General features: G+C 38.8%; 1 pseudogene; it reads left to right on the top strand.

Moving 5' to 3' along the window:
* Positions 1 to 50,509: 50,509 nt before the first annotated feature.
* On the top strand, positions 50,510 to 117,725 carry LOC149207127 (N-(5'-phosphoribosyl)anthranilate isomerase 1, chloroplastic-like; annotated as a pseudogene).
* The last annotated feature ends 26,454 nt before the right edge of the window (positions 117,726 to 144,179 follow it).

The following is a 144,179-nucleotide window of genomic DNA, read 5'->3' as shown; positions in this document are numbered from 1 at the left end:
GCACTCTCCTGAATGATTTTCCTTTTCTCATTAGGAAATAAGTGTAGAGGAAGCTTTCCTGTAAGAAGATAATTAGCCATGTCTGCATACCAAGGAGTCTTGGTAGTCACTGCAAACAAGTATTCATCTGGAAACTTATCTTCTACTGGAGAATCTTCATTAGTGTTTTGGATTCTAGACAAGAAATCAGCTACTGTGTTTTGCTTTCCAGGTCTATCTAACACAGTAATGTTGAATTCTTGTAAAAGTAAAAGCCATCTTGTAACTCTACCATTAGTGACAGGTTTGTTCATTAAATATCTTATGGCAGAGTGATCAGTATGGACAAAGGTTTCATAGCCGGTTATGTAGTGTCTAAACTTGTTGATTGCATGTACCACAGCTAAGATCTTTTTCTGTAATAGTATAATTTAACTCAGTGGGAGTCAAATTTTTACTTGTGTAATAAATGGCATAAGGGATCAAATCCTTTTGTCCCAAAACAGCTCCTAGAGCTGTATCTGAAGCATCAGTAGAAATGTGGAAAGGGAGTTTCCAATTTGGCCCCCTTAAGATGGGTGCTTCGGATATTCTAGTTTTTAAAGCTTCAAAAGCAGATTGACACTCACGATCCCATTTGAACTCACAGTCCTTAGTAAGCAATTTGAAAAGAGGAGATGCTATCTTAGTGAATTTTTCAATAAATCTTCTGTAATACCCAGTAAACCCAAGAAAACTTCTAACATCCTTCTGGCAATTTGGAACAGGTAACTTAGAGATGACTTCAACTTTGGATCTATCAACCTTAATCCCATCTCCTGAAATATGATGTCCTAAAACAATCCCTTCAGTAAACATCATAAAACACTTTTCATGACTTAAAGAAAGATTTGTTTCCTTACATCTTACCAGTACTTTTTCCAAATTTTCCAAAGCTTCTTCAAATGTATTACCATAAACTGTGAAATCGTCCATGTATACCTCTACACAATCATGAATCAGATCTGAAAAGATTCCTAGTACAGCCCTTTGAAATGTAGCGGGTGCATTGCACAATCCAAAAGGAAGTACTCGGTAGGCAAAAGTTCCCCAAGGACAAGTAAATGTGGTTTTGTCTTGATCTTCAGGTGCTACCTGAATTTGATTATACCCACTAAAACCATCCAAGAATGAGAAATACTTTTTACCCGCTAAAGTATCTAGTACTTGATCAATAAAAGGTAGAGGAAAATGATCCTTTAAGGTTGCCTTGTTCAATTCTCGATAATCAATGCAAACTCTCCATTTACCATTCTTTTTGGGCACTATAACCAAGGGAGAAACCCATTGGCTATCTGAAATGGGGTAAATGAAGTTTACCTTGAGCAATTTCTGAAGTTCTTCTTTCACGATTTCCCTAAGGTTTGGATTCATCCTTCTTTGTGGTTGCCTAATAGGTCTGTTGTTTTCTTCAATATAGATGTGATGAATACAAGTCTTAGGATCGATTCCTTTCATGTCAGTGTATTCCCATGCAAAGGCAGTGGAATGTTTTTGCAACAGTTTAGTTAATTCTTCTTGTTGTGGTCTTTCCAAGTTTTTGTTAATGTTCAATGTTTTTCCTGGAAGGATTTCAACTGCAGAACTACCAAACTCTTCCATTGAGAAGAGAGACATCTGTCTAGAGGAGAGATATTCAATGTCTGCATCTATCTGAAAATGTGCAGAGTCATATTCTAAAGATATTTCAAAATTTTCTAATGTATTTAGAATTTGACTATCCTCACTAATCTCAGAGATGGTTAGAACAGGTTGAATAGTATCCTCATCATCAACCCACTCATCTTCTCCTATTTCTGTTATTGCCTTTGCTGGAGGATACAAGTTGAATTTCTTGGTAGAATTACCATCTGATATATACATGTCTCTAGACCTACAACTGATGAAGGCATCAACTGTTGCTAGCCAAGGTCTTCCTAAAATAAGAGGATGTCCTCCTAGATTGTTCTTGGGAGTTAAAATCATAAAATCAACTGGATATTCCCAAGAATCTAGAGAGACTGGAATATCTTCCAATACACCATCAAGTTTAATGATTGATCTATCTGCAAGTTGCAGCAAAGTAGGTGTAAAGAGAAGGTTAGGAAGCTTTAACTGATCCATGGTCTGTCTACTCATGATGTTGATAGCAGCTCCTAAGTCAATCAAAGTATTTGGGATTTCAACCCCATTAATATGAGTTTTGACAATAGGACTACCGGGATCCACATACTTTTGCATGGTAATTTTGCCCATCATAATGTCTGCAATTTTTCCAACTAGATGTATCCTTTTGGTATCTCTGGTTCTTTTTACTGTTTTCTTCAAACTCAACTCCTTTATTGTCTTTGCTAGAATGGGAATTTCCTTAATGGCTTGTAACAAGGGGATCTTGATACAGACATTCTTCAATTCATCTAGAAAGCTATAGTCAGGCAACCAAATTTGCTTTTCCACTCCTTTGTCAATTTGTAACCTTTCAGGAAAAGGAGGTGTAGCTAAAGATGTAGGTTGCTCAACTATGGGAGTTGTAGAGGTTGATTCTTTTTCTTTTTCTTTTTGGATATTTTGGTTTTGAAGTGATACTTCAGAACCTTTATTGACTTTGAGAGATTCTTCCTCAAAAATGCTTGGTTGTTGAACACTTGTAGAGGGTTGATCTAGGATTCTACCTGATCTGAGTTGTACTTCATTGAGAGGAACAACCATATAGGTAGGGAATGGTTGACCTTCCATCATGTAAGCATTTTGAGGGTTCCTATTATTCGGATTTGGTAATGGCTGAGAGGGAAGTTGATTTGATTTCTGCTGGGAGAGTTGAGAATTTTGATTTTGTGGAGGAGGTTGTTGTTGTTGAGGGTATGGCAATGATAGTTGTTGACCTTGATTTGGAAGTTGTGGGGCTTGCTGATTCTGAAATGATGGAGGATATTGATAGAATTGAGCAAGTCTCGCATAAGGATTTTGCATGCTTTGCATCCATGCTTGAAAAGCATTTTGAGGTTGAGGCCAAGGTTGTTGCCAAGGATTCCAGTTTGGTTGGGATTGAGAATTCATAGAGTTGTTAAACCCTTGATTCTGTTGTCCTTGCCAAGGTCTCCTTGCAATAAAACAGAGAGATTCAAGTGTATCTGGATCCTCTTGAAAGACTGCTTTGAGGCCAGGAATTGAAGGACAATCCTTGGTCTCATGAGTTTCTGAGCAAATTACACATGTTTCTACAATGTGTGCATCTAAGGGACATTCCCTTAAAGCATGTTTCTTTCTACACTTCGGGCAAAAGATAGCCAAAGCCTCAGCTTCTGCTTTTTGTTTATTGTGAATCTTAAGGGTATCAAGTTGTTCACTAAGACTCCCTAAGATGTCAGTTTTAAATTCATCAAGCATACTACCGATTTCAGCCCTACTCACTGATCCTGTTGCAGATTTATTTGCTCTAAGGAGAGAAGGATCTCTAGGCCCTTTTTGAGTTTTCGATTTGCCCCTTGAGAGATGGATACAAAGTTCTGCTATATCATTGAGTGAAAGTTGAGAAATATCCCCTTTCCCCATCATGTTTAAGATATCTATCCATTCATCCCTAATGGATTTTAATAAGAGGGCTTTTAAGGTCTCTTCATCCAAGCTACTCATTTTTGCTCTTTTCAAGTTATATTGAAATCTTTCAAGTAAATCTTCTAAGCTCTCATCTTCTCTTTGCATCATTTTAAATACCTCGTCCTTGTGATTAGTAGGCATACAGTAGTCCAAATACCTATCCAAAAAGGTTTGTTTCATTTCATCCCAAGTCCTAATGGATTGAGTGAGTAACCCCATGAACCATTTCAAAGCTTGATCTTTTAATGTTGAGGGGAACAATTTGAGTTTCTGAGTATCATCCAGATAGTCATAAGTTCGACACACAACTTCAAACTCAAATAAGAATGTTTCAGGGTCCTCAGTCCTTAACCCATGGAAGTTAGGGAGGACAGATGGTGATATGTTTTTCATGGTGGCTCGGGAATCCTCATTAACAATGGGAAACCCAAATGAATTATCCCCATCTCTATTTCCTCCTCCAATGGGACCTCTACCTCCTCCATTATTATTGTTATTTCCTCCTCCTCCTCTACCTCTACCTCTACCACCTCCTTCTTCCTCTGCCATGATGATTCTCCTAGGGATTTCAAAATCTTCTGGTTCCTCTACAAAGGGTGAATGAGAAGAGATTTCTCCTTCTTCTTCAGGTGATTCTACTTCCTCAATTACAATTGGTCTTCCTGTAGGAGAAAGAGAAGAGTCTCTTCCTGGTTCAAACTCAATAGAAGGTGTAGGAGAGTCAACTCTTGGCTCTTGAATTCCAGGAATTCTAGGACTAGGAGTTTTGGTTGGAGATAAGGGAGGTGTCTCTTGTCTATCCCTTGAAGCAGATGGACTTGTAAAAATTGAACTTCGAGCTCTAGCTAAAAACCTTCCCCTAGAATCTCTAGCTCTATGCATGTCATTTTTTTTTATATTTTCTTCAAGTCAAGTTAATAGTTCTTTTTCTGATCTTCCAGGTCACTCTAGGTGCAAGAAGAGAGCATACTCAAGAAGCTACTAAATCAATAACTTTCTCTTTTCTGATCCTCCAGATCACTTTGAAGTGCAAGAGGAGAGCATACTTCGATAGGTTATCAACTTCTTTCCTTGAAATTTTATGTTTTTTTTTTTCTAAGAATATGGCTACTTAATTTCACTTCCCCGGCAACGACGCCAAAATGTTTAGTCAATTTAGTGTTTCTAAATTGATGTCATTAATTGTCAACCCGGGGCTCGTAATCTGATGAAGTGAAGGTGTACTATATGTACTTAAGCAACCTCTTAGAGCTTTTTGTCGTTTGGGGTGTTGTTTGTGGTTAATTTTATCTTCCTAAGATGGAGTGATGATTATAAACAGATGAGTGAAAGTGTGTGTAAGGTGAATTCTAGATGAGTGAGGGTGTGTGATTAGTGGTTTCTAACTACTTGCTGAAAAGGAAAAGCTTGAAGGAAATAAATAAATTAAAATGAACTGAAAGCAAAGAACCACTTTCTAATGGCATTAGACACCATTCATGCTGCTGCAAATAAAAGGTAAGAAAATCACTTAAAAGACCAATGATAATGTTTATCTCTTCCTAACTCTCTGCCTCTAACACATAGTACTGTGTAAGACATGATTAGGAAGTAGCTAAAGATAAGTCTAAGAAATCATAAAAAAATGAGAAAAATCTACTTTAAAGACTAGTTGTAATGTTTTTCTCTTTCTAACTCTCTGCCTTTAACACATAGTACTGTGTAAAGCACGATTAGAAAGTAGTTAAAGATTAGTCTAAAAAGTACCCAAAGCCAGCTGCAAGTTATTAGTATTCTAATCTCTAAAAGATAGACAATTTATAATAAAGAGACCATTCATATGTTAGCAGACAACTTTGAGAAATAAAACTAAAAATCAGCTATGAAAATAAAGTAAAGGCAGCAACTTAGAATCAGTCAACTGAAACTACCACTAGATATAAAGCAAATACACAACACACAAGCAATCCCGGGTTAAAAACCTGCAAAAGAACAATGCTAATCAGCTTAAATTAAAGGCTGTAAATGAAATAACATGAAAGTAAATTACGCTGTACATGTGTCAAGAAAAGGAAATGCTGAATAAAAATAAGGAAATGCTGAGCATAAAATACTATACAAGGCTAACATGAACAGGGGCCCTCCATTCATATAACCCAAAGAAGACTCAAGGTATTGAAAACTTCAGAACAACACTGCTTCTATTACTCCATGTGTAGAAAATTACAGTCAAGAGTGCTAGAACAGCACTATCAAAACAGAGTCTTGGAATGCACTAAAATTATAACAAGTTCATAAAACACAGCAACTAAAAAGTAACATAAGCGTACGCAGACGCAAGTTTTTATAGGCATCTGAAAGATGGCCTAATGCGTACAGCTAAAACTAAAAAATAAACTAACTGTCATGCGTAATTAGGGTTCAATAACACGTCATAAGCCTGCGTGGATGAGCTGGAGGTTCTGGTCGTTATGGGCATTGAATCCAGAGTTGGATTATGTCCCCCACAACCCGCGTAACACGGACAAGTCACCGTTTGAACTGACGTGACCCAACAGCTTACGCATCACCGTTAAGCTGCCTTTGTTGACCGTAACTTGACCCTTGTTGACCGGAGGTACAGATGACGTGGATGGCTGAAAAAATAGCACATGAACCTCGAGCACCTTGATTCCTAAGTGCCCATGTGGCTCATTTGGCAAAATGACACGTGGAACCTTGAGATTAACAAAAAGGCTGCGGGATCATCAGATGGCTGCGGAATCAGCAGATGGCTGCGGAATGCCTGTAAATATGTCAAAATCTAAAAAAAACAGTCACACATTAGCAAAGCTCACTTGATCATGCTTAATGACATCTAATGTAATGATCTGGGTGGTTTTACAATGAAAATGAGGCAAAAGAGAGAGGTAAGTGATGAAAAACAGTAGGTAATAGTGGATGATGAGGTGTAAGTTAGAGGCTCTACAGGGAGGTCCATTGTAGTTATGTTGGACATAGGGGAGGCTTTCATCCCATGTGCATCGATGCTTCAAGTTGTACATTCACAAAATGTTTATGATCATCCTATTGACGACCTCTATTTGGCCATTAGTTTGGGGGTGGAAAGTCGTGGACTTAGTGATTTTGGTATCTGGAATCAACAAGAGACTTGACCAAAATGAAATTAAGAATTTGATGTCCCGATCTAAAACACTGTACTGTGGGATTCCAAAGTGTATGCACACTCACTCAAAAAATAGCTTAGCAGTGGCCTCTTTTGTGATACTCTTCTTGTAGGCTACCATAATCACCATCTTAGAGAATCTGTTGGTGAACATGAAAACACAGTCATTGTCATGCTAAGTAGAAGGAAGGCCTGACATGTTATCCATGGATATGGATTCCCAAGGCTGACTAGGAGTAGGAAGAGGAGTATATAGGTCTTTCTTCTTGATGGTTGGTTTGGCAATGGCGTAGGCAGTGCAACATTTAATGTACCTCCCAATATCCTGACGAAGGTTCAACCAGTAAAAATAATTTTGTAGTATTGCCACTATTTTCTCTACTGTAAAATGTGCAGTGACCTGACTATAGTGTGCCTCCAAAATCATCTTAGCCCGCTTGCTTGAAGGAACATTGATGTGTCCTAGGTGGCATAACAATTCATCTTGGTGGTGAAAATTTTGGAACTTGCTTACCTTTGAAGAGTGTCTGGTATGTGCTTCCAAATTCAGGTTTGCTCTCATAAAGATGTGACCATCCCAAATTCTTGTTCCTACGAGAGTTGAGCACAGTGATTAGTGCCATGACTAGTTGTAGGCTGAGGCACTCTAGAAAATTATTGGTGCTACCTTTCTTGTACTTAATTTTGAAATGGAATTGTTGTAGCTGTGTGGAGCATTTTTTATGGTGATCATTTTGCAACTTCCCTTGCATATCTATGAATTGTTGGGGTTAGTGGTTTGTGTGGATGACTGTTTTCTTCCCTAGAATGTAAGGCTTCCATTGATGGTAGGCCTACACACTGGAATACATTTCTTTGTCACAGGTGGGATACTTTCAGAACGTGTCTGAAGGTGTCTCACTATGGTAAGAAATTGGATGCACCTGCTGATTAAGAATTGCACTAATAGCATAGTGAGATGAATATGTCTCAATCTCAAATGGTTGTTGCAGGTCTAGTAATTGAGCATTGGTGTATATCATCAGCGTTGCTCCAACTGGGAAAATTCCTTCCGTTGGGTTTCGTACCAAAATAAATTTTCTTTCGCTCCACCCTTGGTGATTTGACTTAATGGTCAAGTGATATGAGATAACCGCAACACGAATCTGTAGTAGAAATTGGCAAGGGCCAAAAAACTACAGAGCTCTGTTAGATTGTTTGGGGCTAGTCAATCCTGAATGATTTGTATCTTAGCTGGGTCCACATGTACACCCTACTCATCAATGATGCACCCAAAATTTTGAACCTGGGTCATGCAAAAATTGCATCTCTCTAGGTTAGCACATAACTTGTGTTGTTGCACCTGATGCACCCCAAATTTTGAACACGGGTCATCCAAAAATTGCATCTCTCCAGGTTAACACACAACTTGTGTTGTTTCCATGTTTGGAGGACTTGTTGAATATGGTGGATGTTCTCTTCCCAACTCTGGTGTAACACCTTCCTCCAACATCTACCCAAGCAACTGCCCAACCAGGGTAAACATGCAACGAGAGGCCACTATGATATGATTCAACCTCTTAAGTCATGTCAAGGAAGTGGAATCAATGAAAACACAACATGCAGACATTAATCATCAGCTACAGGACCCTTAGGGAGCCATCTAATACTTTAGAAAACATTCCTTGGGGACCCACTAATATTTTGGACAACTTAAGCCTCATTCGCTCCCATGCTATGGGCATGAGGGTGACCAGAAACTAGATTCACTTGCACAAGCTTGCCTACCAGTGACCAAACAGCAGAACTATTAATGTTATGCCAACGAATCTAGAATTTTTGCCACTTTTCCAGGCCCAGAGCCGAGGTCACTACCCAAAATTGAACTATCTCTTCAAATTAGTAAAATAACGTGGAAATTACAGTACTAAAGTAAATACTTATTCAAGACCTTGATTGGACCCCTACTAGCCATGACAGGCATTTTGTCAAACATATTGCAAATGTGTAATCTATAAGTGTAATTAATAGTTTTGAGCATAGGGGTCTCATACTTATCTGAGATTGTCCATGAACCTTTTTTTTCCTTATCACATTAACTACCATTCCATCCATTAGGTCATAGATACACTGATCATTCAATTACGAGTAAAAAATGATGAAATCCATACATGGTTGCTTCCCTAAAACATATAAATAACTAACATAATAGGGATAGAAATACCAATAAAATCATAGCCATATAAACCACATATAATCCGTCATAATTCTCGTAGAGATACAGGGAAAAATAACCTTTCATTAATGATGGAAAATCCAAATCTGGGATGGGACTTCCATGTTCCACCTGACCATATAATGGTTGAGCCAAATCTCTCTTCATCCATACACCCTCGTGCCATATTCCAAGCATGAATGTGGGATCTAATAGAACACATCAATAAAAACTCATCTAGGGCTTCCAGAGGCCATCCACGTCAACCCATCAAATAGTGATTTCATCTCATGGCCAAACATCACAAAACCATCATCATATTGGTCTCCATGCAAGCCTTCCAAGGCTTCCAAAGCATTTGTCTAACCAAGTCTTCTAGAGCATTTGTCCAACCAGGACTTCCAAGACTAGTCACTCAACCTAGAACTTATTCAGAGTGTTTGTCCAACTAGGGCTTCTAGGACTACTAACTCAACCCACATAAGGCTTCCAAAACACTTGTCTAACCAAGGCTTCTAGGACTAGTAACTCAACCCAAGTTGTGACAGGGCTTCCAAAGCATTTGTCCAACCCAAGCTTCCAGGACTAGTAATTCAACCCAGGCTAAGAAAACATGAGAACCAACCAAAAACAAATAATGGAAGTAACCCACAATCACCATGTCTATCCAGGAAATGGAAAATCTAGGAAATCCATTGTCAATCCCAGCCATCCACCATGACAATGACAGACCACAACCAAAAATCCACATGCATATGCCATGCATGCAAAAACTAGTGAAGAAATCGTACATGAAACTTGGTACCTACAAGCAAATCTGATGTAGTTTTTGATCTCAAAGCATTCTTTCACTTTCTTTCTCTTTTGTTTCCTTCTTACTCCAAAACCCAAGTATGCCACTCCCTTGAAGAGTGCTCCAAGAAAACTCTAAGTCTCCAAGAGTATGAGAGAGAGAGAGAGAATAATGAGAGAGCTCCAAAACTGAACTGACCAAGTCATGTTAAAGGCTTACCAGTTGATCCTCATAAACCTTTTTATGAATGAGGCATCCGTTTTCTTCATTTTCCATTATTTTCCTTCATTTTCCTCCTCACATCAAACCTGTGACCATTGACCTCCTTTTTCTCCTAATTTCAATTAATTTCGTAAATAAATTCCAATTAATGTCTCATGCCTTTCCAAAAGCTTAGCCATAATAAACCAAATCAATACCCACTAAGATGTTTCTCCCATCATTCAGCTTGGAATGTGTGTTCCATCACAATGGCCTTATATATATTTTTACATGTAATTTTCACCAGGGCTATTATAGAACCCTCCCCCTTGGGGAAAACCATCCTTGGTGTTCAATTATGCTTATAACCAACAAGAATGTTGAAAAAAAAACATACTTCCCATGGACATTATAACATATCTTGTCATAGTATTTACAATAACCACTTCTGAAACATGAAAAACATACCTTTTCCTAGATCTTTATAACATAGCTCATTACGATATTTATAATAACCACATATATACATACACCTTTTCTTCAACCAGTAAATAACCATACTTTCTATAGAGCTTTATAAATCCAACTCGATACATTATTTACAATAATATATGCATATACACCTTCGATCAACCAAAAAATAAAAATATATGGTGCCTACATCTACAACAAGGGAATCCAGAGGTTCACACCGCCACCCTCAAGTAATACTAGGATTCACCTCCTTCCTAAGAAGTCTAGAATCCACTGCCATAGTCAAATTCCACCCAATGTCCAATGCTATAATCCTTTGCTACTTGTCATCTCAGTTAACAATTACAAATCATTGTTCCAAGGCACACTCCCAATGTGCATCTAATTCAATCTGGAAATTCCAATGACCAAAAAAAATCCATCCCCGATCTTCTCTTCTCTGCTATATAGTCCCTTGGGAAATCCAATTAACCACTTTCATGCAGGCACTAACCTTCCAAGTTCTGCTCGCACCCCCATCCAAGAAAACTCGTCCCTCCGTAAGGCTTCCTCACATTGGAAGATACTAAAACCAAGGCATATCCTTGCCTTAAAGTCATCATATTGGTGATAGAATGCTCATGGAAATCAATGGAAACTATTGGGTACCAGTGTCCCACAATAGCCCTACTCCTGAAGTGCTTCACCAACATACTACTACATGTTCCAATTCCTTTCATCCCCGCTGCTAATTCTTGCAGTCAATTTCAACCACCTAACCGAGCATTTCATGCATTCTTGTAGCAGTCACATAAATTCCATTATATTTAAAATAAATTGAAACAAATTCACATCATACCTCATTGGTAGCTCGTCAATAAGGGACATTTGTAATCACGTAGTCTTCCTATCACAACAAGTCAAACTAGCATATTTTACCAAATCAACATGTATAAAATATCTCATCAGGTTAGATCAAAACATAACCATCATAGATCAAAATCATAGATCACATGTAACCATCATAAACCAAAATAATAATTCACATGTAATCATCATAGACCGAAATCATAAATAACATGCATAATTCAATTGTTGAATTGAGACTTCTATGATCCATAATAGTTATAAGAAGATCTTCGACGTAAATCACATATAGAAAGACCTTTGTCGACGCGTTTCGAGCCAGCAAGTGTGGCTCATCGTCAGGACAAGTTGAAGAAAACAGATCCAGCTTTGCGTGTTAAATAGTCTGAGCAGGGCCTCCAACAGCTATCTAGATTAACGGCTAGCTTTGACTTAGGGACAGTCAAAAAGTCAAATTGATTATTTCAAGGAAGATAGTAATGACCATACCTATATATAAAAATATAATTATATAAATGAAATAATTTAAGAAGGGGTTTACATTAATAATTAGTTAAAATGTATAATTTAATAATTAAAAATTTTTATTAAATGGGAATTAGTTACATTGAAGACCCAACTTATTTATAAATAAGGTAAATATAATTAAATAAAATAAATAGTAATAATACAAATCAGCAAATAAATAAATAATAATAATATATATTCATTAGATAAATAAATAAATAGATAAAAATCTATATAAAAAATAAATAATAATAATAATATATATAAATTAGTTATGAAAGAAATAATAAAGTAAATAATAATAAGAAAATAACTAATACATATTCATTAATAAATAAATAAATTACCAATAATAACAATATATAAAAATTAGTTGCGAAACAATAATAAAATGGATAATAATAATAATAATATATATTCCTTAATAGATAAATAAAATTAATAAATTAAAGTATATAATATATATAAAATAATAATAATATATATTCGTTAATAGATAAATAATTAATTAATTAATATATTAATATATCTATCTATATATATATATATATAAAAGATAAATAAATAATAATAATAATAATGATAAAAAAAAAAAAAAAAAAGCTAAAAAAAAAAAAAAAAACATTAAATAAAAAAAATTACTAGCTATGATAATAGATACCAATATCACCCAGGGAAAAAAGGAGCGACACAAAATAAACAGGAGACGGACTGGAAAGAGACCACAGCCAAAAAGGATAAACCCTAGGAGATAGGAAGGCTCCAGGGGAACGATGAAAGCGAAACAGATGAAAGAGGGGGGGGGAGACTAAGATGAAAGGGCAGGGATCCAACATCTACTAATCTTCCAGCTGTCATCTCTGTTGAGATTGTTAGGCCTTCTTTCAACTGAAATAAAATATTGATACTTATCCTTTAGTTGATCATTACTTCTACCTTTGTTCTTATTTCATGTTCACACTGAATCAGTTGCCACACCTGACAAGGATCTAATGCCTTCTCCTCAACCAGGTGCACATATACATAGTGTGCATCAAAAACATACGGCCACACATGACATACAACTCCATGCAATACATGCACCTACACCTAACATACAACACATACACCTAGACCTAGTGTATACAATACAATACATATGCCTACATCCAATGCATAAAGTAATACATACACCTATCCCCAACATACAACACAACACATTACATCTATACTCGATGTACAACAGCACACAATACATGCACCTACACAATGCACATACCTAGTATCACATACCCTCAGCACAGCATGTATTACATGCACACAATATCACACGTGCACCAATACCATATGTACAACATATACACAATACCACCTGTACACCGGACCACCTACACAACGTGTGCACATCACCACATGTACAAAGTGCCACCTGCTCAACGTGGTACACAATGCCACATGTACACTACACCACTTGTACAACATGTACACAATACCACATGTGCTTAGTACCACATGCATTACATGTACACAACACCATATGTACACAGTGCCACATGCACGACATGTGCATAACATCACCTGCACATAGTGCCACTTGTATAACATATACACAACACCACCTGTACAATCATGCACAGCACACCATATGTACATATAAACACATGTACAACATGCATGCAACACGACATGTAAATAGCACTTCATATACAACATGTGCATAGCATCATCTGTACACATCACCGCATATCCAACACATGCAGAGCACCATATGCATGCAACATCACATATCCATCATGCATACAGTACAATATTTACAAAAAAAAGTATATAAAACATGTACATAGCATCATTTATACCCAACACTGTATATGCAACATTCATCCAACAATATATGTACTAATACCCTATACATAATAATTCATAAACAACATGTACACACACTACATATACACAATATTTCATGCACACAATCATCACATATGCAACATGTACAACATGTATGAAATATGCACAATAGTAATACCACACATCCAAAACCACACTACCTCTACCAAGCAACCTTTCCTCTAGCGTCTTATCCATGCTTGTACTAGCATGTCATAGACCACACTACTTTCATTTCGCTGATGCATCCCTTGTATAAATTGTCCATAACATAGACATAATATAATCAAATAATATCAACTCATAACCCCATGATACTGACGTCATATATTTTGATGACTACTCTTCCTAATTGGTTCCTTATAAGACAAGGAACCTTTTCATGTCATTTGCTTGTGTAAGAAATCATTCCTCCAAAAGAATGATTCCTGATGAAGTTGTCGGAAAATGACATAGATACATAGGAACATATATACATTTTCATAAAAATTAGTATAAAACAATCATGATCCATGATAACCCTGTCAGATAACAGCGCACATACATAAATATATGCATATAATCATTAGCATAAAGCAATCATGAGCACAACATAAATACTGGATATCAAGGTCAAGGTTAAGAGAACTTCCTTTATTCATGCACAACATTGAGAAAAACCATTCCCAACCTAGTCAATCCATTTGACATTTTAGGTCCATTTAATTTACCTTTCATGGTTACCTTTCTCATGTCTGTACTTCCACTGTCCATTTACCGAAATGGACCCAACCAGTCCTACCAACTATCATAGTATTACCTTCCTCTACACTTACTCACGCACCAAGCTTCATATAATTCTTACATTGCCTATTGGGTACCACACATCTCTGCCTGAGCTCCATTAAATTTCCTCCTCCCCCAACTATTTCCAAAGACACTCCAAACAATAAAGGAAAGACCGAGAAGGAAACAAGAATAAAATCATGGAAAAATGACAACAATATGACACCACAAAAAAAGTGGCATAGTTATCCACCAGACATAATCAAAATCATCATTGAAGCGCAAAAATCACAAAATACCAAAATCACAAGACTAACAACACACATGATGACGCAATCCCCATTGGTTCCGAAGGAAAATTAAACCTAACCCTTCTTCAATAATCATGGCAATCTCTATTTCTATGTAACAACTTGCATTATACTGCCATAAACACATAGTCGTTAGTGCATAAATAAACATAACAATACACCAGGTACCTTATCTTGTTTTATCAAGCATGTTTCCTTGTAGCTGAATATGTCCATGCCATCTCTCATGGAACTCCAATTCCTTGACAAATCCACCTATAACTAGTGACTAGCTAATATACTTCTCAATTACATGTCCATGAATATAGCACATATCCACATAATTTCAGACAAATCAAGGTTAAGAAGACTTCCTATGTGTAAAGTACTCTTTCGTTTGGAAATAGGATTTCCAAACATAACCCAATGAATTCTTTCCTAATTCCTTTCCTTTACCTTTTTATCTAGTTTCAATCGAGGCTTACTATGTACTATCAAATCACCCAACTTTTAGTTATATAAGAACATCAACTATCACATTTTCATGATAATACCAAGCATGTTTCCTGCAACTGCTCACACATGTCAACCACATGTTCCAAATATCAAGACAATCTTATTTATCAATTTGAAATCAACCTTTACAACAATGATGTCATAATCCATAGTCAACTCATAGTCATTAGACATAATGCTACAAATGTCACCTACTATACTCAAGTACATATCAACTGTATCAACACATGTATTAGTATAGTCATCTCAAAACAAGATCATTTGAACACATACTCATATTATGAAATTCATCAAATATTCCAACAAATTGCAACCATACCATGTTAAATAAATTAACTAGATGATGAAATAGACACCAAACACTCAACATCCAATATATGACATAATCAAACAGTCAAGCACCAAATATATGACGTGAGAAAACTCATACCTTAATGTACCTCATGGGCAATCTAGTTAGCAAGATATAACTTTACAACATGTCAACTCAAACATAAATAAGGTCATGATATCCATAACACTAAATAACTAACATGTTCTCATCATAAACTCATAAGAATTTATCATTCGTGCATAATGTTAGGTTCCTATACCAATAGGTATCATTTCTCATGATTGACTATGGAAGTGCCAAATATGATCACCCTTTCCATGCTGCAAAGGTTCCATATTTTGTATATAGAGAAATAAAATTAAAAAATGTAAAGAGGGTATGCCCTAAAAGAAAAATCAAAGGGCTAGAAGAATGAATTGGTCCACAAAAGAAAAAGAAAATGAACCCTAAAGAAAGACCAGGAAAGTGGTCAGTCAAAATGCCACTACTATCGTTTTTGTGCAAAGTAAGTTCAAAAAGTGCAAACACTGTCTCTGCACACTTGATGGATGGCCCAACAGTTCAATCTGGGCCAGTCCATATTTAAATTTCCTGCTGTAGAATAGAGAATGAAGGTCTGTCCAAACAGCTCAAGCTTGGCAGATCATTAGCTAAGTAGAGAAGCAAAGGGTCTCAACTGTTTAATCTGAGCCCTTGGAGGCAATAAGGGTAGATCTAGATAAGAGGGCAGTCAAAAGAAAAGAGCTAAATCAGGGTTTGCTAGTCCAAATGCACCCAATCAAAAGGAAGAAAAAATGCTAGGTGTATTAGGCTGGGCAGGTAGTTTGAGGTTGCAGAAGCAAGTTGGTGATCATTTTTGTCTTATCAAGAAAGACTCTTATCATCAATGACACAAATACCATGGCAAAGTAACTGCAGGACAGTGGAAGCATGACTAATTTCCCCTATCATTCCCCCAGAAGTCATTTACTAACATCCCCTCAAGGACCTTGGGATCTGCCCAATAGTCCTACTTCACTTCATTTTATGAGAAATGCTAAGTTGAACTCTGAGTTTACTTAGTGAAAAGAAGCCACATTTCTTGTGTAAAAATGATCATTCCATACTCCTTTCATTTCCCTATGCCTAAGTTTTCCCTCTATAAACTTAGCATTTATTCATGCAGTTTCATTCCATATATTCATATTAACATCCTAACTTATTGTATATCTCCTTTAGTTATTTCCCCAACCCTATTTTACAAAAACTATATAAAAAACCCAAAAAATATAAATATCCCTACCCTTGGCAATTTTAGCCATACAATATAGTTTTGGGGAAATATTAAGTCCATTCGGGACCTTAGTATTAACCCTTCCACGTTCGTAATCCATCGGGATTTATTTAACTCCAGGTTAAATAAATAACCGCATTAAAAACCCCACATAAACCATACATTATAACCCTTCGCGCATTATGTATTTGGGATTTGTTTAAACAGTTGGTTAAACAAATAACCGTGGCACCCGCATAAACTTCAAACCCAAAGTTCATAACCCCCCGCACAAACATTATAAAATATTAAATATGTGGGCGGGTCCCCGCGCCATATCGTACCAGCACCTGCGCTTCCCGTCAACCGTTGGATCGCGCCCGCCAGATCCAACGGCCTGCATTGATATCGGAGCCGCCCCAGTGTACGCATGTTAGCTCCCGATGGAAAGTGGTTTTGTCATCGTACATGGGGACGCGTGGCCCATTCCTATTGCATTGGGCCCGCTCTGACAAAAACCGCCCCCGTACCAAAAGCGGTCCGATAGAAACCATTTACCGCCTGTTCTCTCTGCCGCGCATGTCCTCCCCACGTCTGCGTCTGCGTCAGCACCCCCGCCGCTATGTCCTCCGCCGTGTCCACCCCGTCACCCTTACACGTCATCAGCCACGTCATTGCCCGTACCCGCTATGCAACAAAATCTATGTCATGCTGACATCAACATAAAAAGTGCCAAAAAGCCGAAAAAGCCCAAATTTGTTTAAAAGTTATGAAAGTGATGTCTTTTGTTATTTTCCATTTGTTGCTTTGTCGAGAGTCTGCATGAGAATTATGTTAAAACTGTCACCCAAGCAAAGTCAACCTGCGAACTGGACTCCCTCAGCTCACTCAGCAACCACATTTTACTCCAGTCGCTGGCAAAACAGGTATTTTCCCAATAGATACCCGTAAACCCTCTTTTTACGAAACATAGCTATTGCAATTACCAGAAGAATTGAGTTTTTCTGAAATGCACTTATCTATGCGAACCCCGATATTCTAAGGCACTCTGTAACCATTGCCTTCACAGAAAAAATTGTAAGCCTATTTTCCTTTGCATATTGAGCATTCCTTTGATTTCACACCCATTGCTGTGGGTAGAATTCCAAGAACCTTCACATCTGAAGTCAAATTTGTCAAAATTCACTCCTAAAGAGGATTGTTTCCCCCTGTTTTCCATCCACCTTCCTCCCCAAACTCTACAAGTTCTAGGTCCACTGTGAATTTTATCAAAAGACAACAATTTCTGGGTACATAACTCACTCTCTAATGTCCTGAGGAAAAACAAAGCTAGTGTTCAATTGTCTGTTGCTCCAGAAACTCTAACCTTAAGTTAAAAGTCATCAACAAACTGAGAATGGAGGCTCCAGTGGCCCTGAACATTGCACCCTTGAATGCACCACATAAGCAGTTGGAGTGGTTGCCTCTTACTGATAGGGATTTTCAGATGGATGACATGGAGGGTGAAAAGCCTCACCTGCAAGCTTTCTGTGAAATAAGGAATAGCCATAGGAACAAAACTGACCTACTTGGAATCTGGGAGTCTAATATGCCTATATACTACCTCCCTTCAGTCAATGTCTTCCCTGACCTCATCCATCAATGTTGTGCTAATTATGAGCCTTCTCAAAGGGCAGTAATGGACCCTGCTGGAAATGTCCTCTTTTATATTACCCCTCAGTCTATAAATGAGATGCTGCACTTCCAGCCAGCTCAACCTTTGGTCCCTCTCACTATGAAAAATTTGCTGGACCAAGCCTCCAAGTTGTCCTCTGCAGAAGTTGACCGAATTGCCAAGCTGTTTATGCCACCAAATTGCCACTCCATATACAAAATTCCCTATCACCATGCCTGGTTTAATGAGGCTGGAAAAATGCTCATAGACATGATTTCCTACATCCTCGGATTCAGAACAAGTGAGATTGTGGATGAAACTGTATTTGCTTTGATGTCCATATTTGCCCCAGGACAGCCCCCTGCTGTCAAGTATGACTATGCTACCTACATAGCCAACAAAATTCATGAGCAGTTCATGAATTTAGAAAGAGAGAGAGTATTCAAATACACTGCATATATATACCATTTGATGTTTTACTATCAGCATGATAGTTTCCCGTTCCCCTTAAAAAGTTGGATGCTAAGGGGGAGCAAAGGTCTGTAATTTTTTGGTCCTCAATGTTCCATCATGTTAGTAGCTCCCCATATACATATTGTGAGTTTATTGACCTCTTCATATATCACGCCACCTGTTTATTATCAATAACTCCTCCTGTGAGGCTCTCTGCTGAAATGCAGAAAATATTACACCTCTCAAAGGAATATAGCATTGGTGATTGGTATTTTTACCAAAACCATATAGTGATCAGGATCTATGGCTGTCAAATGGGTCCCTACAAGTTGCCAAAGTATGTCACCATAAGACTCTTTGCCCTGGAATACTATTGGCAATTTAGTAGTTCAGGTTTAACTCATTTCCATGGGGCTAGGAAAAAGGCACAACTCAAGATAAGGCACCAACTGGGCCCTTTTATTTTTAATAAAAGGGAAGAAGCATGGAAAGAGGCTGACACTCTTCTGAGAGACAAACTCAAGCTGAAACAAAGTTTTATTTGGTCACCATAAGACCCTGAACATTTCATAAGGTTTAGAAGAGTCAAACACAAGCTTACAGGATATGTGCACTATAGTATCCCTCAGATTGAACAATATGCTAATCAACAGGAATGGATAGAAGGCACACTAGTTGAAGAACTCATTGAAGAAGAGAGATTAGAAAAAGAAATTAAAGAGTTTGAAAAGACACTTGACCTAGACTCTGTTGGACAGGTGTTTTTCACATTGCCTCGACACCTTGGAGTAGGCACATCAGCTGCCACAAATTCACAACAACCTGTACAAGGAAGTGATCCACTTGCAGGGATATCTAAAGGTAAGGAGGTGCAACATTCAGAGCAGCAGGAGATAATGGAAGACCGACCAGACACAAGCAAAGAACAAAGTCAAGGGCAAGCCCCTCCAACACAAGCAAAAGCACCTGAGGTCCCTGTCTTACAAACTCCTCTCAATGAGGAAAGAGCAAAGAAAAGGGACAGGCAGGAAGAGACACCCACAGGGGCCTCCACAGAACAGCAAGGAGAGAAAAGGCAAAGGCTAAACCCCTATTCTAAGGAAGAGTTTACAGAGGAGACAACAGGTAATCAAAGTGGTGAGGAAACAACCGAACAACAGATTCCTCCAAGCATGGAAACATCAACTAGCTCCTTTCAGCAGGAGCAAGGGAGACAACAAGGTGTGGAGGCCACCTCTACCAAGCAGCAGAGCAATCAAGGCTCTGACACAAAGAAGGCATTCACAGAAATGAAGGCTAGAAATGAGCCAGTAAGATTCCAGCTCTACAACCAGTTACTAAGAATTTCTCCCACTAATCAACAGAGGCTAATGGCAGCCTATGACATCCAAGAAGGGAAAATGACCCTTAGTCCTTTTAGGCCTATAGTACAGCAGCCCTAGTCAGCTGTTGATTATATTAGAACCAATCTGGAAGTCTTTGCTAAAGGCATCCGCGCAATGGAAGAGATTGAGTTACACAAACAAACTGGAGAAATGGTGTACTCCACCCTGGAAGATAAGGCAAATTGGCCCACAGATTACAAAATTCGCTTCACAACACTTCTGCACAATTGGAATTGGATAAAGCTTCATCAATAGCCAAGGACAATAGAATCAAATCGTTGGAGGAGATCATTATGGAGATGGGGCATGACCCCAACGATCCCAAGGGCGTGCAGGCTTTAATTAAGAAGAAAGAAGAAGACATAGTGGCCCTTAGAAAACAACTCAGGCTGCCACCTACAATTCATCCTCAAACCACAGAAGTAGCACAACAAAAAGAAGAGGAGGATGTAGTAAGTTTGCTTATGAGGATGCATAAAAGACTAATAGAAACAGAGAGTGCCTTGGAGGCATCACTGCAAGGAAGATAGGGAGAGTTGGCTTCTCAGCCAGCTCAAATAGCTCTAACTCTTGAGACTGCTCCTCATAAAGCCACCACAACAGTCCCTCCTACTGATCCAGCACCAACAGCAGGTACCTCAACTCCAACCTCAACGTCAGCAAAGTTTCAGCAACAACTACAACAGTATCAAAGCAAGAGGCCAGCCTAAGTATGGAGGAGATGATGAAAGAAATAAAATCTCTGGAACTGCAAATGGTAGAATTAAAATAGGCCAAGGAAAATCTGGCCAAAATTGAGGTAAGATATGACAAATCAAAGATGGATGTAGCTAAGAAGATAAGGGAAGTAAAAACCTTGGAGAAAAGAATAAAGGAGCTGGAAAAGGACCTTACTTTAGGTAAAACTCTAGCTGAAATCAAGAAAATTTTGTAGGCCGAAATTGGCTAATACATTACTGACCAATGGCAATCAATTCAAACCATACATGAGCAAATAGAATTGATAGGATTAGCTCAATTCGAGACTCAAAAGGCTAGAGCATCATTGGGAAATATGCCTGAGGAAGCCAATAGAATGATTCAATTTTTGAACACTCATACCAAAGAGCAGTTCGCAGCACTAGGTATCAGGAATAGGACAGATACCATCTTGCTAGTGAAAAAGGTGCTGACCCTAAGGAATTTTTTGCAAACTCTTGAAAGAAAATGCCAAGAAATGCAGGCAGAAATAAATGACTTCAAATAAAGTTTGCCACATTACAAAGCAAAGGGCTACCCAGTTTATTAACCAGTGCTGGAAGACTGCTATCACATGAACAATATGCCAACAGGGTAAATAATTATGCCTCCAATCAAATTACAGCATCCTCAAGCACCTCAGAAGAAACAGGGCCTCCCTCTGGACAGAGTCTTTATGACAAATTAGAAAATCGGTTCTACATTGAACATGAGATAAACCATCTTTTTGAAGTCCAGCTCAACTTTTATAGATACACTGAAGCTGATGAAACGCTGATAAAAATACAAAGACATTAGTTGCCTACAGAGGACTGGTGGCAAGGAATGCTGGAGATTTTACTCAGGTAATTTTGTTTCTTCCTTTTGGTCAGCTACAGGTTAGCAAATACAAATGCACGGGCCACCTGTCCAAGCATAAAAACAGCAGAAAAAGGGAGTCAAATTGGGACTGCAGCTCATTAAATAAAAAACCAAGCACTGATGACAAGGCCAGGACAGCGACACAGCAACATAGCAACATCAAGGCAGCAAATGCAGAGTAAAGACACAGCTACCAGCCAACTCACTCAGTCCAGAATGTCAACTATCTCCGACAAATTGGACAGCCAGCACATCCACGTTTACTGCAGTATTTATTTCCCTCGTTTACTTCTTCTAAAGAGTTGGTAAAGGAAGTTATGGCTTAGGAACTTATCTTCATGATATTTTGTATCTCCCTGTTTATATAAATACCTCCCCATAATATGTATTTGGGGTTGGTGATTTTCTCTCTGGATTGCGCTGTAAATTTTGAGACTGTCTAATACAAAGGCCATTCAAGTTCACTGTTGCTGCACCATCTGAATGTGGATTTAATGTTCTGGGAACTGCTACATAATTCCTGTGTCTTTCTATGGATCAATAAGTTGCTCTAACCTGTGTTTATGTCTTTTTTGTTTGCAAATATCATATATGTTTCATAGTCTTAGTAACAGAGAAAAAGAATAGCCCAAGATTTGTTTAAATGCACTCTGTGTTCAATCTCTACTATTAATTATGTTTTCTTCAGAATTAGACATAAAAATGAATTATTAACTGCTCATGTTTGCACTAATTCTTTCATTTTGAATACTATTTAGGAATTCTTAATTGCTCCTGGATAATATTCAAGCACCTTCCCTCTGCCAGCATGATCAAGGATTCTTGACTGCCCTTCATCCACTGGCCTACATTCCACCAATTTCCAGATTTGAAAATTGTTCCAAAACTGCCTATCTGGCTCTGTAGCATTACCCTTTACCAAAGAAACACCTTCAGCAGTACACCATCATTGACCCCATTGCCCAATGGTATAAACTCTTTTGACTTGCATCCTAGCTCTATTTGATATCACCATCCAGAAAACTAAAAACCAAACTCTATGCATCATAACTAGCCTAAAATACTCCAAAACAAGGCTAAATTAGAAAGAGAGAGCCCTCTCTGGTTGAAGATTGGCTAGAATCTACAACTACAATATTGGTTAGTGGTTACCTCGGCCGTATTCCCTTCGGGAGGCAGGGTACAACCTGAGTGATAACACCATTGGCGAATCCGCTGGGGATCTGAATGTCTATTCGTAACTTCTATATATTTTCTAAAGCTACAGTTGGAGCCTGAAGTTAGCTAGGTAGCCTTTGAAACTGTCTTTGCTCTGCATTTGCAGGAGTAAATAAAAGCTTCTTCAGTAAATCTCCAGTATAGTTTTAGGCTCTAAACAGCTGTTCCAAATATTTGATCAGTTTCACAGTCTCAACATATTCACAGGAAATCCCAAGGCCTCCTATATTTCAAAAAATTTCCTGTAGAATATTGTCAAAGACTGTGATCTTTAAAAGATTCCCAGAAAATACCAAAAAATAAATTTAGAAGCTGGCTCCAAAGAAGAAAACTCATTACACCAGGTCAAATCCTGACCCAGGTCCGCCAGCTATTTTTGAAAAACCTAACATGATCTCAAAGACCCTTAGAAAGCAAGAAAAATCTCCTGATTTAGACCTTGAAATACTTCAACAAAACCCTATAAAATCTGAGCTTACACCTGGGAGAGCAGCAGTCCTTTCTAAAGCCTCTCCTAGTTCCTCATCCACGCCTCAAAGTATCCTCTCCACTCCCCTATCCACTGCACATATTTCCACTATTGTCCCTGTTGTTCCAACTGCTTATTTCTTCCTATTATCCCATTTATCCCTGTAAATATGGCAAACTGTTATGATCCTCTTTAGTTACCAGGAAATCTAGGGGCTATGCCTCAGGATTATCAGAGCAAAATCACATATTTCGATGGTACTGGCTCCTATACAGCCCAGCAACACACTAAGAAATTGCAAGACTATTTTGAGAACTATGAAATTGATGATGATGATGTGAGAATGAAGATCTTTGTCCAAAGTAAAACTGGTGATGTAAGGATTTGGTTTAGAGCACTTGCTGCAAACTCTATAGCTGATTCAAAAGCTCTTTACCAATCCTTCTTAAACAGATGGGAGAAGAAGAAAGACCCTTTACACATTTTATCAGAATATGAAAATTTGAAAAGAGGCCCACAAGAAACCATCCAAGAGTATTGTGCTAGGTTCAACAATGTCTATAATGCTATTCCTCAAAACCTTAGACCTCCACCTGATTTAGATTTGATCAAATTCCCTGATGGATTTGATTCTGACATGGCATACCAACTGAGGGAAAGAGCCCCTCCAAGCTTAGCAGACATGCAGAATATAGCAGTTAGTGTGGAGGCAAACCTAATTGCAAAACGAAATAGGGCAAGAGCTGAAACAGGAACAACTTTCAAAGAAGAGCCTTCAGCATTTGAACAAAACTGGATGCAATCATCAAAGGTATGGACAGACTTGGAGATAGAGTGGAAACTATTGAAAGGAAATCATCTTGGGAAGGTCAACCAAGTAATACTGCAAGAAACCCAAACTTTAGAAAAAATCAAAATCCAAACATTGGAAGGGCTGCCCCTGACTAGAACATCAGACCTCCATTTCAAGAGAACTATGCCGAAGCCTCAACCTCTAGTGAGCCAATAGAGGACACCCAAATCAACCTAATGGGGTTAAACAATGAGCAACAAATTTTTCTAACCCAAGATGACCAAGAAGCTCATAATTTCAATCAATTTCAAACCAAATCCGAAGAGTCATTTGATTTTAGGGAAGGCTATGATGCAGCGGTCTATGAGGTTCATAAACAGTACAAATTAAGAAGCAGAACCATAGATGTGCCTGAACCTGCCAAGCTGAAGGATACCAAGCAGCCAAAGAAAACAAAGGATAAAGCTGTCCTGATAGAACCCTCTACTAAAACAGACTCAGACTCAAAGGAAGTCACTGTGGAAGACATATCAGACTTACAGCCTTCAAAAAACCAGTCATCTACATCCCCCCCCTCTAAAGAAAATCTAAACTGTCCTCCTGAAAATAATTTCAAAACAGATTTACCTCAAAACAACATTCACAATGAAGAGAAGGTCACTGAAAATACAGCAAAGAAGGAAAACTTTGCTGGTTACAACACAAGAATACAAGTGGAAAAACCTTTTAACTTAGAAATAGAAATTGGCAAGCTGAAAATAGCTATTCCTCTGTCTGAATTGGCTAAACATGAAGTTTACAGATAGCAAATCAATAGGTCACTACAAATACCAGAGAATACGGATGAAGTCAATGTTCTAGATGATCAACCAGAATTTATTTTCGGTCCTGAAGTTAATGGTAAAACAGTAGATGGAGGGGTTCCTCCATTATATGTGAGCTTAAACATTCATGACAAAGTGCTGCATAATGCAATGTTTGATTCGGGAGCTTCCCATAACCTAATGCCTAAATCTATGATGGAGAGACTAGACCTAGATATTACAAGGCCATACAAAGACTTGTTCTCCTTTGATTCTAGCCAGGTCAGGTGTTTAGGCCTAATTAAAGACCTTTGTGTACCTTTGGTTCAATATCCAGTGAAAACAATCTTGATGGATGTGGTGGTAGCTAATATTCCACCTACGTATGGTATGCTTTTGTCCAGATCTTGGGGTGCAAAACTCTAAGGATCTTTGCAGCTAGACATGTCCTATGCCACTATTTCAGTCTTTGGAAAGCCAAAGAGATTATACCGGGAAACATTAATGAAATATGTGGTGAGCAGTCAAGAGAAACCCCAAAACTTCCCCATTTATTCTATGCATTCCGATATGGATTCATTCATTTTATATAATGCTGGGATGTGTCCCAAAACTTATGTCAAACTCCTAGAAACAGCACAAACAGAAAGCATGAATGAACAATCTAGTGCCCAAGATCAAAAAATTGTTGACGTGATTGATGCAATAAAGGAAAATGACATATCATATGAGTTACAAGAGCCAAATCTGCCCACTGAACAAGCTTCCAAAACTCTTAAGGCTAGTCATAACCAAGAAATCTTATGGTACTTGGAGTTCGATGGCTCGGTAAACAAATTAGGAGCAGGGGCAGGGGTTTGGATACACAACATGCAAAATGACCATGCTGAAGGCCATGCATATAGGTTAACTTTCAGATGTATAGACAATATGGCCGAATATGAGGCCCTTCTACTGGGTCTCAAACTCATCAAAAGTCCTGGAGCAGCTAGGGTTTCAATTCTAGGGGATTCAGATTTGATTATACAGCAGATGAAGGGAAAATTTGTTACAAATGATCTTAGGTTGAGGGCTTATAGAGTGGCAGCCATTGAAATACTTAACACCTTCTCAGAATCTCAACTCACCAAAATTCCTAGAAAGCACAATTTACATGCACATAGCTTGGTAACTTTTGCCAGCACTTGCAAGCTACCTGAAATCAAACACAGACCTGTTGTCCCAGATAATGTAAAAAATTGGCAGGTCTTTGAAAATGATACACAGATAAATAATTTCCTCACTTTGAAAGAGGAATTATCAAGTATAAACATTGACGCAAGCACCATGGATGATCAACAACAAATAGACAAAGTTGAGCAAAGTATATCAGCTGAAACAACAAATTTAATTTTGCATCCAACAACCTTTGACTGTAAAAATTTACAAGAGCTCAAGCAAGTGGACCTTGATGAGATGATTGAAGGGGAGTCTGAAGTAATTGAACTAAAGGATAATTTTCTGCCCACGGGCTTAACTTCTTTGGAGGACATATTTGATTCAAATGACATTCCTAGAAAGCCAAAGGTGCAACCTCTCAATGTAAAAATTGAGGACTACAACATTGGAACCACAGAAAATCGCAAAATGATAAAACTATCCAAAACATTGCCTACTGATCAAAAGCTAAAATACATTGAGTTGTTCAAGGAGTTCCAAGATGTCTTTTCCTGGAGTTATGAGGACCTCAAATCCTATGATACTTCGGTCATCCAACATACTATACCCTTGAAAGAGAATCAAAAACCTTTTAAACAAAAGCTTAGAAGGGTGAATCCTGTCCTCCTACCCCTGATTGAAAAGGAAGTTAAATGAATGTATGAAGCTGGAATAATTGCACCAATCAAGTTCTCAGAGTGGATTTCAAATCTAGTGCCTACTAGGAAGAAAACGGGAGAGATAAGACTATGCGTTGACTTGAGAAATTTGAACAAATTCTTTCTCAAAGACCATTACCCCTTACCAAAAATGGATCATATCCTACAAAGGGTAGTAGGAGCCACTAGGATATCACTGCTAGATGGATTTTCAGGATTCAATCAGATTTTAGTCCACCCGGATGATCAAGACAAAACTTCCTTCACAACACCTTGGGGAACCTTCAAATATGTGGAAATGCCTTTTGGACTCAAAAATGTTGGGGCCACATTTCAAAGTGGACATAGCCTTTGCCAAATAGATCCATGATTTCTTAGTCATATACCTTGATGATCTCACTGCTTTTTCAAAATCAGACCAAGAACATTTAGAACATTTGAGGCAAGTATTCCTGATTTGCAGAAAATATGGCATATCATTGAACCCAAAGAAATCACTGTTTGGCCTGGAAGAAGGCAAACTCTTAGGTCATATAATTTCAAAAGATGGCGTTAGAATTGGCCCAGATAGAATTCAAGCTATTCTCCAAGTGCCTCATCCAAGAAACATTAAGGAACTGCAAGCTTTTTTAGGGAAGATCAATTTCCTAAGGTGGTTCATTCCCAATTTGGCCGAGCTAATAAGACTGTTGAATAATATGCTGAAGAAAGATTCTAAGGTCAAATGGACAATGGAAGCTAAACAAGCCTTTGAGGACATCAAAACAGCCCTAACAAAAATACCAGTCCTCACCAGCCCCAAGTTTGATATATATTTCATGATATGTTCTTTTGCATCTGAGCATACTATTGCTACTGTCTTATTGCAAAAAGATGATCAAGGGTGTGAGAAACCCATTGCTTTCTTCAACAAAGCCCTTAGAGATGCTCCCCTAAAATATCAGATCATGGAAAAACAAGCTTATGCCCTTGTAAAAGCCATCAAGTATTTCAGAGTTTATATCTTGTGCTCACATGTGGTAGCCTATGTCCTTAATGCTGTGGTTAAGGACATTCTAACTCAAGAGGTAATTGAAGGTAAAAGGGGTAGATGGATAGCTAACATTCTAGAGTATGACATTGAAATCAAGCCTACAAAACTCATAAAAGGACAAGGGTTAGCTAAATTAATGACTGAGACCAATTTCCAAGCCCTTCACATCAATGAACTGGATAACGAATAGGAGATGGCGACTCCACAGATCAATCAAGCCTTTTTACAATCACCTTGGTATGCTGACATATGTTTTACATTGTTAAACCTGCAAGCTCCTCCAGGGTTATCCAGGACTAAAAAGAGATTCTTGAAAATGAAGGCATCAAAGTTTTGTATTCTAGACAATGCTTTATTTTGGAAAAACCATGAAGGTATTTTGCTAAATTTCCTAATTTGGGATGAAACTGACAATGTACTCAAGGAATTTCATGCAGGGGACTGTGGAGGACACTTGTATTGGAAGTCAACGGCTAATAAGATTCTAAGAGTTGGTTTCTATTGACCCTCCTTGCTTGCTAATGTGAAAAAATTTGTAATTTCATGCCATAAATGCCAGATCTTTGAAGGCAAGAGAAAGCTGTTGCCTTTACCCCTCAGGCCCATTTCAACTGAAAGACCATTTTAACAATGGGGTTTAGACTTCATTGGAGAAATTCATCCTTCCTCCTCTGGCCAACACAGGTGGATTTTGACTGCCACAGACTACTTTACCAAATGGATAGAAGCCATGCCTTGCAGGCAAGCCAATGACTCAATCATCATGCAATTCTTAGAAACCAACATCTTGTCTAGATTTCGCTGTCCAGAAAAGATTATTACAGACAATGCTGCTGCTTTCAAATCCAAAAGAATGATCAACTTTTTCCACAAGTACCATATTACCTTGGGCCACTCCATAGCCTATTACCCTCAAGGTAATGGCCTAGCTGAGTAATCCAACAAGAGCTTGATCAACATCATCAAAAAGGTCTTGGAGGAGAATAAAAGAATTGGCATAAAAAGCTTGTAAATGCACTCTGGGCAGACAAATTGACCACCAAAAGATCCATTGGAACAAGTCCATATGAATTGGTATATGGCCTGGAGGCTGTGTTCCCCTCCTCCTTAGGAATCCCTGTGATCAAGTTACTGCAAGAAATACAAGCAGAACCTAATGATATTCAGAGAAGGATTAATCAAACTATTCACTTGCAACAAGTAAGGGAAGAAGTATATCAGAGAACCTAGGTTCTACAAGATAAACTCAAGAAGATATTTGAAAAAAGAACAAAAGCTGAAGATTTATTCATAGGAAACAAAGTGTTGAGGTGGGACTCTAGGAGCGAAGACAAAGGAAATCATGGCAAATTTGATTCCTGTGGAAGGGACCTTATATTATTCAGGCTATACAAGGTAACAACACCTACTTTTTGAAGACTTTGGATGGCACAGATGCTGAGGAGGGCCCAGTCAATGAGCGAATGCTTAAGCATTATTTTGATTCTCTTTGATCAACATAACACAACTATATATTGTACATAAATAGTTGTCTTTCTAGCAGTTTTCATTTACAGCAATTAGATAAGGAACAAGATGCAGCAAATTTTGAGGAAAAAGTCAAGGAATTACACCACCTTTGGTGTATATTTTAAATTTACCATAAGGGATCAAGAAGAAAACTTGGGAATTATAAAGATGATGATAAATACTCAGACAAACCAGCAAGAACAAAGTAGTAATTTTGTACAGATCAGCTCATGACAAGTGCACACATGCTACAAAGGTTCAGATTATTGGTTTCCAGGAGAAGGAAGTTTCAGATTACAGCAGACAACTGAGAATAAGGCCATTTCACCTGCTGTTCTTGGCTTTCCACCTGGAAAATCCATCCCCAAGTGGACCACTGTTAGGTTCCTATACCAATAGGTATCGTTTCTCATGATTGACTATGGAAGTGCCAAATATGATCACCCTTTCCATGCTGCAAAGGTTCCATATTTTGTATATAGAGAAAGAAAATTAAAAAATGTAAAGAGGGTATGCCCTAAAAGAAAAATCAAAGGGCAAGAAGAATGAATTGGTCCACAAAAGAAAAAGAAAATGAACCCCAAAGAAAGACCAGGAAAGTGGCCAGTCAAAATGACACTACTATATTTTTTGTGCAAAGTAAGTTCAAAAAGTGCAAAGACTGTCTCTGCACACTTGATGGATGGCCCAAAAGTTCAATTTGGGCCAGTCCATATTTAAATTTCCTACTGTAGAATAGAGAATGAAGGTCTGTCCAAACAGCTCAATCTTGGCAGATCATTAACTAAGTAGAGAAGCAAAGGGTCTAAATTGTTTAATCTGAGCCCTTGGAGGCAATAAGGGTAGATCTAGATAGGAGGGAAGTCAAAAGAAAAGAGCTAAATCAGGGTTTGCTAGTCCAAATGCACCCAATCAAAAGGAAGAAAAAATGCTAGGTGCATTAGGCTGGGCAGGTAGTTTGAGGTTGCAGAAGCAAGTTGGTGATCATTTTTGTGTTATCAGGAAAGACTCTTATCATCAATGACACAAATACCATGGCAAAGTAATTGCAGGACAGTGGAAGCATGGCTAATTTCCGCTATCATTGCCCCAGAAGTCATTTACTAACATCCCCTCAAGGACCTTGGGATATGCCAATAGTCCTACTTCACTTCATTTTATGAGAAATGCTAAGTTGAACTCTGAGTTTACTTAGTGAAAAGAAGCCACATTTCTTGTATAAAAATTATCGTTCCATACTCCTTTCGTTTCCCTGGCCTAAGTTTTCCCTCTATAAACTTAGCGTTTATTCATGCAGTTTCATTCCATAGATTCATATTAACATCCTAACTTATTTTATAGCTCCTTTAATTATTTCCCCACCCCTATTTTACAAAAACTATATAAAAAACCCAAAAAATATAAATATCCCTACCCTTGGCAATTTTAGCCATACAATACAGTTTTGGGGAAATATTAAGTCCATTCGAGACCTTAGTATTAACCCTTCCACGTTCGTAATCCATCGGGATTTATTTAACTCTAGGTTAAATAAATAACTGCATTAAAAACCCCACATAAACCATACATTATAACCCTTCGCGCATTATGTATTTGGTATTTGTTTAAACAGTTGGTTAAACAAATGACCGTGGAACCCGCATAAAATTATAACCCAAAGTTCATACCCCCCACACAAACATTATAAAATATTAAATATGTGGGCGGGTCCCCACACCATTTCGTACTAGCACCTACGCTTCCCGTCAACCGTTGGATCGCGCCCGCCAGATCCAATGACCCGCATTGATATCGGAGCCACCCCGGTGTATACACGTTAGCTCCCGATGGAAAGTGGTTTTTTCGTCGTACATGGGGATGCGTGGCCCATTCCTATTGCATCGGGCTCGCTCTGACAGAAACAACCCCCATACCCAAAGCGGTCCAATAGAAAACATTTACCGCTTGTTATCTCCGCCGCGCACGTCCTCCCCACGTCTGCGTCTGTGTCAGCACCCTCGCCGCTATATCCTCCGCCGTGTCCACCCCATCACCCTTACACATCATCAGCCACGTCATTTCTTGTACCCGCTACGCGACAAAATCTACGTCATGTTGACGTCAGCATAAAAAGCGCCAAAAAGCCGAAAAAAGCCCAAATTTGTCTAAAAGTTATGAAAGTGATGTCTTTTGTTATTTTCCATTTGTTGCTTTGTTGAGAGTCTGCATGAGAATTACGTTAAAACCGTCACCCAAGCAAAGTCAACCTGCGAACTGGACTCCCTCAGCTCACTCAGCAACCACATTTTACTCCAGTCACTGGCAAAACAGGTATTTTCCCGATAGATACCCGTAAACCTTGGTTTTACGAAACATAGATGTTGCAATTACCAGAAGAATTGAATTTGTCTGAAATGCACTTATCTATGCGAAGCCCGATATTCTAAGGCACTATGTAACTATTGCTTTCACAGAAAAACCTGTAAGCCTGTTTTGCTTTGCATATTGACCACTCCTTTGATTTCGTGCCCATTGCTGCAGGTAGAATTCCAAGAACCTCCACATCTGAAGTCGAATTTGTCAAAATCCACTCCTAAAGAGGATTGTTTCCCCCTATTTTCTATCCACCTTCCTCCCCAAACTCTACAAGTTCTAGGTCCACTATGAATTTTATCAAAAGACAACAATTTCTGGGTACATAACTCACTATTTGATGTCCCGAGGAAAAACAGAGCTAGTGTTCAATTGTCTATTGCTCCAAAAGCTCTAACCTTAAGTTAAAAGTCATCAACAAACTGAGAATGGAGGCTCCAGTGGCCCTGAACATTGCACCCTTGAATGCACCACAGAAGCAGTTGGAGTGGTTGCCTCTTGCTGGTAGGGATTTCCAGATGGATGACATGGAGGGTGAAAAGCCTCACCTGCAAGATTTCTATGAAATAAGGAATAGCCACAGGAACAAAACTGACCTACTTGGAGTTTGGGAGTCTAATATGCCTATATACTACCTCCCTTCAGTCAATGTCTTCCTTGACCTCATCCATCAATGTTGTGCTAATTATGAGCCTTCTCAAAGGGTAGTAATGGACCCTGCTAGAAATGTTCTCTTTTATATTACCCCTCAGTCTATAAATGAGATGCTGCACTTCCAGCCAGCTCAGCCTTTGGTCCCTCTCACTATGAAAAATTTGCTGGACCAAGCCTCCAAGTTGTCCTCTACAGAAGTTGACCGAATTGCCAAGTTGTTTATGCCACCAAATTGCCACTCAAGATACAAATTTCCTATCACCATGCTTGGTTTAATGAGGCTAGAAAAATGCTCATAGACATGATTTCCTACATCCCGGGATTCGAAACAAGTGAGATTGTGGATGAAACTGTATTTGCTTTGATGTCCATATTTGCCCCATGACAGCCCCCAGCTGTCAAGTATTACTATGCTACCTACATAGCCAACAAAATTCATGAGCAGTTCATGAATTGAGAGAGAGGGAGTATTCAAATACACTACATATATATACCATTTGATGTTGTACTATCAGCCTGATAGTTTCCCGGTTCCCCTTAAAAAATTGGATGCTAAGGGGGAGCAAAGGTCTGTAATATTCTGGTCCTCAGTGTTCCATCATGTTAGTAGCTCCCCATATACATATTGTGAGTTTATTGACCTCTTCATATATCCAGCCACCTGTTTATTATCAATAACTCCTCCTGCCAGGCTCTCTGCTGAAATACAGAAAATATTACACCTCTCAAAGGAATATAGCATTGGTGATTGGTATTTTTACCAAAACCATACAGTGATCAGGATCTATGGCTGTCAAATGGCTCCCTACAAGCTGCCAAAGTATGTCCCCATGAGACTCTTTTCCCTGGAATACTACCGGCAATTCAGTAGTTCAGATTTAACTCATTTCTATGGGGCTAGGAAAAAGGCACAGCTCAAGATAAGGCACCAACTGGGCCCTTTTATTTTTAATAAAAGGGAAGAAGCATGGAAAGAGGCTGACACTATTCTGAGAGACAAACTCAAGCTGAAACAAAGTTTTCTTTGGTCACCATATGACCCTGAACATTTCATAAGCTTTAGAAGAGTCAAACACAAGCTTACAGGATATGTGCACTATAGTATCCCTCAGATTGAACAATATGCTAATCAACAGGAATGGATAGAAGGCACACTAGTTGAAGAACTCACTGAAGAAGAGAGATTAGAAAAAGAAATGAAAGAGTTTGAAAAGACACTTGACCTAGACTCTGTTGGACATGTTTTTTTCACATTTCCTCGACACCTTGAGTAGGCACATCAGCTGCAACAACTTCACAACAACCTGCAAAAGGAAGTGATCCACCTGCAGGGACATCTAAAGGCAAGGAGGTGCAGCATTCAGAGTAGCAGGAGACAATGGCAGACCGACCAGACACAAGCAAAGAACAAAGTCAAGGGCAAGCCCCTCCAACACAAACAAAAGCACCTGAGGTCCTTGTCTTACAAACTCCTCTCAATGAGGAAAGAGAAAAGAAAAGGGATAGGCAGGAAGAGTCACCCACAGGGGGCTCCACAAAACAACAAGGAGAGAAAAGGCAGAGGCTAAACACCTATTCTGAGGAAGAGTTTACAGAGGAGACAACAGGCAATCAAAGGGTGAGGAAACAACCGAACAAGGGATTCCTCCAAAAATGGAAACATCAACTAGCTCCTTTTAGCAGGAGCAAGAGAGAAAACAAGGTGTCGAGGTCACCTCTACCAAGAAACAGAGCAAGCAAGGCTCCGACATAAAGAAGGCATTCACAGAAATCAAGGCTAGAAATGAGCCAATAAGATTCCAGCTCTACAACCAGTTACTAAGAATGGCTCCCACTAATCAACAGAGGCTAATGGCAGCCTATGACACACAAGAAGGGAAAATGACCCTTAGTCATTTCAGGCCTATAGTACAGCAGCACCAGTCAGTTGTTGATTATATCAGAATCAATCTGGAAGTCCTTGCTAAAGACATCCACCCAATGGACCAGATTGAGCTACACAAACAAACTAGAGAAATGGTGTACTCCACCCTGCCAGATAAGGCAATATTGGCCCACAGATTACAAAATTCACTTCACAACACTTTTGCCCAATTGTAATTGGAGAAAGCTTCATCAATAGCCAAGGACAATAGAATCAAATTGTTGGAGGAGATCATTATGGAGCTAGGGCATGACCCCAATGATCCCAAGGGCATGCAGGATTTAATTAAGAAGAAAGAAGAAGACATAGTGGCCCTCAGAAAACAACTCAGGCTACCACCTACAATTCATCCTCAAACCACAGAAATAGCACAACAAAAAGAAGAGGAGGATGTAGTAAGTTTTCTTATGAGGATGCATAAAAGACTGATAGAAACAGAGAGTGCCTTGGAGGCATCACTGCAAGGAAGACAGGGAGATTTGGCTTCTCAGCTAGCTCAAACAACTCTAACTCTTGAGACTGCTCCTCCTACAGTCACCACAATAGTTCCTCATATTGATCCAGCATCAACAGCAGGTACCTCAACTCCAGCCTCAACTTTAGCAACAGTTTCAGCAACAACTATAGCAGCAGCAGAGCAAGAGGCCAACCTAAGTATGGAGGAGATGATGAAGGAAATAAAAGCTCTAGAACTACAAATGGGAGAATTAAAAGAGGCCAAAGAAAAGCTGGCCAAAATTGAGGTAAGATATGACAAATCAAAGATGGGTGTAGTTGAGAAGATAAGGGAAGTAAAAACCTTGGAGAAAAGAATAAAGGAGCTGGAAAAGGACCTTACTTTAGGTAAGACTCTAGCTGCAATCAAGAAAATTTTGTTTGCCAAAATTGGCCAATCCATTACTGACCAATGGCAATCAATTCAAACCATACATGAGCAAATAGAATTGATAGGCTTAGCTCAATTCGAGACTTAAAAGGCTAGAGCATCATTGGGAAGTATGCCTGAGCAAGCCAATAGAATGATTCAATTTTTGAACACTCATACGAAAGAGCAGTTGGCAGCACTAGGTATGAGGAATAGGAAAAATACCATCTTGCTAGTGAAAAAGGTGTTGACCCTAAGGAATTTTGTGCAGACTTTGGAAAGAAAATGCCAAGAAATGCAGGCAGAAATAAATGACTTCAAAATAAAGTTTGCAACATTACAAAGAAAAGGGCTACCCAGTTTATTAACCAGCGCTAGTAGACTGCTATCACATGAGTAGTATGCCAACAGGGTAAATAATTATGCCTCCAATCAAATTACATCATCCTCAAGCACCTCAGAAGAAACAGGGCCTCCCTCTGGACAAAGTCTTTATGACAAATTAGAAAATCTGTTCTATATTGAACACGAGATAAACCATCTTTTTGAAGTCCAGCGCAACTTTTATAGATACACTGAAGCTGATGAAACATTGATAAAAATAAAAAGACATCAGTTGCCTACAGATGACTGGTGGCAAGGAATGCTAGATATTTTACTAAGGTAATTTTGTTTCTTCCTTTTGGTCAGCTACAGGTTAGCAAATACAAATGCACGAGCCACCTGTCCAAGCATAAAAACAACAAAAAAAGGTAGTCAAATTGGGACTGTATCTCATTAAATAAAAATCCAAGCACCGATGACAAGGTCAGGACAACGACACAACAACATAGCAACATCAAGGCAGCAAACGCAGAGTAAAGACTCAGCTACCAGCCGACTCACTCAGTCCAGAAAGTCAACTATCTCCGACAAATTGGACAGCTAGCACATCCGCGTTTACTGCAGCATTTATTTCCCTCATTTACTTCTTGTAAAGAGTTGGTAAAGGAAGTTATGGCTTAGGAACTTATCTTCATGATATTTTGTATCTCCCTGTTTATATAAATACCTCCCCATAATATGTATTTGGGGTTGGTGATTTTCTCTTTGGGCTGCGCTGTAAATTTTGAGACTATCTAATACGAAGGCCGTTCAAGTTCACTATTGCTGCACCATCTGAGTGTGGATTTAATGTTCTAGGAGCTGATACAGAATTCCTGTGTCTTTCTATGGATCAATAAGTTGCTCTAACCAGTGTTTATGTCTTATGTGTTTGCAAATATCATATATGTTTCATAGTCTTAGTAACAGAGAAAAAAAATAGCCCAGGATTTGTTTAAATGCACTCTGTGTTCAATCTCTATTGTTAATTATGTTTTCTTCAGAATTAGTCATAAATATGAATTCTTAACTGCTCCTGTTTGTACTAATCCTTTCATTTTGAATACTATTTAGGAATTCTTAATTTCTCCTGGATAATATTCAAGCACCTTCCCTCTACTAGCATGATCAAGGATTCTTGACTGCCCTTCATCCATTGGCCTACATTCCACCAATTTCTAGATTTGAAAATTGTTCCAAAACTGCCTATCTGGCTTTGTAGCGTTACCCTTTACCAAAGAAACATCTTTAGCAGTACACCATCATTGACCCCATTGCCCAATGGTATAAACTCTTTTGACTTGCATCCTAGCTCTATTTGATATCACCATCCAACAAACTAAAAACGAAACTTCGTTTATCATAACTAGCCTAAAATACTCCAAAACAAAGCTAAATTACAAAGAGAGAGCCCTCTCTGGTTGCAGATTGGCTAAAATCTGCAGCTACAAGATTGGTTAGTGGTTACCTCGGCCGTATTCCCTTCAGGAGGTAGGGAACATCTTGAGTGATAACACATAAAAACCATGTGTGAAAAGTCATCACAAAAATGTCGGTTCATACCTGAATATCATAACCATAACTATTGTTGGGTAAAATTAATTGCTTAATAAATAAATAAATAAAACAAATAATCACCTAGACATTGATTATCAATTCGAGGAGCGCCTTTTTATTTCAAGGCAATCGGAAAAATATATCCATAACAATTCCAACAGCTAACACTGGTTCTATATGATTGTGTTCTATAGTATCAAGCTCATTCAACAAGAAATAAAATGTAAGACTTGAATAATAAAACTGAAATTAAAAAGAAGAAATTAAATGAGGAAAAACAATTATGTTAATCACACAATTTGAATCATTGTTAACTTAAACCACACATTGTTGAATTGGAAATTTAATCTATTACACCCAACATAATTCAAATGCTAATCTACAACAGTAAATTAAATGAAATCTAGAAATTGGATGAAATAAAAAAATATGGAAAATGCAACAAACAACAAATTAGTTAAAAGAAAGGAAATCTACTTTAAGGAATGACAATTGAAATTCAAATAAACAAACACATAACTACACTAATTTACATGGTCAAGGCAGAACCTCATCGAAGTTAGTGGGCCCAACTACCTAAGACTCATTTCTGCCTTGAGAAATAACTTAGATCAGATTAAAAATCACAAAATGTAGAACTCAATGTATAACTTCATTCATTAAAATATATGAAAGAAATAATTAGAACATAACGAAGCTCTTAGCCTTTCCTCAAATTCAATAATTGTTCATCTCCCATCTCTTATCTTCTCCCCTACATCCAATCTAATAATTGTCCATCTCCTATCTCCTAATTATCTCCCCATTATCCCCCCAATTATCCTCTCTTCTCTTTGATCTCTTTTTTCATTGAAATACATAGTGATCAAATGGAAGTTACAAAAAAGTTGATTACAAACTAATTTCCATTACAAATTTGGATTGTACAAAACAAATTGATCATTAAGATCATATTTGAAAGATCTTTCCATCAACATTTAGCACGAAGAAGTCGAATTTGGTATTGCAACTCGAAGAATTTGGAAAATGGATGCAACAATAAATATGAGAAAATCATATTCGAAAAACCTTCCATTTCTCTTAATACAGATTGAATTTTGGAAAAATGTGCATTACAAATCGAATTCGGTCTGTTTGGGACAAAACTCGTGTTTCAGATTTTCAATAAGCTCCTTCATTTGTCCGAAACGTCCAATGAAAAACTGTCACTTCTAATTCCAGCGAATTTCTGAGTTGAAATATTTAATTATGCGCTGGAGATCAAATTTCCAATCTGGAAAAGATCATGGAGGCTAAAATTGTGAGTGATGTTATAACAAATTCATTAATAAACCAGCATTGATAAAATCATGCATAATAATCATCAATTTATTAAAAATAGACAAGAAATAATATTTATCATTAAGAGCATAAATAACTATAAAATGGAATTATATGATAGATTATGATAAATAACATGATAAATAATGGTAGAAATGGGTGAAATAGATATTAAAAAGTGATAATAATAATGACAAATTAGTGGCCAAACATACCCCCAAATTGAATATGTGGTAGGTCCTCATGCAACCTAAAGCCTCTGTATTAACCAAGCTATAATACAAAAATGTCATCCCAACTCATGAAAACTATGGAACAAATGACTTCTTCCTCAAATAATGAATATTCAATTTTAGCAATGTTGATGAAGGCGTAACACTGTTCACATTGACTTTCAACTATATGTATATGAAGTTGTAGCAAAATAGGATATAAGTAACGACAAACTTCATTAATCAGTTTCTCAAAAACTACAAACCAGATTTTGCTGAAATTTTGCAAGAAGATTTCTACTATATTAATGCTTCTGTAATCCAAAAATAAGATCGTTTTGATGCACGGATCATGAGATATAAGCAAAATGGCTGTAGGTGACAGTGTATCATTTCTAAAGTTTTATAAACTAATTTAACTTGAAATTTTATGGGTTTGTGTATTTTAATTATACCTCTTTGCTGTCCAAAAATCACAAGAATTTAGTTCATAGTTTTAAGGATATACGCAAATTAACTTTTGCACTGTATAAAAATGAAACTGTATGCCTTAAATGAGAAAGAAATTAGAGTGTAGTAATTCCTCCCCCAAACTAGAGAATTAGCATTCCCTCATGCAATACTAGAAAACAAATTGAGGTGGTTACTACAATCATTGTTGAAATCTATGCTTAGTGTGAAACAACATGGAATAAGGGAGGTGTTGATAATGAATAAGGAGTTCGATGGATGATGGCATGGTCACAATAAATAATTGAATGAAAGTAACGCTCCCCCAAACTGAAAGGTTCTATGTCTCTAGAAAATCAGAAGTGGTAAAGATGTGGAATAAATGATGATAAATAATGCTCGATGAATTTTCATGAAATTCTTCGAGATTTTGAATAAATCAGAAACTTATGCTATTTTACCTCAAGTTTTACCTTTGAAAAAAATGTGGAATGACATGTATGGACTAGCATTTGTTGAAGTTGATGTAGGATGAGCTGATGATGAAAGTGATGCAAATGGTGGAAGCCATGCAAACACATCCTGTCTGGACAGCTGTTCGCATTTGTGAGTTTCTTGAACCGCTTCTGTTAGTTTCAATAGTGTGGGCTCATTGCGAATACAGTTTCCCCCCATACTTTTTATTCTCTTGTAAACAATTCACTGCTCTGCATGAAATTTTCTTGAATCCATAGTTTTAGTTTTTAATAGCAACAAATAAGTTGCATGCAAAAATTTCAATTATAAAAAAGTTTTGTATAAATGCAATAATAATATTTTGTCAAATCAGCAAGTTATGGCAGAGCTCGATAATTATTATGCATGCTATCCCATAATGCATATCTTCCCCACTTCAATTATAAAAGGGTGTCCACGACCATAAAGCACGGAAAAAAGGGAAAGGACATTGGGGATTCATAAATGTAGGCGGCCAATCAAATAAAAACGGCGTAAAATATGACAAAGGAAATCAAAGCATCACACATCAAGAGAATCAAAATGTCAGTAAAATAAAATAGAGATTTATACCATGATGTAAATAGATATTTAGCTTAGGTGGAAAAGTGGCAAGTGCATGAACGACGATAAATATTAATGACTATCGGTAAAGTGATTGGACAACAATGATATAATGTATATAAGATATAAGTTACCATGCATGTTGGCTATTAGAAATGTTGTTCAAATGGGAAATTCTACTTTAGAAACGAATCCATAGGTGGTAATAGGATAAATAGTATTTGGCAGTGTAACATAATACTTCAATGCCACAGGCAGAGCCACTGCTACCAATATGCGTTCATAGCCTCGACAGGGTCGCTTTTTAACCCCACAAATGAGCCAAAGTCCTCCTTTTAGTATTTAGATGATTCTTCTTTTCTTTCTATAAAGAGACGACTATGCTGGCATGGTAACTAGATAATCATAGTGCAATTCACCAGGATATAACAAAGTGATCAAGCTGCCTCGTGATAAGACCCCCTGTCCTTCTAATAGTTTTAATTATCAAGAAGGTCATTACCTTGGTGTGGTGGCCATAATGGAATGTCACTCGTTAAATCCTTATGATCATCATAGGCTGGCTCATACTGAGACCCCCTATCCTCTTTAAGACAATGCTTGTTAGATTTTCATATTTTTAGATTTTGATGCTTTTTCTTATAAAGAGAGGGAGGATCATTTACTCCTTAAGAGTCAGGATGGTGTAAGAAGTAAAAAAAATGCCAATGAAAGTTATGCTTTTACCCCCATATCATCATATCAAAGGGATTTATCCATTTCAAAGTGTAAAAGATAAACTAACATGGTATTAGAATAATAAATCATTTTATGATGTGTCCAAAGATAAGATATTTAGCCAGTTATTATATAGATGAACTAGGTCAGTTTTAGAATAAAGATAATCATCAAAGGTTTTACAAGTCATAATGGTATTAATATTATTTTTTTTCATTTATATCAGGTACAAATTCCAAATCCAAACAGATGATTTTTATTCAAAACATAAAAGAGAAAGAAAAATGGAAAAAAGAATGGCCGACGATGAAACAACAAAGAGAATTCGCAGTTATTCATTCTATCGATTTAAACAACAAATACACAAAAAGGAAAATCATGGATGTTCAATTGTTTAAACAAAAATCATTCAATTGATTGAACAACATACACTCAAAAAGTGTTGTTCAATTGATTGAACAGTAATCGTTCAATCGATTGAAAAAGAAAATCGGAGAAACACAAAAATTTTGTTCAATTGTTTAAACAACAATTGTTCAATTAATTGAATAGCAAAATCGAAAAAATGCAAAAGTGTTGTTCAATTGATTGAACAACAAACGTTCAATCGATTGAACAACAAAATAATAAAAAAGCGAAAGCGTTGTTCAATTGATTGAACAATAATCGTTCAATCGATTGAAAAGAAAAATCGAAAAAATACAAAAGTGTTGTTCAATTGATTTAACAACAATCATTCAATCCATTGAATAGCAACCGTTCAGTCGATTGAACAACAAAATCTAAAAAATGAAAAAGTTTTGTTCAATTGATTGAAAACCCTTCGTTCAATCGATTGAATAGCAAAATCACACAAAGCATTGTTCAATTGATTGAACAAAAATCATTCAATCGATTGAACAACAACACACACAAAAAAATAAGTGTTGTTCAATTGACTGAACAACAATATTTCAATCAATTGAACAACAACAAACACACAAAAGTAAGTTTTGTTCAATTAATTGAACAACAGTTGTTCAATTGATTGAACAACACTTACTAAACACACCCAAAGGAAAATCATATTTGTTCGTCCTACCAAACAACAGTTGTTCATTCGCCAACGGAATGGGAACTACAACTTTGAAGGAAGAAACGCATGAAATACAAAAAACATAATATAAATCAGAAAATAAACTACACTTTATTTAAACAGTAAATAAATAAACAACTATGATGTTATTTCCTAAGGGAATATCAATCTGTCAATGGAAAAAAAAAATAATCTCTTGGAAAATGTTTTGGCAGCAGTGACATGAATCTTCAAATGGAAATCAATTCTTAATTTCTTCTATTATGAATCTGTTAGGTAATTAATTGGATGAAATTCCCTTCTTTCATTAACATTTCTTTAAAGAATCACTCGTTCATAAATTGACTTCTTTTATTCTCTTGGAACCTGCAAAAAATGAGTGTCTACCTGCAATAAAACATGAAATCTTGGAAGAAGAGAGGAGACGAGGCTCTCTTATTCCAAGATATATGAAAAGAATAACAAGTATTTACTTTTTAAAACAAATCCACAGAAAGATAAACAAAGAAAAATTTATTTGTCACATATGGGACAACAATGGTCAACCATACTAACCAGTGGTGTTTTAATCATAACTTCTTTAGTTTTCGTCCGATTTGAGTGATTCCAAATCCAAATAAAAGTGAATTCAAAGGAATATATCTAATAGAAAAAAAAATTAAAAATTTTGTGAGATGATCTGTCAAATTTACTTAGAACGACCTACATAAAAGAGTCATTTTTTATTTCTCGGCTTGGACCAATAGTGAATATTTTAAGCATGCCTTTTTCATTTGATGACGGATTCAAATTATTTAAATCAAAGATTAAATTATACTCATTTATTTATCTCCAATAGAAACATATTTTAAGGAAAAGAAGAATTGATGGGTCAAATACGCAAGTGAACGACTGGAAAAACAGAGTTTTTAAAGTGTAGATTTACGATAGACAATTAATATTTTGGTCATAACCTTTTCATATGATATCAAAATTGAGTGATTAAAACTTCTTTGTAAACTATATTCATAGAGGAATATACCATAAAGACATGTCTTAAAAATATAGTCATTTCGGCCTCCAAAACTGATTGTCCCAACTGTATTCTTGAGTTGCCTACTAGACACCCTATCAATGGTTTGGTTATAACTTTTTCATTTCAAATTCAAATGGAGTGAATTAAATTGGGTTGGAAAGTAGACATCAAGGGATACTTAGGATAGAAACAAGTTTTAAAAATATTCCCTTTTGTTCCCTCAAAACATGACTGTACCGACTGTGTTTCCATAACTTTCATCAAGCCCACAAGCCAAACAAATATGATATTCAAGAATTTTTTCCGAGTTGGTGATAAAAATGAATATGAGTGTTTGCAGAACTATTATTTTCAATATCAAATGTCTACATACATAAATAAACCAAAAAATTTATCACCAATATTGATTTCCATAGCGTGTTGCAACAAAAAAAACTACTTTTAAATATAAAAAAAAAAACAATATTTATTTATGTCCTTATTTATTTTATTTTCTACATTAACCTATTGTTCTTTAAAAAATGAATATTCTTACATATAAGAGTACTTCCAGTGGAGCCATTTTCTAAATAAGGCCTCAATTATGCACATACCCAAATTTGAAAAATGCATGTTAATAAATAATAGGGTATGAGAAGCAAACATACCTTGAAAAGATGGTGTCAAAAATTGTTGAAGTATGGAGTGATGTTGCAAACAAATGATGGAATTAAACAAATATTCAATATATCCTTTAATTTCTTGATTTCCCATAGCCACCATATCATGAAGTTCTTGAGTTTTTAAAATGGCTTGTTGATGCAGACTAGAAGAAACCTCATTTTCATCCATAACTTCTACAATTTTTGGATTTGAAACATTGTCAATCTCAATATAAGTTTTTTACAATGGTGCATGTGAGATAGAATGGGTGGGAAGGGTAGGTAAATTTTGTATTTCAATACTTTAATCATGTTGTATTGGTTTATTATGGTGAGGGTGTGGAATGCGTTGAGCAAGAAATTGTGTAGGGAATGGAGCATTTTGATGGTGTAGTTGATTGAGTTGTGTGGATGGTTTTGATAGACAACTAAGATGTTGTGGAAGAGCTTGAAAAGAATATGGATGATGTGTTTTTGCTACAATATGTGGGAGAGTATCCATGTAATCATAAGATGAACCATGCCAAACTTGTAGACAAGATTGGTGGGGGTTATATTGAGATTGACATGGCTGCCCTAACACATGAGTATTCCATAATGGATTATGCAAGTAAGAAAATGGAGAGGAATTGTTTTGAACCATACATATAGGACACAATTTCCATGGTTGTGAAATTGTAGCAGCCTCTCCATCTATTTGATATGATGCTTCCATCCCAGATAAGAAAGAACAACTATCTATCCTTTTGGCAATGAGGGAAAAGAGCTTCTTCAATTTCCTAATTTTTATGGACCTGCAAAACATCCAATTGTGATTTTATAGAGCTAATAAAAGAATATTTAAAATTTTCCAATATAACGTTGATTTCAGCTCTTATGTTTCCTCTTCTTATAGTAGATTTGGAAAAGAAAGAAGCTTCTCTAGAATTATTACCAGCCTTGGAGATTCCTCTTGAATACGTTATGCATAATTCACAAACATCATCATATGATAACTAAAAAACATCACTTTTTCCTATCAGATTTAAGAGTTCTGACGCAGGGTAAAAACCCGCTATACCCATAGTATGCATATAGAAATGCATAATCTTATCTGTGCTAGAAATTACTATGACCTGAATTGGTCAAACCTTCATAAACTAAGGTTAAGTCCCCTTCATTTAAACCTCATGTGGAAACATTTCTTTAGACTTTCTATAGTCTAAACCTCTGTTAATCCTTCTATCGGGACTCTACACTCAAGCCTTCACCGCTTATGGTAAGCTTGGTTAATCCTTTCGTGAAACCTTATAACTCAATAGAGTATGCCTTCGAAGCTCATGACTTGCGATATGCGACAACCTTCCCCACCATTGATTTCATTCACCAGATCAATGGGTGTTGTAATATCGCATCAAACCTTCATTTGCTTTCATCGCCTCTCACATGCGACACGTGACAACACAAACAGACTTCAAATAACTTAAAGTTGCGCCTATAACTTCCTCGAGTCCGCTCTCCACAATTATTTATCACAATATTTCTCCACCGTTGATCTTGTCCTTGATCTGATGGCTGATGTATTTTCCCGATTAAAAAACTAGCCTGACACTTTATGACCGTTAATCAAGATTGACTTGAACCGACGGTCCACAGTGATGTTGGGTGGAACACTTACGCGAGGTTTAACACCTTTTCGGACCCGATGGGAATTATAAACCCTAAATCTATAAAATTTCAGGTCCACCCTTACAGTGAAAGCTCGATCAACTTACGGCTTGATATCCGTTGGATGACTGGGCCTTTAGATCCTATGATCTGTGGGCCTTTAACTAGCACATGGGTTATCAACCTCTCAACCCCCATAGTTGACTATGACGTAAGTGTTGACTTCTATGACCAATGGTTTAGATTAATTGTGGGACTTCAACCATGATCAAGCGAATTTGTCCTCTTCTATCCCTGCAGCCATTTACCTTGGTTTTTTCTGTCGTTTCTTCAATAACTTTATTCGGTTTCGCTTCCTTTAGGGTTCCAGTCCTTCATCATTTTACCAAAAATCCCCCCCTTAATTTAACTCCATTCGTGCCTTTATGATCCTCCACCTTCTCTGTAGCACTAAAGTATTTCTTCTATACTATCCATGTGTACAAAGCCGTAACACAACTCTATGGTTCTCTCCTTGAACCTCTTGCTGACTAACAATTCTACCCAACACTCCTTTTGCTGGAATTGTTATCTTTAAGACAACTCTACCCACAATCGCAACTATGGAGCTACCTCAACAACTTCTACCCAACCAAAGTTGGAAGTTGTTCCGTTACACTTCTCTGTATTTCGTCTCTATTTTGCACCTACAACATAAGTTATGCAGAATCACTCTAGTCACACACAGATTACAATTCAATTACACAGTACACATTGTACAAATTTTGAATCGAGTTCCTTGTATTAAGAAACAAGTATTTACATAATATTCTCTCTCCTTGGCCTGGTTTTCTAATCAGTGGCCTTTCTTCTCCTACCCATGGGCTTACAATCTAACTCTTTGACTCACTAGCTACTCTCTAGCTACTGACTAACTACTGACTCAATAACTTGTTCTCACCTTTTAGGTTTACTTTTATACAAAAAGGTTATGTTGAACTAATTCTAGTTCAGATCCTTAATATGCTAAACTAACTCCTCATTAGTCTCTAAGTCCACTTTTAGCTCCTAATTATCCCTAAGAGTCCTCTCTAGTTCCTTGAATCATGAGACGTATAAGAGTTACAATTGATTTCCAACTCTCTCATCATCATTAATCACTCATATTCTCCTACACTTGAGACCATTTACAAATATCCTCACAGTTATCTAATTAATTCCTACTTTAACCACTCAAAACATTAATAATTACATACATAGGAATGCAACTTCCTTTGAAAACACAAGACCCCCTATGTCTACTAAAATACAATGATAGTTTCGAATCAATTCTCCTACATCCGACTCCCAAAGTAGAAAACATTCATGATCTCCTAATCGTGTGTCTTCATGTGTTGATAGGAAACATCCAAGGTCCTAAACTTTAGTTTGTAGTTGTCTGAATGCTCTACACCTTTGCTGTTGTTGTATGTCAGTTGTATTCTATTTCATATTCCTCTCCTTGTCAATCAGTTTCATGTTCTGATTGATCATTCTTCCTGATGCTATCAATCTCCTCCATATGGACTGCTTCGTCATTAACTGCCACAACTCTTCAATCTCCATCTCTAGCATGTCCTTGGGTTGGTCCATATTCTGCCATTTAGTGCTACCTCTTTCTCTCTGCTTCAGGTTGTTTTTTCTGTCCACTAACTCTTCAAATTGATGTTTATTATCTTCTCTTTGAAGTTGTCAGATTCTTACATCCACCCTTTCATCCTTACCCACTTTCATGATTATCTCTTTCTGCATTTAATCCTAGATTTCCATCATTCTCTCCAGTAATCTAACATCTCTGTTCCATGAATTAAATACTCCCATAGAATCTTCCTCTTTCGTTTTTATTTGGCTGCCCATCCGTGCCAAACTTTCTCCAGCATCTCCAGCTAAACCTATACTCATAAAACAATTATTAAAATAAAAAACATAAGGCCTGAGTGTCTCTTCTTACTTTCGCAACACATCAGTATGCTGCTCTGATTTCTCCTTCTCCATCATCACATCAGTATGCTGATTTGAATTCTCAAAAGAATTCATGAGACCGTCGGCTAGTCTCTCCTCCATAACATCTTCTTCAATCATATCTCTCTACTTTGGTTTACAATAATGAACTCCTTTTGTAATGTCAATTTTCTAAAATTTCGTTACCATATCCTTTTCCTTACGATTGTCATTCATGACAATTTCTTTGTCTTCCTTTTTCTGCAATTTTTCCTAAGAATATATCCTCTGCTTTTGCAATTTCCTTCTTTGAAAGTCTAATTTTCCATATAACTCAATAATTTCAATTGGCATAGAATTTGGAAATTTCACACAATTTTCCATACCTTCCTTTTTTATTGACAAATCATCAGATGTCCTTTTTCCCTTTGCTAAGTCTTTTTCATAGACTTCTTCTTTCCTAACATCTTTCAGTATATGTTCTTCTTCTTCAATACAATTTTCCTTGCTATCCCTCTGTGACTCTTCTTCTAGAGCTATCCTTGTCTCATCATTTGTAGTAATATTCTCGTGCATTTTTTCTTCATTAATAACATTAATCAAATTCATTAGATTGCCTCTCTGAGACAATATTCCTTCATTCTTCATTAGAATAAGATCCTCATATTCCATCTCTATGATAGCTTTGATAGACTCTTCCATAGACTCTTCCATAGACTCTTCCTGATATATCCAGTCAAATTCTTCCTCTTCTGAGAAATTTTCTTTGTCACCTTTTACTTCTAGATCTTCATCTATTTTGAAGACATCTTCAAAAGGTTTCTTTTCTCCTGCAATACCTGCAATCATACACAACTTGTCAGTTTTAAAAACATAAGAGCTTGTGGACTCACTTGATGCTTCAGTCATCCTATCTCTTTGCTGTTCTGAATCCTTCACACAATTCATAAAATCTTCCATAGATCTCCAGTATTCATCCTCACCCAAAACTTCACCCTGTTCTTGTTCACAAATGGACACTTCCATTTCTTACTCAGCTTCTTTGAGTTCTTCCACCAGGATCTTCACTTGCCTCTTCTATAGTCTTCTCTGTAACTTAGACCACTTCATTGCTTTTTTCCTCTAGTATCCTTCTTAATGCATCGAGTTGTTCTTTTAACTCTGTAATCTCCTTGTCACATTCCTCTTGACTCATCCTCTTGCCATCTACCTTGACATCCTCCTTCTTCACTTTTGTTCTATTATGGTCTTCCTTAGAACCTCTCTCATCTCTGTTATGACTATCAGTGGTCATATTCTTCTCTATCTTCATGAGTTCCTCACTCATTTACTATGAGCTTCATTAAAACCTCTACAACAGAAAGTCCTCCATGTTGCCACTTACCTCACCAAGCTTTCCTATGTACTTGATCTTTTGGCAAGCACTTAGTTCTCTATTCTCTGGAACCTCTTTGAGCACTTCTCTCTGCTCCTTCTAGGCTTCAACTCATCTACATCTTCTAAGAACACAACTATACTCTTTTACTTCACTCATAAATGAAATACTAGGTTCTGACCACCTCTTCTTTCACTTAGAAAGTCTTACTAGCTTTCTTCATCGCTTAGCAATTCTACCCACATCCTTTGTTGAATTGCATTTGTGAGCTACAACACTACCTCTGCAGTAACAAGTCTCCTTCCTGCTACATATGCCTCACTAAGCTTCTCTCGTTTGAGCTCAGTCTTTTAGCATTTCTCTAGTTCTTTCCTCTGGAACCAATTGAGCACTCCTTGCTCTAGGTTGCTGCAATGTTCTCACTTTCCTTTGCTATCACCTGCATATCAATGATATTCAAAACAAAGATCATTCCCAAGATTTTAAAAGCTTGCTTCTCAGCTTCCTTCTAAGAACACTCTTATCATCTCTATCCAACCTTCAACTCGATTCTTCAGGTTCACTATACTGCATGGCTTCATAAGCAGTCTCCATCCATTCTTCATATTCAAGTGAACCTCCACTTTCCTCAAGAAAAAAAAACATCACTATGTTTTCCTTATGCTTTTGAAATCTATTCTTAAGAGTATCACTTACTCTCATCTTATCTCATGCCTTCTACTTATCATATTCAAATAACCTAATCTCCTCTTTCTTTTGCAATCACACTTGTATTCTGCACAATTCTGCTTTAATCAAAAAGAGCTTTAACTAGCTCTGGTACCACTTTGATGCAGGGTAAAAACCCACTATACCCATAGTATGCATATAGAAATTCATAATCTTATCTATCCCAGTGTTGTGGCGAGCAACAACCCCCCTTCTTATTTAGTGTTATTCCTAATACTAAATAAGTGGGGACCCTTAGTTAAAAATTTAAAAAATAAAAGTAGTGCTTAAATTTCCTTTTCAAATAAAGCTTACCATCATAAGCTTAGGAAAATCCCCTTGAAAAATCTAAAAATCTAAGTTTTATGATAAGGTAAGAAAAAATCTTTCCTTAGGAAATATTGCATTGCAAAAATATGACAGGATACCACCTTACAAGCCGAATTCAAACATTGCAAGATCGCAATACGCGCTAATAAACAAATATCGCATCGCATACATCAAGCACAACTTACATTGGAACACTTTAATTTGCCGATATGTGATGAGGCCGATCACAAATCGCATTTAGAAGAAAACAAGTTAACAAAGATTGTCATATATTACATTCCTGCGATCTGCGATATTGCAATATTGCAATTTCGCAATATCAGTGACAATGTGATAATGCGATGTCATGAGCGATCAACTCAGTGATGTTATGATTCTGCGATGTTGTGATTTGTGATATTACGAAGCAAATCGCAAAATCGCTTCATCGCAGATATTTGGATGCGTGTTTCAAAAAGTATTTTCAATAAACTGACACCTGGTTATGTGCTTTAATGCTAATAAATGAATTAGTTTCCAGTTATTAATGGAATATGGTTTTGTGCTTATCAAAAAATCATCTCATGTAAGGTGATATACTTTATCTATCTTCGGCATTTAAAACTTTCCCATCACCTTGCCTTATCATTATTTTCACTTCACTTGTGAATTGCAAGAATGGAGAATAGAGAATGATATAAAGCAATATGCAGGATAAAATGGGAAAGAAAAGAAAAGCTCCGAGCTCTGAAGAGAAAGAAATGGCGCTCTTGTATGCAAACACGGCTTGTAATAGAGACACGGGAATTGCTACGTGGGAAGGTATGTATAATCTGCTTGAAGAGGAGAATCCCAGAGTAATGCAAGTTACTGCCACTGGGCTCACATAGTTCTTCTGAGGCATCCATCATAGAGCTAGCTTGCTCATTCTTGCACCGAATAGCAGCAAGGCCCAAAATTCTCCCATACACGGACATAGTGAAGTGGATACTAGACAACGTTGGTATCAGAAATAGACAGTTTAAGACTCAGGGTCAAGAGCTTACGGAATAATTATTTTCACGGAATTTGAACTTTATATCACCTAAAAAGAAAAATCACAAAAGGCGAAAAATGTACCAAGGAAACCCGGATCAAGAAACGGAGACAGTTTCTGATGCGCGATTAGGGTCTAGCGCTAATCGTGCATTGCTAAGAAAAAATTCTAAAAAAGGAAAGCTTCAAATTGCTCAGTCACCTATAAGCCCCAAAAATTGTAAGAAAGAAACGATATAGACCGATTGGAGGCAGAAAGCTCAAGAAAAGGCACAAGCAATCCAAGGGTTAACTAAGTTGAACTGGGATTATTACTGTGCATACTTAGTAAAGCCACATAGCCAATGGATGACTCTCAAGTGCATCATCAATTCTGCCAAGAAGATGGCGCCAGCTCTCACCGATTTTGTTTTCTCAGCTCAGCTAAAATCCGAAGTCGGCCAGCCGACTCTTCTCGAACGGATGCTGAATGCATGCGATTTTAAGGAGTAGATACAGAAGTAGTTTTAATTTTAGATTCAATTTTAGTTTTAATTTTGTCCTAGTTTCCTAAAATAAGGATGGTCATTTAAACCGCTTCCTACATTTTTGTAATAATTTATTTTTATATTTAGTTAATAGTATTTAAACCCTTCTCATGCATTTAGAGAAGGGTCCTGAAATTTGTCAAAAACTTATCCCCAGAAAATGCACTTTTGTACCCTCTGAGGAGGTTTTGATGAATGAATGGAACAAGATTTATTGATATTTGCATTTGATATCTTCTACTGATGTTGCACTTCTGTACTCTTAGTGGATGTTAGATCAAGAAGAGATAAATCGTTATCGCTTGAAGCTCATGAGTAGGACTAGTTATAAATGGTACTTCTATCTCTTAACTCTTTCTGCCTTTCTGTTAAAGTGATTTTCATGTTCAGTTATTTATATATTGATGTATGAATGCTTGAGTTATCATTTGGCACTTTTGTACGGTGATAGCTATTTATTTATGCTTGATGTATGAGTAGCTTATTATGCGATATGTTTCTCACAACTTTTTCGTCTAACATTTTATAGAAAGTGGTTCATCTTTATTGAATTATTTTCTCATAACAGTTGAATGATCTTTATTACTAGTTGTTATTTGAAATCATTTTAGATCGCATAAAAGAAAGGCTAAACCCTGGGTTATTGTAGACTTAATTATTTCTGCTTATTAGAATACAATTTTTATATTATTAGATTAGAATTAGAGTAGAAGTATTCCATTTAGAAACTATTAGAAAGAGAAATATCAGTCCATCACACACACACATAAATTGGGAAATTGGTCCCATATCCCCAGTCGGACCCACTATACCAAATAGAAAAGGAGCTTCTAACCAAGGTCCGGACTGGGTGGGTATCCTCCTTGCTGTAGACCCGATTTTCAGGGCTTCAACATATTTGGCGCTAGGAGGGCCTCAAATTGTGAATGGCAAGTAAATCTAAATCTAAATACTATTCTGAGAGTAAATCGCCCTCACCATCTCCCCCGAATTCTCTGTTGCAATTAATTCGAGAGTCAGAAGTCGCTAGAGCAACAGCCGCTGCTACAAACCCTAACATTTCAAAACAATCTACTATTGGACCTCCTAAAGTTGAATCTTTGATTCACAAACTTCAGCGATTTTCTATATCTCCTAAAAAATTTGATAAATCTCAAGGCATCGTGACTTCACAATATAACCCTGCTCATCCTCTTACTAGGTTAAAGAGCGAAAAGTTTGGTGTTCAGCCAACCGAATTACCTCTACCTACTAGGAAAAGAGCAAGAAAGTCTCCTAAAGGGTCTGATAGCGAGACTCTTTCATCATCATCATCCATCTCAACCTCTTCACAGCGAAGTCAACCATCCACTCCTCCACTTCATATCATTGTCTGTCAGCCTACTGGAACTCCCACAACTCCCTCTCAACCATCTGGAATCATAATATCCTCATCTTCTCAACTGCAGGGATCATCTTCTACACTTTCCTCTGTTAGTAGTTCAGCGATGGCCCAATCTCCATGGAATAACCTAGGGGCAGTCTTAATGCCTGCACCTTTGAGTCAGTTACCAGCCCATCCTGAAAAATGGCTGCCTAAATTTAATCCTGAGGCATGCATGCTAGCAGAAGAACATATAAATAACTTTATGCTATCCATAAATCTCAATGGAGTTGTTAACGAAGATGTTGTTGTTCGACTTTTTCCTTATACTCTGCAAGGAACAGCCGGATCATGGTATTTCTCATTACCATCTAGATCTATTACTAGTTGGGACATCTTCCAAAAATAGTTCCTGACCAAGTTTGGTGATGAAAGGTCTACATCGACACTGATCAATGACTTGTCTAACCTGAAGGTCGAGTCAAGAGAACCTATCAAAGATTTCAATTTACGTTTCAATAAAATCTTAAACAAAATTCCTACTACTTCTCAGCCTAGTGAAGAAGTGCGAAGTGAATGGTACATTACTGCTTTACCATCAAACTTAGCAATCTTTGTTGATAGGGCTAACAAAACAACCTTAGTTGAAAATATGAAAGAAGAAAAAGAAGTAGAGAAGCGTATTATGGCCCTAGAAAAGAAAAACATGATAGAGGAACGAAAATATAAGAAGGTTTATTTCAAAGAAGATCCCAAGAAAAAACAATCGAAAGATCCATTCGATTTAGAAAGATTACAAAAGTTTTGAAGACCATGTCTAATGAGATGGTCGACATTAAGAAACAAGTGGCAGAAATTTCTTCTAAAAAGCCATACAGGCCTTTTAAAAGAAATCCTTAAACCTATTCCAAACCTCCTAATGCTATTACAAATGTTGAATCAGAAGAAGAGGAAGAGGAAAACGCTACTGAAGAACATACCGATGAAGAAGAAGTTGTAGAGTTACAAGGTATGTGGTATTTCATCCTCCTAGATGAAGAGGATCAAGAGGCATTCCCGGTTAGTACTCACAGCAGAAATCAACTTGATCCTCCTCAACCTACACCTATGCCAAAGAGCACAAGCTCGATGACTAAGGATAAAGTCACAGCCAAGAAAACATCACCTAAAGTGACTCAAACTAGCCCAGTCCAAACAGACACATCAACTCCATCTAAAACGCTAATCGTCTCAGATGAGATGGAGTATAATATCATAGAAGACATGAAAAAGACTAGGGCCAATATCACTCTTTTTGAATTGAGCAAGTTAAAACACCAGCAAAAAGTACTTTTGAAAGAATTACATGTTGTACCAGTTGCACCTTTACCAGCCGTGTAATCTCTCAAGCTTCCCATGATATGGGAAGACCTCTAACTAATGTGATTAATAAATTTGATCCAAATGATATCGCATTAATTGGAGGAAGATCGAGATCACATACTCCCCCATTTCTCCTTATGAAATTTTCAATAAAAACGTGCATAATTTCTTAGTAGATTCTGGAGCTTCATCGAATATTTTACCAAGATCAATATGTGCAAAACTGAATGTTCAACCACAGAAATCCGTTGTGCGCATAGTTTAGCTAGATCGATCGCAATTCGAAGTGATTGGCGAATTAAATCAGGTTACCATAAGGTTGTCATCCAACCCAAAGGTATGTCAAGTTATCGACATTTTAGTTGCTGATATTCTGGAATTTTATGGCTTAATTATTAGCAGAGATTGGTTAGAAAAACTTCATGGATACTTTCCAACTGACTGGTCCCGCATGTGGCTCCCTTACAATGGTAAACCAAATTAGATAAAAGTTGAGTGGGAAAAACATCAGAAATACATAGTAACAGAACTCGAGGGAGAAAATGAACCAGTAGCATATAATTCTAACATCATTGGAAACTATTCAGTAGATTCTTTCCTAGGAAATTTTAATGCTCATACTTCACCTTAGAACATTTTGCTTTATCTCAAGTAGAAAATTTCTCTTAAACAGATAGTTCTAAATGCATTAATTTTATATATAGTCCTGTAAATAAATCTTTGTTTTGGAAATTATTTTTTGATGGTTCTAAGTCTAACGAAGGAGCATGAGCAGGATGCGTGTTAGTAAACCCAGATGGAGATAAAACTATTCTAACTTACAGAATCAAATTAGAGTGAACCAACAATACCCCATAATACGAGGCTCTAATCCAAGGGTTATAAAAAGCAATCGGATTAGACGTCAAATACCTGCAAGTTTTCGAAGATTCAGAAATTGTAATCAGACAGGTACGTAATACTATACATTGTTTATCAGGTCATTTAGAGCATTACCAATATTTAGTTCAAGATCTGATCGAACACTTTATAGCATTTAATATTCCATCAATTCCCAGACTCCATAATGCTAGCGCATACCTCTTAGCCAACGTGGCTTCCAAGCTCATTCCTTCAGAAGATTTTAGCCCTGACCAATTTTCAATTGAGTTAATTTTTAGACCATCTATTCATGATAACATTACCAATTGGAGGATCTTCAATGACGATCCTGATATCATGTGTTTTCTCACATCTGAAGGATCCTACACCAATCAAATAATTGAAGAAGACCAACATGGCCAACAATTGCAACAGGATAGTACTAACAATGCTATACCTAAATCAGTAGTCAAATTAGAAGACCTTTATGATTTGAAAGATCGATTCAAAAGATTTACCAATTCAAAACTCCAAAGTTCAACTTTGAATTATGAATTAGTAAATCTAGGAACTGATGCCAAACCGCAAAATATTAACCTAGGCCTTGGCCTAGCCCCTGAAGAAAAATTAGCATATATCCATCTCTTCAAACAATACAAAAGTGTCTTTGCTTGGAATTAAGACGAACTCAAAGCATACGACACCTCCATCATCCAACGTACTATCCCAATAATTGATAATGAAAAACCTATCTAACAAAAGTGGAGAAAGTTCCATCCAAATTTAGAAAATCAAATTAAAACTGAACTCAATAAGTTATTGAAAGCCAAAATAATTTTTCTCGTTAGACATTCTAAATGGGTCTCCAATATGGTACCTGTTAGAAAGAAAAATGGAGATATTAGAATCTGCATTGACTTTCGAAACCGTAACAAAGCCTGCCAAAAGGATAATTTTCCTTTGCCCCCCATGGAACAAATACAACAAGCAGTTGCGGGCTCAGAATTAATGTCATTCTTGGATGGATTCTCAGGATACAATCAAGTGTTGGTACATCCCGATGATCAATTAAAAACTACATTTAGAACTAAATGGGGTACATATGCTTATCAAAATATGCCATTTGGATTGATTAACGTAGGTGCCACATTTCAGAGAGCCATGGACATCGCATTCAAGGGGTTAGTTAATAAATCAGTGGTAATCTATTTGGATGATATAACCGTGTTTTCCAAGAAACGAAATGATCATCTCATAGATTTAAAACAAATCTTCCAACGTTGTTTAAGGTATGGGATTTCACTTAACCCGAAAAAATCCTTTTTCGCATTAAGTGAAGGGAATCTTCTAGAGTTCATAGTGTCAAAATCTGGAATTCACATAGATCCTGACAGAATCAAGGAAATTTCCGCAGTACCCCTACCTCACAACAAGAAAGCCATGCAATCTTTCCTTGTCCAGATTAACTTTGTAAAGAGATTTGTTCCAGACTTTTCAAGAGTTGTATCTCCTTTACAAGCAATGATTATAAATAATGCAAATTTTAAATGGGGCCATGACGAACATGAGGCATTCAATCTGATCAAACAAGCAATTATCAATGCTCCATCTTTAGCAACTCCAAATTTTTCCGATCCTTTTATTTTGTATACATTTGCCTCAGGTAGTTCATATGCTGCGATACTCACTCAAGGAAATCAAGAAAAGGCGGAAGCCCCAATTTCTTTTTTCAGTTCCAATTTACAAGGAGTTGAGTTGAATTATTCAGATGTGGAGAAACAAGCTTATGCGGTTTTCAAAGCAATTAAATATTTCAGACCTTTTTACTCAAAACACATACCAAAATCATAGTACCGTTTCCAATGATAAGAAATCTTCTAGTACAGAAGGATGTGGGTGAGAACAGGGCCAATTGGGTTACTTCCTTACAGGAATATGACGTAGAATTCAAACCAGCAAGTATTGTAAAAGGTCAAGGATTTTGCAAAATGCTGGCAGGAGCATCGCTAATGTCCGAAAATCCATCTGCAGAGGTACAAGTGTATGAGGTAAGCCTAAAAGATGTTGAGTCATTATATGCTGATATTATTTATTATCTAAAGAATGGATATGCTCCTCCAAACCTCGATCATACCAAGAAAAGAGCCCTAAGGTTAAAAGCCAAACAATATCAACTCATGAATGACGTTCTTTTTAGAATAAATTATGATTCTGTTCTTCTTAGATGTCTTGAGAAAGCTGAAGCTGAAAAAGTCTTCCAGGAACTCCACGATTGGCTAGCAGGCAGACACTATGCTGGAGATGCAACTGCTCACAAAATTTTATGCACAGCCTATTACTGGCCCACATTATTCAAAGACGCACATAACTACGTAACGAAATGTCAAGTCTATCAAACTGCTGCTGGGAGACAAAGGAAACCATCCTTGCCACTGCAACTAGTTACCATTGAACAACCTTTTTATCAGTGGGGATTGGACATAATAGGTGAGATCATTCCTCACTCTTCTACATAGCATAGGTATATTCTTACAACGACAGATTACTTTACTAAATGGGTAGAGACAGTCCCACTCAAGACGGCTAACGCTGAAAATATCATTGAATTCATAGATCAGTTCATAATCACCAGGTTTGGATTGCCTTCCGCTTTAATGTTTGCTAATGCATCATATTTTTTTGGTAATGCAATGACTGAATTTTCACTCAAAAGGGGTTTCATGCTTAAATACTCTGCCAATTATTACCCACAAGGGAATGGGTTAGCTGAATCTACAAATAAGAACTTAATCAGAATCATTAAGCAAACCATTGACCAAAATCATAAAAATTGGCATAAGTCTTTAATATATGCTTTATGGGCAGATCGAATAACGTAGAAAGCCTCTTTCGGCACTTCTCCCTTTAATTTAGATTATGGAAAAGAAGTGGTTCTTCCAACACATCTCGCAATTCCCTCTTTAGCCTCAGTTCAATATATTGATGAAGCACCAACTTCTTCCCTACAACTAAGGCAGCTGGAATTAATTAATCTAGAAGAACAACGAGAACGGGCTAAGATTACTTATTCTCATCATCAAGCATTGGTGAAAGCCTCTTTTGATTCCAATATGATATCCAAAAAAGCTTTTCATATGCGAGACCCAGTTTTAAAATGGGACAAGTCTCATGAGGGAAAGGGGAAACATACAAAATTTAAAAGAATGTGGCTTGGTACTTTTCAAATCATATAAGTCATAGGTCCGTCTACTTTCATGTTACAAGATTTAACGGGGAAAAGAGATTCTCTACCTGTTAATGGTCAGATACTCAAAAAATATTTTCCATAGAAGATCATTCTTCCATTCTTGTAGAGTAGTTGTTTTTCTTTCCATAAATCAGTTGTAAATGGTTACATTTGAGATTCACGAAAAAGACACAAATTTTCTTCTGGATTTTGTTTTTTCACTTGTATAAATAGAATCCTTTCTGAAAAATTAATCATTACTATTGAAAGATACAGTTAAAGACTATAGGCCTAGAAACGATATTAGTTTTGACTTTATAAATTTTGATGAAAAGCCACCTTTAGTTAGAAATTGTTTTATTTAAGTCAAATGAAAGGTATCAATAACAAAAAAATGAAGGCTCTCTATAGAAAGGCTCTTTCCAAAAACTCTATCATTGTTGCCCAAAGTTGTCTTAAGGAAACAATGACTTCCTCCCTACTTTGGAAACTACAATATTCAGAGAATGAACCAAAGATACACTTTAACTTAGAGAATAAGAGGTCTCATCATGAGCCGACTTATCATGATCATAGATGTATAGCTTGCTGACTTTGCCCAATACTACATACCACAACAGGGCAATGACTCAAGATTGTTGCAATCAAAAGACAAGGGGTCTCATCACGAGCCAGCTTGTTCAGCAAAGTTATAAATCAGTGAATGACTGTGTCATGAATTGGCTACCAAACCAAGACATTATTCTTTAATGATAAAAAATAAGATGAAAGCAAAAAGTGTGGAAATGGATTTTTCTTTGAAAAGTTGTAAATTTCTCTAAGTAGGATACACGATCATTGCTGGATAATAGGTAACCCTGTCGAAGCTATAAACACTTGCTAGCAGCAGAGGCTCTACCTACGACAAATGAGCATATTTAAAACTGATTTACAGAGAAGACTTTGTTTTTATATTTATAAACCAAGTAATGATTGATGTAGATACAAGGACTGGATTGAGGAAGTAAATAATCAAAGTTGGGAAAAAGAAGAAACAAAATATCATTGATAGGCAAAAGCATAATGTACTTAGTCTTTCTATAGTAAAGTTTAATTTTTTGGAAAATTGTCTATTTTGGAAATTTTGAAAATTCAAAAGAGCAGCAGAGATAATTGGTTCTTCCAAGTGAATCACCAATTGTTGTGGCCAGAAACAACCCCCCTTCTTATTTAGTGTTATTCCTAATACTAAATAAGTGTGGACCCTTAGTTAAAAATTTAAAAAATCAACGTAGTGCTTAAATTTCCTTTTCGAATAAAACTTACCACCATAAGCTTAGGAAAACCGCCTTGAAAAATATAAAAATCTAAGTTTTATGATAAGGTAAGACAAAATCTTTCCTTAGGAAATATCGCATTGCAAAAAGATGACAAGATACCACCTTGCAAGCTGAATTCCAACATTGTGAGATTGCGATACACGATAATAAACAAATATCGCATCGCATACATCAAGCACAACTTACATTGGAACACTTTAATTTTCCGGTATACGATGAGGCCAATCGCAAATTGCATTTTGCAAAAAATAGGTTATCGAAGACTGTCATATATTACGTTCCTGCGATCTGCGATATTGCGATATTGTGATTTCGCGATATCAGTGACAATGCGATAATGCGATGTCACGAGTGATCAACTCAGTGATGTTATCATTCTGTGATGTTCCGATCTGCGATATTGCGAAGCAAATCGCAAAATCGCTTCATCGCAGATCTTTTGGGTGCGTGGTTCAAAAAGGTATTTTCCATAAACTGACACCTGGTTATGCGCTTTAATGCTAATAAATGAGTTAGTTGCCAGTTATTAAAGGAATATGGTTTTGTGTTTATCGAAAAATCATCTCACGTAAAGTGGTATACTTTATCTATCTTTGGCATTTAAAACTTTCTCATCACCCTGCCTTATAAATATTTTTACTTCGCTTGTGAATTGCAAGAACGGAGAACAGAGAATGATACAAAGAAATACGCAGGATAAAAAGGGAAAGAAAAGCAAAGGTCCGAGCTCTAAAGAAAAAGAAATGGCACCCTTGTATACAGACACGGCTTGTAACAGAGACGCAGGAATTGCTACATGGGAAGGTATGTATAATCTGCTTGAAGAGGAGAATCCCAAAGTAATGGAAGTTACTGCCACTGCGGGCTCACATAGTCCTTCTGAGGCATCCATCACAGAGCTAGCTTGCTCATTCTTGCACTGGATAGCAGCAAGGCCCAAAATTCTCCCATACACGGACATAGTGAAGTGGATACTAGACAACATTGGTATCAGAAATAGATAGTTTAAGACTCAGGGTCAAGAGCTTACGGAATCATTATTTTTACAGAATTTGAACTTTATATCGCCTAAGAGGAAAAAGCGCAAAAGGCAAAAAATGTACCAAGGAAACCCGGATCAAGAAATGGAGACAGTTTTCGATCGCTGAGAAAAATTTCTAAAAAAGGAAAGCTTCAAATTACTCAGTCACCTACAAGCCCCGAAAATTGCAGGAAAGCAACGATAGAGACCGATTGGAGGCAGAAAGCTCAAGAAAAGGCACAAGCAATCCAAGGGTTAACCAAGTTGAACTGGAATTATTACTGGGCATACTTATTAAAGCCACATAGCCAATGGATGACTCTCAAGTGCATCATCAATTCTACCGAGAAGATGGCACCAGCTCTCGCCGATTCTGTTTTCTCAGCTCAGCTAAAATCGGAAGTCAGCCAGCTGACTCTTCTCAAACAGATGCTGAATGCATGCGATTTTAAGGAGCAGATACAAAAGTAGTTTTAATTGTGTTCTATTTTCCTGAAATAGGGATAGTCATTTAAACCGCATCCTACATTTTTGTAATAATTTATCTTTAGATTTAGTTAGTAGTATTTAAACCCTTCTCATGCATTTAGAGAAGAGTCCTGAAATTTGTCAAAAACTTATCCCCAGAACATGCACTTCTGTACCCTCTGAGGAGGTTTTGATGAATGAATTGAATATGATTGATTTATATTTGCATTTGATATCTGCTACTGATGTTGCACTTTTGTACTCTTAGTGGATGTTATATCAAGAAGAGATAAACCGTTATCACTTGAAGCTCATGAGTAGGACTAGTTATAAATGGTACTTCTATCTCTTAACTATTTCTGCCCTTGTGTTAAAGTGATTTTCATGTTCAGTTATTTATATATTGATGTATGAATGCCTGAGTTATCATTTGGCACTTTTGTACGGTGATAGCTATTTATTTATGCTTGATGTATGAGTAGCTTATTATGCGATATATTTCTCACAACTGTTTCATCTAGATTTTTATACGAAGTGGTTCATCTTTATTGAACTCTTTTCTCATAACAATTGAATGATCTTTTTTACCAGTTGTTATTTGAAATCCTTTTAGATCGCATAAAAGAAAGGTTACACCCCGGGTTAATGTAGACTTTGATATTTCTGCTTATTAGAATAAAATTTTTATATTATTAGATTAGAATTAGAGTAGAAGTATTCCATTTAGAAATTGTTAGAAAGAGAAATATCAGTCCATCACACACACACACATAAATTGGGAAACTGGTCCCATATCCCTAGTCGGACCCACTATACCAAATGGAAAAGGTGCTGCTAACCAAGGTTCGGACCGGGTGGCTATCCCCCTTGTTGTACACCCGATTTTCGGGGCTTCAACGCCCAGGAATTACTATGACCTGACTTGGTCAAACCTTCATAAACTAAGATTAAGGCCCCTTCAATTAAACCTCATGCAGAAACATTTCTTTAGGCTTTCTATAGTCTAAACCTTTGTTAATCCTTCTATCGGGACTCTATACTCAACCCTTCACCCTTTATGGCAACCTTGGTTAATCCTTTTGTGAAACCTTATAACTCAATAGATTATGCCTTTAGAGCTCTTGCCTTGCGATATGCGAAAGCCTTCCCCACCATTGATTTCATTCACTAGATCAATGGCTGTCACAATATCGCATCAAACCTTCATGTTCTTTCATCGCCTCTCACATGCGACATGCAACAACATTGATGGACTTCAAATAAGTTAAAGCTCCGCCTATAACTTTCTCGGGTCCACTCTCCATAATTCTTTATCGTGATCTATCTCTATCGTCGATCTTGTCCTCGATCTGACAACTGATGTCTTTTCCCGATAAAAAAGCTAGCTCGACGCTTTATGACCGTTGATAAAGATCCGCTTGATCCGACGGCCTGCAATGATGTCGAGTGGAACACTTACGCAAGGTTTAACACCTTTTCAGACTTGATGGGAATTATAAACCCTTTATCTATAAAAACTCAGGTCCGCCCTTATAGTTAAATCTCGATCAACTTACGACCCGATATTCGTTGGATGATGAGGCCTTTAGAGCCTTCAACTAGCACATGGGTTATCAGCCTCTCAACTGCCATAGTTGACTATGACGTAAGTGTTGACTTCTATGATCGACGGTTGAGATCAATTGCAAGACTTCAACCACGATCAAGGGAATTTTTCCTCTTTTATCCCTACATCCCTTTACTTTTTTTTTTTTCCGCTATTTCTTCAATAACTTTCTATGGTTTCACTTCCTTCAGGGTTCCAGTGCTTCGCCGTTCTGCCACAACTCTCTCCTTAATTTAACTCCATTTGTGCTTTTATGCTCTTCCACCTTCTCTATAACACTAAAGGCTTTCTTCTATACTTTTCATTTGTACAAAGCCATAACACAACTCCATGGTTCTCTCCTTGAACCTCTTGCTCACTAACAATTCTACCCAACACTCCTTTTGCTGGAATTGTTATCTCTAAGACAACTCTACCCACAATCGCAACCATGGAGCTGCCTCAACAACTTCTAGCCAACTACAGTTGGAAGTTGTTATGTTATGATTCTCTTTATTTCGTCTTTGTTCTGCACCTACAACATAAGTTACGGAGAATCACTCTAACCACACACAGATTACAATTCAATTACACAGTACATAATGTAAAAACTCTTAATCGAGTTGTTTGTATTAATAAACAATTATTTACATAAGAGTCTCTCTCCTTGGCCTGATTTTCTGATTAGTGGCCTTTCTTCTTTTGCCCGTAGGCTTACAATATGACTCTTGGACTCACTAGCTACTTTCTAGCTACTGACTAACTATCGACTGACTAACTTGTTCTCGCCTTTTAGACTTACCTTTATACAAAACGGTTTTGTTGAACTAATTCTAGTTCAGATCCTTAATCTGCTGAACTAAATCCTCAATATTTTCTAAGTCCACTTTCAACTCCTATTTATCCCTAAGAGTCCTCTCTAGTTCCTCGAATTATGAGGCCTATAAGAGTTACAATTGATTTCCAACTCTCCCATCATCATTAATCACTCATGTTCTCCTACACTTGAGACCATTTACAAATATCCTCACACTTATCTAATTAATTCATACTTTAACCACTCAGAACATTAATAATTACATACATAAGAATCCAACTTCCTTAAAAACACAAGAACCCCTATGTCTACTAAAATACAATGATAGTTTCCAGTCAATGCTCCAGCATCAATTTCTAAGAAATCATCTTTGATTCCTTTAAGGAGTGTTTTTAAGATCTATTTTTCCAAATACTTATGCTTTGATTTTTGAATGTTGTATTGAAGTCTCTCTACATAGTCCTCCAAGCTTTCATCTTTCCCTTGTATCATACTGAAAATATCTTCACTGGCCTTGCAATACTCTTGGTACTTCTTCAAGAATACATTCCTCATGTCCTCCCATGTTTGGATGCAGTTCCCACAAAGGCACATGAACCATCGGAGAGCTGCTCCTTTTAGAGTAAGAGGAAACACTTTCAACCTTTGATCATTAGTACAATAATCATGTCCTCTACAAAGTACTTCAAAATCAAATAAAAATGTATTTGGATCTTCATTTTCCAAACCATGAAAATTTGGTAGAGAAGATGGGGGAATAATGTGCATTTGTGTCACTCCTCCTAAATCTTTGATAGGGAATTGAAAAGTTGCACTGTGATCCATTTCTTCCAATAATAGAAGGTGTTTTTCATGTGTTGTTTCGAGGCTCCTTATTCAAATGTTCCTGTCAATTGGTTAGTGAAATGGGTGGTGCTTACATCACCACTTGAGTGGAATTATGAATTTTTTTTCAAAATTGTACCTCTAAAATTCCTACTTCTACAAGTACATGCTATATGACATAAGCCTGACTACTGAGGGTAAACCCATCACTAGTTCCCCAACGTGTGCATGTAGTTTCTTGCCTTCCATCTTCAGTATCCAGATCTCACGAAGTTAGGTATGCATCTACAACCAGATATTAGTGTGGTAGTGAAATTTTACTGTCTCCCGAGCAACGACGCCAAAATTTTGGGTAAAACTAATTTCTTAATAAATAAAAAAATAAAAAAATAATCACCTAGACATTAGTTATCAACCCAAGGAGCATCTTTTTATTTCAAGGAAATCGCAAAATATATGCATAACAATACCAACAGCTAACACTAGTTCTATATGATTGTGTTCTATACTATCAAGCTCATTCAATGAGAAATAAAATGTAAGACTTGAATAATAAAACTAAAATTAAAAAGAATAAAGTAAATGAGAGGAAAAACAATTATGCTAATCACACAACTTGAATCATTGCTAAATTAAACCACACATTGCTGAATTGGAAATTTAATCTATTGCACCCAACATAGTTCAAATGCTAATCTACAACAGTAAATTAAATGAAATCTAGAAATTGGCTAAAATAACAAACCTGGAAAATGCAGCAAACAACAAATTCGTTAAAAGAAAGGAAATCTACTTTAAGGAATGATAATTGAAATTCAAATAAACAAACACATAACTACACTAATTTACATGCTCAAGGCAGTACCTCATCCAAGGTAGTGGGCCCAACTGCCCAAGAATTAGTTCCACCTTGAAAAATAACTTAGGTCATATTAAAAATCATAGATGTAGAACTCAATGGATAAATTCCTTCATTAAAATATATGAGAGAAATAATTACAACATAATGAAGCTCTTAGCTTTTCCTCAAATTCAATAATTTTTCATCTTCCATCTCTCATGCCTTATCTCCTCTCCTACATCCAATCTAATAATTGTCCATCTCCTATCTCATAATTATCTCCCCATTATCCCCCTAACTATCCTCTCTTCTCTTTGATCTCTATTTTCATTTAAATACACAGAGAGCAAAGGGAAGTTACAACAAAGTTGATTACAAACTTATTTCCATTACAGATTTGGATTGTACAAAACAAATTGATCAGCAAGATCATATTTGAAAGATCTTTCCATCAACATTTAGTAGGAACAAGTTGAATTTAGTATTGTAACTGGAAGAATTTGGAAAAGGGCCACAAAAACAAATCCGAGAAAATTGTTTTCAAAGAACCTTCTGTTTCTCTTAATACAGACCGAATTTTGGAAAATGGCTCATTACAAAACGAATTCAGTCCATTCTAGACAAAACTTGGGTTTCATATTTTCAAGATGCTCATTCATTTATCTGACACATCCAATACAAAACTGTCATCTCTTATTCCAGCAAATTTCTGAGTTGGAATATTTAATTATGAGCTGGAGATCAAATTTACAATCTGGAAAAGGTGTTGGAAGTTAAAATTATGAGTGATGTTACAACAAATTCATTAATAAACCATCATTGGTAAGATCATGCATAATAATAATTAATTTATTGAAAATAAAGGAGAAGAAATAGCATTTAGCCATAAGAGCATAAATAACTACAAAATGGAATTATATGATAGATTATGATAAATAACATGATAAAGAATGGTAGAAATGGAGGAAATAGATGTTAAAAAGTGATAATAATAATGTAAAATTAGTGGCCCAGCAACCATCTGCATAGTCCAATCCAATTTAGGATGATACATATACCATCAAGCTATTAATGTTATAACAATAATCGTCAAGCTAACTAACATATAACAACAACAAGTTAACCTATAGCATACTAATCAACAACATATAACATGACCATCAAGTTTATCTAACATAAACAAAAATAGCGATGCATACAACCACAAGTTACTATCATTCATGACTATTCGACACATGTGCATATGACTATACTAATAAACTACCATCTTTCATGAATGTAACCATAACATAAAAAGACATTTACATAAACCTAATGCATATAAATCTAATGCATATAACAGTCCTTAACTTACATACCTTCATGCCAAACATACAATACCTGTATGATGATCTGCAATTACCCCAAATTCCAATGCTGCAACCTCATTATGATGATTTACATCTCCTCTTCTATTTCAGCCAATACAGTAGCATCATAACAACCAATATCACTGCAATGACGTAAATTTCATAAAATGACTTCACAAGGCATGCTTTCCATACTATTCATGCATACCTATCACTAAGACCATACATGCATAACAACTGCATAGTCAACCATACAGACATGAATACATATTCCACGACAACACCTTCGACCTTGACATGGCAACATCACTACAACCATGATCAACACCATGCAAATAGAACAAGCACATGGACTACATGCATAGGGAACACATATGAAACCAACATGAAAGCATGATCAACACATAGCCCAAGGAGACCATAGCCATGCTCTGACACCACTTTGTACCAGGATCCTCCCACATCTACCCAAGCAACCGACCAGTCAGGGTAAACATGTGATGAGAGGACACTATGATATGATTCAACCTTATAATTCATGTTCAGGAAGTGGAGCTGATGGAAACACACCATACATACCTTAATGATTAGCTACAAGACCCTTAGGAAGTTATCCAATACTTTATACAACTTGCCTTGGGGTCCCACTGATCTTTTGGACAACTTAAGCCTCATTCGCTCCCATGCTATGGGCATGAAGCCATCCAGAAACCCAAATTCATTCTCACAAACTTTCTTGCCATTGACCACAGACCAAAATAGTCAGTTCTATGCCAACAACTTCGGTATTTGTGCCACTTTTTCAAGCCCAGAACCCATGTCACTGTCCAGAATTGAACCATCTCTTCAAATCAGTAAAATAACATGGAAATGAGAGCACTAGAGCAAGTACTTTTTTAAGACATTGACTGGACCCCTACTAGCCATGACAAGCATTTCGTCAAACATATTGCAAATGTGTAATCAACATGTGTAATTAACAATTTTGAGCATAGGGGTCTCATAGTTATCTAAGATTCTCCATGAAGAATTGTCTCCTTATCACCTTAACTTCCATTCCATCCATTAGGTCATAGATACATTGATCATTAAATTACAAGTAAAGACATGAAGAAATCTATACATGGCTACTATCATAAAACATATAAATCACCAGCATAATGGGGACATAAATACAATTGAAATCACAACCATATAAACCACATATAATCCATCATAATGCTCATAGAGATAAAAGGAGAAATGAACTTTCACTGATGATGAAAAATCCAAACCTAGGATGGGACTTCCATGTTCCACTCGACCATAGAATGGTTGGGCCAAATCTCTCTTCAGGCATTCACCCTCATGACATATTCGAAGCATGAATGTGGGATCTCATAGAACACGTCAATCAAAACTCATCTAGGGCTTCTAGAGGGCATCCAAATCAACCTATCAAATAATGATTCCACCTCATGTCAAACATCACAAAACCATCATCAGATTGGTCTTCATACAAGCCTTCCATGGTTTCGAGGGTGTTTTTCTAGCCATGGCTTCGAGGACTAGTAATTCAACCCACAACTTATTGAGGGCTTCCAAGACTAGTAAATCAAACCACCTAGAGCTTCTAGAGTGTTTTTCCAACCAAGGCTTCCAGGACTAGTAACTCAACACAAGTTGTTACAGGGATTCCATGCTGTTTGTCAAACTAGGGCTTCCAGGACTAGTAACTCAACCCAAGCCAAGGAAAAATGAGAACAAACCAAAATCAAACAATCAAAGTAACCCACAATCACCATGGTTGTCTATGAAATGGAAAGGTTAGGCAATCCATTATCAATCTAGGCCATCCTCCATGCCAATGATAGATCAAAACCAAAAATCCACATGAATATGCCATGCATGCTAAAACCAGTGAAGAAATCATACATGCAACTCGGTACCTACAAGAAAATCTAATGTAGTTGTTGATCATGATGCCTTCTTGCACTTTCCTACTCCTCCATTGCATTATTGCTCCAAAAGTCCAAGTATGTCACACTCTCCAAGAGTGCTCCAAAAAAACTCTAAGCCTCCAAGAGTATGAGAGAGACAAAGAGAATAATGAGAGAGCTCCAAAACTGAACTAACCAACTCGTGTCAAAAGCTTACCAATTGATCCTCAAAAGCCCTTATATGAGTGATGCCTTTGTTTTCTCCATTTTACATTATTTTCCTTTATTTTCCTCCTCAAATTCAACCTATGACCTTTCACATCATTTTTCTCCTAATTTCCATTATTTTTATAAATAAATGTCAATTAGTGCCTCACGTCTTTCCAAAACCTTAGCCATAATAAAATGAATCAAAACCCACTAGGATGTTTCTCCCACCATTCAACTTGGAATACGTGTCCCATCACCGTGGCCTTATATATATATTTTTACATGGAATTTTCACTAGGGTTGTTACATCTAGATAAAGATTTCATCTAAATACACCACAATGAATGCATTGGCAAAAGGTAGCAAGATGTCATCCATCAATTTCATGAAGGTTGCAGGGGCATTCATCAACCCAAAATCCATGACCAACCATTCGAAAGTTTCCTCCTTGGAATCGAATGAATTCTTCCATAGATTAGAGGGTTCGATAGGAACCTGATGATAATCAAACTTCAAGTCAATCTTGTTAAAATATTTGGCCCCCTTGAGCTGGTCCAAAAGGTCATCAATCTGTGGGATTGGGTGCCTATTTCGGACAGTGATAGTTTTCAACACCTAATAGTTAATACATAGTCTCCAGGTCATGTCCTTCTTCTGTAACAATACAATCTAGCTCCCATAGGGTGATGAGCTTGGCATGATGTGCCCCTTTTGCAACAACTACTAAATCTCCCCCCTGATCTCATCATTCTCTAGAGTAGAGAGTCAATAGATTAGTCCATTATGTAGCGACATGCCCAAGGTCAAATCGACAGAGTGATTGATCTGACAATGCAGAGGTAGTCTCGTAGCTGAGGAAAAAATGTCCCTGTACTCCTCTATGACCATATCCATATGTTATACAAAAAAATGACCTCCTCATCAACTCAGAGGTGAAAGAGAGCATGACTGAAGCAAAGACCACAATTACAAGCCTTGGCTGCACACTAACGCAGGTTAGGCACTAAAAACCTACTTTATAAAGTTTGTTACCAAGCCTAAGGGTGTGTTAGTGACCCTGCTTACTCAAGTTGTTAGACCAGGGGCAATGTTAGTGAAACTAAGGGAATTTCCAAGGGTCAAACCAACAAATTGACTCACAAATATCTAGATATTTGTGCCTAAATTTACTCAAGAAAAGTAAGGAAACATCCAAAAATTACTCTATTTCGAGAAATTCTAATCTGAAAAAGGAGGCAAATGGGAAAGAGTTGAAAATCATGGAAATTTCATTGCTTTTTCCCTAGTGAACTCTATAAGGATCTTTGCAACCCTAACTCGATTGCTACATAAGCAGTGAGAGGGTCATTGTGAAAGGGGTCTAAGCATTTGAAAGGATAGCCTACTGAGCTATTGAGAATTGTCTCATATCTGAAGAAGTGAGCTAGAAGAGAGAGAGAGAGAGAGAGAGAGAGAGAGAGAGAGAGAGAAGAGGAAGGGTCAAAGGAAGACTAATACAATGGATGGTTGTAATCACTCTTATGTTATTCATACAGAACTATAGTTGTGTTCCCTACTCCATAGTGTCGGTAACATTGTTCATTGAGTTGTTCATTCGATACTTGTTTAGATGAGTAGTTTAGTTGTATGCAAATAGATGTTCCTTATGTATTCATATATTGGTTTTCAAGGTTGTATGCAATGACTGTGTTTGCCTTTCCTTTGTGTAGGAATTGATTTGGAGCTGGCTTCGAGGGAGTTTTTCTTGGATGCATTCCGACCTCCAAACAAATCTAGAAGGAGACTTAAGGTAATCCTCTCCCCATAGTTTGTTAACTGATATTTGTAGATGAGCATGTGTATAACTCGATAGCTTTTGCAGATAATCTTATAGTCTTTCAAAGGTCTCACGAAGGGCTTTGAGGGTAGTTTTCATTCTCCATACACCATGCATTTTACCCCATAGCAGAATTGGCGACTTTGCTAGGGACTATACATCTAGTTCCTGGTTTACCCAGAGTCTTCTCGATTCTCTCTTCCTTCTAATAGCTCCCTATTCTTTTGAAATCCTTTTCTGATCCACCAAATATCTTGTTGCATCCTAATAGTATACATTCATGTCAAAAACTGATCTTGGAAACCCTCTTTTTGATAGATTTCCCACACTAACACAGGTTAGTAGGCTACACAGAGCTTTATAAAGCACTGTGCCTGTTCACAAGGAGCATTAGTGGGCCTACTAACTCTCTGTAGCCACTGTTATAGAGCGTTAGTCTCCCTATTACACTAAAATTTGTCACCATGACTATTTGCAGTTAGTATGGCTCCATCAATTGTCATATTGTCCTCCTTGGCAAGTCTTATACCTCTACTCCTCATGTCAAACTCCAAGAAAGAGAGAAAGTCCTTAAAAGTCAATATAACTTTGGTTACGCAGTTTCTCTTACCCTTACCTGCGTGTACGCACCTCAAGTTCATAATACCTGCATACTTGTACGCTCTGTCTGTAAAGGGGTGGTTGCGTACACCTGTAAAGGTCAAAAAGGGCAAGTTTTACTTCAAAAAACTTACTTGTGGTCGATTCTAGAGTATTCTAGAAGATGGTTTGACGTGGATTGAGCGTCTCCAGATGGTTCATGCATCCCAATGAAAGAGGAACTTATCCCATGAAGAGGGGAGTTACCCCTTTGAAAGAGGAGCTTATCCCATTGATGGTGGGCATGATTAACTTCCTCCAAAGCATTATAAATACAGGCATTGGGACAGAGGGAGGGGAGGTTGAAAGCTGAACATTCCTAAGGGTAGATGCTACTGAAATTAGGACTCCCTTTTAGAGCTTGAGAGGAGAGATTCCAATCCTCTCTTAGCTTCATTTGGAAGTGGGTGAGATGATCAAAGCAAAGGAGAACTCTTGCTGGACCCTGGGAGGGACCTGCACAACACCAAGGCACTGGTTGTATTGGTTTCTTTTGTTTCGAATTAATACAATTAAGTTCATTTTTCTCAACAAGTTGTTATATATAATTTGTTTCATAAACTCCTTGGTATTTATGATGAATGTGTTTTATTATATGATTTATTCAGGTGCTATGTAATCGTTTGCTTGTTAGTGAATGCAGGCTTCAAGGAGAAGGAGGAGCTCATCTGGATCGGAGAGGCTTGGCTGCTACAAACAGCGTTGGACTAAAGGTATGCCTTAAACACCTGGTTGCTTTTATTTTAAATGCATATTTAGGGAAAGATAGTGCTTGATTGTCCTGTTTGTCACTAGGAAGCCTTAGCTTCTAGGGAGGTCAGTTTTGTCCGCAAAATTGACTCTTTCCGCATGACAAAATGGCGACGATACTGGGGAATCCATGGATTTGATTGATTTCTCTTTTGATTGATACTTTGATTTGAGAAAAGTCGATTTCTTTCTAGTTTTTGACTGATTGACTGTGAATTTGGGTGGAATAGCTTAGGGTTGAGTTAGTTTTTATTTTTCTTGGTTTTGAGAGTAGTACGCACCCTCTGCGTTAAGCACAGTGCGTACCTGTACACACTTCTTCTTTGTACACAGAGCGTGGCCGCACCTGTGCAAACAGGCTGCCTGCGTACCCTGTCAAAAGTTTAGAAAATTTCCATTATTTCCTTTTTACCCATTAGATTTTGTTTCTAGTTTATTTTTTGCTGCCCAGATCCACTGGTTACCTGTCAAAAGTTTTCATCTAAGCTTGTTTCATTAGCATCAAGGGTTTTAGTGAAGTTCATAGAAATTCTAGCCCTAGGTTTGATTTTTGTATTGGTCTTGTAGTGACTTTGGCTTTAGAAGTTGTAAAAACCTTGGATATCCCTGGTCTTTTCAGTCTTCTTAGGAGTCGGACCTTTCGTAAAATCCACCTTTGTGAGAAACCTACCTTTGTGTTGTCCCTTTGCGGAATTTCGAGAAGGCTTGCTTGTTAAAGCTATGAATTTCATTATTAAGAAAAAGAACAAAAGACTTTTATTTTTGTTTTTGACCGGTTTATGATTCCGCATGAATTAGTCCTTGGTTGAATTTTAACTGAGTAAAACATCCTGGAATTATATTTTGTAGGCTTTTACCTCATTAGATTTGCTTTTAGGTAAATTTCTCTTAGATTTGCTTTGAGATAAATTTCTTTTAGATTTTCATAGATTTTAAAATTGATTTTTGTTAAGTAGTTTTTCATGCTTTGTTAAAATAGGAAAAATACAAAAATCTCTTTTGAAGGAAAATTTGTTTTAGTAGCATTTGAAGTCTTTGAAAAGAGAAAGGAATTTTTCATGAAATAATTAGTGTTCATGTGTTGTGTGCTTTGGAAAAGATAAAGAGATTGTTTCTTTGATTTTCATTGCCAAGAAAGTTGTCTTTATAAATTTTGCATTCTCCAACTCTCTTAGCTAGGGAATTCATTGAAAAGGAAAGATAGTTTAAATCATCCTAGGTGCATCTTTTTAGTGGATTTGAGTCGAGTCTACACACCATCAGTTTCATCTCCGCTACCTTTTGTCCTAAAGAAAAGCCATAAAAATTAACGCTTAAAGTAAAATTAACTTAGTAACGTTTTATTTACTAGGGCTCTGAAACACCAACATAGATCAGGCTAGTGTCTTGGAGTAGGAGAGTAATTAACTCTCCAAGACAGTAAAACCAAACAAGTAACTTATCTTGTGGTAGGATAAATCCAACTGTTACATTTATGCTCTGGGAAAGCTCCTCTTAAAGGAGAAGCACGAGATCGTGTCCAAACCAGTGAGGGAATCAATCCTCCTTCATTGGGAACGACGCCAGATATGCATGTACTACAAACGGTAAACCTCGGATTAACCATTTTCGAGGAGCCTGGGGTCACTTGTCGGTAAACCTTGGATTATTGTCAAGGAGCCGGCAAGGGGATTGAGCTTGCTACTCTGCCCTTGCGTGTGTATCGGATCGTAGACTGTTCCCCCAGGTATATTTGTTGCTGTTGGTGACCTTAGTGACTATTATCTTTAGGATTCCACCCAAGGTGACGGTGGAGGGAAGATCCCACTGTAACTGGAGCAGACGTCGGCTAGACTCACTTGGATTTTTTGGGGGGTTCACTTCAATCGAGACGGTTAAAGTGGAGGAACTTGTGCCAGTCTATTCGTTAAGCAGGTTTCCGGGGTAACTGTTCCACCCGCCACTTCTGTACTGAATTCTGCGATGTTGGATTTCATCACCAACTGGTGTTTTCGGTCCGGAAGGTTACTGTTTGTGTGTGGTTTGACACCCTAGATTCTTTAGGCGTGTGATTCGAATTTTTTTGGTTCTTTAGATACTTTAGGCGGTTTGCTTTGAGATTTTACTTTGTTTGCGTGTGCAGTAGTTAAAAATTTTAACTGTGACTGAGACAGTCCCGTAGACTTCGATGCCAGTCTCCTGAGGTTGTAACCGTGGCCGATTTGTTGAGGAAGTCCCGTAGACTTCGGGGCCAACCTCCCGAAGACATCCCGAGTCATTACGAAGGTTTGAAAGTCCTCGTAACTCCTAGTGGCAGTAAAGTAGGTTCAGCTGAAGAAGGAGAGTCTCCATTGGTATTTCATCCTGATTACCAAACTCTAGAAACAGGTTATAATCCTGAAGCTATTTCGGTTTCTGAACTTGCTGGTAGTTTTTCATCTACTAGTGATATAGGTGAATAACCTGAGATGTCTGAACCTGTTACTCCAACATCGGGGTTAGTCTCTCCAACTTCTAGTGCTCCTGATTCACCTAGGGTAGAAAGAGTCATCACCGAAAATCTTCCTTCTGGTTTGATAGCTATTGAAGAACTTGCTCCAGAAGAAGAAATAGGCATCCCTATCCTTGAAAATCAACTTGTTATTGATCTAAGGGAGCGTGAATCCATTTTTTACAGTCCACCTAGAAGTGCTACTCGGTATCTTTCTTTAACTAATTATTTGGACAACTCAGGGTTAAGTTTTTCACCACCTCGTGCTCCTTATCCACCTAGGGGTATTTATACTCCCGTAAATATGTCAGGTCAGTCGTCCATGTTTACTCAATCGCCTGAATCCTTTTTGTACGGCGGTCCTTCCGTTCCCTCTGGGTATCAGTCACTTTCTGGTACTTTTGCGGGAGCATCTCCTCAACCCATTGAACATGGGTTATTAACTGGAAACAATGGTAATAAACCGTTGAGCGTAGGAGACATTTTCATGATGTCAGGTTCTATTCCCAGTTCTCAACCTCAAGGTGGCCAGTTACCGCCTGGGGGGCAACCTCAAGGTACACAAATTTTGTCTGGGGGGCAACCTCAAGGACAGTATGTGCCTACGGTACAATACATTCCTCAAGGTCAGCCCCAGACTCAATATGTACCCCAATGTCAACCTCAGTATCAATTTATACCTCAAGGTCAACCCCAGTATCAGTACATGCCTCAAGGGTATCTACCCCAAGGTCAGTACTCGAACCAAGGTTTCCAACCACCCCAAGGTCAATCTTATGTTCAAGGTATGGGAAATGTACCTTTCAATTATCAATCCTACCCTCAATCCGGTTATGGATCTCAATATCCTCAACCTGTTATGGGTCAATACCCCGGAATGAACATAGTGTGGGATCCATCGCAAATTCAACAGGTGTTGCAGCCAAGTGTACAATTGTCATCTCAAACTGGACAACCCTTAGTTTCTGGTTCACCCCAGCAACCAGTCCAGTCTAATATTCAAACTTTTGTACCTTCGGTAGTTTCTCAGTCTGGGCTTATTTCGCCTCGTACTCCATCTCAAACGACTGCTGCAACTGCCGCAACATCTGTTCAATCTACCCCACTTACTTCTGGAGTATCGATAGCTCCGGTTTCTATTGTTTCTGTATCTACTCCTCAGACATCTTTACCATCGTCTGGATCCACGATTGAAACTACGGTTCAGATGCCTGTAGGACAACCTGGTTTAAGTACGGTTGTCATAAGTCAACCATAATTCACTTATCAACCATACCAGGGATAGTACCAATTCGGTCCTACTGTCCAGCAACTAGTTTACCAGTATCAACCGTATCCTGGGTACACTTATCAACAACCACATCAACCCCAGTACGGTCCGGTTAATCCTGGTTTTCCAGGAGGGTACAATATCCCGAACGCGATTCCCATTCCTAGTTATCCTGGATATTGTCCTCCTGGAACTGGTCTCGTGACCCAGAGTTTTAGGGATCCTAATCGGAAATTACCGTTTATCGCAACTTTGGACTTACTAGACTTGTCGCGCCTAACGAACGATCCAATTAATTATCTTCTGTTTTGGCCGCCAATGCCGAATAAGTTGCCTAGTGACATTCCCAAGTTCGAGGGTAAGTCTGGAGAGGACCCGTCGAATCATGTGATGACTTACCACCTCTGGTGTGTCTCTAATTCCATCTCGAATGATTCGATCCACTTACATCTTTTCCAGCGTACTCTCATTGGTCTTGCGGCCAAGTGGTACATTGAGTTACCACGGGCCTCTTTTTATAATTTTAGTGAGTTAGCTACCTCGTTTTTAACTCATTTTCAGTTGTCGGGCAGATATGATAATGGCACGGAGTTACTAACTTCATTAAAACAATCGACGTCCACTTATATTTCCGATCATATTCATGAATGGAGACGTCGAAGGCGGTTAGTGAAAGTTTTTATCCCGGACCAGATCTTAGCTGAATGGTTTGTTAAATCATTGTTACCGAAGATTACTGAAGACGTAGCTAAGGCCGGAGTAGTTACTGAGGAGCAAGTGATTGCTCAAGCGCAGTACCTTGACTTAGTTTATACTCAGTCAGGTACGTTACACGAAAAGATCCCAGATCTTCCTAAGTCAAATCAAATCGCTGCTGCTCCTTCGGGATCTCATGCTGCTGATGGCATGATTGGTACGGTGAACATTAAAAGTAAGAAGAAGTCTTCCAAGAATTCTTCTCCTATTATAACCTTGCTTGATTCCCCGACAGGAGATTCTTCTGCTGAGGTTTCCGCCGATATTCATGCTGTAGAGTCATCTACGGCTAAATCAAAATCCGGTGGGAAAAAGAAAGGGAAGAAGAAGAATAAAGTAAACAAAACTCCAAAGGAGAAAACTGAAAAGTCGGAAACCAATGATGAAAAGCGCAAACCTCGTTATCCTTGTCTTATTTGTGAAGAGGAACACTTTACAAGAGACTGCCCTCATCGAGCAAAGGTTGCAAAAATCGTCAAAGGTTCCCAAACTCCTGCTGTTTTGAAGGATCCATTTCCAAAGCAGGATAGTAAGATGATAGGTTCTTCCTCGAGTGCCAGTGAAGAGCCCATATTGATGATGTCTCATGTAAGGATTGTGACTCGATCGCAAGATTATGGTAGTAAAAGTCCTGTTGATGGCAAAGAAGCAGAATCTTCTCATTCTAATCCATCAACCTCAGCTCCCGGTTCCAATCCACTACAGATCGAGAAACCTAACCCGGACTTAGTAATCAAACCGCCCGCCAAGGGTATACTTCGAAAGTCTGCTTTCAATCCACATGCAAGAGCGGCCCAGAATTATAACATTGTTGAGGACTTAGCTGTTTCACCCTCAGCAATGTCAGCTTTGGAAGTGCTGCAATCATGCCCAGCACAACGTAAATTACTTTTGTCGGCTATAGGAGCTGTTGATGTTCAGGACCTGAACCTAATAATCTTTGATCTAGAAAATAGCACACCGTGTTTACCTCATCAAATGGCTTTCCAGATCCCAGTGATAGTAAAAGACAGGCCTATTCATTGGACTGTAATTGATGAGGGAGCTTCAACGTGTATTATGTCGATACAGTGTTGGAGATCGCTTGGTTCTCCTTCACTAAATCAATCCCCGACAATTCTTAAGGCCTTTGATGGCCGTGGGTTCCATCCTTTTGGCATTCTACAGGATTTGCCTATAAGGGTTGAAGGAAAAACCGTTAGTCTAGATGTGGAGGTGGTTGATGCCCCTCTAGACTACAACCTTCTCTTGGGTTGAAGTTGGTCTTACGCTATGACAGTGGTCGTTTCATCGGTATTTCGAGTAATAAAGTTTCCACATAATGGCAAGATCGTAACAATAGACCAGCTAGCTTATTTTTCATCCGACCCAGCCTCTTCAGAGAGTATTCAGCATGTCGGTAAAACGACTATCCCATATAAGGATGTTGGAGTAGGATCAGTTAAAGATACCGGTTTACTGGGAACTTTTCCTTTTCCTCCAATCAACGCATTGTCTTCGTTTGCATCCATTCATATGATTACATCAGACACCATTGTTTATGATGATCCTTGGATCATCCCTTCTGAATATGAGATAGACTCATTTGGTGATGCTATGCCTTTGAGTCCATATGAAATTTCCTATGAAGCCGTGCAGTCTTTTACCGACTCGTGTTCAACCAAAAAAGACTTAATGAATGTGGTCCGTGAGGAATCACTTTTCACATCAACCTTGGAGTTAATAGCGTTTCTCGAAGTTGTTTCATATGACGAGCAACTTCGTGAAGTCATGTGTGTAGACGATTTACCATGGGAAGATCTCCATCACAGATCTTTGTTTTTACCTGAGGATGATCGTTTTGAAAATGATTTCTCATCAATCTTTACAACTGAATATGTCAAAGAAGCTCAGAATCCAATGAAACATCTCTCGAACTATTCCCATTGACATTTTAGTCAAGCCTGGAATTGTCGAAAACATTCATATAGGTGCCTCGTGTACGGATGACGAAATTCAGACATACAAGGCCCTATTTCAAGAATTCCGCGACGTGTTTGCCTGGTCCTATGAGGAAATGCAGGAATTGATCCCACGATCGTTGACCATGAGATCAAGACTTACCCGGACGCTAAACCTGTCTGGCAACATTTGCGTCAGATTCACCCACGAAAAGCTGCTGCAATTAAAGCAGAAGTTGAGAAGCTGTTGAAAGCAGGTTTCATTTATTCGATCCCATTAACGGATTGGGTATCGAATATTGTTCCGGTTAACAAAAAACAGGGAACAATAAGAATATGCATCGATTATAGGGACATTAATTGAGCTTGTCCAAAGGACAACTACCCAACACCCTATATCGATCAAATAATTGATGATTGTGCCGGCAGCAAAATATTTTCCTTTATGGACGGTTCTTCCGACTACAATCAAATCAATATTCTACCTACCGATCAACCGAAAACGGCTTTCATTTGTCCATGGGGGACATTTTCTTATTGCAAATTACCTTTTGGGCTTAAGAATGCCGGAGCAACTTTTCAAAGGGCGATGTCTTACGCGTTTCATGACATCAAACACATTGTGCAACTGTATCTCGATGATTTGCCTGCTCATTCGTTACATCGAGCTGATCACCTTGTCCATTTACGAGAAATCTTCATGAGGTGTAGGCATTATCGTATTCGGTTGAACCCACACAAATGTGTCTTTTGTATAAAAGTTGGATGATTGCTAGGATTTGTAGTTTCGAAAGCCGGCATTCACGTCGATCCCTCGAAGGTAGAATCTATCATCAAATTGCCTCCTCCTTCGAGTCTTCGCCAACTCCAAAGTTTGCAGGGGAAAGCAAACTTTTTACGCCGATTCATTCCTAACTACGCTGAGGTTACAAAGGGTTTTACACGGTTGTTGAAACAGAACGCTCAATTCTCTTGGGATGAGATAGCTCAGAAATCTTTTGATGTGCTCAAGCACGCATTGACCCATGCACCGTTGTTGCATCCTCCCAACTACAACCAGGATTACTTTTTGTATCTCGCCGCCTCCCATTCCACCATTGGGATGGTCTTAGTTCAGGAAGACGAATTCGAAATGGAACATGTGATATATTACCTTAGTCGGACGTTAAATCCAAATGAGCTAAAATACTCACATGTGGAGAAATTGGCATTGGCAGCCGTTCAAGCTGTCCAACGTTTTCGTCACTACATTCTACTCCGTAAAACTACAGTCATTTCGGATTGCAACCCTATGATCTACATTTTGACTGAACAATTGCTAGGGGGCAAGTACTCTAAATGGATTGTTATCCTGCAGGAGTTCGACTTGGAGTTTGAGAAATCTTTAGTTTTTGCAGAGTTAATGTGTGACTTCCCGCGTGCTGACATGGAAACTGTGGCAGAGGAGCCCATTGCGGATGAATCTTTGTTTCTAATTAGCACTTTAGATCCGTGGTATGGGGATATCATCGTCTATCTCCAGACCCAATCCTTTCGGCCCGAAGTTTCAAAGTCGGAACGTCGGAAAATTTGATTCCAGTCCCAACAATACAAAATTATTGGAGATACTCTTTATCGCCATGGGGCAGACTTGGTTTTTCGACGTTGCTTAACTCACGAAGAAGCTGAAAGGGTTCTGAATGACTGTCACTCTGGAGCGTGTGGCAGTCATATGTCTGGGTATGCCACAGCCCAAAAGATATTGCGCGCTGGCTACTTATGGCCGTCCTTGTTTAAAGACTGTATTATTTCGGTCCGAAAATGCCACAACTGTCAAGTGTTTTATCGAAATATGCGCGCTCCACCTGCTCCTCTCCACCCTATAATTGTCGTTGGTCCTTTTGCCAAATGGGGTATCACTTTTATTACATGTAACCCTCACTCGGCCGGGGGGCATGCGTATATCATCCTCGCGGTAGATTATTTTACTAAGTGGGCCGAGGCGATGCCTACATTCGAGGCAGACGGCAAGACAGCTGTAATTTTCGTGTTCAATCACATAATTGCTAGGTTTGGTGTCCCACAAGCGATAATCAATGACCATGGGCGCCATTTTCGAAACGTTATGATGACAGAACTTACAGGCCAGCTTGGTTTGCGTCATGATAGTTCAACTCCTTATTATCCACAAGCGAATGGTCTGGTTAAGTCCATCAACAAAGTTTTAGTTATCATGATCTGACGAATCATTGGTATTCATCGGTCGAATTGGCACAACATGTTATTTTCAGCGCTGTGGGTGTACCAAACCTCAGTGAAAACATCAAGAGGGTTCACTCCTTTCCAACTAGTTTATGGTTTGGAAGCTGTGCTACCCATTGAATGCGAAATCCTGTCACTGCAAATGGCCATCGAGTTACTTCCAGCTACTTCCGAAGAGAAAAATAGTTTATTATACTTAGCTCAATTAGATGAGACTCGACGTGATGCTGCATTGGCGATCGAGACTCACGCAAAACGTATGAAAGCTCAATATGATCGAAATGTGACCCCTCGAAATTTTTCGGAAGGAGACCTAGTGTTATTGTATGATCAAGCTAATGATAAATTAGGTGCTGGAAAATTCATTCCTATGTGGCATGGGCCCTATATTGTCAAGCGAAAGCGAGCAAAAGGGGCCTATGAGCTGCTAGACTTTGACGAGGACTCTTTGGGTAAACCCAGAAATGGACGTTACCTAAAGAGGTATTATTCTTAAAAGATGGGTATGGAGAATTTTTAGTTAGGTTAGTTTTTCTTTCTAGCTAGTGTGTCTGTTAGTTTAGACAGTGTGCTTAGCTTAGAGAGTGTGTTTTCGTCGTTATTCTGGCTTATCTTGGTTTTACTCTGATATTGCAGATGTCGATACCTCTCCAAGCATACATTGGATTTGCTAATGGTGCTTGTCGTAGTACACAGAATATCTCTTTCGCAGCTTGGGTTATCTATTCGCCCTCTGACGAGTTAGTATCTATGCATGGGGTGAGCCTCGGTCTAACAACAAACAACATTGCCGAATACAGTGCAGTGATTGAGTTATTGTCTGAATCTATTTCATTTGGGATTCAGAGTTTGATAGTGAGGTTAGATTCTGAACTCGTTGTATTACAGCTTAATAGAGTGTATGCCATTAGAAATCCAGTGTTATTAAGGTTATTTTTGAGAGTGCGTCTCTTGGAACGTGAATTTGATTACATTGAATATCAACATATTCCGAGGTCTTTAAATACATTAGCAGGTGCAATTTCTTCTCGAATGTTAAATAGACATTTGCAATAATCATACATGTAAATTTAAAAACATTTCATCACATATGTTTAACAAGATAAGCCGGTAATAATGATATATATATATATATAGGAGTGCATCAAAAAATACATCGTCTTCGATCATAGGTTGAAAAACACCTAATGATCGGCAAGAATGATAAGTACAAAAAACCAAAATGTCACATGTGTCTACAAAAACGACCATCCAATCACTGGTGATGATCTTTATATGACACCACTGCACGGGCTACCCTACACAAGAACCTCCTAAAAGGTCCTGGGATCCCGACTACATAGCGCTGAAGCCTGATAGGAATATCGTCTATGGTAGTCTCCGGTATATCTGCTGTAAGACGCTCTAGGTCATGTTCCAACTCGGTCAAAGTCTCTGTGGCCTCGTCCTGTGGGGCCGGTGCCGCTGGAACTGGTAGTCTCCTCTTGAAAGGCCGGAGATTGGCTGGACGTCGTGGGCCTACATCTGCATTTTGAAAATTATTACTATCAGTTTTGAGACGATATAAAAAACAAAAAAAATAGAGAGTTAAAAAAAAAAACTTGTGGAAAATGAAGTTACCTGTATCATCCCATTGTTCTCCCGGTGGAAGAACATGTCCAGATCTCCACGAAAATCAATTCCGGCATAAGGAAAATCCTGCATAGAAAATACCTGGTCCTCTAACCAGTGAAAGTACTCCGGAGTAAATCGGACAACCTCCGTGCCCTCACCAGGATGACGGGCCATAACCGCAACCCATCGCATCAATTTGGGCTCTCGAGGAAGCCCAACACCAACAGTGAGCTGCTGTGGGATCAGCATCGGAGCCCTCTCTAAGCCAAAACTCACAACTAAAGGCCCATAACCAAAAGCCTTTAGCTGTCCGTTTTTGGCTCTAGTCAGTTGGCCTTTTACATTGGCCAACATAGCATCACACCAGTTGAAAATGGTACCTCGATAGCAATCAATCGCCATCCGCATCTGGGATCCAGTGGCAATGTGTAAAGCGGCAGCCCCGCAAAGTCTTGTAACTGTAAAGGCAATCACCATAAGTTCAGGGCGGGATATAGTTTTGATCTCTATCCCCTTCTCTTGAGACTGAGTGTTACACCACTCTAGTCGGAGACTAGCGATGGACTGGCCACCCGGCCTAGTCCCGAACAGAGTCAAGTGTTCGCCTCTCTTAGGCAAACCAGTGAGAAAGTAGATATCTGCGGGCTCCATCTCAAGCTGGTGCCCTCCAATATAAAAACACTGGTCCTGAACGTTCCATCTTTCTACCAGCCATTCTAGAAATCTCACTTGGGCCCTCATGCCAGGTATGGCCCAGTATTTATAAAGGCCGCATGCCTTCAAAGCATCAATTGACGGTTGATGATTAATGGTGGCCAAATCAACATCTTCGTGCTCTCTCTCGTGCCAATCAAGCATGGTGAACAATCTACACACCAGAAACATCCATTAGAATCCATGAAATAAAAAAAATTTGGTCCAATTTAGAGAATTTGGGGTTTGAAAACTCTTTGCGTGGAGTACGCACCCCGCCTTTAGCAACAGAGCGTGGGTACGTAGGTTCCCTTAAGGCACGGTGCGTATGCCCGACATTTTCCCAACTAAGAAAATGTCGGGGTACGCGGGTCCCTAGTGTGGCACCTGCGTACCCCGAAAGGCGGTTCTTGAAACCCCAAAGCCTCCAAAAAATGAAATCTAGGGCCTAAAAACGAATTCTAAATGGATGGAAATGAAGAGGAGGATGTTATAGAATACCTGAAAGAGACGGCGTTCGATTTCGATGGTCGGGTTCTCCGCAATGTCCACGGGAAGTTTCTTGCCAAAAGCCCTTTTTCTCTCCTCAACAGAAAAATGGTAAAAATGAATTGGTAAAATCCCTTTTTATAGGTTTTTTGGGTAAATAAATGGTAAATTTGTTTATTTTTCACCATGAAAAGGTATTTTTCAAAGTATTTTTATCTATCTTCAACAGGTATGAGTAATGTGTTGGTTTTTGTGCAGGAAAAAGGATTTTCAGGGAAAATTGTCATTTTTTACAAACAAAAACATCAGAGTCATCTTTAAGCCCTTTTCTGACTCCTAAAACATGAAAAGATTTCCGAGAATTTCTTTTACACTCGTTAAAACGGAATTAAAAGACGGTCCTCTTACAACCCTTTTCTGACCGAAAAAACATGAAAAGATTGCCGGATTTTTGTCGTTTCAAATTCGATATTGGAAATAAAACGACGTCTCCTTGGTCGCTTTTTACTTTTCAGATCAAAGACACTAATTATGAAAGTACTCCTTGGTCGTAAAGATCAAGCGGTTCTCTCAAGTATTATTTTATAATTTTTCGGGATTGGGAGACACAAATTTACGAAAAAGGTCAACCCTGGAGTCTTCTTAAGTTTTTTCAGACTCTCTAAAATTGAAAAACGCCGAGTTTCTCCTATACTGGACTTGTTAAAATTTCACAGTAAAGGACCTGTTCGATTACAAATAGGAACGGACCACTCCTTCTTAGGGTTCGAATCTAAACTAAGTTGGACTCATCCGAAGGATGAGCTTATAATCCAGCAAATGTTATCCTCCTCAAGCTTGTAAAAAATAAAGAGGTACTTGCCAGAAATGGTGGGGGAAAAGAGAGAGAAATGAGCCTATTTGTTATCCTTTGTCACAGAAAAACCTTATCACCATTCTTGAACACGACACTTTTCATTCACCTGGGTTGTGAAATCCTTTGCCTAATAGTTGATCAAACCACATTGAAAGTCTTCATCCGGTTTCCAGGTATTAACTTTGGGTCAATTATCACCAAGCCATCTGTTGTGTCGTTATGTGTTCAAGAGGTCACTTCAAATAAACCATTCATCTGCAAAATATCTGTCATCCATTTTGACCATCCCTGAGTCAGTCCTTACAGCTACATTTCTTCAACTTGATCTATGATTTCGTGTTGTGGGCTTGTTTGCAGCGGATCGCTTTCTATCGACATCAGCACATTATCTAGAAAGATGATCTAGAAATCGTCAGTACCTTGAAATCTGCATGCATCAATGGCAAGTTTCTCTCCTTTGACGACAGTTTACATCATTGACTTTCGATCGAAGGATTCCGTGACATGTTTGACATCAACACATTCATTCACATCTCATGGATTGTACTGGGTACTTTGAGAACCATTGACATCACTGGTGGTCTCTCTCACACTTGTTAACAATTTACATCATCGACTGGTAATCAAGTGGTTTCTACCATGTTCGACATCAACTCATTTATTCGCATGGATAGAATCGTACTATTTCGGGAAGTAGAAATGAAGACCCTAGATCTAGTTTCCACCATCCAGGCTGCGAGGAGTTTTGTATTCATTATATAGTAGACTAATCATAAACAGATGGCTGCGTCCATACTGTGTCTACATGAGTCTACGATTATGATGTACTGTGAAATCATTCCTATATCAGAGCAGTAGTTAGTTTGTTAGTTAAAGTTTTTGATCTGAGTATGGGAATGCCTACCTCAACGATGATATGATCTCACATATGTATTTTGTGTTGAATATTTGCAGGTTCCGACTAGGCTCTCCACAAGATAATCCTTGAAATGATAAAGTGCTTCACCCTTCCTAGATGATATGAAACCCTAATCTACTACAGACTTTGCACTTTAGGGGGCAATCTGTTACACTAAAATTTGTCACCATGACTATTTGCAGTCAGTGTGGCTCCATCAATTGTCATACTGTCCTCCTTGGAAAGTCTTATACCTCTGCTCCTCATGTCAAACTCCAAGAAAGAGAGAAAGTCCTTAAAAGTCAATATAACTCTGGTTATGCAATTTCTCTTACACTTACCTGCGTGTACGCACCTCAAGTTCATAATACCTGCGTACTTGTACGCTCTGTCTGTAAAGGGGTGGGTGCGTACACCTGTAAAGGTCAAAAGGCGCAAGTTTTACTTCAAAAAACTTACTTGTGGTCGATTCTAGAGTATTCTAGAAGATGGTTTGACGTGGATTGAGCGCCTCCAGATGGTTCATGCATCCCAATGAAAGAGGAACTTATCCTATGAAGAGGGGAGCTACCCGTTTGAAAGAGGAGCTTATCCCATTGATGGTGGACCTGATTAACTTCCTCCAAAGCATTATAAATACAGGCATTGGGCCAGAGGGAGGGGAGGTTGAAAGCTGAACATTCCTAAGGGTAGATGCTGCTGAAATTAGGACTCCCTTTTAGAGCTTGAGAGGAGAGATTCCAATCCTTTCTTAGCTTCATTTGGAAGTGGGTGAGCTGATCAAAGTAAAGAAGAACTCTTGCTAGACCTGGGAGGGACCTGCACAACACCAAGGCACTGGTTGTAATGGTTTCTTTTGTTTCCAATTAATACAATTAAGTTCATTTTTCTCAACAAGTTGTTATATATAATTTGTTTCATAAACTCCTTGGTATTTATGATGAATATGTTTTATTATATGAGTTATTTAGGTGCTATGTAATCGTTTGCTTGTTAGTGAATGCAGGCTTCAAGGAGAAGGAGGAGCTCATCTGGATCGGAGAGGCTTGGCTGCTACAAACAGCGTTGGACTAAAGGTATGCCTTAAACACCTGGTTGCTCTTATTTTAAATGCATATTTAGGGAAAGATAGTGCTTAATTGTCTTGTTTGTCACTAGAAAGCCTTAGCTTCTAGGGAGGTCGGTTTTGTCCGCAAAATTGACTCTTTCCGCATGACACTCCCATTACCTTGATTTTCAGCAGTGTCTGTGGACCAAAAATGATGGAAAATATTATCATGGGATGAAATAAGATCTATAACTGTATTATGTTACCAAAATTGGTGTCCTAAAAATTTATTCTTAGGAAAAAAGTTTTCGTTTTTCTCTCTTAAAAACATTTTTTCTTAAAGAAAGACTAAAAATTTGTATTAACTAGTTGTAAGTTGCTTCATTTTGGTTTCAAGTAGTTATTAGGAAACATTGGAAAAGAATCTTTTGGTTATGCATGCATTGAAAGATTATAGATGCATGGAAGAAACTATGAATATGTGAAAAATATGAATCTGTAGAATACAACTTGTTTGCATCAACTTGAAAAAAAAATTCAGAGAATTGTTTTTGCATGATTTATTGAGTTAAGAGTCTCACCATATTTCATACGTCAACTTCCATACCGAAGAGAATAATCAAGTACACATAAAATTTACATTAAAATCAATTAGTTACTCTTTTGAGCAAACCAACATTAGCTAGGATAGGATCTTGGGATAAGCATGTGAGTGAACTGCCCAAGGTCAAAAACCAAAACTAGTGTCATTAACGAGCAAAAAAATCCTTCTGCACTCATACTACCAAGACCACTCCAGTAAAAGTGGAGCGAAATAAGAGACAACATCAGACTGTAATTGAAGGTAGCCCACCTTCTCTTACAAATCCTTTGGGCATTTTATGTATTGGGGGTCCCTTCAGGGATTTCGGAATTGAGTCGGCAACTCAGGTATCCTACCCGCACAACATGTTGTCTACAACTATGTCTGCCCCGATAGTGTCTGTGATTTGAGGTATCTCTAGTGACCACACTTATAGGGACTTACACAAGGTGTCTGGGATGGGTTGTCCTGGTACCTAACATAGACGGCTCTACTCTGTCTTTAGTTTTTGGGAGGGTGCTCGTCTTCACGAGAGTACTTGGCCCCTCAATCTGAGGTTCGGGAGAAGCTCTAGAGTAACTTTAATTATACATTTGGCCATCCTTCTCTATTATTCATTGAGATACTGGGTTTCATCTCTACTGATCGGTGCTTATCAGACGAGGTAATTTCCCTCTGTTTGCTGATTGATCCATTTAGTTTATTTTTTATATTTTTTTAGGAACCTGAGTGCTATCATTTGATACTTTAAAGAATATCACGATAAAATTTCTTGATAAAAATTAACGGTCATTGTGGCTACATTCAGCCCTCATCGTCACTCGAGACGATTGTTAGGACTTCCTCCACTCATTGTGGAAGATCCACCAAGTTCCACTGAACTAGATTCCCCATCTTCAGGGGATCAGTCTCCTAGATATCAAATGGGATCTGTTTGGACAACCGACGATTCAAGTTTTCCGGAGGATTTCTTTACCGAAGGATTTCTTCCTCCCTTTAACCCTCCACTCATGAATCAGTTGGAACCTATCTTGGCTCCCACTGTACCTGTACTTCCTGCTTAAGTAGTGGGAACATTTCCATCTATCCAGTCGACGACTAATGGGTTATGGAACTTTAGGGACACTTTTGGTCCTTCACCACTCTCCCAGTCAACAATCATCCCAACACCGATAATGGTGAATCCCGCTATCCCATTTTTCTTAGGTACAGCCACTCACATGACACCCTGAATGAGTGGAACCCGGCAGATGCCAGGTTCCACCCATATGGTGCCAAACTGCATACCTTTGACAAGTGCCACATACAGTGCTCTCTATAACACTCAATGTGGCATTATGGGCGTGGTTCCCAGTTACCAACAATATGGTCAGCTACCAATGTACAGTTGAAACCCCCAGATTCATATACCTACGAGGGTTCCCAATATGCACATGTCGGTAGGGAACATAACAGTTCCCCCTCCATTCTTAGGCATGCATGGTTAGTCACTAATTGACATGAGTGTTCCCTCTGTCAATCAAGGACAAATGGTTAGTTCTGTGTCGGGTGGGAATCCTCAAGGGGTTCCCAACCAATCCATGGGGAAACCCTACTCACATATTCAAATGAGTCAAGGGGGCACTGCTTATACTGGGGGAAATTTCATACCCCAGTATCAAAATCCTCATGGAAATCCACTCTACAACACCATACCTCAAAGTAACTGCTACACCACGCAACCCATGTACACTATGGGGAACCAAACGATGGGAGGAGCGTAAAGCTCCTCAAGTCATCCATCATCACCATGGTCCAAGTCAAGGTACCTAACTCTCTTCCTTTCTTGGCAACATTGGATTTACCTGACTTATACGAGCTGACAAACGACCCCATCTATCACAACTTAGAATGGTTTCCAATCTTGCCTAAGATACCAACGGACATCCCAAAGTTCGATGGAAAACAAGGGGAGGATCTGGGCACCCATATCACCACCTACCATCTCTGGTGTGTTTCAAACTCTATGGTGGATGATAGTGTCCAGTTACATATTTTTCCCTGCAAACTCACTAGCAATGCAATGAAATGGTATATTGAGTTACCATGCGCATCAGTAAACACCTTTGATGCTTTAGCGATGGAATTCCTAAAGCAGTTCCAGCTACCCATCCTCTATGAGATTGGGATATATCTCCTCACTTCATTTCATCAGGATACTGCCACCAACATCTCTGATCATATTCATGAATGGAGACGTAGGCAGAGGTTAGACAAAGCTCCCATCCCAGACTTTCTCTTAACGGACTAGTTCTGTAAGTCCTTACTCCCAAAAATTGCTAGAGATGTCGCTCTAGGTGATTTGGTCACAGAATACCAATCCATACATCGTGCCCAACACTTAGATCTGATATATTCATAGTATGGCACTCTTTATGACATAATCCCCAATGCTCCTGGTAACCTGAATGCTTCCACCACTCAGCACCCTAGAGTGCACACCGACAGGATTGTCGGCGCAACCTCTGGGGCCGTTGTAAAACAACTCAGTAGTTCCATTGCCAAGATGGCAGTGAACCCCTCTACCAATACGACTACTCTTCCTGCCACTGCGATAAACTCTGTGTAGTCTACACAAAAATTTGGTGGCAAGAACAAGAAGAATAAGAAAAATACCACTCCTTCTGAAGAGCAGTCAACAAAGCGGCCCAACCTAAAATAGAAGTTCGCTATGCCTACTGATGACGAAAAGGATAAACCCACTAGATATCCATGCAAACTCTATGCTGAAGATGACATGACCTCGCATTATTAGCGGCTTTAGGAATGCACAGACTACCTTGCCCAAAGGGATTCTAGTAAGGCCCCCGCTGTCCTTAGAAATCCTTTTCCCACTCAACAGTAGCAAAATCTTATTGAAAACCAATTGCAACCTCGATAAGGGGGCAATGATGGTTTGCAACATCCTTTAGCTGGTGAAGGATCTTCTACCGTTTACACATTTGAAATGACAGAACTTGCGACAAAAGCCAAATCTTATGGAGCTCCTATCTCTCCTACAGCAAAACCATCCTCAGGTCAAAACCCACTGCCACCCAATGATTTTCATATCGAAAGGCTGGTTGAGGACCTTGTAATTCGACCCCCAAAGGGGGAACTTCGAAACACAACACACAATACATATTCACGTGCCACTGAACACTACAACATTGCAGAGGATTTGGCGCAAGCACCATCGACTATGTTGGCGCTCGAAGTATTACAAACATGCCCCACATAAAAGAAAGCTCTGCTTTTGGCTATTGGTGGTATTGACCCAACGGATTCCATGCTTGCTATTTTTGACATGGACAAGTGTAAACCTCCCATTTTTCACCAGCTTGCATTCTAGGTGCATATCACTTCGAAACGTAGAGGTATACATAGAACTGTGATTGACGAAGGTTCTTCTACCTGTGTCATGTCTGCTTCATTTTGGCTCACCCTAGGTTCCCCAACCCTATCCCCACCGTCAAACTCCCTTAAAGCTTTCGATGGCCACACCTTTATCCCAGAAGAATACCTAGCCAGTTTCCCCATCACTTTGTCTGGGAAAATCGTAATGGTAGACATAGAAGTCATAGACAAGAAAGTCGACTATAATATTTTGCTAGGTCGTAGCTGGACATATGCCATGACGGTCGTTATATTTACTGTATTTCACATCATCCAATTCCCATTGGATGGAAACGTAGTTACAGTAGATCAGTTGTCTTTCTGCACCCCTGATTATTTGCCATTACCAAGTAGCTCCGTACCCCTAGTAGGTGGTGTGCCTGACTCTTATGTCAGTCCAGGTACCGGTCTACTGAAGGCTTCTTCCCTCATGGGTTGTTTTCCTCTTCAGCAGCCCAAGGTTTCACAATCGGTCATCATGCTTTCATATTTTCCTCATGAACTGACCGATCTATGGATCCTACCAACTCCTTCAGACCTTGACACATTCGGAGACCAGATGCTGCTGTCACCAGCTAAATTGGCCTACCAATACATTCAATCCGTATCCGAACCTCCGATCATGTTGGTTACTACCGACGGTACCACTGCCCCTTCCATAACTATGCCTTCTTTCGATCTCCTCAATCAAGTCCTACCTACGGATGAAGCTATTCGAGAAATCATGAGTTTAGAAGAGTGACATTGGGAGGATTGGCATCATCATGTTTCGATATCTGATTCGGACATGAGGCCTCTTCAAATCCTGTCTCCTGACATACTAGAAATCATTTCATCATCTTATACGACCATCCAAACTTTGGATGCGGAAGGAAACATGGGCAATATTTCAAAGACATTGCTCATCGATATTTCTGTCAAGACAGGCATCATGGAAAACATCCTTTTTGGAGCCAATTGCAATCCTGAGGAAATTGCAAGCTTCACCTACCTATTTAAGGAATTCAGCAATGTATTCCCCTGGTCTTATGAGGAAATGCCCGACATAGATCCTTCCATCGTCGAGAATGAGATCAAGCTTTACAAAAATGCAAAACCTGTCCATCAAAGACTTCGACTGGTCCATCCCTGCAAAACACCAGCCATAAAAACCGAAGTGGAAAAATTGTTACATGCTGGTTTCATCTATCCTGTTCCTTTAACGGAATGGGTTTCCAATCTGGTTCCTATGGATAAGAAACAAGGAACCATCTGTGTATGTGTCAATTATCGAGACTTGAACACCGAGTGTCTTAAGGATAATTATCTGACACCGTTCATCGACCAAATCATCGACGACTGCACTGGTTGTGAATCATTTTCATTTATGGATGGATTCTCAGGTTACAACCGAATTGCTATAAAACCCAAAGACCAGAATAAAATTGCCTTCGTCTACCCTTGGGGTGTCTTTGCCTATATAAAACTCCCATTCGGTTTAAAGAATATTGGGGCGAATTTTCAAAGAGCCATGGACTACGCATTTCACGATATCAGGCATATTGTTCAAGCTTACTTGGATGACCTTCCAGCCCATTCCAAGTTATGAACGTAACACCTCAACCATTTAAGAGTGATCTTTTTAAGGTGCCGGTTTTACAACATCCACCTGAACCCACATAAATATGTTTTGTTCATCGAGTTTGGATGCTTACTTGGATTCATTGTCTCCAAGTATAGCATTAGGGTTGATCTTGATAAGGTCAAAGCAATTGTTCAATTACCAGAACCACAATTTGTTCTTTAGCTCTGATGTTTGCAAGGGAAAGCAAACCATTTACGATGATTCATCGTAAATTATGCCAAATTGACAAAAGACTTCATGCGCCTACTTAAGAAAGGAGTGTCGTATCTGTGGGATGAGCAAGCTCAACAATCATTTTATGTCTTGAAAAAGGCACTTATATCAGCCCCACTCCTAAGTGCTCCCGACTATAGCCATGACTTTCTTCTTTACCTGACAGCCTCGCCATCCTCCCTTGGAATGATCTTGGTTCAAACACACGATGACCAGAGTGAACATGTGATCTATTATTTGTCCAAAGGCCTGGCTATGCCCAAGCTCAGATATTTGCATGTGGCAAAGATATCATTGTTAGTCGCCTTTGCTATCAACCGATTCTGACAATATATCATGCTATAATAGACTACCGTCATTGCTTTGGAGAATCCAATGAGACATATTTTTTCTCATCAAGTAATCAGAGGAAAATATTCAAAATGGATCGTAATCGTCCAACAATTTGATCTGGTTTCCACAACTGCCAAGGCAAAGAACTCCTTAGTCTTCGCCGAACTTTTGTCAGACCTTCCCATTGTCGATCTAAATGAGACAGTCCATGATCCTCTCCTGGATGAGGCTATCTATCTTATCAACACCACTGATCGTTGGTATGGGGACATTCTAGTCTACCTCCAACCACAACAGTTCCACCCCGAACTCACGACAGGCGATCGTCGTCGCATCCATCACCAAGCGCAACACTATCTAGTGATTAACGATATGTTATATCATCACAGTGTAGATATAATGCTTTGGCATTTCCTCACTCATTAAGAGGCAGAGCACCTTTTAAATGACCGCCATGCTGGGGCATGTGGCGGTCATCTTTTTGGCATCTCTACTGCATAGAAAATCTTGCGTGGAGGGTATTACTGGCCGACCTTGTTCAAAGATTGTGTCAAGGCCATTCAGCAATGCCATCCTTGTAAAGTATTCATGAAGAAAATGCAAGCCCCTCCGGCCCTACTGCACTCAGTGCTCTCCATTGGCCCTTTTGCCAAATGGGGGATAGACTTCGTCACCTGTAATCTCGTTTCCTCTGTTGGACAAAACTATATCATAATAGTTGTGGACTATTTTATGAAATGGGCCGAAGCCCTTCCTACCTACAGCACCGACGGAGAAACTGAGGCGCTATTCCTGTTCAATCGGGTTATATGTCATTTTTCTGTACCCAGCACAATCGTTACAGACCATGGATCTCACTTCCAGAACCATATGATGTATGATTTAACATCGCTGCTTGGTTTTCGTTAGGATCAATCATCCTCGTACTGCCCATAGGCTAATGGTCAAGTGGATGCTATAAATGCCGTCTTGAAAACCATGATCCGAAGGTTGGTAGGAAACCATAAAACCAATTGCCACTAGATGTTATATTCGGTGTTATGGGTGTATCGAACTTCAATAAAGATTTCCACAGGCTTTACACCTTTTCGACAGGTGTATGGCCTAGAATCAGTTCTACCCATTTAGTGTTAGATCCCTTCCCTGAAACTAGCCGTTGAACTCCTGCCTAGCACTACTGCCGAAGAAGAATGCTTACTCTACCTTGCTCAGCTGGAAGAAACCCGTTGAGATGGCGAACTAGCACTCGAAGCTCACAAGCGCTAGGTAAAATACCAATACGACAAAAAAGTTAAGCTTCGTTCTTACCAAGAGGGAAACCTTGTTTTTCTCTATGATAAAAAACACGATCTCTTGGGGGTAGGCATGCTCCAACCGTTATGGTTAGGTCCCTATATCATAAAGAAAGTCCTGTTAGTGGGGGCATACGAACTACAGGACTGGGAAAGAGTCCCACTCAAGGAGCCCAGAAATGGGCTCTACTTAAAAAAGTATTATGCATAGTATTGCACTAGGCATGTGCTATGTAATTTTATGCAATTCTTAATAGATCACTTTTTGAGATATTTTATTGCTCTTTAAAAAATAAGATGCACCTTCAAGTTTTCATCATTGTGCTTGCTAAATCCATACGACGATGCTCTGAGCAACTCGTTTTTGATATTTTTCCAGCTCATTAAACTGAAAAAGACCAAGGGAGCATTCTTTTTGGGCACTTTTTTCTCACTCTTTAAACTGAAAAAATCCCGAGCTTAGTCTTTCTCCTCGTTAAACTTGATAAATATGACATGGGAATTCTTTTAGGTACTTTTCTCGCTCGTTAAATTGAAAAATCCTGAGTTTTTGTTACCAGGCTCGTTAAAAAGATACGGCAACAGCTAGAGCACTTTCTTTTTTGTGACTGTTTCTCACTCTTAAATAAAAAAATCCCCGAGTTTTTCTCCTCCTTCGAGCTTGTTAAAACTATGAAGAAAGAATGAGCCATTCTTTTCCCTCTTTTTCTCACTCACTAAACTGAAAAAGATACCCTAATTTTTCTTCATCTGACTCATTAAAATTTTTGATGAAGGTATTGAGTTTGTCATCATGTGACTCATTAAAAATTCACGATTAAAAACGAGTTTAGTCCATCACCTCGTACTCGTAACAAAATGAGGTCGACATCTATTGAAAATAGGTTTCTCTTTATCTGGGTTTTAGATTAATGGAAAAGTAACTGATCCGGCTATACTATTAACCTTTTGTCGCACCCAATTAACAACTATGACAAAGGGACCACCATGGAGTTTCACTTTACGATCTTTTCAGACTCTCTAAATATGAAAAGACCACTGATTTGTCTAGTCTGGACTCTTTAAATTACGCAGACAAGATATAGAGTTGTTCTTTTTCTGATACTTTTCAAACTCTCAAAACATGAAAAAATCGACAAGTTTGCCTGTCTGGACTCATTAAACTAATCAGATAGGGCAAAGAGTCATCCTTTTTGTGATCCTTTTCAAACTCTTTAAACATGGAAATATCGATGAGTTTACCCATCTGGACTCATTAGATTAATCAGACAAGGAAAGTGGACAATACAATTGTATTCCATATTAGAAAGTGTGATTTGGTAGCAGTCATTCCCTTGAACATGGCACTCCCTCAAATAAACATTCCTTTTGATGGCCTCTCAATATGAACCCTACCATCCTATGAGTTTAGCCTACATACCTTGATGTAATTTCATCTTTGTATCCTAACAATATGTAGTGTTCATTAGACTAGATTTGTCTAGTTAAAACCGTTGTCGTGCCCTCTATTGTTCAAGGGTTACCCATTTGTTTCATCCATCAACCGATCAAACATATCCTTTCATCATGCCCTCCGTTGTGTAGACCCAAATTCTACAAAGATTCCTCAAAAAACAAAATCATTCTTGTCCTTTTTTGTGTCGACTGATGTAGGACACATCATTTCCTACCTTTCGACATGTTTCTTCCTATCGACTTCAACACTCTATATAGGAAGATAACCCAGAAACACATTCAGTGCCTTGTTGTCTTGTGCTTGGTCAGGGGTTCTCATTATTGGTTCTTGGTTAAGTGATTATATGGGTGTTCGACGACAAAGACATCTTTCACACTCGCTAGTTTGTACTGTGCATCTTGGAGACCATCACCATTATCGATGGCCTTCCTTGAATCTGTTAGTGGTCTCCATTATTGACTAGTAATCAGATGATTACATGCATGTTCGACATTAATGCATATTTTCACATGTATTGATCTATGTTGTTCAGTGAAGTGGAAATCAAGACCTTGGGTAGAGGCTTGCATCATTCAACCTTGTTTCCTCTCCCAAGCTACGGATATTGTTTTTTGGAGACAACTGTTTCAATATGATTCTATTATGACACTGGATTCGCATTGTGCTTATCGACGGCCAACATTGTTATATCTCTTTGGAGAAAATTACTCTGACATAGCTACTGAGCATGGCAATGCCCGACTCAGGACATGATTTTAGCAGTTATATCTATATATATATATATATATATATATATATATATATATATATATATATATATATATATATATATATAATATATATATATATATATATATATATATATATATAATATATATATCTATATGTGTGTGTGTGTGTGTGTGTGTGTTGTATTAGGTTTCCCTTGCCACCCAATGCTTCTCTCTCTTGCATTTGACAGGAAAAATTATAGTTTTAGTAAAGTATTTTGGCCATCATCTCTGCGTCTAATCTCATACTTTAAGGGGCATCTGTTATACAAAAAAATGACCTCCTTGTCAACTTAGAGGTGAAAACAGCATGATTGAAGCAAAGACCACAATTACACACCTTGACTCCACACTAACATTGGTTGAACATTGAAAACCTGCTTTATAAAGCTTGTTACCAAGCCTAAGGGTACGTTAATGACCCTGCTAACTCAAGTTGTTAGACCATGGGTAGTGTTAGTGAAAGTAAGGGAAGTTCCAAGGGTCAAACCAACGAATTGACTCACAAATATCTAGACATTTGTCCTTAAATTTACTCAAGAAAAGTAAGGAAACATCCAAAAATCAGTCTGTCTTGAGAATTTCCAATCTTAAAAAGGAGGCAAATGGGAAATAGCTGAAAAGTAGGGAAAGTTCACTACTTTTTCCCTAGTGAAATCTATGAGGAGCTTGGCAACCCTAACTCGATTGCTACATAAGCAGTGAGAGGGTCCTTTTGAAAGGGGTCAGATCATTTGAAAGGATACCGAGATAAGATATTGAGAATTGTCTCATATATGAAGAAGTGAGCTAGAAGAGAGAGAGGGAGAAGTGGAAGGGGCAAAGGAAGACTGATACAATAGATCGTTGTAATCGCTCTTCCGTTATTAATACAAAACTATAGTTGTTTTCCCTACTCCATAGCGTTGGTAACATTTTTCATTGAGTTGTTCATTACTTGTTTAGATGAGTAATTTAGTTGTATGCAAATAGATGTTCATTGTGTATTCATATATTGGTTTTCAAGGTTCTATGCAGTGATTGTGTTTGCCTTTCCTTTGTGCAGGAATTTATTTGGAGCCGACTTTGAGGGAGTTCTTCTTGGTTGCTTTGCTATCTCCAAACAAATCTAGAGGGAGACTTAAGGTAATCCTCTCTCCATACTTTGTTAACTGATATTTGTAGATGAACATGTGTATAACTTGGTAGCTTCTGCAAATAATCTTACATTCTATCAAAGATCACGGGAAGGCCTTTGAGGGTAGTTTTCATTCTCCATACAACGTGCATTTTAGCCCATAGCACCATATGTTACTACTATGTGGAGGAGCCCTATTTAGAAGTCGTGGCCACAATATTCTTCTTGCCCTGAGGGCGAATCATAAGGAAAACACATTTCCTGGTCTTTGAAATGATCTTACTTCATTTCTTTTTAGAGATCAAAGAGATGGAAGTAGGCGGGGCTACCTCTAGTATCGTGTATAACTTATTTCCCAAAGTAATAATCATAGAGCAAGGTCTAAACTCATATACAACATGTCTCTTCCAAAAGTATGGTTTTCCTTATGATACATCACAAACCTTAAGAGGAGAAACATCACAAAGTACCTCATCCGTGAAGGTCTTGATTCTATAGGGAAGGCGACACTACTAGCTAACGCAAAGATATTGTCACTAGTGAAGCCACCCGATGGTGTGTGGCTACACATGTGTTGTAGTCGGTAGTCCAAGTTGCTTCATAACCTATGCTGAAATGAGATTCTTTTGGCTCCCACTTTTGATATGAACTGTAGTGGATAAACCTTCACCCACATATGTGAGTGGAAGAGGTATTCCCCCTCCCATGGATCTTAAAGCTCATTCTTCATGATCTTGGTGCTGGCCACCATGGGATTAGGCTCTGTGCCAATGATCTGCTTCCATTTTTCATTCCCCTTGTCGGGTTCTAACTCAGAGTTATAACATGCATCTCACTCGGAAGCCTTTAGCTCGATCACTAGTGATTGCTTGGCCTGACAACAACTCGTGTTGTGAGTGGAGCTCTTATGGAACTCACACCATTTTCCCGTGTCCTTCTTTATCTTTGGGGCATTTTTCTTTCTTGCAGCTTCGAATGGTTGTCTTAGGTCACCCCCACCTTGGCTTTGTCCTTTGCTTTGTGGTTTGGCGGTGCATTTCCCTTGCTTTAGATTCACAAATACAAAGTCTCGCTTATTCTATTTAAACTTCTTCTCAATCTTGACACCATATCATTGCGTCGTGCTGAGCGAGGAGATGTCCAGGAACTCCATCTCATCCTGGATGTATATATGTATATAGCTGTAGTACTTGAGTACCAAATGTCGCTCAGAATCCTTGATACCCAACTTTGTGTGAAGGGTATGAAAAGCATTGGTAAACTTCAACACTTCTTGGTCCCTTCCCTGCCACAGCATGGTCCACTTTATGTATTTATCCTCATGCTCTCGACAGGGTAGTAATCTTCCTTGATGGCATCCCATAATGAATTCCAGGTGGGTGAGTCTGAAAATAGTGAGGGTGTACTTTCATCATTCTTCTCAAAGTAGGTTTCCCACTAGTCCTTGATGTGGGGGGTAGCTTTGAGAAATGAAAAAGTAATATTTTCCCTGTTGGAAAAATCATGAATAGAAAAATATCCTTCTGGCAGATTTAACCATTTATCTATGATGTCCACATCTATCTAACCTTCAAAGGTGGGCATGTGAAAGTTAATTTGTACCTCAAAGGGCATGGCACTTCCAGAGTAGCCGCTGGAAGAAGATGTGTTGCCTTTGGGTAGTCGCTGAATGATTGGGGCAAATTTGTCCATCATTGCGTTTCTCTGTCACTCGAGGGTTTCTTCGAGCAAGATTTTGAAAGGATCTCCTACCCTCTCTTCTTCCTTCTCTTCCTCCATGGTAGTCCATCGGGATTTGCAAGGCTAGTCTTGCAAAGGTTCAACTAGTTCGAGTCCTAATGCCTTATATCCCGACCTCATGCGGGACATGCAAAGAAAAACATAGAAAGAGAAGACACCTTAATACCACTGATATGAACTTAAACAAGAATGCAACAAATCCCAGATATAACCATAAATATAAAGATGCAGTAGAAATAACACTTCATTTCATTAATATCAAATACTGAAATGTGCTTACCAATAGAATGGAAATAAACTTCCTCGTGCGATGGTAGCTTATCTCTGAGGAGAGATGTAGCTACTACATGACTCTAAACTATGTTACAATGAGGCTCAAATGTGTATTTATTATTGAGAAACAATGGAAAACTATAAAAATCCAAAAACTTAACCCTAGGAGATGAAGTGCCAAAACTATGGGCCACATTAGGGTAAATTTGTACATCAACTTCCCAGAGTCGCAACTTTGGCATACCAATTCAAAACATCTTTGGAAGTTCAGGACTCAAAAAACCGCCAAAAATTGTAAGATTTGCTATAATTAAGGAAATTGAAAAACTAAAAGATATAATGGTGAGGGACCAAGTGGAATAGGCAGGTGGCCACCGAAATCCACCTGGATCATTTACAACTATATATTACACATTTTTTATATGTTTGAGGAAATGCCTTCCATGGCTAGTAGGGGTCCAGTCAAGATCCTGATCAAGTAATTGCATGTGTATCGTCATTAGATTGTTATCTTTTTGTTATGAAGGTGTCATTTAATTTTACGAAGTGACCTAGGCTCTGGGCCTAAAAAGTGGCTCAAATCCCAGGGACACTACCACAACACTGAGCAAAATAGTTCCTAGACACTGGAATGCCATGACGTGGGAGTGTCCAAAGCTCTATGGACACAGGAATTCCCATATCATGGGAGAGTCTGGGGGTTAATTGGTCTAAAAACTCAGTGGGACCTAAGGTTTGGTTACCTAAGAGGTTGGGATGGTTCCTGGGAGACTTGTTACTGATTTGGAAGGTATGTATGTTATGTTTCTATTGATTCCACTTCCTTAATGTCACATAGGAGGTTGAATCCCATCATAGTATCCTCTCATGAAATGTTTACCCTGGATGGTCGGTTACTTGGGTAGATGTGGGAGGAGGGTATCATAGAGTGGTATCAGAGCATTATTCACCCCTCGGACTGAATAGGCTATGTGTTGGTCATGCATTCATGTCAGCTGCATAGGTGTTCCTTATGATTGTAGTCCATATTCTTGTTGCATTTGCATGTTGTTGATCATGGTTGCAGTGATGTCACCATGTGAAGGTTGATGATGTTGTTGCTGGTATGTTTTAGTCATGAATGCAGGTTAGTTGTATATGCATTTGTTATGCATATCCATGTCCATATGTTATTATGCATGCATTTTCATGGTTATAGTTATGCATGTATAGTAGGTCAAACATGCATTGTGAGGTCATTGTATGCAATTAGGTAATCATGATGATATTGGTATGTTATGATGCTAATGTGTTGGCTGAGATAGAGCAAGAGATGTAGATCATTAAAGTGAAGTTGCAACGATGGACTTCAGGGTAAGAGCAGATCATCAATCAGGTTTGTATGATGGGAATTAAGGTATGTGGTTAATGGGATTTATAAGAATTAGGGTTACTTATATACTTGTCATTTTATTGTTGTTATGGTTACATGTATGATGAATGTTAGTTGATTAGTGTAGCCATATGCACATGTTTCATATAGTCATGAATGATATTAACTTGTTGTTGTGTGCATTATGGTCATATGCATGATGGTTATATTCATTTCATTGAAGATATTGATGTTATACATATCATGCTAACCTGGATTGGTTTGTGTATATGATTATGGTTATGGTATTCAGGTATGAGTTGATTTATTTGTGATAGTGTGTTGTACTAATCTAGACTTACTGTGCATATGTGATTTCCATGCACGAATGCCAATTGTTTATGAGCTTATGATATGAACATGTTAGCTAGTTAGTGTTATGGATATCATGACCTTATTTATGGTTGAGTTGATATGTTGTGAATTTATATCCTACTAACTAGACTAATTTTGAAAACAAGATATCCTCCCCTGAGATATGTTAAGGTATGAGTTTGATTATGTCGCATATTTGGTCTTGATTGTTTGATTATGTCATCTATTTAGTATTGGAGTGTTTGGTGTCTATTATGTCATCTACTTGATTTATCTAACATGGTACATTTATAGTTTGTTTAAATGTTTGATTTATTGCATGATATGAGTATGTGTCTGTAAGATTGCATGAAGAAATGATCTTGTTTTAAGATGTTTGTACTAATACATATATGTTGAGATAGCTGACATGTGATTGATTGTAACATTATTTATTATGAATGATGAATGTGAGTTGATTTTGATTATGACATGGTTGTTAGAATTGGTGAGGGTTGATTTCCAAGTAATAGATATGTTTCCTTGATATTTGGAACATGTGGTTGACATGTGTAAACAGTTGTAGGAAGCATACTTGGTATTATCATGACAAGGTAAAAATTGATGTGTTTATATAATTAAAAGTTAGGTGATGTGACAATGCGTAGTAAGCCTTGATTGCAACAAGGTAAAAAGGTAAAATAAAGGGATTGGGAAACAATTTCTCTGGCTATATTTGGAAATGCTAATTCCAAATGAACGAGTGCTTTGCATACCAAAAGTCTTCTTAACCTTGATTTCGTTTGACATTATGTGGGTATGTGCTATATTCATGGACATGTATTTGACAGGTATAACAGCTGGTGTCTAGTTATAGCTATATCTATTAAAGGAATTGAAGTTCCTTGAGATATGGTGTGGTTTTTTCAGTTGCAAGGCAACATGCTTGGCACAACAAGGTATGGTAACTAGTGTATTTTTATGTTTAATTATGCAGTGACAGTTATGTGTCTATGGCAATATCATGCCAAGATTGGATGGAAAAGAGACTGCCATAAAATTCTGGAGAAGGCGTTGGTTGAGCTTTCCTTTGGATGCACTGGGAACCATGGGGATTAAGTCATGGTGTCCGTTGAGAGTCTTGTGATTTGAATTATTTGTGCGTTGGTTGCGCTTGATTTGTAGCTTTGATTATGTCTTGTGTATGGCCATACCAGTTTGTTTGAGGTGTCGTATTGTTATTGTTTTTCACTGTTTTCTCTTGCTTGCTTCTTGGTATTTCCTTTTTGTTTTGGGAGTTTTGGGAATTGGTTGGGAAAGAGGAAATTTAATGGAAGATACCCAAAAAGTGATGTAAGGCCCTGATGAATCTCAGTACATGTATAAGGACAATTGAAGGCAAGAGTATGACAACCAGTTGGATTGGTTGGATCCATTGGTGTAAATGGATGATGGCAGGACAATCATGAGAAAGGTAATAGGAGAGGTGAATTAAATGGATCTAAGGAGTCATATTCCTTGGATATATTGGGAACGATTGTTCTCAATGTTCTGCATGGTGTGCATAGATAAAGGGAGTTATTTTAACCTTGACCTTATCATATATAGTAATTATGCTAATGTATATATGCATATATGTATGTATCTATGTATGCATGTTTTTACCTGATAGGGTCATAATGGATCATTATTGTTTTATGTTGATGTTTATATGTATACATGTATGTATGTATTTCATTGTATGACAAGGTCACAAGAGGTCATTCTTGTGGAGGAATGATTGCTTATGTAGGTGAATGACATAAAGAGGTTCCTGGTTTATGAAGAATCGAGTGGAAGAGTAATCATGACAAATATATTAGGTCAATATCACGTGATTATGAGTTGATATTATATGATTATATTATGTCTATGTGATGGACAAGATATACTGAGGAATACATTAGTGAAATGAAAGTAGTGTGTTCTGTGGGATGCTCAGATAAGCATGGCTGGCAGAGAGACACTGAAAGAAAGGTTGCTTGGTAGAGACAGTGTGGTTTTAGATGTGTGGTACTATTGTTGTGCATATGTTGTATATGTTGTACATGTTGCATCTGTGATGTTGTGCACATGCAGTGTGTTGTATATATAGTGTGTGTACATGTTGTTTATGCAATGTTATGTACAAGGTGGTACATATAGTGTTGTGTGAATATTGCATATGTAGTGTTGGGTATAGATGGTGTTATGTACATGCTGGATATGCAATGTTGTGTACATATTGTATTGTGAACATGATGGATATGGAGTGTTTTGTGCATATGGTGTCTTTCACATGTTGGATATCCAGTGTTGTGTACATCGGGTGTTATGTACATATTGTATATGCAGTGTTATGGACATATCGTGTTGCGTGCATGTAGTACATGTGGTGATATGTACATATGGTTTTGTGTGTATGATTGTATAGGTGGTGTTGTGAGCATGTGGTGCCATGTACATGATGTACATGTAGTTCTATTTGCAGGTGGTGTTGTGTATATATCATGCATATAGTACCGTGTATGTGTTGTGTCGTCTAGAAGTGCATGTGATATTGTGTACGTCTAGTGTTGTGTACACATTATACAGGTGGTGCGGTGTCCATGTGGTGTTGTGCACATTTTTGTAGGTGGTGTTGTGTACATGTGATGTTGTGCACAAGTTGTGCATGTTGTTGTTTGTACAGGTGGTACTATGTACATTTTGTACATATGGTATTGGTGTACATGTGGTATTGTGTGCATGTCATACATTCTATGTTGTGCGCACGTGGTACTATGTATGTGCATTGTGTAGTTGTGGTATTGTGACATGTGTACTCGTTGTGTTGTACTCTGTGTAATACGTGTATTGTGTGGTGTTTTACATTGGGTATAGATGAATTTTGTTGCATTGTACGCCAAGTGTAGGTACATGTATTGTGTGGCATTATACATTGGGTATAGATGTATGCGTTGTGTTGTATATCAGGTGTAGGTGTATGCAGTGCATGGTGCTATATGCCGTGTGTGTGTTTGTATGTGTGTGATGAACACTATGTGTATGTGCACATGGTTGAGGAGAAGGCACTAGGTGCTTTTCAGGTGTGGCAACTGATTCAATTCCAGTATGGAATAATGAAAAAGGTAGAAGATAAGGATTAATTAAAGGATAACTATCAGTATTTTATATGTTTTATTATGCATGTGATCTATGATTTTTACTTATGATGGTTACATGTGATTTATGATTATGGTTTATGATTATTTCATTCAATTTGTGATTTCAATTTATGATGGTTGAGTATGAGCTAACCGAATGTGATATGGTTATCGATGATGATTTGATCAAATAATTAGTTTGACTTGTTGTGATAGGAAGTAAACAGGATTCCAAGTGTACCTTATTGATGAGCTACCAATGGGGTATGATGTGAATTTGTTTCAAACTGGCTATAGGAATTAGCAACAATAGTAAACGGAATGGGAACATGCAATAGTATGTTGGTAAAGCATTCAGGAGTAGGGCCATTATGAGACACTAGTACCTAATAGTGTCAAGTGATTGTCATGAGCATGATATGACTGGTATGATGGATTTAAGGTAGGGATATGCCTTGGTTTTTGGACATTCCAATGTGAGGAATCATTGTTGAGGGATTAACTGCTCGGGATGGGAACTTGGAAGGTGTGTGATTGCACAAAAGTGGGTGATCAAATTACTCGAGGGACTGTGTAGCAGAGAAGGAAATGTTAGGTATATATTTTTTTTGGTCATTATCATTTCGAGATGGAATCAAATGCACATTGCAAGTGTTCCCTGGAACAATGAGCTGGAAACTATTCACCAAGAGGACAAGTGGCACAGGATTATATTGTTGGAAATTAGCTACATATTTGACCTTGAAGTGGATTCTGGACTTCTTGGCAAGAAGGTGAATCCTAGTATTACTTTGAGGGTGGAGGTGTGAGCTTCTGGATTACCTTGTCGTAGACACAAGCATCGTATCTTTTTATTTTTTGGTTGAACAAATGTGCATATGTGTGTATTATTGTGAATATTGCATCGAGCTAGATTTATAAATCTCCATAAACAGTATCATTATTTTCTAGGTGAAGAAAATGTTTATGTGTCTATATGTGCTTATTATTGTAAATACCATAATGAGATGTGTTATAAAGCTCTAGTAAATGGTATGTTTGTCATGATGTTCATTGTAAATATTGCAACGAGTTGTGTTATAAATCTCCATGGGTAGTATGTTTTGTTTTCATTGGTCTTCCTAGTTATAGGTATCATTGGTCACCGAGGATGATGTTCCCCCAAAGGGGAGGGTTCTGTAAAGACCCTGGTTAAAAAAACATGTAAAAAGATATTGTTAGCCTCCTGCTGCAACAGGTTAATCATCTTTCATGATCGACATTTTTACATGCCAAATATGTCGTACTATGCATGCTGCAATGCTCCATATTTGCTACAGATGACCAGAGAAGTATCCATGAAGGTGTGCCAGTTTTAATGCTACTGCTTTGTTCCAGTTTTGATAAGTAATCCATTTTGATCAGTTTTCAGTTAAGGGTAGGCCAAACAGCTTAATCTTGGCCTCCCTAGGTTTCAATTTCCTGTTGTAGAATATAGAGAATAAATATCTGTCCAAACAGCTTAATCTTGGTAGATTTGTAGATAGGTAGAGAAACAAGGGTGCTCAACAGTTTAATCTGAGCCCCTGGCTGAAATAAGTGTAGAAGTAGATAGGAGCACAACAAGAAGAAAGAGTGAAAAGCTGGGTATGCTAGTTCAAGTGCACCCAAACCAAAAAGAAGAGAAAATGTTAGGTGAGTAGGTCGGGTAGGTAGCTTTGTGGTTGCAGAATCATGGCTTGTGATCCATTTCATATTGTCAAGTGTTATATCTATCATATCACAAGTTGAAGGTGGTTTTTCAGTTGGAGGACTTCAAGAAATGCATGTCTAACTTCCCCCTTCCTCCTCTCCCCCAAATCACTCACTAACTTCCCTAAAAGAGGTCAAGATCTGCTTGGTACCTCTTAGTTTCATCATTCTCCATATCATTTACCTTGGTGAAGATCTGCTTCACTCAAGTAATGTCCATACTGCTTCTATGAATCATTTTCCCCCTTAATAGCCTAAGATCTGCATACTTAGCGCTCTCTGATCATTTGTCATGTTAACTATTAACTTTACTATGTAGCTCCCTATCTATTTCCCCTTCCCCTACTAAAACTATGTATATAACTCCCCTATATATTTATCCCTCCCCCTGGTTGAAAAATAACCATATACATCCTTGGAAATTGCTAAGTTTATCTGAAACTCAGCAAGAATCCTCATTTCTCCCCCTAACTATCTTCCAAGTGCATAAGGACTCATTCCTTTGCACAATTCTCCTTCACATGTTTGAAAAATCACCCCTTTGACCTTGGTTTGCCTTTAGAAGGCATGAAACCCTCTTTGGCCACTAAGCCCTCCCAATACCTCATCACTTTCCTCCTAAGTGCCTTTGGACTCCTTCCGAGGCATAAGAGTACCCAAACCATGCAAAAACCATGTTAAAACCTTCAACGCATGAGAATTCCTCCTTTTGGGCCATCGGACCCCTTCCGATGGCTTATAAACCATTCAAAAGCATAAAGAATACCCCTCCGAATTCATTTGCCTTGCATTTTTGTGCAAATAATGGCTCCGACAGCGAAAGTGCCGACCAAATCTAAGCCGTCCATCTTTCCGCCCAAATCAAACGGCCCTCGGCGTTTCGGCGATCGCAATGTGTAAAGGCTGTGCCCTCCACCCCGCCGATTGCCGAAGTCCCGAAATAATCACAGCCATCCATTTTTGGGCCCCAGATCAACGGCCCATATGTAATCGCATCGCTCCCATATGGCTCCGACCAGCGGAGCCGAAAAGTAATAAAGCGCGGCATAAATATATTTCGGGTCCGATGGGTTTTCGGCGTTTCTATGTGGCAGCCCCCATGTCCCCGCCGATAGCGAACTTCCGACTTAGCGCCGGCCGTCGGATCGCCCTCCCAAATCAACGGCCCATGTTTGATCGGCGGCCACCCCTTATGTTTGGCTCCGACCAGCGGAGCCGAAATTTTATCAGGGCGGGTTTGTAAAAGTTTTCGGGTCTGAAAGGAGCCCGTTGCATAGTGAAAGGGAAGGCCCCCGATATGGCAGAGCCGAAATAACAATAAAGCATGGTATATTAGCATTTCGGGTCCACAAACCAAATTTTTGTAAATCCGCCGATATGACATCGCCGATGGGCCGGACGCGATTCCAAATAAAAGGAAGGGCCTATAGCATATCGGGTCCGCGCAGTTTCGGCGATTGTTTATGTGCCACCCCCGGTCCGCCCGACGCCGATATTGCGATAAGATCTGGGCCGTTGGATCGGCCCACGCCGGATCCAACGGCCACGATTTAATTCAATGAACAGTGTCGCTATTTGGCCGTTTTTTCAATGAAAATTCATGTTTTTATGGCATTCCGCCTGTTTATAATAAAAGGGCCATTTAAATGTTTTCTGTGCGGCGCCCGTGCCTGCCCAGGTATAAAGGAAATGATGGTTTCCTTAACCATTTTGAGATCGCTCCAAACCCTGTTTTTGCTCCAGGGGGCCAGTATCGGCCTCGGCACAGTCGGCAACACTTTTTCCTCCTGTTTGCACCATTTTTCAAAGTTTAAAGCTAGTTTTGATCGGCCAGAGCGCCGATAGCATTCCAAAGGCCACGGGAACCTTTGCAGCAGTTAATTTTGCATTAAAGGGCAGAAAAGGGGCGATTTGACAACGTAAAGTGTATCAGAGGAAAGAGAAGGCTCAAGTGCATGTCAAAGGGTATCGGGAAAGCGACAGACAGTATCAGTATTGTGGTTCAAAGTAGATGAAGGCAGAAAGGCCCCAGTAGTTATAGCAAAGCGTCATTGAGCTGTAATGGCTCACCAACTTGCAGTTTTTTCCGTTTAAGGCAACAGGACCACTTGAAAGCAGATTAAAGGATTTCAATGCAGATTTATGAGAAGTGCAATGGTCCCAGTCACATTTTGGAGCAGTGCTACTTCCTTAATTACGTAGTTATCACGTAGAGGACAACACGTGGCTCAAGGCACTCTTTCAGTCCATTTTTGAAGCTGCAAGACCATGTGCAGCCCTAAAGAACCATTTTGATAAGGCTGCTCCCTCATGCGCAGCCGTTTTAAGTTATTTCATGCATTTATTTCCAGCATAGATTAGGATCAATGACATTGACTACACAGATCTCTTTTGATCTGTTTTCAGAGATATTTTTGAGATATTTTTTCCCCTTGACAGCTGTTCAAGGGAAGTCTGTAGCTATTTTTCTTTATATACCACCCTCTGCACAGTTTTAAGGGTTGGTTGGTTAAGATACTCCAAGAGAGACTCGCACTGTATATCTAATATTTTCTATAATCAAAGACTGCTTACAAGCTTGGAGAATGGACTGTTTGATGTGTTGTTAATGGTTCCAAAGAGTGAATGATGGAATTCCTGTGCTGCTATATGAATCAATAAGTGTTCCTAACCTCTGTTATTTCAATTTCATATATGCTCAAGTCACAGAACAAAGGATTGGTTTAGAATTTGCTTAGCTGCACTCTATGCTCAGTTTTTGTGGCTTCTTAATGTTTTCCTCTTGATTTAGGCATAAATATGAATTCTTTTATGGCTCATGTTTGATCTATTTCACATATGAATGACTGTTATCTAAGAATTCTTAGCTGCTCCTAGATAGAGCTCATTCATCTTCCCTCTGCTAACCTGATTGAGAGATTCTTTGTTGCCTCTCATTCCTTAGCCTTCAATCCATCTCCATTCAGCTTGAGTATTGTTTCATGAGCAGCTACCTTGCTCCTCATTCCTCTTGTGACCAAGAAAACGCACCAGCAGTCTTACTCCATGACTCCATGCCCAATGGTTTGAAACTTACCACACTATGCTTTGCCTCTCTACTTGAAAGCATCATCCTTCCCACCAAAACTTAAACAAAACCCCTGAACTCAATAACTAGCCTAAAATCATCATCAACAAAGCTAAATCAGAAAGAGAGAGCCCTCTCTGATTGCAGGTAGGCTAGGACCTGCAATCCAAAGATTGGTTTGTGGTTACCTCGGCCGTATCCTTTAAAGGAGCTTAAGGACAACCTTATTGATAACAGATATAAGACCACGGTCATGGGACACGTATTCCAAGGTGAATGGTGGGAAAAACATCCTAGTGGATGTTCATTGATTTATTATGGCTAAGGAAATTGGCAGAGGCAATGGGTAAGGCTTTGGAAAGGAAAAGTGGAGTTTCGGCACAATTATTTATGAAAATAATGGAAATTAGGAGAAAAATGAAGGTGAAAGGTCACAGGTTTCACATGAGGAGGAAATAGAAAGAAAATAATGTAAATTGAAGAAAATAGAGGTTGATAAAAAGGCTTATAAGGATCAGTTGGCAAGTTTTTGACAGGTTTTTCGTGGAGATCTCTTTTATTCTTTCCGCTCATACTCTTGGACACTTAGATTTTTCTTGGAGAACTCTTAGAGGAGTGTGGCATACATGGAATTTGGAACAAGAAGGAAAAGAGGAAGAAAATGTCAAGGAAAGAAGAGAAGGATCAAGCAACTACATTAGTATTCTTTGCAAGTATCGATTTACATATGTGTTTTCTTTTCTAGATTTAGCATGCATGGTATTGCATGTGATTCTTTACTGTTATGGCATGGGTTTTTCTAGGTGTGATAGTGTTTTCATCCTAGCCTTGCCATTTACAGATAGCCATGGTGTGATGGGGTTCTCATGTTTTGGTTGAGCTGGATTGCCAGATGGATTCGAAGATGATTGAGGTTGATCTCTAAATGATAGAACACATGGCCTAGTGACCCTTGAATCAGACTGTGGGTTGTGGTAAAGATGGATTTTGTTTTTCCCTAGTGGGCCTAGGAATCCTCTACTGATGAATGGTGAGATATATGATAAAGCCTAGAGGTGGGTGCTCTCCATTAGGCCTAGTAATCCTGAGATGCGATATGCATTAAACACTAGAGAGTGGGTCTTAGTTTAGGGCCTAGTGATTGGGTGTGTATTATGGTAAAGCCTGAGAGATTAGGAGAAAGGAAAATTCCTCATGGTGTAGGTGGAGAAAACTGGTGGAATCCATGTTTTTTTTGGCCTAGTGGTTTGGTGGAGATCATGGTAAAGCCTGTTATTACATGTTTATTGTGTTGGCCTAGTGATCTAGGATGGATTACAGTAAAGTTTGGTTTCTATTGGTGAGGGTGAGGTGATTTTGCCTCGGGATGCCCCGGTTGGTTATTTTGGTTTGAGTCACACATTCATGCTTGGAATTTGGAACGTGGGTGAATGGCTGAAGAGAGATTTGGCTCAAGTGGAACATGGTAGTCCCATCCCAAGTTGGATTTTGCATTAATTAATAAGAGGTTCTCTCCTTGATATCTTATGTATAAATCTATTGCTTTATATGTGGATTTTTTCGCTGATGTATCGTTGATATTTTTGTTGTTATTATGCTGGTTATAAGCATGGATTATGATAGTGATGATGTATGGATTTCCACAGGTTTTGATTTGTAAATGAATAAAAGGTGTATCTATGAGCTAATAGATGATAATGCAGCTAATGATATAAGGCAAAAGTGCTTCTTATTAATTCTTAGTTAAGTATGAGAACCCTATAATTAAATTTGTTGTTTACAATTGTAGATTACATATTTGTGATATGTTTGAAGAAATTCCTGTCATAGCTAGTAGGGGTCCAATCAATCTCTTGTTTAATTAATTGCATTTTTATCATCATTACCTTTCTATATTTCTATTTTGAAGGTTTCATTTAATTCTTGGAAGTGACCTCGGCTCTCATCCTAAAAAAGTGGCTCAAATGCTGAGGACGCTAGCACAATGCTCAGCAAAATAGTCCCTGGATGCTGATATGCCATGCTATGGGAGTGTCCAGAGCCCTCTAGACACAGACATGCCCATATCATGGGAAATTTTCTGGGTTACCTAGTCTAAAAACTCAGTGAGACCCATGGGTTGATTACTTGAGAGGATGGGATGGTTCTTGGGAGTCCTGTTACTAATGTGGAAGGTTTATATGTTGTGTTTACATTGATTCCACTTGCTTAAGGTCACATAGGAGGTTTAATCCCATCATAGTAACCTATGATCACATGTTTACCCTGGTTGTTCAGTTACATCGGTATATGTGGGAGGAGGGTGTTACACAATACTCCCCTAGAAAACAATCCAATGTACTTTTTTAAAGGAAATCTTTATGTTTGTTTTTTTTTCTATCTTGTTGTTCTCTTAAAAGGATGGATGTACACACATTGTGTAAAGCCATGCATGAAACCACTTGTTGTATATTTAAAAGGATGGATTTATACATATTGTGTATACCCATGCAGACATTCATTTTTATGATAATATAATTTATCCCCATTTGAGTTTCATCATTGTTAAGTTATTTTTACATGATTTTCAGGAATCTCTATATTTTTCTCTTATTCACCCCATGAAAATTGATTCCGTTTCAAGGCTTGATCAACAAGGCACCAATTAAAGTTATGGTCACATCATGGGCTTCTTCGGTGGGTTAAGTATTTAATATAGGTAGGAATCTCAGCAAAAGATCATGGTCAGAAGTAGATATATGTAAGCACAAGAAGGGTGAAAAGGGAGAACCATGTGGCGATCTTGCATGTTTTCCCCTTCTCACGTCCAAGAGAAGAATTTATGTTGTTCAAAACCAACGGGGTTTGAATTGTTGTATTGTAAGTGTGATTAAAACGATTTTTATCAGGAGTTTTCATTAAGAATGGTTTTTCCCAAGTATGTATAAGTGGACAAGGTCATCACATCAGAACTTTGTTATAAGTGAGGTTTGGACTTCCATCCACCTTTTCATTTCCATGCAAATTTCTAGGGTTGTGATAGTTTGGTTTTTTGAATTTGTATGTAATTTCACATTGCTTAAGAGGTAGCTATGTTGGTATTTTGTACAGTATGTGGTGTTGCATTCACTAAATGATTTTATTTTACTTGAGAAAATTGTTCAAAGCTAAAGAACAATCATAAAAATTCTTTGGTTTGTCGCATTTCAGTGTTATTTTTCCATTAGGTATGGTGGAATCACCTTTAATCATTTCCAGAAAGGACTAACCCTATAGATATGAATTTATAGTTATGCTTTATATTAGCTTTTCCACACTACAATCATTGGTAAACTAACGAACTTTGCATGTTCACTATTTCTAATGCAGAGATAAGTGGGGAGGTGGTTTGGAGAGTCACCACAACAACTGTGAATCAAAATTCAAAATAGATAACCTCCCAACCCAAGATAGAAGAATGATTGTTTCGTAAAACTTTCAACTCAAAATTTTGGAATATATAGAAGTAACTCTAGAATGTAATTGTGTTGGAAGCTATTTTTGTGTTTATTAGTGACTTAAAATATAGTGTGTTTATTAGCGATTTAAAATATAGTGTGTTTACTAGTGATTTAAAATATAGTGTGTGTTATTAGTGATTTAAAATTTGTTGGAGTAACTTATTACTTGTGATCTGAGAAATGAAACTATTTAAATATGAACCTTAGAGATGAATGGAATGATAGTTGGTTAAAATTGAATGGTGAGTTTGACATAACAATTTTCATTGTTGGGCAAGTAAATACATATTTTTGCTGTGTTGGAATGGATAATTTTCATATTCAAAAGGAAAACAAACAGAAGATTAGTGGCCAATAGGCATGTGAGGAAGAGCTAGCATTATTCTCACATATTTTTGTGGCAAATTTTTCTAGTTACATTTATATCATCCCTCTATGGAATTGTCATAATCCTTTATATAAATACGAGTGATTAGTTTTAATATAAATCTTTGCTTCAAGTAGTGATTCAGTTCTATTCATTGTGTTTTAGATATTTGTTTGAGGAGGTCTGATATTATGCAATTTTTGTTATATATGTGCCGTATCGGCTACAACCACCCTCCAAAATTTTGGCCTACACCAATTTTGGAGCCTCCCTTGTAGAGTTTCACTTGATGACTGCACACACTCGGGTTCACTCTATGAGCTCATGTGAGTCTTTACATTCGCCTTGCTTGTTTATTTCATACAATTCTTTGCATGTTGATGTCTAAGTCATGCTTGTGACTATTCTCTGTTTATGCTCGAGGTATTTGCTTCATATGTGTTTGATGTGTTTGACATGAAATAATTTTTCATACTCACACACGGAGTCACATTCAATGTTTCGCGAGCATCATCTCGATCATGAACGATCAATCACGAGTGTCGTGCTTGTTGCTTGCACTGTCGTTCAATCATGTTTAAAATATGTATCCAAATGGTTTTGTATTTTTGTCTTCAAGTCATGCAAGTGTGTGTCTATATGATCATCTATGCATCTTTTGACTATTCACACGCTTAGTCATTTTTTCTGAAGTTACGATGACCAAACGCTTCACTGACAACTTGACCATCACCCTACTTTCGACTCGATCGATTGTAAACCAGAACAACATAGAAGAACCAAGCTAGTTCTTTCGAGTTGTGCTTCACGCAAGCATTTTAATTAGCACTCATGCTAGCCACCCTGTCAGTCAACTAGTTGTTCATCTTAGAAATTGTGCATTGCTCATGAGCAGGCCTCCCGCTGCCCATCAGTCAGCTCAGGTTAGAAATTGTGCAGAGATGATTAGCAGGTTGGCCTCCCGGCCTTAGTGTAGTTTTCCGATCTAGCAGTTCCCAGCAGTAGACTGTCTTTTCCCTCTAGGAATTGTGCAGATTCTGCTGCCAATGGCTGAGCAACCAACTGATAGTTCCCTCTGGGAATTGCACAAGTATGACTACCAATATTTTGGGAAGTTCACCAAAAAAATAACGCAACCCCTGCCTGATAAACCCTCATGCAGCCCAACCTATTCCTCTGGAAAATTGCACAAATTTCACTCTCTAGCCCTTGCTGACTATTCATTCCAAAAAATATGGAGAGCCTGCCTGCCTTGCCTTCCAGCAGCCCGGACTATTCCTCCCAAAATTTTTGCAATTTTGCCTCCCAGCTAAGCTAGACCTTATAGTCAGTCACTGTGAACTCATATCACCTATCTCCATCTCTCAGTGACTCTTGCATAGTTTTCGTCAGCAGTTACATAGAGCCATCATCCTGCATCACAACCCTGCTGCCTCTCATGATCACCCGCAAATGAATGATCATGTGTCATGGTAGACTAGGAGCTTTTTGATTTGACGTCGTCTCATCATGAGGGACTTAAAGTCTAGGTACACCCACAAACATGTCAAGACAACGAACATGATGAACGAATGGAGTACATGCAGATGGATAAGTTCATGAAGCGGACGAACAAATGAAGCATGCGACGCGGACGAATGCGACAAACATGCACCTTCGTGAACAAGTGAGCCCGTGAAGCCTTCTAACATGAAAGAAAGTAACAACATGCTAGAGCTTTTGTTGGGAATGGGTTTCCCCAAGAGTAGTTTTGGGGCTAAAAGCCCATCTTTTGGGATAATTTTATAATATAGTTGTAAAGTCTCTGCATTTTGTGGTCCCGGAGTGTGTAGGTGTCAAGAGTCATAAAGGGTTGTCCTCCCTTATTTTATAAAGTGTCAAGTCAGCTGTAAAGATCTACCCATGGTCGACAAACCATTGGATTGTATAAAAAGGAGCTAAGTAAGTAATCTCTAAGTAAGAAAAAAAGGAAGATAGTAGCAAAGTAGAGTGGAGAAGTCTAAGTGTTCTTGCTCTATAGCTGAGTGTGCAGAGGCCTAGGGTGGAAGTCTGCAGTTGAGCGCACAGACCTCTGCAACTATGTGCACAGGGCGGATAGAGTCTGTATGAAACTGGAAGATATCAATAAAGAGAAGTATTCTACAATTACTCTGTATTTAGTTCCTATTAATGCACCTGATAATATTGTGTTTTGGGTTTAATTTACAATGTTTATTTGATGCATGAATATACGTGATTGTATCGGTTAATTGAATGAAATTAAGGATATCAGTTTATGCGGTGCTAATTGTGATTGATTAGTAAGATCAGTAAAAAAATAGAGATAACGTGGGGACCTATACAATACATTGTCATAGTTGCACGAAAGTATGTAGACCATAGGTTAAGGCTTCACAAAGGTCAATTGTACACCTTCATGGAGGTAGTGAAGGGCGGAATAAAGGGTAGATTGGCAGAGCCGTAAGGCTTAGCTAGAAAAACCTACGCGAAAGTAGGGGCAGGGGGTATAAACTAACATCACAACCATCTCAGGGTGCAGAAACTTGGTTCTAGCATCCCTCCATACTACTTCAGGTGACACTTTGATTCGCGCTCTGCGGGATGATGCCGAAAGCACAAGTAGTTTAGGGATTTGTTTTGCTAACTAACGCTGAACCTGGGTTAGGGCCCACAAAGACAAAAAATGGTTCGGTTGTTGGGACCAGAATCTGCATGAGAGATGTGTGATGTCATATCACTAGAGTCCAATTAAGAAAGAGATCGAGGACTAGTTGAATAGAAAGATCCACGAATTTCGGGCACAGGAGAACAGAAACTCGTGGTTGACAAACGAACAGTGGCTAGACAGGTACCTATATACAAAAATCCATGAGATATTTTTTTTCCCTTTCTATTTGAGTTATACGAGTGGATCACGAAGATAGTAGATAGTCGAGGAAGGTGGAGGCTTGATGGTCCTACTGTCTAGACCTTGGAGCTAGTACAGAGACTAGAAGCTTCTAAGGATAAGATTGCCCATGTTGTCAATCATTGGCTCGACCAAATTGGTAAGATCACCCACGAGGTAAGTACTTGAAGTCTTTAAGATGTTATTGTGCGAAAAATGGGTTATGCAGCTACATTGATGTTTAGAGCTACACAAAGTGGAAAGACTTACAGGAACAAAGGAATAAAGGGCCCTAAATATAGCCCACTGATTTCACCTCCTTTGAGTAACGAAGAGGGAGTAGCGTACGCTTCTCTGTGAATAGCAGTTCAGTTGATAAAACAAGGATTCCCAGGACTGCCACCTCCACTTACACCACCTCCAACTTCACCACCGTCACCTACAACTTTTCCCACACCACCACCACCTCCAGCACAGTTCAACACGGTGAATTTAGTGAAGCTGCCTTTGTTTAAGGGATTGGGAAATGAGGACCTGGACTAGTTTTGGCTCGTCGTAAAATATATATGGGAAGCTCATGGCACCACAGATGATCACGTGAAGAAGGAAAAATTGATTAGTGCTTTACAGGATTACGTGCTAACTTGGTACATCAAGTACTCTAATGATAACCTAAACATTAGGTTGGTAGAGATCCAAAATGCGCTGAATAAAGAGTTCAGTAGGCATGAATCTGAGGTGAAGCCAATTGTGGGGTTCAAGTAAATCACGATAAAACCAAGTGAGACAGCTACGTAATTGGATCAAAGATTGAAGTGTAAAATCTGTTAGAGTCGGTCTAGTCATCCCTCCATCAGAGATCATTTCTCTTATAGCATTTCACTTTTAGGTGTCTCATTCTGTTTATTCATCTGCATCCCGCTAGGGGCATGCCACAATCTGACGGAAGGGTCTTCTCATTCATTACCCCTCATGCCTTATCTTGCTGGTTCAGGTATGTTCATCAAAATCAAGTTTTAAAGTCAGTTACAGTCCTGGTTTAGTCTCTTGATCAGTAGAGTCCTTTCAGTCACTAGGCCTAGGGTTTAGTCTTCAAAATGACTAATAACATCAGCAAACATATGAGGGAGGTTTCCAAATAAGTTTCATCGCAAAAATCCTATCATTATATCGCTTGATCATGACTTTTCTTCAAAAATCTGTTTTGAAGAAAATTGTCATTTATGTCATGTACTTGTCAAAGTTTTTCGAATCATGAAAAATTCCAGGCATAGCCCTGATCGCCTTGCCGAAGTCTAATGCAAAACATCCCTACAAAGCAAGCAAATAGATTCATCATCAGTTCAAATGAAGGGAAAATGTCCCAAAAATAGAATTTGTAACTAAAGGCATTTTCAAGCATTATGAAAATGGGTTTGGAAAAATCAAGATTGGAAATCTTCATTTAAAAATCATGTCTCCGAGTGTGTAAAGCTTATTTGCCCTCTTGGAAGCAAAGAAAAGTTGTGTTTGGAGGTGAGCAAGAGAAATTGGGAGAAATCGGTCAAAAACAGGTGCGCGACGCATCGGCTGACTCGAGCGGCACACTGGGCATGAAAACTCAATGTATTTTTACACGTGCAAGGTGCATCCCGGAGGCACGACACATTGGGCCTGCCACACCGCGCATACAACCAGAGGCCTAAAAATGCCCAAAACCCATTCAAATCGCTCAAATGGCCTCGCCTCGTTTCAATTATGTTGTGAAACTTCTCTTCTTTTGGATAGCACATTGAAAATGCGTTAAAATATTTGTTCTAATGAATGGAGACACCGGCTACCACAGTGGTTTCAGTGGCTTGGCATATGAAATCCTGGAAATGCAACTATATCACCGTCGCCACCTAGAAACGTCCATTATATTTCTATTATCACCGACAATGCATGCTCTAACTTGCCAGAGTATATAGATGGATCAATTTCTGCAATAAGTATTAGTGCCATGCTGCTAAGTTTTGGCTGGAAGAAGTCAAAAGCATCAAAGAATATTTCCAGTGTCAATGATAAGACAATATGTATGCATTTACATGCTGGTAGAGATTCTTCAGTAGGCATGTTTTCTTCACTAGACTCAGCTGTAGATTCTGATGAATCTATTCCTCTGGTAAATATGTGTAGAATTACCACTGTCCATGATGTAGTTCTTGCCGCTGAAGCAAGTGCCAAGTTCATAGGGATGATTTTATGGACCAAGTCAAAGAGATCAATGTCACTAAATGTTGCAAAAGAAATTTCAAGGGCTGCAAGGGACTAGGGAGCGGAGCCTGTGGGAGTTTTCGTTGAAGAGGATGCCAATGAGATTGAATAAGCATGTGATGCAACTAACATTGTTTTTATACAGCTTCATGGAGAACGTGCACGTGGGGCCATTTCAAATCTGATACAACATCACCACATTATTTATGTTTCACATGTAGACAAGGATGGATAACTATTGACAAAACCCCCGAACGGGAAATGCTCAGATTTAGTTGATTGTATTTGGATTGTCAGCTTACAAAACGGAATAAAATAGACCAAAATCATGTTGAATTAGAGCACGTGGTGCATTGGGAGAAGGCGCGACGCATTGGGAGGTCGTGGCGCATAGGGCCTCCTGCCACTGTGCATTTTTACTTTGGCAAGGCGCATCTAGGAGGCGTGGCGCAATGGGTGTGTTGCACGGCGCACACAGCCAGAAAGCCAAAAAAAATCGTCGAAACTCACTCCAATTGCCCTGAAACATGTGGACTCAGCTTGTGACAACTGGGATCGCGCAAGACAATACGTTTTCCCCTCTAGTAAAGACAAAATCTTATTTGAAAGCCATTTGTATTAAAAGCTATTTTTTTATTCAAACGACAAAAAAGGAAAGCGAACAGTCAAAGACCAAACGCCTAAATTTAAAAACGTAGATATCTACTGTGGCAGAGAAATAGTATCGGAGGTTTGTTTTTGGCTTCAGTTACAACTCAGAAGGTCTATGATACAGATTTCATTGGCCATTAACAGATTTGAGCAGAAATGTAACATTGCTCCTTTTTATAGATGGTTGGCTTTTCATCTTCTGTTAATAATGGTTAAACAATTATTTATTCTGGTCGATTTGTTTTCCCACCTCTGATTCTATTTATTGTATTGAAAATCATTTGTAAAGGGTTAGAGTTTCTTGGAAACGGTGGAAGGAAAACTCAGCGCTTCACTGTACAGTTTTGGCAGAGAATTAATGAAATGATAGAGCTCTGATTCATGAGATTCCTGTGGTGTGAGTTTAGCAATATGTTTCTTCTTTGTTTCATATGTATCTTGTTATGTTTTACAGTTCATTCACAATCATTTCCAGTTGAATGTTTTTAAGTAAGAAAGGTAGAATCCAGTTTATTGCTCTGCCTTGGAAAGCATTCATCCTCTGTGTGTCTTCTTCTGTCTGAAAAGGATTCATTATACATGCCCTTTTCAGCCTCTCAACAGTCTTTCCACTCCATATTATTTCAAATTTGATTGCTAAATTTCCTGCCTATCTTGCCTCATGAAACACTCTGTGTCTTTGATTTAATTTCTCAGCTCAGGCTGTCCTTTGTCCCATATAGCCCAGAAAATTCAGTCATTCAATAAATTACCTCTTTCATATCTATTTACTAGCCTAAAATCAGTATTCATTTTGAGTCGTCTCAGCCCATATTGTTTATTTTTTACTGAGCGTGACCCGGAGAGATCCCTCTCCTATTCTGGTAGGGCTAGCTACCACACTGAGCATGGTTTGTGGTTATCCTAAATTTTGCCTTCCTTCAGCCTAAGGCCAATTTAGGTTCTAACATAATGGTGACTCCGCTGGCGAAGAAATTCTTTGTTTGTTAGTCTTCTTCGTTGCGTAAAAGGCAAGCTTAACCTACAAACACCCTAGCACTTCTGATAATTCTAAGCTTCCGGATGATAAGTTTAGGATTTGATAGGCTGAGTAAGTTGTTTATGTCCTTTTGATCTTTTGAAAATAGCACGCTGGCTTCAAGAAGATATACCAAAGCTAATCCAGATCCAGATCCTCCTCCTGTCTACAAAAATCCCAATTTGATTCCAAGATTTCTTCATCAAGAGAGCTTTGTGACTCCCGTGTTTAAATCACATTCATGTCCTGCCATTTTTTAGTATCTTGAAGGGATTGATTTTGCTGAGTAGTTTGAAATATCATTGTTTGAGATCAAATCCGAAAGGGCTGTTGACTCTACTGTCCCCAATCCGCATTTTCTTGTAGACCTAGAAACTGAAAGGGCTAACTGGTCAATTGATGATTATATTGTGACATAGCTTCGAAATTCAATTGTGGCTTCAAACCTGCACACCCCTCCTCATACGCCTCACACATCAGCCGCACCCACTCCTCCAACATCGCTAAGACCAAATCCACCAAGAGTGATGGCTGCTCGTTTTGCACCTCTTGTGCTGCCTCAAGTTTTGGATGATATGCCCGCAGATTATCAAAGCAAAATTCCTTTGTTTGATGGCACTCCTCACAGCATTACCACTCAACAACATGTGGACAGAATGGAAGATTTCTGTGACCTTCATGAGACGGATGCAGAAAATGTGACAATGAGACTCTTTGTGCAAACATTTGCGGGTGAAGTTAGGAAATGGTTCAGAGCTTTTCCGGCTGCAAGAATCACTACCTTGGCTGACCTACAAAGAAAATTTTTAGACCGTTGGGAAGTGAAAAAGAATCCTCTTCAAATTCTTTCTGAATATGAACAGATCAAGCGAAATGTTGGTGAGTCAGTCCAAGACTATTGCATTAGATTCAATTCCATTTATAATGAAATTCCCGATCATCTAAGGCCACCTGTGGGGCTAGCCATCATGAAGTTTTCGGATGGTTTTGATACTGACATGGCTTATCAACTAAGAGAGAGAGAGCCAACCACAATGGAAGACATGCAGAAGATAACAGTCAGCGTTGAAGCAAATCTGCTGGCCAAGAGGGCTAGAGCAAGAACCGAAAAGAAAGTCACAGCAAAAGAAGAGTCTTCCTCAATAGATCAATTACTGCAAAAGGTAGAGCAGATGTTTGAATGGGTGAAACTTGACAAACCTGAGCCACAAGTTAGAAATCCTAACTTCCGTGGCCAGCAGCAGCCACAATATAGAATAAAACAAAGAGAGCAGCGAGGCCAAGATCAGATAGCATAGCAGCCAGTACAGCCACCTCTGCAGCAAAATTTTGTGCATGGACTGGAGTAAGATGGGGAAGAGAATGTGATAGAGGAAGAAAACCACTTCTTTACTACTGATGATTTGCCTATTTATATTACTGAAGATGAGGAGTATGCAGAAAGTTCAGATGTACACAACGATGCAGATTTCATTCTAGCAAATGACACAGTCTTGGAAGAAGAATCAGATCAGTATCAAAGATGTTATATGAACGCTCTATCCGCTCAGCAGCGGCATTATTCACTTAGAAACAGAGATGTGCCTGTTAATCAAATTCAGAAGAGGAAGGAAGTTTCAGCATCAAAGAATGATTCACCTATTGTACAAAAGAAAGGAAAGGAGGCAGTTGATCCTAATATCTGCAAATCACCATCAACAAAAAAATCAAATCATCCAATTGTATCAAAAGAAAAGGAAAAGAAAGAAGTCCTAGTAAAAAAGGTAGAAAAGACCTCAGATTTTAGTTTAGAGAATGAAATTTCTAAATTGAAGGTATCCATTCCCTTGACTGAAATAATGAGGAACAGAAGTTATAGAGGGCAAGTTTCTAAAATCTTGAATTTTGATCCAATGTCTGATATGGTGAATGTCGAAGATGATCAACCCAAAATGACTTTTGGGCCAGGATTGAATGGTGAGACTCCAGATAGTGATGTGCCACATTTTTATATCAGTTTAAGATTGCATGATTTTGTGTTACATAATGCCATGTTCGATTCCAGAGCTTCCCACAATCTTATGCCAAAGGCTATCATGGATAAGCTGGGTTTTGACATCACCAGGAAATACCATGATCTCTATTCATTTGATTCCAGCGGTGTTATAGACATTTTTGTGCCTTACAGCATTGAGCATGAAATGTCCATAATCTAAGGGATCCAAAGTCCCTAAACATGTTGTTCCTACCCCTAGAGGAACAAGGCTAACAAACCACAGCAATTCGCAGAAGTTCTCCACCAGAAACTGCTAAAAAACAAGTCAATTCAGGATCAATTCAGTGGCTCCACTAGCTGTCTGCGCTGAATGTCAAAGCCAACACTGGCTACCTGCACTGCAACGCAGGTAGAAGCACTACCAGGGTGCGTTGAGCGAGAATTGCCAAATGGCAAGTTCATTCCAAGAGGTGTCAAGACCCAGGAAGCTTCCAAAATCTTCCTTAATGACACTTGCCTCAGTGAATTCGACTAGTGATGAGTAAGAGGTTCCCAATCTCCAAGTGGAAGCAAGAACCTCCAAGTGGAATCAAGAACTGATAGAGGGAGAGGACACTAGTCAGATCTCAAGCTGACTCATCCTCTCTCCTCCATGAGATCTGGAGGCCGGAATGTTGTTATTGCAAAGAATTGTTGTTGGTTTGAGATTGGAATCATTGGGTGTTTAATGCTTTAAAGGGGGTGAAGGTAGGAATTCCATTTGCTGGGAAGGAGATGCTGGATTGGAGCCCTCTGGGTTGTATCTCTTCCTGAACCTTGTTATTCATCAATAAAGCTATCTTGGTTTCTCCTATATACTGATGTATCTTTGATGTATGATTGCATTAGTATGTTTAGTTTACTTCTAATCCTGAACTAGTTATGAATATGAATCTATGTCTTGTGTAGTGTTCTCTTCTTGTGATCTTGCAGAAACCTCTTGAAGCTGGGCGAGCGAGAAGGCAAGTAGCTGGGAACGCTCAAAGAGAAGGGAAACTGTATCGAGGGACAAACGGAAGACACCGGTTAGTCCATCCATCTCTCTTCATTCTTAATTCATAAAGGAAGAATACTAGAATAGCTGTCTCTGTTTGTTGCTAAGGCACTGTCACACCTTAGGTGGATAGGATCGTCCTACGTAGGCATTTTTCCCCACAACAAATTGGCGACTCCACTGGGGAAATCTTTTTAGTCATTTTATTTGTGTTTCTATCATTGTTTGTTTCATAGACTCGACAACAAAAATTGAACTGCATCTGCTATTCCCAGATGCAAAGTACACAGTTGCTGCTTTGATCCAATCACTAGACTTGTCTATGATCTAAACAATGGACTCACAAATGATTTGATGATCCTTTGTGATAGATCTTAGTACTCCCTCAAAGCATCCCTTTGATTGCACTTTGCTTGTTGCTTTGATTTGGCCTGAAACTATAGATTAAATAGCAATTTGTGACCCAGAACCAGTGAGAAACTCTCGTTTCTCCTTCAGCGCGACCCCTGTGAAGAGGTTCTGCATTTCAACGCAGGTCCCGTGAAGGCTACCTGCGCTGAATGTCAAAACCTCTGTGTTGAGGTTGCGCTGATCCAGTTAGGCCTTGTGCAGCTGGGGTTCTCTGCTCTGTTTTGCCTTGTTTTGATCTCTGATTTTTGCGGCCTGTAACCAGCATAGGTACCAGTCTGATAACTCCTTTTCTCTGCTTAAATTCCGCCTCCTTTTGTACAAAAAGACTGCGAGTGTTTTTATGTGTTTGTGGGGTCATTTACAGTTCTCCTTTGCAAGAGTGAAATAGTCATCCTGTAGCCCTTGATTCAGATCTATTGATTGTGATCTTAGGAGAGAGTTCATTGGCTATTTGCAGTTGATTATACATTTACTTTTGCTTTTGGTTTGAGTTTGTCTCTTTTAAGTGTCGAAACAAGTGTTCATTTCAGAAATCGTTAAGTGTTGTAATCTCTTCTACCCTCTTTGATTTCGAAAAAGTAAACTTGTTTGTATTTGTCATTTAAAAGCAAATTCAAAGTTGTACAAAAAGCTTTCTTTGTAGGCATCAATACTAAGAAAGCAGAAAACAAACACCTGCATTGTGCATTTGCATCTTGATAGTTTGCATGTTCGATTTAGGAAAAGTGCATTAGAGTGTCCTGATTGCTCTTTGAGAAAACATGGTGTCTTTCTTTTCCCTTAGTAGCTAGGATTTTCAAAGTTGAAAAGATATAAAGCTTGCTTATCATCTTTAGACTGCATTTAGGAATTGTATCATACATCTCGTGGTGAACCTCAAAAGGCAAACTTCTAAAAAGATCAACCTAAAATAAATTTAATGAACTTAACAACGCTTTGCAACATAACGCACAACATAGAGGTCTAGGCTAGAGACGTGTTCCGGCGTCGTAAAGCCTGGTGACTGTCGATCTCGTTGATGGTGGGTGATTCCTCCTGAGGGACGACAGCGCCAGTACGGATTGTGCTCCCACGTACCGTCGCGTATATATTGGGAGACCCCTATAGGCATAAAACCTTTATCCTTAGGAAGCCATGTCGGCCGCCCTACTGATCGCAATGCACTGAACACAGCATTCAGGAAGATCGATCGCCCGTACCCTAAAAAGTATTCTGCGGTTTTGAGAAAAGTTTGGCACACCCTCTGCCTAGAACTCCAGAGCAGTTCCTTTTGGCCTTTTTCAGACTCTATAACGGAAAAAGTCCATCTGAGCATTTGTCACTTCGGGCTCGTTAAAACATCGAAGGAGACAAGATTCATCTTTAGCTTTTTCTCGACTCTTTAAAATTGAAAAAGCAAGTTGTGTCTAAAGCTTCGTTAAAATTTATTTTAAACAGAACAATCACCCCTTATTCCTGCGTTGATCTTTAGGTTGAAAAAATGGAGCACACCAACCAAGGAATTCCCCTTTGTGGAAATCCTAGTCCCTTCTCCTCTTGGGGAGATGTTGGTGTGCCCCATATGGCCACATTGTCGCTTCCAGGACTGACAATTGGCCTGCCGGTCTGGCTCTTTTCAACCAATGTCATTCAGAACACCACCATTCCTAAACAGTCGAATCAACAGTTAGACCAGACCAGAGTTTCCCACCAGCCTTCTACTTCATCTAATTCTTCCTCTCCTCCTTCCTCTTCTCTTGACGGAACTGGTAAAACAAAAAACCAAGTTCCTAAGGAGAAGAAGGAAAAGAAGAAGAAAGAGAAGTAGAAGAAGGAGCCAAAAGCGACTGGGGGCAAACAAGTATCGTCTGACAAAAATCCACACACAGCACTGACTAGGCCTAAATCACCATGTGTCATATGCAAGGGAGACCACTTACACAGAGATTGTCCCTGCATCCCTCGGATACTAAGGGACTGGTCTCCCCGTTTGCACAATTCAGTGGCGTCAACCTCTGATAGCCATGTTGACAGCACACCGTCAACTAGTGAAAGTGAAGCCACAGGACAGAGAGGGAAAGCTAGATTTCCCTGCAAACTGTGTGAAGGCGATCACGCCATCCACCGTTGTCCCTTCTTAGACGAGGCTAAAAGAGTTTTGGAAGATCGCCCGATCTTACGAGCGCAACTTCCTCCTGGATATCAAAAACTCCTGCCAAGTCCTTCACTAGTTGAGAACCCGGCTGGCCCGCCCAGGTGGTCAGCCGAAGCACCTATCATTGAAGATGAACCATCTGGATCCATACTTGACGAAAGTCAAAAGGTTGAGGCAGCAGTTGACCCGGTTTTGCCTTCAGAGGCTCTATCTTTGAATGATACCATCACAGAGGAGAATAAAGACGACACCGTCCAAATTCTCTTCATCAACACAGACTCCGACGAACAAGGGGGCAATTTGCCCATTCCTTTATCGCAGGAAGGAACTTCGTCAGAGTCATACCCGGCCGTCTATTCGGTCCCACCACCAGGAAACCTAGTTGTGTCCTTCGACTGGAACCAACTAGGCAGACCCCGGTTGCCAGCAAGCATACCATTCATAATTATTGTTCAAATATACAGAATAGTAATGGTTGGCACTATCATTGATGAGGGGGCATCTGTGAGTATCCTTTCCTCTATTTCTTGGAAAGTGCTTGGTTCGCCAGCGCTTTTGCCTGAAATGAGAAATCTATCAGGTTTTGATAAAGGAACCAGTCGACCTTTAGGGATCCTCCCCAATGTGCCCATAACATTGAAAGGGAAGATCGTTCAAATGAACGTGATGGTCGTTCAAGGACCCTTGGATTATAACCTACTCCCTGGACGAGACTATATATATTGCATGGGAGCCATCGTCTCCTCACTCTTTAGAGTAATGTGTTTTCCGCATGAAGGAAGAGTGGTCAAGCTCGTGGACCAACTTTCATTTCCCGGATCACGCATCGCAAATAGTCATATACCATCCCTAAACGGTCTCTTCACGCAAGAAATGTATCAACCCATGGTCCATCCTCCTGATGAGCGCGAGCAATCCGGGAGGATACGACTGGAACCCAGGGGGCATGCATCCTGGTTTGCCTCGGCAGGAAAACTTTAGGTATAGGGTAGGTTTCCGCTGGAGAATATGACTAGTCTGTACCCCGCCCATGCTGGAAGAGGGTTATTCTAGAATAAGATTCTTTTGTCAAAGTTATGTGAGTTGACGAACTAAGTCTCTCACCTTTGTCTATTTCGGTAGACATCGCTGAGGAAGTGTTTTGTTTGAAAGATTAACGAGACAACCTTTGGGTAACCTGAAAGAGGTAGGCCTCTCTCGGTAAAACAATTGTTTTGCCGGACTAAAGTAGGGGTAACCTTGAAATCGTACCTTATGCCTAGGGGCATGCAAAACTTTTGGAGTGCAAGCAAGGGGCGGCTATTTATTTTTTAAATTTCTAGGTCCTTCCCTTTAAACCTGTAGGTCTAACCCTTTAAACTCGTAGGATTAGTCGTTTCTGAACTTGCATAACGAAAGGATACGGGGCATAGCTTTGTAAGATGAAGCTCCATAAAAAATAGAATCTTAATGAGACATTCTTATCATATGACTGGGTAATCGAGCAGTTTTAGCACACAGTTCATGCTCGTTAAAAAATAAACGCAAGATCCGAGCAGTTTTAGCACATAGTTCATGCTCGTTAAAAAATAAACATAAGATCGAGCAAATGTTTCCACCCGCGTTTAAGCTCATTAAAAAATGAACTATCCCAGTAAATAACCACTGTGAATGTAATATCATCAGCCGTTAAAGCCTTGGTCGTGTTTGCACCGTCACCTCCACTTTTCCATTGGCCGATCATTCACCTCCATATGATTGTTTACCCATTTTGAGGAACAGCTGCGAAGAGTGAGACACCTAGCCATCCTTGTGACACTGCCGTGATTGGAAAATTCCAACCTGTACCTGGAATCAGCTGCTAACCCGTTTTATCACTCGTTCCTCAAAAGACGAGTCTTCTTTAAGCTCTTTTCATCTGACTCATAAAATATGAAAAGATTGCCGAGTCCTTGGCCTTCCAGCTCGTTAAAGGGATAGGAAGTACTATCCCTCCTCTAGATTTTAATCTTTTTGGACCTGAGGGATTATTGCACAAAAAGATCGAGCGCTTGTTTATTCGGCTCGTTAAAACTATCGAAAACTCATCCCTTCTGTATTGTTTTATACTTTTTCGGACTTAAGGGATTAGATGACGAAAAAGGACTTTCGGAGTTAACTTTATGTACCTTTTCAGACTCTCTAAAAATGAAAAGGAGCGAGTTATCTTTGTCGTTAGACTCGTTAAAATCATTAAATAGTGACAAACTTGTCTTTAGACGAGAACGAGTTTCACTATCGCTAGGATCGTTAAAACATAGCGATGGGCTTGCCCGAAGGGCAGTTTATAGAACAAGCATATGTTATCCTCCTCAAGCTTGACAAAAATAAAGAGGTACTGGTCAGCAATGACTGGGGAAAAATTGGGAGAAACTCAAGAAAACTTTGATGGTAGCAAGTCGCTCTTGAACATGACACTTTTCTTTCGTACCACAATCGGGTTGGGTTGTTTCATTCACCGGTCACATCCATGGTCTCGCCATACCATCCATATTTGGGGTAATGCTACCGATCCATCGCATCAGTGTCGCCATATGTTCAAGAGAAGTCGTTCAGAAAAGTCAACCGTGTCCCATCCACTGCCGTACATTATCCTTCATCCTTTCATGACCGCCACCCTGAATCATATGTCACAGATCGTTTTCACCTCCATCAAAATCATTAGCTCCGTTCCATGTCATTGATGTGGGATTCATTAAAGCCCTCCTTTGATGGATCGCTTATTGTCGACATCAGCTCATTATCCAAGAAGTTGATCTAGGAACAACCCCTTCAGTACTTTGAAGCTTGCAGGCCTCAATGGCAAGTTTCTCACTTCCGACGACAGGTATACATCAATGACCTTCGACCGAAAGATTTTGCGTGGTGTTCGACGCTGAGTCCTTTATTCACACCACGTGAATTGTACTGCAGTACCTTGAGGGTCATTATCATTATCGGTGATTCCTCTCGTGCTTGTTAACGGTTTACCTCATTGACCGGTAATCAAGCGTTGTCTTTCCATGTTCGACTTCAGAACATTTCTCACATGGATCGACTTGTACTTAGAGTGAAGATCGAACGAGTTTGAAGACCCCGGATCTAGTCTCATCCATCCGGGCTGCGATATATATTCAGGAAAGATAAAGACATTGACATGTACATCATTGCAGCAGATAATCATCCTACCCAAAGGATGATAATTTCATCAAAATTATCAGTCTACCATCAGACGATTGTCTGTTCTATGTACAGAAAAATGAATTTATAAAGCTGAGCATGGGAATGTCCGCCTCAGATAGATCATGAAAGCAGTATGAAAAATAATGTATTGTATTGTATCTTATTACAGATCTCCTCCCAGCATTGGATGAACTTCGGATCCCCCTGATAAAGCATTTCACCCGATAAACGGCCTCATACATTAGGGGGCAACTGTTATAGACATTTTTGTGCCTTACAGCATTGAGCATGAAATGTCCATAATCTAAGGGATCCAAAGTCCCTAAACATGTTGTTCCTACCCCTAGAGGAACAAGGCTAACAAACCACAGCAATTCACAGAAGTTCTCCACCAGAAACTGCTCAAAAACAAGTCAATTCAGGATCAATTCAGTGGCTCCACTAGCTGTCTGCGTTGAATGTCAAAGCCAACACTGGCTACCTGCACTGCAACGCAGGTAGAAGCACTACTAGGGTGCGTTGAGCGAGAATTGCCAAATGGAAAGTTCATTCCAAGAGGTGTCAAGACCCAGGAAGCTTCCAGAATCTTCCTCAATGACACTTGCCTCAGTGAATTCGACTGGTGATGAGTAAGAGGTTCCCAATCTCCAAGTGGAAGCAAGAACCTCCAAGTGGAATCAAGAACTGATAGAGGGAGGGGACACTAGTCAGATCTCAAGCTGACTCATCCTCTCTCCAAACATCTATATATGGATCTCTCCTCCATGAGATCTGGAGGCTGGAATGTTGTTATTGCAAAGAATTTCTGTTGGTTTGAGATTGGAATCATTGGGTGTTTAATGCTTTAAAGGGGGTGAAGATAGGAATTCCATTTGCTGGGAAGGAGATGCTGGATTGGAGCCCTCTGGGCTGTATCTCTTCTTGAACCTTGTTATTCATCAATAAAGCTATCTTGGTTTCTCCTATATACTGATGTATTTTGATGTATGATTGCATTAGTATGTTTAGTTTACTTCTAATCCTGAACTAGTTATGAATATGAATCTATGTCTTGTGTAGTGTTCTCTTCTTGTGATCTTGCAGAAACCTCTTGAAGCTGGGTGAGCGAGAAGGCAAGTAGCTGGGAACGCTCAAAGAGAAGGGAAACTGGATCGAGGGACAAATGGAAGACACTGGTTAGTCCATCCATCTCTCTTCATTCTTAATTCATAAAGGAAGAATACTAGAATAGTTGTCTTTGTTTGTTGCTAAGGCACTGTCACACCTTAGGTGGATAGGATCGTCCTGCGTAGGCATTTTTCCCCACAACAAGCGGAGTAAGATGTATTGGGCTCGTCAAAGACTTGGTTGTAAGTCTGGATCAAATCCCAATGAAGAATGTTTTGATGGATATTGTTGTGGCAGATATTCCTCCTAGATTCGGTATGCTTCTTTCCAGGTGTTGGGGTGCTAAATTAAAAGGGACATTACAACTGGATTTTTCCTATGCAACAATTCCTGTGTTTGGCCAAATGAGAAAAATGTATCGGGAACAGAAAATGAAATACATGATTACAAGCAAGGAGAAACCAATTAATCATCCAATTAATTATGTACATACAGATCTAGAATCTTTTGTTTTGTATTCAGATAGTTTCAATGATATTGATAGTTAGTTAGTTGTAGCAGATGATATTCCACAAATAGCAGAAAATTCCAGAGAAGTTTTGAAGAAAGAAGGAAAAGAACAGCAAGACATCGTTGAACAATCAGCTGAAGGTAATGGACAACAAGCAGGGAAAACAGAGCCAACATAATTTTAGCACTTAGGAGAAGATGAATATGGTCTCTAGACCATGGATTTCGATGGTTCCATGGGAAATGATGGTGCTAGAATTGGTATATGGGTACGCAGTCCTTCTTCCAATCCGAAAAAAGTGACTAATAATGTGCGAGTATGTTCTTACAAGCTAGCTTTTGATTGTTCGAACAATGAGGTTGAGTATGAAGCTTTGATTGTAGGCCTAAAAATTCTAAGAAATCTAAATGCTAAGAGGATTTCTATATACGGCGACTCCAAATTGGTGATTAAACAAGTCAAAGGCGAATATCAGGTAAAGCATCCTTGGATGCGGGCTTACCAGAATGTAGTTCTAGACATCCTGAAATTATTTTCAGAGTATACCTTGACGTGTGTGCCTCGTATTCAAAATGGCATTGTTGATGAACTCGCTAAGGCAGCAAGTAGCTTGAAGATTCCAATGAACTCCAGTAATAAATTTGAAATCCATGTCAAGAATTGTTCGACTATCCCAGACAATCAGAGGTATTGGCAAGTTTTCCAAGATGATGAGGAGATTGATGATTTTCTGCAAAACAAAGGTAAGTTCAAAGATACCTTAATTGATGTAGAAAATGACAATGGTAAAGATGAAGTGCAGATAAATCAAATGGAAGTGTTGCAGCTAAAGGATAACATTATTCCTAAAGGCTTGATACCTTTAGAAGAACTCTTTGATCAATATGACGTAGCCCACAAACCAACATTGCAGCCAACATAGAAGGGTGTTGAAGAAGTCAATATCGGAACAGCTGCAAATATATCATTGCCACAAAAGATAAAGGTCAAATATATCAGTTTGTTGTCATCTTTTGCTGATGTGTTTGGTTGGGATTATTCTGAGTTGAATACATATGACACCAATATAATTCAGCACACTATACCCATTAGGCCTAATCAGAAACCTTTCAGACAGAAGTTGAGAAGGATAAATCCAAAACTGCTGCCGTCGATTGAAAAGGAGATAAACAGGTTGTAGAAATCAGGAATCATTGTTCCCATTAGATTTTCTTATTGGATCTCTAATTTGGTTCCCCTACGAAAGAAGATAGGTGAGATTCACTTGTGCATTGATTTCAGGAATCTCAATAAAGTGTCATTGAAGGATAACTATCCATTGCCCAAAATGGATCATATACTCCAGCGAGTAGTTGGAGCATCTCGTATGTCACTACTCGATGGTTATTCTGGATATAACCAAATTTTGGTCCATGAAGATGACCGAGACAAAACAACGTTCACCACTCCGTGGGGAACTTTTCATTACGCTAAAATGCCTTTTGGTTAGAAGAACGCAGGTGCCACATTTCAGAGGGCAATGGACATGGCTTTTGCAAATGAGAAGGATGTATTTTTGGTTGTGTACCTTGATGGTATGATGGTGTTTTCCAAATCAGATGAACAATACATGTATCATCTGACAATTGTCTTTCAAAAGTGCAGAAAATATGGTTTGTCGCTGAATCCAAAAAAGAGCTTGTTTGCCATGGATGAGGGAAAACTACTTGGGCACATTATCTCAAGGGATGGCATTCGTATTGATCCAACATGTGTACAAGCGATTCAACAAATTGATTTGCCCGAGAATAAGAAGGAGATTGAATATTTTAATGGTAAGATGAATTTTTTACGCTGCTTTGTACCCAATCTTGCTAAATGCCTAAGAGAGATTACAAACATGCTTAAGAAGGATAGCCAAGTGAAGTTGACAGAAGAGGCTGTAAAATCTTTCAATTTAGTCAAATTGGCTCTTTCTTCAGCTCCAGTTCTAATCAGCTCGGATTACACTGAGGATTTTATATTGTTTTCATTTGCTTTGGAGCATAGTATGGCAGCTGTGTTGATGCAGAAAAGAGATGAGCATGAAAGACCAATTGCTTTCTTCAGCTGAACTATAAGAGATGCAGCCTTGAAGTAAAACATCATTGAAAAGCAAGCCCTTGCACTTGTGAAAGCATTGAAACATTTTTGGGTATACATTCTGCATTCTCATATTTTGGCTTATGTTCCTAACGCTACTGTCAAGGATGTTTTAGAGAAAACAGATCCGGAAGGAGGATGAGGCAAGTGGATTGCAGCGTTGTTGGAGTATAATGTGGAAATAAAGCCAAAAAAGCTTGTTAAAGGACAAGGATTGGCAAAGTTAATGGCTGAATCAAACTTGCATGCCTTAGACATAAATCTGATCGCTGCTATGTCCGATGAGAATGAGGAAGGTTCATCAATTCAGGTATCTGAAATATTTGTTCTTTCTCCGTGGTATTCAGATATCATATATGTGCTTCAGAATTTGTCACCACCACCCGGCATGACTAAAAACAAAAGTAGAACTCTCAAATTAAAGGCTGCCAAGTTTTGCATTCTAAATTCTGCACTTTATTGGAAAGATCCCGGTGACATTCTGTTGAATTGTTTGGTGGAAGAAGAAGCAAAGCAGGTCATGGAGGATTTCAACAAAGGAGATTGTGGTGGTCACCTTTTTTGGAAAACAATGGCAAATAAAATTCTGAGAGCGGGGTACTATTGGCTGACATTGTTTGTTGATGTACATAAGGCTGTCAAGAGCTGTCATAAATGTTAGATTTTTGAAGGAAGGCAGAAATTACAGCCTTTGCCACTTAAGCCCATTGAGGTAAGTGCCCCATTTTCAGTTGTGGGGGTTGGATTTCATTGGTGAAATTCATCCCGCTTCTTCCCGTCAGCATCGGTGGATCCTCACGGCAACAGATTATTTCACGAAATGGATCAAAGCAATTCCCACCAGACAAGCTACAGATGCGGTAATTATTTCATTCTTGGAAAATAACATTTTGTCTCATTTTGGTTGCCTGAATAAGTTGATCACTGATAACGCAGCAGCTTTAAAATAAAAGAAGATGATTGAGTTTTGTAACAAGTATAAAATCATTTTGGGTCACTCAACTACCTATCATCTGCAAGGAAATGGGTTGGCAGAGTCTTCTAACAAATCTTTAGTCAACACTATTAAGAAGCTGTTGGAAATCAACAAGAAGAGTTGGCATAAGAAGTTGGTCAATGCACTTTGGGAAGATCGAGTCAGTCAAAAGAAATCAATTGGTATGTCCCCCTTTGAGCTTGTTTATGGAGTTGATACATTGTTTCCTACCTCTCTCACAGCTCTAGTAGTCAAACTTCTTCAGGAAACCAGCAGTGAAGACGATCCTACGCAGAGAAGATTGAATCAAATGATCCATTTGCAGCAGACAATTGAAGAAGTTTTCCAAAACATATCCAAGTTGCAGGAAAAGATTAAGAAAATTTATGACAGAAAAGCAAAGGTGGACAAATTTCAGTTGGATGATGTGGTGCTAAAGTGGGATGCAAGGAATGAGGAAAAGGGTAAGCACGGTAAGTTCGAGAATCTCTGGAAAGGTCCCTTCAAGGTTGCAGCATATCGGGGTCAGAATGCCTTTCTTCTAAAGGAAATTAACAGGGAAGATTGTCCAGGAGGGCCGGTCAATGGTCGACTGCTCAAGCGGTACCATTTCTGAAAAGTTTTCTGTTGTTTCCATTGTCACTGTAAATACCATTTTATTTCAGTTTTGGTTTGAGTTTGTCCAGTCAGTCTTTGAGTCATTTTAAGTTCAAATTTGAGTCAGTTTGAGTCAAGTTTCTGTTAATAAATGAGTAAAAAAATTTGTGTTGCTTGTCGAAATAATGACTCCATAGCCCAATGGACGAAGGCACTATCTAGACCTTCTAGAGATCTGCCGTTCTTGTCACCTACAAGGAGCCACCATCACCATTGGAGCCAATGTTAGAGTCGGTTTGGTCATCTCTCTGTCAGAGATCATTTCTCTTATTGCATTTCACTTTTAGGTGTCTCATTCCGTTTATTCATCTGCATCCCGCTAGGGGCATGCCACAATCTAATGGAAGGGTCTTGTCATTCATTACCCCTCACTCCTTATCTTGTTGGTTCAGGTCCGTTCATCAAAATCAAGTTTTAAAGTCACTTATAGTCCTGGTTTAGTCTCTTGATCAGCAGAGTCCTTTCAATCACTAGGCCTAGGGCTTAGTCTTCAGAATGACTAATAACATTAGCAGACATATGAGGGAGGTTTCCAAATAAGTTTCATTGCAAAAATTCCATTGTTATATTGCTTGATCATCACTTTTCTTCAAAACTCTATTTTGAAGAAAATTGTCACTTTTGTCATGTAATTGTCAAAGTTTTTTGAATCATGAAAAATTCCAAGTGTAGCCCTGATCGCCTTGCTGAAGTCCAATGCCAAACATCCCTGCAGAACAAGCAAAGAGATTCATCATCAATTCAAATGAAGCGAAAAGGTCCCAAAAACAAAGTTTGTAACTAAAGGCATTTTCAAACATTATGAAAATGGGTTTGGAAAAATTAAGATTGGAAATATTCATGTAAAAATCATGTCTCCAAATGTGTAAAGCTTATTTTCCCTCTTGGAAGCAAAGCAAAGTTGTGTTTGGAGGTAAGCAAGAGAAATTGGGAGAAATCGGTCAAAAACAGGTGCGCGGCGCATTGGCTAACTGGCGCGGCGCACTGGTGCAGCGTGATGCACTGGGCGTGAAAACGCAGTGTATTTTTACACGTACGCAGCATATCTAGGAGGCATTGTGCATTGGGCCTGCCGCGCGATGCATACAGCCAGAGGCCTAAAAACGCCCAAAACTGGGATCGCGCAAGACAATACATTTTCCCCTCTAGTAAAGATGAAATATTATTTGAAAGTCATTCGTATTAAAAGCTATTTTTTTAATTCAAATGGTAAAAATGGAAAGCAAACAGTTAAAGACCAAACGCCTAAATTTAAAAATGTAGATAGCTACTGTGGCAGAGAAATAGTATCGGAAGTTTGTTTTTGGGTTCAGTTACAACTCATAAGGTCTACGCTACAGATTTCATTGGTCATCAACAAATTCAAGCAGAAATGTAACGTTGCTCCTTTTTACAGATGGTTGGCTTTTCGTCTTCTGTTAATAATGGTTAAACAATTCTTTATTTTGGTCAATTTGTTTTCCCACCTTTGAGTCTATTTACTATATTGAAAATCATTTGTAAAGGGTTGGAGTTTCTGGGAAACGGTGGAAGAAAAACACAGCGCTTCGCTGTATAGTTTTGGCAGAGAATTAATGAAATGATGCAACTCTGAGTCATGAGATTCCTGTGGTGTGAGTTTAGCAATATGTTTCTTCTCTGTTTCATATGTATCTTGTTATGTTTTACAGTTCATTCACAATCATTTCCAGTTGAATTTTTTTAAGTAAGAAAGGTAGAATACAGTTTATTGCTCTGCCTTGGAAAGAATTCATCCTCTATGTCTCTTCTTCTGTCTGAAAAGGATTCATTATACATTCCCATTTTAGCCTCTCAACAGTCTTTCTGCTCCATATTATTTCAAATTTGATTGCTAAATTTCCTACCTATCTTTCCTCATGAAACACTCTGTGTCTTTGATTTAATTTCTCAGCTCAGGCTTTCCTTTGTCCCATATAGCCCAGAAAATTTAGTCATTGAATAAATTACCTCTTTCATATCTATTTACTAGCCTAAAATCAGTATTCATTTTGAGTCATCTCAGACCATATTGTTTATTTTTTACTGAGCGTGACCCGGAGAGAGCCCCCTCCTGTTTTGGTAGGGCTAGCTACCAGACTAAGCATGGTTTGTGGTTATCCTGAATTTTGCATTCGTTCAGCCTAAGGCAGATTTAGGCTCTAACAAAATCCATGAAGCTAATATGAACTTAACAGATGGACAGCACCACGAGTGGTTCGTGGCTTCACTCCATCCTCACCTAAGGGTTGCACTATCACAACAGAAGATTACGACTCAGGCAGAGGCCTTGGAGATTTCAATAAGACTACATGAAACACCGATGCAAGATCTAGATCTGGGGGTTCAGAAGATCCATGCGTAGTTGCAAAATATTTGCCTCAAAATGAAAATCTTGGAGCAGGACAGGACAGTTCGACTGGAGGTGCACGAAGAGATATGGTGCTTGAAATGTAAGGGTGAGGGGCATGAAAATACCACTACCCAGTCTTTGCTGACTATATTGCAGGAGGCAGACCGATGCCTTTGGGCCAGAATCCCAAGCAGGACCGAGCGCGGGGCCTGCATTATGGTGCGCTATATGTCAAGTAGCAAGGAAACATATGACTGATAACTGTCATTTGCTACAAAAGTTTGTATAAACACTGCAACAACTATTTTGCAACTTCCACAGGTCGATAGGGCATGATGAGTGCAAATTCTGAAGTTATGAATTGATGATGGACAAATCACCAGCCTATAGAGTTTAGGTAGAAACGTGGTCCACTAACCAGAGTGTTGGGATGGCGCGAACAGGCTTTCAGGGGTGCGGGCAAGGACAAGGCGAAGGAGGACCTGACAAAGGTCGGGGACAATTGATCTGTTACAATTGTGGAGGATCAGGAAACTATGCCCATGAATGCACTAACCCAATGCGTCCATCGTGAAAATATTGTACTCAATTTGATCATGAGATAGAGGACTGTCCTACACTGATAGCGAGGATACGCGACAAAGGGGTACTACCATCACATTTGAATTAGAACCTACAGATGATGAGGGCTAAGCCTCGCGAAGAGAATCCGAATGTGAATATAGTTCTCCGAAGTGGAATTGGAATGGCCAACAATAAGGGGAAACAACCGAAAGGTAGCCCATGGGTTCGCAAAGCTCCGGTGAAGGAGGATGAATTTAATTTGGAGCGCGCACGTGAAACATTCATGGAAGTAGAAAAGAGCATTACTGAGGCCTCTACCTCAGGGAGCAGGGATAAGCCTGTTTAGGAAATGGACCCTTCTATGATTATGACCTTTCTAGAGACCTACATGAAGCTGTTGCGCGATAGAAAGGCTATGAAGGGGTTACAAGAACTAATAAATAGATGCACCAGAAATGCTCCAGGTGAACCGCACGTGGTATGGAAGATTGGTAAGCATAAGGCAAGGACAAAACGTGAGATGAGACTTAATGCGTATATACAAGAATATGAAATGGATCAGATTATTCTGGATTTGGGGTCAGATGTGAACGTTTTGCTAAAGAAGACTTGGGAACATATGGGGAGACCCATGCTGCAGTGGTCTCTGATTCATCTAACGATGGAAAATCATCAGAAAACTATCCCCATGTGATCTGGGTCCAAGTGTGACAAAGGACCCTTCTAGGACCTTTTACTTTGGTGATGTGTTAAATTGCATTTTTAAAATAACGTAAATGAATACATCTCCATGTTGTAAAGAAGAGGAACATGACATTCATCAACATATGAAAACATAAGCCACTGGTAATGGAGTTCGTCTAGGAGGGACTGCGTCTTTGAGCCTCGCTGTTAAGATGGTGTAGGTCATTGCATTAAGTGCTATCAATAGTGATGATGTACATAAGATATGATGTTGCTATCATACAAGGAAAATGCCCTCACATAGGAGTGGCTCCAAGAGATGTTCCACTACAGGAACTCTTAGTCAAAAAGGACTCCCATCAGTATGACATAAACTCATGCATGATGATAATGAGCATCCTGCCAAGATGGAATAAAAGGGATTTCAATGCAATCATACATGGCAACACATGAGTATCCCATCAACATAATGACAAAGGGAACTCAAATAGAACATGATGAATCATGACAACAAGTACATCCCACAAATGATTCCGCATCACATCAAGTAGGAATCACATGACAAGTAAGAAACAAGATCCCACATTAAACATCAACAGGGATCAGTGCAGCACAATGCATCTCATAGCAAAAGAAGTACATGAACAATTGCATATACCTCACATCCTAGGGCCATCTAAAGAAAAGGATGTCAAACTTATAATGCCAGTCGTACCATCAATCTTGCTGTGTCGAATCTCATGGAAATGACTATTCGCACATGAATGCATGAATGATGACACCTGCACTCCAGTTGGAAAAGTGGCTGAAAAATGAAATGAGAAAATGAAAAATCTAAACACACCATCAGATTTGTGGCATCTAATAGTGCAAAATCGATTGTCAAATTTCTGAATTCTGAGAAAATGGAAATCTGGGGCTCAAGGGATCTTTTAGATTCCCCCTAGATTCCTCAAAGATTCCCTCCTCTAGGTCCTCTGCAAATCTGCTGCTCAAATCGAAATTTTGGCTGCACCATAGGATTTGTGTCGCTGAGAGGTGTAATATTGACATAAAATTTGTCCAATTTGGACACTGCAAAATTTTCACCCTCCTGAGAATTTTGCCCAATCATGGTTCCACCTGTGTTTTTCTCAGGTTCATGGTTGCACCTGCAAATAAATTAATTAAAAATTGTCTCGCCTCAATTTATGTGCACATTCTTGGTCCTCCATGCTTGTACAGTGCACTGACAAAATGAGTTTATTTATAAGTTTTTAGGTGGAGTTTACAAAAAGGCCCCACTGGCTCGTTGGTAAAAGATGTAATTAGTTAAGGGAAGGTCGGGGGATCAAATCTTGCCTCCCCAAAATTAGTGCATAAGTTTTATTTCACACCTTTTTGTTTGAGGCTTTGTTGGTATTAATTTGGAGTGTTGGTGCATTAATGGTTTGATGGGCCGTGACATGGGTTGACTATTACATTACATGATTTATGGGGTCACCGCATGGTGGTGGGCCAGCCCACGTGGCTGGCACAGGCTTGATACCCATCAGCCTCCTTTTAACATATCACATATATATGAAGTGGGTTGTTGTGGTGTGGGCCAGGTCCACCGGAGGTGGCTCATGCCCACCCCGTATTAAGTTTCAATATGGGAATGTGAGTGGGTGGTAGGGCTCGGCAGGGTAATGGCTGTTGAGCCTCGCTTTTTTTTTTAATTGTGTTGTGAAGTTGAGGGAGGGCCTGCAGGGGTCATGGCCTCTTGGCCCATAAATATAATTTGTTTATAAATTTGGGTCTGACGGGGGTGGCAGGGGTCATGGCCCGCCACCCAAATTATATATATATATATATATATATATATATATTATTATATTTAAAATCAACCAGTCATTTTTGAAAATTCAAAAATTACCAAAGGAGACAAATTAATCAGGCCACAAATTCACCCGGAATCCAAAATGCTGCCTCCATAAGCCTACTTGGTCACCCAAGTCAACCTGAACTTTGATTGCTCCTAACTTTCGCATACGGAGTCAGTTTGACGAACCATTCATACCACTGCGATCAGGATGACGAGATGTATGCTTTGGTCCTAGTTCGAAAGAATTTTGATCACTTTTATTTTTGAGCTTTCATAAGCCCTCTTTGTCCTATGTGTCTCTCTAGAGCCACCTAGATCAATCATCCCCACTGAGGAGCTTTTATTCCTCCAAAAGCATGAAAAGCAATCTGCAACTTCTTTGTACCTTATCTACATCATAAGCGTCCTTGAACAAGTCTCGCTTCCATCTCCTTCACTTTTGTTCTTGGGAGTCCTAAGAGATGAGTTGACACTTGCAACCTCTGCAACTTGTAGTACATTTTTTTTGCAAATTACATGCTTGAATTACATGACCAACTAATGAGCCAAGCATCTCACACTTGCCATGATTTTATAACACATACTCAGTGGTCAAGTTTACATTAAGATGGACACAATACCCCAGCTATGAAAACAAGACCAACATATCATTGTTGCTTCAACAAGTGATGGAAAGCACATCATCATTGCAACACACGATTTACAGAAATAAGGCCAAACACTATTGTTTATTCGACAAGTGATGGAAACACGACATCCCTTCCATAGTTTAAAATGCATCACAAAATGAAACCATACATCATTGTGGCTTAACAAGTGATGGAAACACGTCATCACTTTTACATTTTAAAATGCAACAAATGATTTAAAAAAGCATGACCATGACAATCTAGCATATATAGAAACCATTTTTCATTTATCAATGTGAATGGATCACCTCCTTTTGCTTAAAGAACAATTGTTGTTTCACCTAGTTCATGCACCGACACTTTGTCTTTGAGGTGTTGCTCTGGATGGAGCCTCCAACCTGTGGCTCTTTGATGGCCATTTCTGTTGCAATGATTGCAATAGGTCTTCTTCCTCCAAATCTGCTTAACATGTTTCTTTTCCTACTGTTGAGAGGGTCTTTCACGCCTCCTCCTTTTGTGTGCTGCTATTCTTTTCCAACACTTAGAAAATGTATGCTTATGTAATCCACAAAAGGTACATGTTTTTCAATGCCATGTTTTACATTCATCATTAACAACATGATTATAATCGAAATGAACATTTGAATATTGAAACTCGTTATATCTTTCCTTGCCATCTCTGGTGTCATTTTGGTGATAAGATCTTTCCTGAGCTCTTCCCTTGCCATGGGATGGTGGAGATGTGTTCCCATCATTCTCTTTCCTTGACGATTTTGATGATGTCTCAGAAGCATCTGACACCTTTGATCATTCTCCCTTGTTGTATCTCAAGCCTGAAAATTGAGGTCTCTGCATGACCTCCAATGGTTGAGTCATGCCTTGGTTATTAACACCAAGTTTTTTTTCCTCCTTGTGCCTCTTCCTGTTAAGGAGCCTCATGTTTGTCCCTGCAATTGATGTCTCCACATCTCCAACATAAATCATACTATGTGAAGATGAAATTGAAAGTAAATGAACATATTTTACCTCCTCTGTTGATTTGGAAAGAACTGATGAGGACTTATCATCATCTGTTGTTGTTAGTTCGCTAGCTATCTCGGCACATTCCACAACTTCCTTTCAGACATACCCAAGTCCTACCTGACGCGGTAATTCTTCTACTTTGATCGGTTTTACCATGCCTTGGCCATTAATGCCCATGACTTTTCCTTCATACCACATTTTCTTCAATAGTTTGGAGCCAATTCATGTGGTATGATTTTCAGAAACAACGAAATCATCATCACGAAACATACATGAATTCAAAGAACTACTTTTTACCTCACATGGGTCACGCTGCAGCTTTTCCAAGGCCTCGTCCTTATCTTGTAGCTGTCGTAGTAAACTTTATTTTTCCTCTTTCTCTTCATGTAGAAGCATATTTAATTCAACATTCTCTGTTTGAAGATTTCGGTTGTTGCACTTTAGTTCTTCCAGGGCCTCTTCTGTGGCTTGCAACTGAAGCTACAATTTCTCCTTTTCCTCTATCTCTTTCTGTGGAGTTTCATACATTATTTCCACCCTTTGGGAAATTTTGAGCATGGTCTCGTACATCACTTTTTCATCCTCTGTTGCTGCACGTTCCATTGTTCATGCTTGCAATTCACATCCACACAAAGACCACTCTAATACCACTTGATCTGGGTCTGAGTGTGACAAAGGACCCTTCCAAGACCTTTTACTTTGGTGATGTGTTGAATTGCATTTTTAAAAGAACATAAATGAATACATTTGCATGTTGTAAAGAAGAGGAACATGACATTCATCGACACATGAAAACATAATCTGTTGATAACGGAGTTCATCCAGGAGGGACTACGACTCCGGGCCTTGGTATCAAGATGGTGTAGGCCACTGCATTAAGTGATGTTAATAGTGATGAACATAAGAAATGGCGTCGCTACCATACAAGGAAAATGCCCTCACGTAGGAGTGGCTCCAAGAGATGTTCCACTACAGGAACTCTTAGTAAAAAACAACTCCTATCAATATGACATAAACTCATGCATGATGATAATGAGCATCCCGCCAACATGGCATAAAAGGGATTTCAATGCAATCATGCATGGCGAAGAATGAGTATCCCATCAACATAACGACAAACGGAACTCAAATAAAACATGACGAATCATGACAACAAGTACATCTCAAAAATGATTCTGCATCACATCAAGCAGGAACCATGATACAAGTAAGAAACAAGATCCCATATCAAACATCAACAGGGATTAGTGTAGCACAATCTATCTCATAGAAAAATAAGTACATGAGCAATTACATATACCTCACATCCTAGGGCCATCTGAAGAAAAGGATGTCAAACTAGTGAAGTTGGTCGTACCATTAATCTTGTTGCGTCAAATCTCATGGAAATGGATGCTCACACACGAACTCTGACACCTGCACTCCACTTTGAAAAGTGGCCAAAAAATGAAATGATCAAATGAAAAATCTAAATGCACCATTAGATTTGTGGTGTCGAATAGTGCAAAATCGACTATCAAATTTTTGAATTATGCGAAAATGGAAATCTGGGGCTCAAGGGACCTTTTAGATTCCCCGTAGATTCCTCAAATATTCCCTCCTCCGGGTCCTCTACAAATCTGTTACTCAGATCGAAATTCTGACTACACCATCAGGTTCGTGTCACTAAGAGGTGTAAGAACGACATAAAAAATTTGTACCATTTGGACATTGCAAATTTTTCTCCCTCCTGAGAATTTAACCCAATCATGGTTCCGCCTGCGTTTTTCTCAGGTTTGTGGTTCCACCTGCATATAAACTAATTAAAAATTGTCTCGCCTCAATTACTGTGTGTGCTCCTGGTCCTCCATTCTTGCACGGCGCACTAACAAAATGAATTTATTTATAAATTTGCAGGTGGAGTTTACAAAAAGGCCGCACTGGCTCATTGGTAAAAGAGGTAATTAGTCAAGGGGAGGTTAGGGGATCAAATTCTTCCTCCCCAAAATTTGCGTATAAGTTTTATTTGGAATATTTTTGTTTGATGTTACGTTGGTATTAAGGTGGAGTGTTGGCACATTAATGGTTTGATGGGTTGTGGCATGGGTTGACTGTTACATTACATGGTTTATGGGGTCCTCGCATGGTGGCTGGCGCGAGCTTGATAACTGGCAACCTTATTTTAACGTATCGTATATATATGAAGTGGGTTGTTGAGGTGTGGGCCAGGTCCACTAGAGGTGGCTCACACCCACCCTGTATTAAGTTTCAATATGGGAATGTGAGTTGGTGGGAGGGCTCGACGGGGTAATGGCCGCCGAGCCACGTTTAATTTCTTTTTTTTAAATTGTGTTGTGAGGTTGAGGGAGGGTTGGTGGGGGTTGTGGCTTGTCGGCCCATAAATAAAATTTGTTTATAATTTTGGGTTTGATGGGGGTGGCGGGGGTCATGGCCTGCCACCGAAATTATGTTATTTTTATTTTATTTTATTTTATTTTATATTTAAAATCGACTAGTCATTTTTGAAAATTCAAAAAATGACCGAAGGAGACAAATTAATCACACCATAAATTTGCCTGGAATCTGGCCCAGGTTGGCTTGAATCCAGTGGCTAGATTTTGTCCAAAATGTTGCCTCCTTAAGCCTGTCCAATTACCCAAGTCAACCTGAACTTTGACTGCTCCTAACTTTCACATACGAACTCAGTTTGATGAGCCATTCACACCACCACGGTCAGGATGACGAGATCTATGCTCTGGTCCTAGTTCGAAATCATTCCGATCACTTTGATTTTTAAGCTTTCATAAGCCATCTTTGTCCTTTGTGTGTCTCTGTAGCCACCTTGATCACCATGGGATAGCTGTAAGGAGTAACTGTAGATATTGAAGGCACGAGTGCATTTGTTGACTTTGAAGTGATAGAAATTGTGGATGAAAGCAACCCCTACCTTGTGCTCTTTGGCATTGATTGGGCTACTAACATGAACAGGGCAATCAACCTAAAGAAGCAAAAGATGATATTTGAAAAGAAATCGCTTCACGTAATCGTTCCCCTAGATCCTACTAAAGGATCGCGCTATACTGAACTTGTCCGCGATTACGAAAGTGATGACTCTTTGGACTGTATATATAAAATAATAGTGCGAGATCAAGATTGGGTGAATTCAATAGCGGATGGCCAAATTACATGGGATTGTGACAGTTCCTGCACCTCAGATTCAAATGAAGAATTAGAGCACCGACTGAATTAGCTACATGAAGTAACTTGATGACCCGGTCGTTGTGTTGTGTGTCATCAAAGCTATGAAATCTTCCCACTTATGATGGCTTGAATGATGTGGATGTGTTTTTGGATGCATTTGGGAGGGAAGTACCAGAGAAGCAATGCTTCCAGGCTTTGGACTAGGCACTGTGCACTATGCCCGCAAAATGGTAGGGTATGCACAAAGGTAGTTTTGACGATTAGCGCGAGTGCAGGAGGATGATGAGAATATAGTTTGGGAAGCCTAAGGTACGAGTGACAGGCAAGTATGACAGGAAGAATGATCCGCATGCACACTTGGTCAAATGGGCTAAGACCTATGGCGCGAAGTCACAACTTGAATGGGTGCACTTGTTTTGTCAGACCTTGGATGTCATCTCAATGAGTTGGTACTTGGAGACAGAGCTCCGTTGTGGCATAGGAGAATGGGATATTCTATGTGAAGGGTTCATAATGATGTTTAGCTTGGAATATGGGTTTGACTGTATTGGCAAAGTGCTACAAGAAGTAAAAGAAGCAATCTTTAGGATACCACAGGATCCTTTGGATCTGATTCAACCCGATTGGACTACTCAGTTGAGCCACACGATGGAATGCTATAACGTGACAATTGAAGAAGAAAATGAGAAACCTCAAAAGATTGATATCCCTGAAACAAATGGT

Source organism: Pinus tabuliformis, chromosome 1_2 (assembly GCF_031772625.1).
Source record: "Pinus tabuliformis cultivar Carrire ecotype Pingquan chromosome 1_2, CPIR1, whole genome shotgun sequence".
NCBI classification, from domain to species: domain Eukaryota; kingdom Viridiplantae; phylum Streptophyta; class Pinopsida; order Pinales; family Pinaceae; genus Pinus; species Pinus tabuliformis.
The sequence above is the reverse complement of the archived record's forward strand: the minus strand, read 5'-3'. Positions and strand labels throughout refer to the sequence as shown.